General features: G+C 39.6%; 5 protein-coding genes and 1 pseudogene across 5 annotated transcripts in view; 3 read left to right on the top strand and 3 right to left on the bottom strand.

The window, feature by feature from the left end:
- Window positions 1-8,317, top strand: part of LOC144237138 (uncharacterized) — an 18,742-nt gene extending 10,425 nt beyond the window's left edge. The window contains exons 4-5 of the mRNA XM_077770818.1: window positions 1,777-1,930; window positions 6,033-8,317. Coding sequence (XP_077626944.1) covers window positions 1,777-1,930; window positions 6,033-7,714 — 1,836 coding nt within the window. The 3' untranslated portion in view covers window positions 7,715-8,317. The remainder of the gene's footprint in view (window positions 1-1,776; window positions 1,931-6,032) is intronic.
- Window positions 8,318-29,418: 21,101 nt separating this feature from the next.
- On the top strand, window positions 29,419-40,407 carry LOC144237139 (zinc finger protein 677-like). The gene is made up of 3 exons (XM_077770819.1): window positions 29,419-29,833; window positions 32,814-32,967; window positions 38,408-40,407. Exons 1-3 carry the CDS (start codon window positions 29,819-29,821, stop codon window positions 39,874-39,876), a joined length of 1,638 nt encoding a protein of 545 aa, XP_077626945.1. The 5' UTR covers window positions 29,419-29,818; the 3' UTR covers window positions 39,877-40,407.
- Window positions 40,408-69,636: 29,229 nt separating this feature from the next.
- LOC144237135 (uncharacterized) lies at window positions 69,637-115,291 on the bottom strand. The gene is given in 7 exon segments (XM_077770815.1): window positions 69,637-69,823; window positions 69,825-69,865; window positions 69,868-69,921; window positions 69,924-69,958; window positions 69,960-71,580; window positions 76,945-77,098; window positions 115,244-115,291. Coding segments are annotated over 7 exon segments (2,019 nt in total). The 5' UTR covers window positions 115,259-115,291; the 3' UTR covers window positions 69,637-69,724.
- LOC144237145 (vomeronasal type-1 receptor 2-like) lies at window positions 88,477-89,404 on the top strand (annotated as a pseudogene).
- On the bottom strand, window positions 101,409-115,308 carry LOC144237136 (uncharacterized). Its single transcript, XM_077770816.1, has 3 exons — window positions 115,244-115,308; window positions 108,972-109,125; window positions 101,409-103,960 (listed from the first exon to the last, which is right to left on the bottom strand). Exons 1-3 carry the CDS (start codon window positions 115,256-115,258, stop codon window positions 102,354-102,356), a joined length of 1,776 nt encoding a protein of 591 aa, XP_077626942.1. The 5' UTR covers window positions 115,259-115,308; the 3' UTR covers window positions 101,409-102,353.
- A 13,943-nt stretch (window positions 115,309-129,251) lies between these two features.
- Window positions 129,252-140,769, bottom strand: LOC144237137 (uncharacterized). Its single transcript, XM_077770817.1, is given in 5 exon segments — window positions 129,252-129,783; window positions 129,785-131,171; window positions 132,677-132,830; window positions 139,095-139,157; window positions 140,673-140,769. Coding segments are annotated over 4 exon segments (1,704 nt in total). The 5' UTR covers window positions 139,110-139,157; window positions 140,673-140,769; the 3' UTR covers window positions 129,252-129,635.
- Window positions 140,770-144,179: the final 3,410 nt, after the last annotated feature.

Genomic DNA, 144,179 nt, shown 5'->3' with positions numbered 1-144,179 from the left:
AGTAAGTAAACAATTTGATTTACAAGAGCAAGAAAATAAATGGGAATAAATTTAACCAAGGGAATGGAAGCTTTATACACTGTGAAAACCAAAAAGTTACTGAGGAAAATTAAAGAAAACCTAACTATAAATGTCAAGATATCTGGTGTGTGTGGATTGGAAGACCATAAAATGGGAGTCTTCTCCAGAGTGATATAAAGAGTAATACAGTCCTCAGCAAAATCCCAACAACGTTGTTTGCGCAAATGGGAATCCTGATCCTAAAACTCATATTGAATTGGTAAGGACGCCAAGTAACCAAAATAAATGTGAGAAATAACAAAATTGAAAGACTACAATTCCCGATGTAAATCTCACTACAGTAACTTTGAGTAAATCAAAACTATAATTTCATCAGAGGCTAGAAATATAGATCAAAGCAATAGAACAGAGCACCCACAAATAAACCCATATATCTATAATCCATTCCTTTTTTACAAGTGTGCCAAAAACAGACAGTAGCACAACTAGATATCTGTGTGAGAATGAAATTGAAACTGCCTTCTCCCATATAAGGAAATCAATTCAGAATTGAAGACTGAATGTAAGAGCTAAAACTATAAAAGTTTTAAGTGAAAACATAGGGGTAAATCTTTATGACTTTAGAGTTAGCAATGGATTTTCATACATAATCCCAAAAGCAAAAGAGAAAAAAAGATAAATTGGTCATCATCAGAATTAGTCATGTCTGTGTACTGAAGGACTTTATCACATAAGTGAAACAGTCTACCAAATGAAAGGAAATAATTTGCCAATCACGTATTTCCTAAGGGTCTAGAACCTAGAATAAACGAAGAACTGGTACAGCTCAGCAACCAAAATATAAAGAACCCAACTTAAAAAATGGTCAAAGGATTTTAATAGATATTTCTTCATAGAAGATACACAAATGAAACCAGCACATGAAGAAATGTTCGATGAAAGTAGTCATTAGTAAAATGTAAAATCTAAAACTCAGTGAGGTATCATTTCACACTCACTATTGTAAAAACAAAAACAACAAAGTGTTGGAAAGATGTGGAGAAATTAGAATCATGACACATTGTTGTTAAAATGTTGTAGGTATTGTGGAAGAGTGTGGCAGACTCTAAAAAAATTAACCATGTGACCCAGTAATTCCACTCCTAAGAATATAACCAAAAGAATTGATAACAGAGATCCAAAGACTTAACTTGTACTAGAAAGTTCAAAGCAACTTATTAACATCAGCCAAAAGTGATTAACAACCAAATGCCCTTCAGTAGGTAAGTGAATATGGTCTAGTCCTGCAGTGGAATACTCTGCAGCCAGAAGAAAGGAAATGTACCCCTGATACATACTATATCATGGATGAATCCCAAATATTATTCTCTGTGAAAGAAGGCAGATGCCAAAGGTCTCATTTTGTTACCATTCCATTTATATGAAAAGATCCAAAATTGGCAGATCCATAGAGACAAAGCATTAGTGGTTGCCAGGGACAAGACAAGAGAAGTACCTGCTTAATGAGTAAAGGATTTCTTTTGTGGATGCTAAAAATGTTTTTTATCTAGAGACGTGATGTGTGTGCAACATTGTGAGTCCACTAAATATCACTGAGTGGTACTTTAAACTGGTTAATTTTATGTTAACTGTAGCTCTTCAAAATTATCTTTCATGGATCAAAGAACACTCCAGCCAAGTCTAATTTTGCTTCTCTAATTTTGTGTCAAAATAAGAACAATTTCCCTGTTCACTTGAACTGTGTTTTCATTGCAGGGATGGCTGACATTCAAGGATGTGGCCATAGAATTCTCTCAGGGGGAGTGGGAGTGCCTGGACCCCGCTCAGAGGGCCTTGTACAGGGACGTGATGCTGGACACCTACAGGAACCTGGTCTCCCTGAGTGAGGACAACTTCCCTACAGAAGTTGGTAGTTAATTTTAATGTGTCTTGCATTTTCTTTTGAAAGCCCCTGACTTGATCATAGGAATTTCAAATCCCTATTCTTAAGGGAGTGATTGCAGCCGTTTTAATTGAGAATGGAAAGACTTCATAGTGTGGCAGATGGACGCTAACTTCCTTTTCTTCAGAAGTTCTGCATTCCTGCTTGTTTAGGTGGTTGCAGAACTTAGCAGTCAGAAAAGCTTAAGGGAGGGAACTGGTGATGGGGAGCACTGGGTGTGATATGTAAGTGATGAATCACTAAGTTCTACTCCTGAAACCAATATTACACTCTGTGTTAACTAACTAGAATTTAAATAAAAATCTGGGAATGTAGGAAATAGGATTTAAAACCCCTTAAATTCTTAGTGAAGTCAAATTTCTAACATCTTTAAAGATAAGGCTCAGAGACAATTAAGTTACTTAAAGTTGCCTGGGAACAAAGGAAAATATAGTTATTGGAAAAGAATCAGATTGCTGCATATTTAAAATACTCACTAAGCATTCAGGCAGTCAGTTGACTAATTTTTGAAATATGTTCTAACCCACATAAAATGAATGTCCTTTCTTTGCTGAACAAAGAGCTGCAGATGTGTTCTGGAAGATCAGAGCAGACCATGTTCTGTTTTTCTTTATAAATGGAAATCTCTTCTTTAGCTGAATATCATCTCCATCATCTCTTTCCAGGGGAAAAGCCCTGAACTGTGGATAGTGAAGTGAATGTAGGGGGACATCCAGACAGGTGGGAATTATTGGGATGTGAGCACAAGTCACAGCTCAGATGGGCACAGAGTAAGAGGCTCCAGTAAATATTGTCTGGAAAGGATCTGTGGGAAAATACAGGTTTATATCTTAGGAGCCTTCCAAGGAAATCCTCCCCCACCCGACAACACACTTCTCATTCTGGTATTCAGAAGAGTAAATCACATGTGTAAAAGCTTAAACTCCCACTGTTAGGACCTACAGCACGGGTACCTGGCCCCTCTGACCATACTGGTGCCCTGTAGTGCAGATTCCAGGAGCTATTCACTTTCCATTTCCATTTTGTATCCTTGGGAGAACGTCTGAGAAGACAAACAAAATGTAAAGTAGAGCTTAAGCCTTTCTCTTTCTTTCCTGGACCATCCTGGCTTCTTGAGGTCCGGCGCTTGTGCATTAATAAGAGGAAGTCATGATGTGGTAATTCCAAAAAGTGAAAATTCAAAATTAGGTGTATTCTAAGTACAGCACAGCTTACTCCTATCTCTGGTTACCTTTTCTGTGGGAAGAACATGTATCATTCCATAGATGTGTATGGCGTTCCTGGTATACAGAAAGTACCATATTGCTATTTTTTCAGTTTGATGTTTCGGTTTTGGTTTTTTTGGTTTTAAGAACTCAGGAGGCAGCAGCAACTTTTGTTTTTAAGTGATCTCTGCAGCCAGCTTGGAGTTTGAGCTCACAACCTCGAGATCAAGGTTGCATGCTGTACCAACTGAGCCAGCCAGGCATCCCTGTTTTTTTTTTGTTTTTAATTTTTTATCACCTTCACCCATTTCTGCCACCGTCCTCTCAACTGAAAACCACCAATATGTTCTCTGTATGTAAGAGGGGTTGTTTTGTTTTTTTTAAGATTCCACATATAAGAGAAATCAGACTGTATTGGTCATGACCAATGCCTCTTAGCATAATGTCCTTGGGTCCATCCATGTTGTCACAAATGGCAAGATTTTGTTCTTCTTTATGGCTGGATAATATTGTGTTGTATATACACAACTTTATCCTTTCACCCATCAATGGACACTTAGATTGTGTCCGTATCTCAGCTATTATAAATAGTGCTGCAGTGAACATCAGAATGCTTCTGTCTTCTTAAGTTAGTATTTTTGTTTTCTTCAGATAAATACTCAGAAGTATAGTTGGTGGATCACACAGTAGTTCTCTTGGCTTCACCAATTTGACTTGACTCCACCAACAGAGGACAAATTGTTCACCATATCACCAACACTTGTTATTTCAAATGTCTTTTTGATAATTGCCATTCTAATAGTTGTCAAGTGATACTGTGGTTTTGGTTGGCATTTCCCTGATGATGGATGATGTTGAGCCTCTTTCATGGTCCTCTTGACCATCTCTAGGTCTTCGAAAATATCTATTCAGATCTTCTGCCCATTTCCTAAGTTGGGTATTTTGAGCACTTTTGGCCTGTGTTTTGGATTATTAGCCCCTTGTCACATGCATGATTTGCTAATATTTCTCCCATGTAGAAAGTTGCCTTTACATTTTGTTGAAAAAAATGTTTCTTTTGCTATGCACTTTGTAGTTTGATGTAGTCCCACTTACTTTTGCTTTTGTTGGTTTTTCTTTTGGTGTCAACAGTCAAAACAAAAACAGGAAAACAAAAAACACATCATTATCTAGACCGGTGTCAAAGAGCTCATTACCTCCTATCTTCTAGGATACTTATGGTTTAAGGTCTTGGGTTTAAGTATTTAATCCATTATGAGTTAATTTTTGTGTATGGTATCAGACAGTGGTCCAGTTTCAGTCTTTTGTCTGTGGCTTTCAACTTTTCCCAAACCATCTATTAAAGAGATTGTTCTTTCCTCATTGTATAGTCATGTCTCCTTTGTTGTAAGTTAATTGACCATGTGTGTGGGTTTATTTCTGGGCTCTCTTCTGTTCTGGTGATCTATGTGTTTATCTTTATGCTAATTCCGTACTGGTTTAATTACCACAGCTTGGTAATCAGGAAATGTGATGCTTCCAGGTTTGTTCTTTTTCCTCAAGATGCTTTGGCCTTTCACGGTCTTTTGTGGTTCCATACACATTTTAGGATTTCTCTATTTTGTGTGTAGGTTTTTAGGGGGACATAAATTTTCAACTTATTTGTGTAAATACCAAGGAGTGTGATTGATAGATCATATTTAAGAGTATGTTTAGTTTTGTAAGAAAGGGCAAACTGTCTTCCAGAGTGGTGTACCATTTTGCATACCGATCAGCAATAAATGAGAGTTCTTACTGCTTTACATTCTTACTAGTATTTGTGTTAGCATTCTGGATTTTGGCCATTCTCATAAATGTATAGTGATATCTCATTGTTATAACACATTTATCTCAATTAAATTTGTTTTTTAATTTTTATTTATTTTAGAGAGACAGAGCATGAGTGGCATGAGCGGGAGAGACACAGTATCTGAACCAGGTTACAGGCTCCAAGCTGTTAACACAGAGCCCATTGTGGGGTTTGAACCTATAAACGGTGAGATCCTGACCATAGTCAAAGTTACACACTTAACCAACTGAGCCACCCAGGCACCCCTGTGGCAGTCTTTAATCTGAGTATTTGCGATATCTTGAGAACACTGCTTTAGTCACAGAAATATCATTAACTTGATTGGCTGTAGCTTTTTTATGTAACGATACATTATTTTGGTGAGCTTGGGTGGCTCAGACGGTTAAGCGTCTTACTCTGGATTTTGGCTGAGGTCATGATCTCACAGTTCCTGAGTTCGAGCCCTGCATTGTGCAGTGCACTTACAATGTGAAGATTGCTTGGGATCTCTCTCTCCCCCTGCCCATCCTCAGTTCTCAAGCTCACTCTCGCTCTCTAAGTAAATAAAGTTCAAAAGAAAACATTCTTGTATGTGTCTCCTGGAACACATATATATTATGTAATTCTTTTGAATGTATACCTAGAAGTGGAATTCATGGTATATTTAGTTTGATAATTTTTAGAGCAAGTACTGAAATAGATGTAAGCCTACAGTCTTCCTGTAACACCCTACTGTCTCCCTGTTGAATGTTTTCCACTTTTATTTCATATCTATAGTATAAGTTCTTACAGGATGAGTCAATATTATGTCTGTTGCTACATCAGTTGCTGTTTCTAAGGTTAGGCTTTGAACTTAATAACACAATCGTATTCCTGTAGATGTGGAAGTATTAATACTATCCCCACATTTACAAAAAGAAACTTAAAAACATTGTATTTAACAATAGTGTTTGAAGAACATGGTTGAGAAACTTCCTGAGTTCAGTGTAAAGTATTATTTTGGTGTGTAATTATGTAATTTACTATGAAGTATTTACTTTCCAACTCTGTTTGATAGGAAGTACTTCTGCTGTATTTGCAATCAAGGAATTATCACCAATAGAGGACATTAATAAAGGAGAATTTTACCACTTAGTGATATTGGAGAGAAATGAAAGCCATGGTATCAAGGACTTTGATCTCAGGAAAATCTGGGAAGATAGGCAGGAGTTTGAAAATCAGTGGGGATATGATGCAAGAAATTACAAACAGGTACCTTTGACCCATAACAAAAATGTCACTTGTAGAATGGACCAGCAACTTAATCAGTCCTCAGTTACTCTTCCTGAAAAGCAGAGTGTTTCTGTGAGAGAAAATACATACCAGTATTTGATGCGTGATGAGCCATTTGTAAGGACTTTGTTAAAACTGGACAATAACATAAGTGATGCTGGAAACTGCTTGGAAAATACAATTGGATTAAGTTTGCAGAAACACCTGGCTGAACAGCAGAGATTTCACAGTGAGGAGAACATGTATGAATGTAATCCAATTGAGAAGTCTGTCAGCAATGGTTCCTCGGTTTCACCACTTCAAGGAATTTCTCCCAGTACCAAAAACATTTGGAATAAATCTAGGAAGATTTTAAAATATCATTCGTTATGTGCACAAGCCAGGAGAGCATACACTAGAGGAAAATCTTACAAATGTGATGACTGTGGGAAGGCTTTTAGCAAAAGCTCAAACCTCATGAGACATGAGAGAATTCATTCCGGACAGAGACCTTATAAGTGTAATGACTGTGGCAAAACTTTTTCAGAGCGCTCACGTCTTACTCGACATATGAAAATCCATACTGGAGAGAAACCTTACAAATGTAATGAATGTGTCAAAGCCTTTAACCGGGTTTCAAGCCTCACCAGACATCAGAGAGTCCATACAGGAGAGAAACCATATAAATGTAATATATGTGGCAAGGTCTGTAGTCAAAATTCAAATCTTGCAAATCATCAGAGAATGCATACTGGAGAGAAACCTTACAAATGTAATGAGTGTGGAAAGGCATTTATCCATCGTTCACAGCTTTGGAGTCATGAGAGAGTTCATACTGGAGAGAAACCTTACAAATGTAGTGAATGCAGCAAAGCCTTTTCTGAGCGTTCAAACCTTACTCAACATAAGAAAATCCATACTGGAGAGAAACCTTACAAATGTATTGAGTGTGGCAAAGCTTTTAAGCAGTGCTCACACCTTATTAGACATCAGAATACACATCGTGGAGAGAAGCCACACAAATGTGATGTATGTGGCAATGCTTTTATCCAAAGTTCAAGCCTTATGGAACATAAGAGGATCCATACAGGAGAAAAACCATATAAATGTAGTAAATGTGATAAAGCTTTTATCAGACGTTCACACCTCTTGGGTCATGAGAGAACTCATACTGGAGAGAAACCTTACAAATGTAGTGATTGTGGCAAAGCCTTTGCTGAGCGCTCAAATCTTACTCAACATAAAAAAATCCATACTGGAGACAAACCTTACAAATGTAATGAGTGTGGCAAAGCATTTACCCAATTTGCAAAGCTTAGTAGGCATCGGAAAACACACACTGGGGAGAAACCACACAAATGTAATGTGTGTGGCAAGGCCTTTACCCGAAATTCAAACCTTGTGGAACATCAGAGAATTCATACAGGAGAAAAACATTATAAATGTAATAAATATGATAAGGTTTTCACCAAACGTTCAGGCCTTTAGGTTCATGAGAGAACTCATACTGGAGAGAAACCTTACAAATATACTGAGTGTGGCAAAACCTTTAGGGAGCACTCACATCTTACTCAGCATGAGAAAATCCATACTGGAGAGACACCTTACAAGTGTAATGAGGTGGCATTACTTTTACTCAATTTCCAAAACTTATTAGGCATCAGAAAATGCATAGTGAAAAGGAAGAATATTAACCTCATATTTGTGGCAGTGCTTTTATTCATAGCTCAAACTTTGGGGATCATCAAAGAATTCATAGTATAAAGAAACCTTGCAAATAAAATGAGCCATTGTTCAAGACTTACTCAACATCAGAGATTCCATCATGGAATCGTGGGAAAACTTGTAACCAGGGTCCACACCTCACCTGATATCAGAAACAAGTCTCAGAAAAAAGCACACAAAAGGGATATGGCAAGGCTTATCCAAAGCTTATGATACCTTGTGGAACTCAGTTTTTACTAGAGGGAAACCTTATAAATGTAATCAGTGTGATCAGGTGTATAGAAAAAATGTACAAATTGGAGAGGGGTGAATGGGATGAAGAGGTACAGACTTTCAGTGATTAAAAAAAACACATTTTTTTTCCAACTTTGTGCTTTGTGGTCTTGAAAGAATTCACATAACATGGATACTATACAAATATGTCAATATCTTTACCTCAGGAAACACCAAAGGATTCATACTGGATAGAAACATTACACGTGTAAGGAAGGTATTCATTTCTTTAGCCAATGCTGTCAATATGAAAATTCATTTTAGGGGGAACTAGTCTGTTTGGAGGGTTAACCAGTCTCAGGTGTTAAATTCCACAGAAAATTAAAATTCTATAAAATTCATGAGATGAAGTGTGTCAACAGAACAAGTCTATCTGTGGAAAGACCTAATCATCCTCTAAATCCTTTGTAAAAAATTTATTTTCTTCTCTATATCCAACATAAGGCTCAAATTCACAACCCCAGTATCAAGAGGCACATGCTCTTCTGGATGAATCAACCGGGTACCCCTATAACTTTTACTCAGTTATTTCAGGTTTCTTTTTCTTTTTTTTAAATTAACTTTTTATATTTTATTTTTTGTTAATTGTTTTTATTTACATCCAAGTTAGCATATGGTGCAACAGTGATTTTAGGAATAGATTCCTTAATGGCCCTTACCAATTTAGCCCATCCCCCCTCCCACAATCCCTCCAGCAACCCTCTGTTTCTTCTGTATATTTAAGAGTCGATTAGTTCAGATTTCTTGAAGCTGCATTATTATCGATGACTTACAGCCTCAAGTTTGGAATTCACCAGTGTTATACTTTCATAACATGTGTTTTATTTATCAACCACGGTTTTCACAGAGAAAGCATCGGTCACGTGAAGGAAATGTGGGGCTTAGTCATACTTACGTATCATACTTACGTATCCAAAATGAGGATGCTAATTTTAATACACAGTTAGTGTAAATTTGAGACCATGAGGAGTGACAGGGAATAGATGTAAAAGTGTTATCTAAATTGCCATGTTTTCTATGGTCACAGCCCCTCCTCTAGATTTGTTAGTACAACTGAGAGTCTTTGTTGATTAGTACAGGAAACGATTCCTCTATCAGTGATCATGAAACAGTGTAGTTGGGGACATTGGGAGAATGAGATTTTCATGTGAGAATGATGGGTTACTAGGGATGGTATATGTGGTAGAGAAAATTGAGGAGGAGTGATGGTCTTTCCCTCTCTTGAAAGGTAATCGCTGTTGTATATCATCAATGAGTAAAAAATTGAGACAGAAACAGAGCATGAGTGGGGAAGGGGCAGAGAGAGAGGGGGAGACACAGAATCTGAACCAGGCTCCAGGCTTTGAGCTGTCAGCACAGAGCCCAATGCGAGGCTCGAACTCACAAACCGTGAGATCATGACCTGAGCCAAAGTCGGATGCTCAACCAACTGAGCCACCCAGGTGCCCCTAAAGTTTCTGTTTACAATTAAAATATGCCATTCTACTCACTCCGCATTAGTCAAGCTGGCTATAAATTGGGAAAGGTAATCCCCACAGTGAAATGGAAGGGTTGCTTAAGTCAAGTGGCCAAGCTTGATATCAAAGAGCAGAGAGAGAGAATCTCACAAGATTATAATCCCACTCTTAACACACTATGGTGGGGGGGAAAATCCCATAAACCCACCCATTCGGGAAAGAAAAGAGGGACCCTGCAGTCCCTGGTCCACAGCAAAGAGGGAGGGGCAGGAATGAGGAATGATCCTTTCCTTGGCTTCTGCTTTTCTCCTGTGAATAGCTTTCCAGTCCTTTGTGTTTCATTGTTCTAGACTTCATGTAGTTACATGTGCTAAAGTGTCAAAAACCCTGCCTTCCTCATACAACCAGGTATTTTCCCTAGCCGACTTCCTTCCCATGATACTGTAGAGTCCCAAAGATTATTGCACACTTTCCTTATGGTACAAACTTGGTGCATCATGCTCGGTACAATATTTTTAACTAGCACTTTATGTAATATCAAACAGCTACGTATTCTATTAGCTACACCCACCACATTTAGCCAGACATGCCATGCCCTGTGTATGTATTTCAGGGTCATTGAACCTCTCAGCCCCTCTAACAGAGCCACACCTGTGCTTTCTGTTCACTAAGCCATGCTGTCCAAGAGGAGCAATCCCACAGGACCTACTTTAATCAGCTGCAGGTTACTTCAAAGGGCATTGATTAGGGCCATGTCTTCTGTGCAGACTTTGCCATGATTTTGAGTTTTAACTTCCCCTTGACCCTCAAAGTATTTTTTTAAATGTTTGTTTATTTTTGAGAGAGAGAGAAAGATGCTAGTGGGGAAGGGTCATAGAGAGAAGGACACAGAATCCGAAGCAGACGCTAGGCTCTGACCTGTCAGCACCGAACCTGATGCAGGGCTCAAACTCACAAGTGAGATCATGACCTGAGCCAAAGTCAGATGCTCAACTGACTGAACCACCCAGGCACCCCTCAAAGTATTTATTAACGGTAAGTTTTACCAGCTGGAGATGAGGTACAGTTACATCCTTAAATCCTACTTCCGAATCAGCTCATTCACTTCTGACATTGGGTCTTTCTTGAAATACTATATTAAATGCAGCTGAGAAGAAAGTGGCATGGTAGTAACTATTGCTTTCCTAATTTCTATATTACTGAATTCATGTATAGTGGTGATAACCATACCCCACCGCGGGAGCATTTGCAAAGTTCTGGGGACATGTCATCATTGCAGTGGTTCTACTGGTATCTATCTAGTGGATATGGGCCAGTGATGCTGCAAACTATCCCACAATGCCCAGTACAGCTTCACACATCAGAATTATCTGAGCCACAGTGTCTACAGAATAGTACAACTTATACCATGTAAACCTCAGTCAAAAGAAAGCAGGAATGTCTATATTAATACCAGATAGAACAGATTTCAGAGAAAATAAAATTACTGAGATAAATGGGGAAATTACATGATCGAAGAGTCAAACAAGGTGACTTAGCAATCCTGAGTGTATATGCATGAAAGAATAGCTGCAAAATATGCTGATCATCAAGTGATAGAACTGAAAGGAGAAACAGACAAATTCACAAATACAGCTTGAGACTTCTCTCAATAATATAACAAAGATAGTCAGCAGGACACTGAGGAACTCTACACCACCACCAAGTCACATGATCTCATCAACATTTTTGAACACCACCCAAACACAGGAGATTACACATTTCTTTTTCAAGAACAATGCCAAGACAGATCATATCCTGGATCCTAAGACACCCTTCAACAATTTTAAAAGAACAGAATCAGTGTGTTCACTGCCCAAATGGAATTCAAATACAAAACAAAAACAGAAAATTAACAAATACTTGGAAAATCTCCAGATACTTGTAAACTAAACAAAATACTTTCAAATGCTCTGCCAGTGAAAGAGGAAGGGAAATACACAGGCTGAAAGAAAATGAAAATACAACATTTTGTTATCTGGGAGGTTCAACTAAAGCAGTACTGAGAGGGAAAAAGGATAGGACTCCATGTTTATACTAGAAAAGAGAGAAAATATCCAAGAATAAACGGCAATAAGAAATCAGAAGGGGGGAAAAAACACAAATGAAGCACAAAGAAGGAAATAATAAAGGTAAGAGCAAAATAAGTAAAAGTGAACACAGGAAAATAGTAGGGAAAATAAAACAAAGAGCTGGTTCACTGAAAAAATCAATAAAGTTCATAATTCTCTAGCAAAACTACGAAAGAATATAAGAAAAAACACAAATTGCTCATAAGAAATTAAACAGGGAATATTACTCCAGGACCTGTAGACATCAAGAGGATATTAAGGGACTAATACAAGACTCTACACACATATACTTGAAAACTTAGGTGAAATGGACCAATTCCTCTAAAGGTACACCTTACCACAAATCACCCAAGTGAAAGAAATGATAGGAATCCTTTGAATTGCAGAGTAAATTTGTAATCTTAAAATTCCCTCTGAAGCAGAAACCTGCAGGCACATAGAGTGAATGTTGAGAATTTAGCTAAAACTCGTGCTTCAACATCCGTTCTGTGTGGCCAGGAGGCCTGTGGGGACCTTGAACTGCTACTAGCCCTTCCCTTGAGCACAGACCCTAGATAAGAGCTCACAGAGACAGAAGCAAATGTCAATTCGTGATTGGACTCTCCCAGTCATCCCTATTATAAGCATCTTCCCCATCTCCCAGAGGGGTCACCCTGGGAGACTCCCTACCCACCTCCAAAAGCCTTCCAAAACCCTGCTCTGTTTGGTTTGAATTGACCAATGCAGCCTTAACCCAGAACCCCAAAGCATTCCATTGAGGGACCCTAATAAAGACTTGTGCCCTGGGTCCTGCCCTAAGAGCTCTGCCTGCCTCATGAATGAGGAACCCTGAAAGGTATTGAGCTCTTTGTATATTTCTGTTGAATTTCTCTGTCTGAGCTTGGAGACAACTGCATGCAAAACAAAGAACAAAACATAGGAATTCCAGCGTCCTCAAATTTCAGTTCTAAGAATGGCTTCAACCATCCAAATTCTCACTTCTGCCTTATTTTCTATCAGTCTTGCCAAAAGGCCTGGGGACTGGGGTTGCTGAGGCTTCCTTAGTTCCACATTCTCCTCCCTGGAGGCCAAGGGCTGGGATACAAGGCCCCAGCCCCATCCTTCACGGGACAAGTCCTGGTCTTCACCACATGTCCAAAGGCCTAACAACAATTCTTACATATTATCTGTGGGTCAAAGAGGAGAGTGGTCACTGGGTCAGGATCAGTCACAGGCAGTTTTCAAACGATACTATCCTGAACTATTTTTGATTTGGGAATTGGTTTTTCTGGAGGGGACACAGACATGCAACCTGTTAAGTGTGTGGAACTTCATGATGCAATCAATAATCCACAGCCATTTTATATTTCCACAACCCATTTTGTTTTTTCTTTAAAGACATTTTTAAAATTTAAGTTTATATTTAAATTCCAATTCACAACCCATTTTATTTTTATACATTTCTCAATTTTTTAATGTTTATTTTTGAGAGCGAGAGAAACAACGAGAGTAAGGGAGGGGCAGAGAGAGAGGGAGACACAGAATCTGAAGCAGGCTCCAGGCTCTGCAATTCCAAAGAATTGCAATCATCATGTCAACTATAGTGACAATGATAGTTCTACACAGGGAACTGAGAACGGTTATGAAAAACTTTTTAATCTTTTTTTTTTAATGTTTAGTTTTGAAGAGAGAGAGCATGAGTGGGGGAGGAGCACAGATAGAGACACAGAATCTGAAGCAGGATCCAGACTGACCTGTTGCACAGAGCCCAAAGTGGGGCTCAATCCCACAAGCCTTGAGATCATGACCTGAGCCAAAGTCCAACATTTAACCAACTGAGCCACACAGGTACCCCTAAAAACTTTTTAATTACCAGGATCTATTAGAAGTTTCTGTGAGCATATCCAAAGGGACCATAGGAGTGTTTGAGAGAGACTCTTCCTTTTCCATTATTCCTGGAAGCAGAGGGCATCACATGGATGGAGGAAATGCTGAGGTTTGAGCCATGAAAAACCAGCAGAGAAGCACACGTGCCTCACTGGATTCTGTGCTTCCCTGAGAATTTCTCTTACCCCAATCCAATTCTTTGTTACTCCTCAGACCAAAGTCCCATAACCATTTAATATATGAGCAGAGAGAAAGAATCCTACAAATGACCCAAGGATTTTCTATTTTTTAATTTAATTTTTAATTTTTTTATTTTTTAAAGGATTTTCTATTTTTTAAATGTTCGATACCTGCAATACATTTTAATTTTTCAATAAATGCAAAGAAATATTTGCCCCACTTCCCCAACTCAAAACAAATTAATTAGAAAGCCTATATAAGATGGACATTTTCTAGGAGAATACATTTTATAAGTGGCTTCACTAAGATAAGGAGTCCAAACAGACCAATATCCATAGAGAAGAGGAAGACATTTATCACATTCCCTCACAAATAAAAGCACCTGGGTCAGATTAGCAGCCAGATTCTTCCATTCTTTTAAATAGCACATAAGCTAATACTATTTACTCAATTCAAGAGCATTAGAGAGGGAGTAAAATTCCCAAATTATCTTAATACATCAAATAAAATTTTGATACTAAAGCATCCTAAAGTTGGTACCAAAAAGAATACCACAGAAAGATCACATGTTTGCTTAGATATGGTACCATGTAAGATAAATATAGCCAAAACACCTGAAAAATCATATAAAAATATGCTGACCAGGTGAAACTTATGTCTGGAACTCAAGAATGATTCACTATTAGGAAATTCATTAACATACTCATCATATTTAAGAAGAGCAATCAAGAAATCTTACTCTTAGTTACATAAACTTTGTTTGCAAGAATTCAACATGTAAGAATGTTAAATCAAAATACTAGAAATTTGGAAATTCTTTGGGATCTTTCCCAACTTGAGAAAACAAAGTCTTCGTCTTGCTCACAGGGAAGCACTAGAGATATTCCACTAAGGCCAGAAACCACACTATAAAAGTACATGGTCACCTGTTCTATTCATTTATCATTGGGGGCGCCCGGGTAGGTCAGTCGGTTAAGCGTCCGACTTCAGCTCAGGTCATGATGGGGTTGGAGGCCCGCATCGGGCTCTGTGCTGACAGCTCGCTCAGAGCTTGGAGCCTGTTTCACATTCTGTATCTCCCTCTCTCTCTGACCCTCCCCTGCTCACACGCGCTCTCTCTCTGTCTCTCTCAGAAATAAATAAAACTTTAAAAAAATAAATAATAATAAAAAAACATCTATCATTGTGTTAGAGATTTAGGTAGGGCCATTTAAAATGGCATAGGAATTAGAAACAAAGATGTAGAACCATGTTTGCATGTGATACAAGTATACCTCTGGAAACACAATAGAAAATCCAGTATGAGAAATAATTTAGTATGCTAATATTGATATGCAAAAACAGTAGCGTTTTTGACATAGACTATTTAAAGATTTTATTTTTTTAATATCTTTTTTTTTTTTTGGGGGGGGACAGAGATAGAGGCAGAGCAGAGAGAGAGAGAGAGACAGACAGAAACACAGAATCCGAAGCAATTCAGTCTCTGAGCTGCCAGCACAGAGCCCGAAGCGGGGCTCTTATTCATGAACTGCGGGATCACGACCTGAACGAAGTTGGCGGCTTAACCGACTGAGCCACCCAGGCGGCCCTGAAGTATCTCTACACCAACATGGGGCTTAAACTCACGATTCTGAGATCAAGAGTTGCAAGCTCCACTGACTGAGCCACCCAGGCGCCCTTGTACATAGGATATTTTTATACAGTAGCCCATATACAACAATCATTTACAAGTTATAGTAGCAGGGCCTGTGATTACAAAAGTGTAGCATAAAACGCGGGTGCATGGGTGACTCAGTCGGTTGAGCATCCAACTTCCACTCAGGTCATGATCTCAGGGTTCCTGGGTTCGAGTCCTGAGGTGGGCTCTGTGTTGACAGGTCAGAGCCTGGAGAATGCCTCAGATGCTCTCGCTCTCGCTGTCTGTCTAGCTCTCCCTGCCCCTCCCCCCATTGTGTGCACTCTCTCTAAAATAAAGAAATAAACATTTAATTAAAAAAAGTGTAACAGGGGCGCCTGAGTGGCTCAGTTAAGCGTCTGACTTCAACTCAGGTCATGATCTCGCGCTTTGTGGGATCCGGCCGCGTCCGGCTCTGTGCTGACAGCTCAGAGCCTGGAGCCTGCTTCACATTCTGTATCTCCCTCTCTCTCTGCTCCTCTCCTGCTCGCAGTCTGTCTCTCAAAAATAAACATTAAAAAATTTTTTAAAGTGTAACATAAAATGAAACAGGGCTGCCTCGGTGGCTTAGTCAGCTGAGCGTCTGACTCTTGATTTCAGCTCAAGTAGTGTTCCCAGGGTTGTGTGATCTGGCCTTGCTGAATATGGAGCCTGCTTGAAATTCTCTCTCACTGTCTGCTTCTCTCCCCTGTGTTTGTGCTCTCTCTAAATAAATAATAGCTTTAAATATGGAATTAACTAGGAAAGAATCTAACAAAAATGTGTAAAATCTATAGGGGGGAAACAAAACATTCCTGAAATATATGAAAGTAGAAATAAATGAATGTAAATTTACATCATGTTCTTGGGTAGAAAAACTCAATATTATAAAAAGGTCAATTCTTCTTCTAATTTATAAATTTAATTTGTTCCTGACATAGATACCATCAGTTATTTTTCTGAACTGAGTGTTATCGCAAAAATCTTCTAGAATAATGAACAGATAAGAATAGCCACAAAAATTCTAAATAAAAGAACACCAAAATGAGTATGGTTATTTTTATAGTATGTTTATGAACAGACTACTAGATCAGTGAAGTTAAAAATTCAGAAGTATGCTGAAGTGCATAAGAAAAGTTAATAACCAGCAAAAACTATAGTAGGGATAACATTATTAATGCCTGGTATTTGGGAAATGTGTATTCCTATCAAGATGACAATAAATGGTCTTATTCTTCACATCATACAATGGGGTAAAGGTCAAACAAAAGAGAAGTCTATATGGTAAAAACAAAATATTTAAAAATGGTTAAATTCCTTCCTAAGACCTGCTTCTCAAGCACCTTACTGTAGCCAAACTCTGGCTCATGTTTAAAGAAGTCACTCACCAACAGCTTTGGGTTGAAAAATGTCTTCATTGAGTTTTGATGCAAACTTGCTTTGTATGTTCAGAGTGGCCAGTGGTGTATCTATTGGCACCACTTTCTTCTTGAGTGTCTTCCAAGACATCACGATTGGCCCCAGGAACTCCAAGATGCTAGAACTTAAAATAAAAGCTCTGTGTGCCTCTCTAACAAACAGCTGCTTGATCCTAAATGTGCTGGTAAATACCACTTTCTCTCTTGCTGTGACTGAAAACAAACAGTGGAAACATCAAATAGAAATATGACTGGGGTTTCTGAATAACAGGATCACACAATCACCGCTTGACCAACTTTTAACCTTCCCTCCTGTCTGACATTTGGGTTTCATGATCTGGGCCAGTATCTCCATATCTTCAAGCTCTTAAGATATAAGCAGTGGGTCCAGCACATTCACAGGAATAACACTTCCAGAATTTCCCCCAAGGTGAGGTCTACCCAGGGCATCCTTGTCTTGGTAATGATAACCTTTGTATCATTTTATGTTCTCTCTTTCACCTTTTCATTTCATTTGGCTCTTTCTGAAAATCCCAGTTGGTGGGTGCTGAACACGTCTGCCCTAATCACTTCATGGTTTTTTAACAATCAGCCCTTTTGTTCTCTTGGAGCCCTGACCTTACTGTGTCCAGGGTCATCTCTGCATGCTGCAGAAGGAATACACAACTCTCTAACATGACAAAAATACCTGTGCACTATTGTAAACTGTTCTCTTAAACAATGTGTAGTCATTTTTTCATTTACTCCTTGCAGAGATTCAAGCACTGGAGGGGGCAGTCACATAATAGGGTGTGAAAAGCAAATCCAGCCAGCACCACCTTCAGTATTTCCACAGGAAACAGAAGAGGAGCTATTAACTTGCATATTTCCTATTAGACACTATTAAGAGTGTGTATGATGCTACTGAAAATGTGAAAAACTAGTTTTACTATTTGCTTGTATTATTTACATGAAGAACAAACATCCTTATCACATGTCTCTGGAAATATTTCAAAACCAGTATTTCATCAGTACTAGGAGAAGTTAATATCCCTGAAAGAGTACACATTTTAGAAGTTTTGTTATCTGGCCTTGACACAAAGCATTCAGAAACACAAAATGAAAAAAGATCAGTTAAAATATGGAATTTTCGGGGCACCTGTGTGGTTCAGTTGGTTAAGCTTTGGACTCTCGGTTTTGGCTCAGGTTAGGATCTCATCCAGCCCTAGTAGGGACAGGGGAAGGGCTCTGCTCAGAGCCTGCTTGGGGGATTCTCTCTCTGTCTGCCCCTCCCCTGCTCGCTTATTCTCTCTTGCTCTCTCTCAATAGAAATAACTTTCTTTTTAAAAATCTAATTTTTCAAGTAAAAAATAGTTGCCCAAAAATAACTGAAAAAGATTCTTACAAATTTGAATTGCAATGGTATTTAGTAATTAATGGCTTAAGCAAAATATAGGTGCTATATGGTAGTCTCAAAAGTGTTTGGATTTATAATTCATCTCAAGAAGCATGGAGGCGTGGATTTGAATATCAAGTTTAAAGAGAGAGGTATTGGGGCACCTGTGTGGCTCAGTCGGTTGAGTCTCCGGTTTTGGCTTAGGTCATGATCTCACGGTTTGTGGGTTCGAGCCCCACGTTGGGCTCTGTGCTTGCAACTCAGAGCCTGGAGCCTGCTTCAGATTCTGTGTCCCCCTCTCTCTCTGACCCTCCCCTGGTCTTGCTGTCTCACTCCCTCTCTCTCTCAAAAATAAATAAAACATTTAAAAATTAAAAAAAGATTCTTATAAATTTGAATTGCAATATATTTAGTAACTAATGGCTTAAGCAAAATACAAGTGCTATATGGTAGGTCTCAAAGGTGTTTGGATTTATAATTCATCTCAAGAAGCATGGAGGCATGGATTTGAATATCAAGTTTAAAGAGAGAGGTATTGGGGCACCTGTGTGGCTCAGTCGGTTGAGTCTCCGGTTTTGGCTTAGGTCATGATCTCACGGTTTGTGGGTTCGAGCCCCACGTTGGGCTCTGTGCTTGCAACTCAGAGCCTGGAGCCTGCTTCAGATTCTGTGTCCCCCTCTCTCTCTGACCCTCCCCTGGTCTTGCNCCTACCCACCTCCAAAAGCCTTCCAAAACCCTGCTCTGTTTGGTTTGAATTGACCAATGCAGCCTTAACCCAGAACCCCAAAGCATTCCATTGAGGGACCCTAATAAAGACTTGTGCCCTGGGTCCTGCCCTAAGAGCTCTGCCTGCCTCATGAATGAGGAACCCTGAAAGGTATTGAGCTCTTTGTATATTTCTGTTGAATTTCTCTGTCTGAGCTTGGAGACAACTGCATGCAAAACAAAGAACAAAACATAGGAATTCCAGCGTCCTCAAATTTCAGTTCTAAGAATGGCTTCAACCATCCAAATTCTCACTTCTGCCTTATTTTCTATCAGTCTTGCCAAAAGGCCTGGGGACTGGGGTTGCTGAGGCTTCCTTAGTTCCACATTCTCCTCCCTGGAGGCCAAGGGCTGGGATACAAGGCCCCAGCCCCATCCTTCACGGGACAAGTCCTGGTCTTCACCACATGTCCAAAGGCCTAACAACAATTCTTACATATTATCTGTGGGTCAAAGAGGAGAGTGGTCACTGGGTCAGGATCAGTCACAGGCAGTTTTCAAACGATACTATCCTGAACTATTTTTGATTTGGGAATTGGTTTTTCTGGAGGGGACACAGACATGCAACCTGTTAAGTGTGTGGAACTTCATGATGCAATCAATAATCCACAGCCATTTTATATTTCCACAACCCATTTTGTTTTTTCTTTAAAGACATTTTTAAAATTTAAGTTTATATTTAAATTCCAATTCACAACCCATTTTATTTTTATACATTTCTCAATTTTTTAATGTTTATTTTTGAGAGCGAGAGAAACAACGAGAGTAAGGGAGGGGCAGAGAGAGAGGGAGACACAGAATCTGAAGGAGGCTCCAGGCTCTGCAATTCCAAAGAATTGCAATCATCATGTCAACTATAGTGACAATGATAGTTCTACACAGGGAACTGAGAACGGTTATGAAAAACTTTTTAATCTTTTTTTTTTAATGTTTAGTTTTGAAGAGAGAGAGCATGAGTGGGGGAGGAGCACAGATAGAGACACAGAATCTGAAGCAGGATCCAGACTGACCTGTTGCACAGAGCCCAAAGTGGGGCTCAATCCCACAAGCCTTGAGATCATGACCTGAGCCAAAGTCCAACATTTAACCAACTGAGCCACACAGGTACCCCTAAAAACTTTTTAATTACCAGGATCTATTAGAAGTTTCTGTGAGCATATCCAAAGGGACCATAGGAGTGTTTGAGAGAGACTCTTCCTTTTCCATTATTCCTGGAAGCAGAGGGCATCACATGGATGGAGGAAATGCTGAGGTTTGAGCCATGAAAAACCAGCAGAGAAGCACACGTGCCTCACTGGATTCTGTGCTTCCCTGAGAATTTCTCTTACCCCAATCCAATTCTTTGTTACTCCTCAGACCAAAGTCCCATAACCATTTAATATATGAGCAGAGAGAAAGAATCCTACAAATGACCCAAGGATTTTCTATTTTTTAATTTAATTTTTAATTTTTTTATTTTTTAAAGGATTTTCTATTTTTTAAATGTTCGATACCTGCAATACATTTTAATTTTTCAATAAATGCAAAGAAATATTTGCCCCACTTCCCCAACTCAAAACAAATTAATTAGAAAGCCTATATAAGATGGACATTTTCTAGGAGAATACATTTTATAAGTGGCTTCACTAAGATAAGGAGTCCAAACAGACCAATATCCATAGAGAAGAGGAAGACATTTATCACATTCCCTCACAAATAAAAGCACCTGGGTCAGATTAGCAGCCAGATTCTTCCATTCTTTTAAATAGCACATAAGCTAATACTATTTACTCAATTCAAGAGCATTAGAGAGGGAGTAAAATTCCCAAATTATCTTAATACATCAAATAAAATTTTGATACTAAAGCATCCTAAAGTTGGTACCAAAAAGAATACCACAGAAAGATCACATGTTTGCTTAGATATGGTACCATGTAAGATAAATATAGCCAAAACACCTGAAAAATCATATAAAAATATGCTGACCAGGTGAAACTTATGTCTGGAACTCAAGAATGATTCACTATTAGGAAATTCATTAACATACTCATCATATTTAAGAAGAGCAATCAAGAAATCTTACTCTTAGTTACATAAACTTTGTTTGCAAGAATTCAACATGTAAGAATGTTAAATCAAAATACTAGAAATTTGGAAATTCTTTGGGATCTTTCCCAACTTGAGAAAACAAAGTCTTCGTCTTGCTCACAGGGAAGCACTAGAGATATTCCACTAAGGCCAGAAACCACACTATAAAAGTACATGGTCACCTGTTCTATTCATTTATCATTGGGGGCGCCCGGGTAGGTCAGTCGGTTAAGCGTCCGACTTCAGCTCAGGTCATGATGGGGTTGGAGGCCCGCATCGGGCTCTGTGCTGACAGCTCGCTCAGAGCTTGGAGCCTGTTTCACATTCTGTATCTCCCTCTCTCTCTGACCCTCCCCTGCTCACACGCGCTCTCTCTCTGTCTCTCTCAGAAATAAATAAAACTTTAAAAAAATAAATAATAATAAAAAAACATCTATCATTGTGTTAGAGATTTAGGTAGGGCCATTTAAAATGGCATAGGAATTAGAAACAAAGATGTAGAACCATGTTTGCATGTGATACAAGTATACCTCTGGAAACACAATAGAAAATCCAGTATGAGAAATAATTTAGTATGCTAATATTGATATGCAAAAACAGTAGCGTTTTTGACATAGACTATTTAAAGATTTTATTTTTTTAATATCTTTTTTATTTTTTTGGGGGGACAGAGATAGAGGCAGAGCAGAGAGAGAGAGAGAGACAGACAGAAACACAGAATCCGAAGCAATTCAGTCTCTGAGCTGCCAGCACAGAGCCCGAAGCGGGGCTCTTATTCATGAACTGCGGGATCACGACCTGAACGAAGTTGGCGGCTTAACCGACTGAGCCACCCAGGCGGCCCTGAAGTATCTCTACACCAACATGGGGCTTAAACTCACGATTCTGAGATCAAGAGTTGCAAGCTCCACTGACTGAGCCACCCAGGCGCCCTTGTACATAGGATATTTTTATACAGTAGCCCATATACAACAATCATTTACAAGTTATAGTAGCAGGGCCTGTGATTACAAAAGTGTAGCATAAAACGCGGGTGCATGGGTGACTCAGTCGGTTGAGCATCCAACTTCCACTCAGGTCATGATCTCAGGGTTCCTGGGTTCGAGTCCTGAGGTGGGCTCTGTGTTGACAGGTCAGAGCCTGGAGAATGCCTCAGATGCTCTCGCTCTCGCTGTCTGTCTAGCTCTCCCTGCCCCTCCCCCCATTGTGTGCACTCTCTCTAAAATAAAGAAATAAACATTTAATTAAAAAAAGTGTAACAGGGGCGCCTGAGTGGCTCAGTTAAGCGTCTGACTTCAACTCAGGTCATGATCTCGCGCTTTGTGGGATCCGGCCGCGTCCGGCTCTGTGCTGACAGCTCAGAGCCTGGAGCCTGCTTCACATTCTGTATCTCCCTCTCTCTCTGCTCCTCTCCTGCTCGCAGTCTGTCTCTCAAAAATAAACATTAAAAAATTTTTTAAAGTGTAACATAAAATGAAACAGGGCTGCCTCGGTGGCTTAGTCAGCTGAGCGTCTGACTCTTGATTTCAGCTCAAGTAGTGTTCCCAGGGTTGTGTGATCTGGCCTTGCTGAATATGGAGCCTGCTTGAAATTCTCTCTCACTGTCTGCTTCTCTCCCCTGTGTTTGTGCTCTCTCTAAATAAATAATAGCTTTAAATATGGAATTAACTAGGAAAGAATCTAACAAAAATGTGTAAAATCTATAGGGGGGAAACAAAACATTCCTGAAATATATGAAAGTAGAAATAAATGAATGTAAATTTACATCATGTTCTTGGGTAGAAAAACTCAATATTATAAAAAGGTCAATTCTTCTTCTAATTTATAAATTTAATTTGTTCCTGACATAGATACCATCAGTTATTTTTCTGAACTGAGTGTTATCGCAAAAATCTTCTAGAATAATGAACAGATAAGAATAGCCACAAAAATTCTAAATAAAAGAACACCAAAATGAGTATGGTTATTTTTATAGTATGTTTATGAACAGACTACTAGATCAGTGAAGTTAAAAATTCAGAAGTATGCTGAAGTGCATAAGAAAAGTTAATAACCAGCAAAAACTATAGTAGGGATAACATTATTAATGCCTGGTATTTGGGAAATGTGTATTCCTATCAAGATGACAATAAATGGTCTTATTCTTCACATCATACAATGGGGTAAAGGTCAAACAAAAGAGAAGTCTATATGGTAAAAACAAAATATTTAAAAATGGTTAAATTCCTTCCTAAGACCTGCTTCTCAAGCACCTTACTGTAGCCAAACTCTGGCTCATGTTTAAAGAAGTCACTCACCAACAGCTTTGGGTTGAAAAATGTCTTCATTGAGTTTTGATGCAAACTTGCTTTGTATGTTCAGAGTGGCCAGTGGTGTATCTATTGGCACCACTTTCTTCTTGAGTGTCTTCCAAGACATCACGATTGGCCCCAGGAACTCCAAGATGCTAGAACTTAAAATAAAAGCTCTGTGTGCCTCTCTAACAAACAGCTGCTTGATCCTAAATGTGCTGGTAAATACCACTTTCTCTCTTGCTGTGACTGAAAACAAACAGTGGAAACATCAAATAGAAATATGACTGGGGTTTCTGAATAACAGGATCACACAATCACCGCTTGACCAACTTTTAACCTTCCCTCCTGTCTGACATTTGGGTTTCATGATCTGGGCCAGTATCTCCATATCTTCAAGCTCTTAAGATATAAGCAGTGGGTCCAGCACATTCACAGGAATAACACTTCCAGAATTTCCCCCAAGGTGAGGTCTACCCAGGGCATCCTTGTCTTGGTAATGATAACCTTTGTATCATTTTATGTTCTCTCTTTCACCTTTTCATTTCATTTGGCTCTTTCTGAAAATCCCAGTTGGTGGGTGCTGAACACGTCTGCCCTAATCACTTCATGGTTTTTTAACAATCAGCCCTTTTGTTCTCTTGGAGCCCTGACCTTACTGTGTCCAGGGTCATCTCTGCATGCTGCAGAAGGAATACACAACTCTCTAACATGACAAAAATACCTGTGCACTATTGTAAACTGTTCTCTTAAACAATGTGTAGTCATTTTTTCATTTACTCCTTGCAGAGATTCAAGCACTGGAGGGGGCAGTCACATAATAGGGTGTGAAAAGCAAATCCAGCCAGCACCACCTTCAGTATTTCCACAGGAAACAGAAGAGGAGCTATTAACTTGCATATTTCCTATTAGACACTATTAAGAGTGTGTATGATGCTACTGAAAATGTGAAAAACTAGTTTTACTATTTGCTTGTATTATTTACATGAAGAACAAACATCCTTATCACATGTCTCTGGAAATATTTCAAAACCAGTATTTCATCAGTACTAGGAGAAGTTAATATCCCTGAAAGAGTACACATTTTAGAAGTTTTGTTATCTGGCCTTGACACAAAGCATTCAGAAACACAAAATGAAAAAAGATCAGTTAAAATATGGAATTTTCGGGGCACCTGTGTGGTTCAGTTGGTTAAGCTTTGGACTCTCGGTTTTGGCTCAGGTTAGGATCTCATCCAGCCCTAGTAGGGACAGGGGAAGGGGTCTGCTCTGAGCCTGCTTGGGGGATTCTCTCTCTGTCTGCCCCTCCCCTGCTCGCTTATTCTCTCTTGCTCTCTCTCAATAGAAATAACTTTCTTTTTAAAAATCTAATTTTTCAAGTAAAAAATAGTTGCCCAAAAATAACTGAAAAAGATTCTTACAAATTTGAATTGCAATGGTATTTAGTAATTAATGGCTTAAGCAAAATATAGGTGCTATATGGTAGTCTCAAAAGTGTTTGGATTTATAATTCATCTCAAGAAGCATGGAGGCGTGGATTTGAATATCAAGTTTAAAGAGAGAGGTATTGGGGCACCTGTGTGGCTCAGTCGGTTGAGTCTCCGGTTTTGGCTTAGGTCATGATCTCACGGTTTGTGGGTTCGAGCCCCACGTTGGGCTCTGTGCTTGCAACTCAGAGCCTGGAGCCTGCTTCAGATTCTGTGTCCCCCTCTCTCTCTGACCCTCCCCTGGTCTTGCTGTCTCACTCCCTCTCTCTCTCAAAAATAAATAAAACATTTAAAAATTAAAAAAAGATTCTTATAAATTTGAATTGCAATATATTTAGTAACTAATGGCTTAAGCAAAATACAAGTGCTATATGGTAGGTCTCAAAGGTGTTTGGATTTATAATTCATCTCAAGAAGCATGGAGGCATGGATTTGAATATCAAGTTTAAAGAGAGAGGTATTGGGGCACCTGTGTGGCTCAGTCGGTTGAGTCTCCAGTTTTGGCTTAGGTCATGATCTCACGGTTTGTGGGTTCGAGCCCCACGTTGGGCTCTGTGCTTGCAACTCAGAGCCTGGAGCCTGCTTCAGATTCTGTGTCCCCCTCTCTCTCTGACCCTCCCCTGGTCTTGCTGTCTCACTCCCTCTCTCTCTCAAAAATAAATAAAACATTTAAAAATTAAAAAAAGATTCTTATAAATTTGAATTGCAATATATTTAGTAACTAATGGCTTAAGCAAAATACAAGTGCTATATGGTAGGTCTCAAAGGTGTTTGGATTTATAATTCATCTCGAGAAGCGTGGAGGCATGGATATGAATATCAAATTTAAAGAGAGAGGTATTGGGGCACCTGAGTGGCTCAGTTGGTTGAGCATCCGACTTCAGCTCAGGTCATGATCTCGAGGGGTCATGTTTGTGGGGTCCAGCCCCACGTTGGGCTCTGTGCTTGCAACTCAGAGCTTGGAGCCTGCTTTGTATTCTGTGTCTCCCCTTCTCCTTGCCCCTCTCATGCTTATGCTGTTTCTATTTCTCAATAATAAATAAATGTTTAAAAAAATAAGATAAGGAGACAGATACTAATGCACACCCATACAGGTAGAAATGTTTCTTCTTTTAAACCAACGAGCCGGCCCTCTGCCTCTACAGCACAAGGAACGCCAGGGAACGCAGTCCAGAGAGTGGAGAGAAGAAATGACAGTGTAAAGCTCAGCTAATACCAAATGACACATTCCCCACAGAACAGGTTTTTTTTTTTAATGTTTTATTTATTTTGAGAGAGAGAGAGAGAGAGAGACAGCGTGAGCAGGGGAGAATCAGAGAGAGAGGGAGATCCAGAACACGAAACAGGCCCCAGGCTCTGTGCTAGCAGCCAGCCCACGGCCAGACGCCGGGCTCGAACCCACTAACCGTGAGATCATGACCTGAGCCGAAGTCGGACGCTTAACCTACTCGACCACCCAGGCGCCCCAGAACAGTTTTTTTTTTTTTTAACGTTTATTTTATTTTTGAGAGACAGAAAAAGAGAGAGTGCAGGCATGGGAGGGGCAGAGAGAGAGAGGGAGATACAGATCCGAAGCGGGCTCCAGACCCTAAGATGTCAGCACAGAGTCCGACGGTAGGCTAGAACCAAAAACTCGGGGATCCTGACCTGAGCTGAAGTCGAGGCTTAGCCTACCGAGCCACTAAAGCCCATCCTCCCAGAAGAGTTTTGCATGTCGCACTCTAGGGTCCATCACCGACACTGACCACCCGGATTTTGATGCATTAAATACGGAGTAGTCAAGTGGGTCTCATTCGCCCCACGAGGAACCCGGGCCTAGGTCCCCTCGCTGCTCCGCTTCCCCCGCTGGAGCGCGTCTCCACCGCCCGCTACAAATGTTTTCCCGGGCACCGGGCTCAACTTGGCAAACACCGCGGCTCCCAACAGAAGGGGCCCGCCCTTCCCTAACGTTGTTCTCAGTCTGGCTCCAAACCACACCGGCGGGACTGGGAGGAATCCATAGCAGAACCGGAAACCTCCGGGCAAGAACGACGAAGCGACCCGCACACCCCAGGAAAAGGACCGAGTGCGGGGCGGGATCCAGCACGCCTAGGCTCCGCCCCCACCTGCTACGTCCTCGACCGCCTCGGCCCCGCCCCACGACGCACGCGCATGGGCGCTTTTCCCGCAAACCCGGAAGCGGATCGCGCGGAGCAAGGGGCGCGCTCGGGTAAGTGAGTCTCCATCTTTCTGGTTCACAGCGCGGGTCGCGCTCCTCAGGCCCCGCCTCCACACGCAGGTTTCGGGGGTCGCCTGGGGAGGTAGAATCCTTGAACCCACTCGTCGCTCACGCTGGGTATTTGTCACTTACGCCTCTCGCGGTGTGGCCATAAGACGTTTCGTGTCCTGTCGCTCGGTGCGGATCCCGGGCCTCTGGGTCGTTTCCGGTTAAAATCGCTCTGAGGCAGTTTGGGGCCCAGCCTGTTTTCCTCTGGCCCTTGCGGACCCCAGACGGCTTGCCGGTGGTTTTCCTGCCCAGAAGCTTCTCTGACTCCCGAGTCTCCCCCCTGCCCCCACACCCAACCGCGTCGGGAATAGTAAGCACTAGGGAGGTGAATGCAAACTGTTCGCTTTGCCGCAGGGAGGGCCGAGTGGGGACAGAGATGTCGGCAAAGGGCAGAAATCCCCGGAGTTAGAGGGTCGTCAGAAAGTTCGGAGAGAAAGAACGGCGGGGATTGAAACGGTGCAAAAGAGCGGGGTCCGACTGTTGGACGAATAGCGAGGGAGAGACTCAGAAATGGACAAAAGGACAGAAGAGAAACAAGGACACAGAACAAAACACGTAGTGGGCTGGACGAAGCACAGGACCCAGACCCGGCTGAGCACTGAATTGATTGGATATGGGGTATTACGTTGTGAAGTACTGATTTGTGGCCCTATGACCTCGTTTATCAAAAATTTGGTGAATTGTTCCAGTTATGCAGAAGAGAACGAGAGTTGTGAAACCTGGTGTTTGAGGCATCTGCACTTTTTTTTTTAATGTTTTATTTCTGAGAGACAGACAGACAGCGGGAGCAGGGGAGTGTCAGAGAGAGAGACGGAGACACAGAATCCAAAACAGGCCCTAGGCTCTGAGCTCTCCCCACAGAGCCTGACGCGGGGCTCGAACCCACGAACCGCAAGATCATGACCCGACCTGAAGCTGGACGCTTAAATGACTGAGCCACCCAGGCGCCCCAGGCATCTGGGCTTTCTAAGTGTTGCATCAGAAGATAATTCCATTTGCAACCCCCACTCATCTAGAGATCAGAGGCCAATCAGTCAGTTGATGGGGGAAGCCTTTCTGTAACCACATGGTGCTTTTTGAGTGGCCATTGTTAACAGTACTGTTTATCTCCCCCTTTCTTCCGTGGCTCATGGCATTCTTTTCTAAATTGGATGTATCCTAACACTTAATTTGACTTTGATCTCAATCCATTGGATATCCTTTTAATTTTCAAATTAATTTCCTCTTAATTTTATTGTTCAGATTATGAGTTTCACATGCTGTTTACTTTATCACATGTTGGAAGTATTCTTTGATGTCTGTTAAAGAAGTTTATAATGTTTCATTACACACCTGTTAACGATGTTGATAATCTTTTAACACTCAAATCTATTTTACCAAGTTAATTTAATATTCAGCAGTTCTCTTCTTCCCTTAAGTGATCTTTTAAGTCACCAAGTTCTGAGCGGAAGTCTCCAGCTAAGTAGATGTTCTCAAGTCCCCTTTGTCTTTCCTGAACAGATGTTGAAGGATGGGCTGGGTTGATATGGAACTTTGTTCCAACAGAGCCAGTCTGCTTATGGTGCAGAGATTGCTCAGAGCTCATCTCAACTGGTGACCTTTATTCATGTTTTCGAAGACTAGTAACTATTTGTAAATTTCATATATTTCTGGAAAAAAGGAATTAAATGCTTGGGTTTGATTAAACCCTTGAAAGAGAAGCTTCTCTTTTTCAGAGAATACGAAAGGTAATCTGGAATTAGGATAAGCCCTTTCTACTTAAACCTGTCCAGGGCACCATTACAGAATTTTCTTACACCCAGTTCTTTCAAATCAGACTTCAGGGTAAATTGGTAAAGTAACTCCCCCTCTGATCCTCAGTACACCCACCTTTAACAGAAGACGATAGACCAAGAATTCTGAACCTGAACTCATAAGATGATGGGAATGATTTTCAAAATTAGGTGTGTGTTTGTGTTTGGCAGTTTTCTGGGAGAGGGTGTGTAGTTATAATTAGAGTGTACAGTGTGACTCAGTTCCAAAAATAATGAAAATGCTATGATAGAGGCAGGAGCATATTAGAGACAGAGACTTGCTTCTGTCAGCTCCACCCTCTCTGTGTATCCTAGCTAAATCTTAAAAATTTGATTGTGTTATTTCTTGACATTAAACCCTCTTAGAGCTTCCCATCACCAAAGATCTAAACTTCTCCATATGAATACCAGAGCGTTCTGGAGCTTGGGTAGCCCTTAAGAGTTGTTCCAAATTGATGGAGTAGACAGGCTTCTGTGTCCTGCATCAACCATTCATTGGATGCTGGCTGCCTAGGGAGGGGCCAAGAACATGAATGAGGCAATTCCCTTTGGCCCAGTGCCAGGTAGACAGGACAATGCAGTTTCAGTAGAATGTGGAGGTTTCAGCAGGAGGGGAGGGCTTTGTGAAGAAATAGGTGGAAAATACATTTGGTGGACTCCAGATAGGAATTTATTATCCCTGCATCCCTCCTGTTGCAGTGGGAAGCAGAGGACTGTTTTCCTCCCATAGTGAGGTTCTCCCCATCTGTATATTGTGGCAGAGGAAGGGGTTATGTTGATTCTCAACATTAAACAACATACTGTTTGTCACACAGTATAATCTTACCTGAGAAAGAAGACCGGAAGAAGAGGGAAAAAAGGAGGAATGGCTCTTTTCCAGGTAAAAGTCATGTTTTTCGTTCATTGTTCTTCTTCCTAAACTGTCACACTTTGGACTTGTTACTCTTCTGTGTCTCAGAGATGTTCTGCCTACGGTATTTACTCACCCCCAGAGCCCTCTCCCAGTCTCCTCACATCTCCATGCGGTTCCATCTCACTGTGACCCAGTGACGTGGAACGTGGGAAGATGCTCCTTTTATGTGGTCATGCTGTGAAGGATTTTCTTCCCAGGCGAGGACTGGAGGTGGGAAGTAGGCTCTGTGGTGTCCATGAGGTTGGGCAGTAAGGATTCCTCAGAGACCCCTCCTGGATGCCCTTTCAGCTCATATAAACCAGGATTAAAGAGATTACACACATAAGTCATATATTAATGTGCACAGGTACCTGAGAAACCCTGGCAAATAAGACCGATGGGGGAAGTTTGCTTTGTTTTTACAAATGTCTTCTGATGTTAAACAAGTGAGTCAGTGTGCTTCTGACTCCAAAATATTACTGCTTTGGAACAGAATGGGAAGTTCAAACTAGGAATAAGGAATATAGAGAGGGTGTTTTGTTTTATTAACATGATTAGATTTAAACTGTAGACTCAGCAAACTTGTCTAACAGTAAATGTTTTTTATATTATTTATAGCACATCCATCTCATAAAGACCATGGTGTTCTTTTATGAATTCTTACGCTGCACATCTTTTAGATAAAAATGTTTATAATTTAGCCAGACACAGAAGGACTTTCTGTCATCAGAGAGGATGGTGCTCAGTTTCATTTTGTGAATTATTTGTAAATGTTATTTTTTTGGTTATAAACCCCTCTAGTGTATATATTTTTTGGTTTCAGTTACACACAGTGATGCAGTTTAGAAACTAAGATGTAAAATATCCCCTTCCCTGTCATATCTTCCACCATCACTGACTGTCTTCATCAGGAACCGGTGTTCTCTCTAGTGCCAATCTTGTAAAAATGCTTTTTATATATTGTAATGTGATTTTAGAAAATATTTTTCAGTAAATGTTTTCCTGATATTTTATTCTGTAAATTGAAATATTTACATACCATATGTCTTGAAATTGTTTTCTTGTTAGTAAACATAGAGGTAACTGCTTGTTTAGATCCTCATTGGAACATTATCTAAATGAAGATTCGTGGGTCCTTTACAATTTCTTACTGTTACAAAGAATGCCATGGTGGCTGCTTCTGAGCAGGCCAACTTCACTACAGACATCTAAATATATTTTAAGATTGTACATCTTAAGCACAATTACCAGTTTAGGATGGTCTTTCTGAGGAAACACAGACATTCCATTTACTAAATAAAGATTTTAAATCAAGTGTCTTGAATATCCTCAGCTAAAGGAAGACATAGAAGAGAACTAAGAAGTAGGAGAACATTGTTTCAACAAATAGAAAATTTCAGTAAAGAGATAGAAATTATAATAAAGGGATCGAATAGAAATTCTGGAGCTCGGGGCCTCTGGGTGGCTCAGTTGGTTAAGTGTCCGACTTCAGCTCAGGTCATGATCTTATGGTCCATGGGTTTGAGCCCTAAGATGAAAACATAGAGATAAATGTTCATGGCCTTAGGGTTAGTAGTGGATTTTTATATATGATACCAAAAATGAAAGAGAAAAAGACTAAGTAGATAAATTGGTCATCCTCACAATTAATCATGTCTGTGCACTGAAGGACATTATCACATAAGTGAAACAGTCTACAAAATAAGAGGAAATAATTTGCAAAACACGAATCTAGTAAAGGTCCAGAACGTAGCAATGTATGAAGAACTTCTACGACTCAACAACCAAAATACAAAGGGCCCAAATTGTACAATAGTCAAAGGATTTTAATATACATTTTTCCATAGAAGATACAACAATGAAACAAGCACATGAGATTTCAGTGAAAGTAGTCATTAGTAAGATGCAAAATCAAAACCACAATGAGATATCATTTCACACCCACTGGGATGACTATTGTAAAACTACAACAACAACAGCAACAAATAAGTGTTGGTAAAGATGTGGAGAAATTAAAATCCACATTTTAAAATGTTAAAATGTTGCAGCTGCTGTGGAAAACAGTGGGACCAATTCTCAAAATATTAAACCATCTGACCCAATAATTCCAATCGTAGGTATATATCCAACAGATTTTATTTTTTTAAAAAATGTTTTTTATTTCTGAGAGAGAGAGACAGTATGAGCAGGGAAGGGTCAGAGAGAGAGGGAGACACAGAATCTGAAACAGGCTCCAGGCTCTGAGCTGGCAGTTAGCACAGAGACTGATGTGGGGCTCGAACCCACGAACCGTGAGATCATGACCTGAGCTGAAGTCGGACGCTTAACTGACTGAGCCACCCAGGCACCCTTCCAACAGACTTTAAAACAGATATCCAAACTTGCTTGTTCTTGAAAATTCATAGCAATTGACTAATATTAGCCAAAGATGGTAACAATGAAAAGCTTATCAGTAGTTGAGTGAGTATAGTCTAGTCCTGCCATGGAATACTCTGCAGCCAGAAGAAAGGAAATGTACCCCTGATACATACTATATCATGGATGAACCCCAAACATGAATCTGTGTGAAAGAAGGCAGAAGCAAAAGGTCACATTTTTGGTACCATTCCACTTACATGAAAAGATCCAAAATCGGCAAATCCATAAAGACAAAGCATTGGTTGTTGCCAGGGACTGGGAAATTAGAAAGCGCCTGTTAACAGGTAAAGGATTTCCTTTGGGGATGATAAAAATGTTTTTGGTCTAGACAGAGGTGATACTTGTGCAACACTGTGAATGCACTAAATGACACTGATTGTACTTTAAAATGGCTAATTATATGTTAAGGGTAGCTCTTCAGAATTACCTTGCACGGATCAAAGAGCACTCATTTCAGCCAAGTTGGTCTTTACACATTCTGCTTCTCTAATTTTGTGTCAGAATAAGAACATGTTCCCTGTCCATTTGGTGAAATGTGTTTTCATTTCAGGGACGGTTGACCTTCAGGGATGTGGCCATAGAATTCTCTCACGAAGAGTGGGAGTGCCTGGACCCCGCTCAGAGGGCCTTGTACAGGGATGTGATGCTGGACACCTACAGGAACCTGGTCTCCCTGGGTGAGGACAACTTCCCTACAGAAGTTGGTAGTTAATTTTAATGTGTCTTTCATTTTCTTTTGAGAGCCCCTGACTTGATCATAGGAGTTTCAAATCCCTATTCTTTTTTTTTTAATTTTTTTTTTTTTTAATGTTTATTTCTGAGAGAGAGAGACAGCGTGAGCAGGGGAGGGTCAGAGAGAGAGGGAGACACAGAATCTGAAGCAGGCTCCAGGCTGTGAGCTAGCTGTCAGCACAGAGCCCAATGCGGGTCTCGAACCCACAAACCGTGAGATCATGAACTGAGCCGAAGTCGGACGCTTAACCGACTGAGCCACCCAGGCGCCCCTCAAATCCCTATTCTTAAGGGAGTGATTGCAGCCGTTTTAATTGAGAATGGAAAGACTTCATAGTGTGGCAGATGGACGCTAACTTCCTTTTCTTCAGAAGTTCTGCATTCCTGCTTGTTTAGGTGGTTGCAGAACTTAGCAGTCAGAAAAGCTTAAGGGAGAAAACTGGTGATGAGGAGCACTGGGTGTGATATGTACATGATGAATCACTAAATTCTACTGAAACCAATATTACACTATATGTTAACTAACTGAAATTTAAAGAAAAATCTGGGAGTCGTGGGAATAGGTTTTAAAACTCTTAAATTCTTGGGTCACCTGGGTGGTCAGTTAGTTAAGTGTCTGACTTCAGCTCAGGTCATGATCTCACTATTCCCAAGTTTGAGCCCTCCTTCGGGTTCTGTGCTGAGAGCCTGGAGCCTGTTTCAGATTCTGTGTCTCCATCTTTCTCTGCCCCACTCCTGCTCCTGCTTTGTCTCTCTCTCTTTCTCTTTTTATCTCTAATAACTAAAAAACATGAAAAAAAATTTAAACTCTGAAAATTGTTAGTAAAGTCAAATTTCACTAACATCTTTAAATATAAGGCTCAGAGACAGTGAAGTTGGGGGAAAAAAGGAAACTTTATGGTGAATTTTAAAAAATATCTGCTTCTGGGGTGCCTGGGTGACTTAGTCGGTTAAGCGTCCGACTTTGTCTCAGGTCATGATCTCACGGTTTGTGGGTTTGAGCTCTGCGCTGGGCTCTGTGCTGACAGCTACCTCAGAGCCTGGAGCCTGTTTCAGATTCTGTATCTTCCTCTCTGTCTCACCGTCCCCTGTTCATGCTCTCTCTCTCTCTCAGAAATAAATTTTTAAAAAAATCTGCTTCTTTGGTCTTACCCTTGTGCTTTTGGTTTAGTAGTTCTTGGAAGAGAACCAGATCTCTGCATTTCTACAGTACTCATTAAGCATTTAGGTAGTTAGTTGACTACATTTTGAAATATGTTTCTACACCCACATATAATGAATGTCCTTTCTTGTTTGCTGAACAAAGAGCTGTGAATGTATTCTCGAAGAGCAAAGCAGATCATATTCTGTTTTTCTTTATAAATGGAAATATTTACTTGAGCTGAATATCATCTCCATTTTGGAAGAAGGCAGAGAGCCCTCCACTGTGGAAAGTGATGTGAAGATAGGGGAACATCCAGACAGGTGGGAATTATTGGGATGTGAACACAAGTCAGAGCTCAGATGGGCAGAGAGTAAGCCGCTCCAGTAAACATTGTTTGGGAAGGATCTGTGGGAAAATACAAGTTTATTTCTTAGGAGCTTCCAAAGGAAATCCTTCCCTGTTCCACACACACTTCTCTTTCTGTTATTCAAATTTGTAAATCAAATGTGTACACATCTAAACTCCCACTGTTAAGACCTACAACTTTGTTACCTGGGCCCCTCCAACCATACTTGTGTTGTGGTTTGAGAGGGACTGAGATGACTGTCCCTATGGAGTCTTTCCCTGATCTCTCTTTGTTCTCATTACATACAGGTCAGAGGTGAGGCCTCTGTAAGTGAAGACCCCAGGACCTATTCACTTTCCATTTCCATTTTGTATTCCTTGGAGAACTTCTTAGGATACAAACAAAATGTAATATCTGTCTAATGAAGTAGAGCTAAAATCTTTCTTTTCTGGTCCATCCTGGCTTCTTAGGTTCAGGCCATTGTGCATCATTTTGAAACTTCAAAAAAGTGAAAATCCAAAACTAAATGTAGTTTAAATATAGCACAGCTTACTGATATCTCTAGTTAGCTCTTCTGTGGGAAAACATGTATCATTCCACAGGTGTTTATTGCATTCCTGGAATATAGGCAAAGCATCATATTGATAATTTTTAGATCGTGGTTTTTTTGTTTTTGTTTTTGTTTTTGTTTGGTTGCTTAAGAACTCAAGAGGCAGCAATAAGTTTTGATTTTAAGTGATGTCTGCATCCAATGTGGGGTTTGAACTAACAGCTACCAGGTCAAGGGTTGCATGCTCTACCGACTGGGCCAAGCAGGCATCCCTCTTTTTTTTTTTTTTTTTTTTTAACATTTTAATTACCTTCACCCATTTCTGCCACTGTCTTCAACTTCCTGCCTCTAGCAACCACTTATATGTTCTCTGTATCTAAGAAGGTTGTTTTGATTTGTTTAGACTCCACATGTAAGGGAAATCATACTGTATTGGTCATTGACCAATTCCTCTTCGCATAATGTCCTCAGGGTCTATCCATGTTGTCGCAAATGGCAAGATTCTATTCTTTTTTATGGCTGGATAATGTTATGTTGTCTATATGCATCTTTATCCATTTACCCATCATTGGACACTTAGTCTATTTCTGTATCTCAGCTATTGTAAATAGTGCTACAGCATTGAATATCAGAAGACTTCTATCTTTTCAAGTTAGTATTTTTGTTTTCTTCCAATAAATACTTACAAGTAGAATTTGTGGATCACACAGTAGTTCTTTGCTACACCAATTTTGTCTCCCACCAACAGTATACAAATTGTCCACCCTGTCACCAACACTTGTTATTTCTTGTCTTTTTAATAACTGCTATTCTAATGGGTGTGAGGTGTATCTCATTGTGATTTTGACTTGCACTTCCCTGATGAGGAATGATGCTGAGCATCTTTTCTTGGTCCTGTGGACCATCTGGTAGATATTTGTAAAATGTCCAGATCTTCTGCCGATTTCTTAAATTGGATCATCTGAGCATTTTTTGGCTGTGTTTGGATTAGTAGGCCTTTATCAGATACATGATTTGCTCATATTTTCTCCCATTCAGTAGGTTATTTTTTCATTTTGTTTAGAAGTGTTACCTTTGCTGTGCAGACACTTTTAGTTTGATGTAGTCTCACTTATTTTTGCTTTTATTGATTTTTCTTTTGGTGTCGAGTGTCAGAAAAGAAAAAAAAATCATTTCAGACCTGTGTCAAGGAGCTCATTATGCCCTAAGTTTTCTTCTAGATGTTTTATAGTTTCAGGTTTTAGGATTAAGCCTTTAATCTGTTAAGTTTTATGTATATTGTCAGACAGTGGTCCAGTTTCATACTTTAGCCTGTGGCTGTCCAGTTTTCCCAAACCCATCTATTGAAGAAATTGTACTTTCCCTTTTGTATAGTCTTGTCTCCCATGTTGTGAATTAATTTACCATGTCTTGAATTTATTTCTGGGCTCTATTTAGTTCTTTTGATCTATGTGTCCATTTTTATGCTAATACCGTACTCTTTCAATTACCACCGCTTTGTAAACAGGGAGTTTGAAATCAGAGAATGTGATGCTTTGTTCTTTGTCAAGATGCTTTGGCCTTTGGGGGTCTTTGTGGTTCCATAAAATTTTAGGATTTTTCTATTTTGTGTGTAGGTTTTCATGTGGACTTAAATTTTCAACTTATTTGTGTAAATGCCAAGGAGTTTGATTGCTAGATCATATTTAAGAGTATGTTTAATTCTGTAAGAAACTACAAACAGTCTTCCAGAGTGGTGTACTATTTGTATTCCCACCAGCAATGAATGAGAGTTCTTATTGCTCCATGTCCTCACTAGTATTCAGTGTTGGTGTTCTGGATTTTGGCCATTCTCATACATGTGTAGTTCTATCTAATTGTTATCACACACATTTTCCTCAGTTAAATCTATGACATTCTTTAAGTTGAGAATTTGCAATATCTTGAGAACATACTTTTTTTTTAAGTTACTGCTTTAGTCACAAAAATATCATGAAATTGATTTGCAGTAGCTTTTTATGTAATAATACAGTATTTGGGGGCACCTGGGTGGATCAAAGTCGGTTTAGCATCTGACTCTGGATTTTGGCTCAGGTCATGATCTCACAGTTCAAGAGTTTGAGCTCTGCATTGGGCTCTGTGCTAACAGTGTGGAGCCTGTTTGGATTCTCTCTCTCTCTCTGCCCCTCCCCAACTCTCTCTCTTACTCTAAATAAATAAACTTAAAAAAAAATTTCTTGTACGTGTCTCCTGGAACATGTATATATTATATAATTCTCTTGATTATACAGCTAATAATGGAATTTATGGTATATTCACTTTGACAATTTTTAGAGCAAATCTGAAGTAGATGTCAGTCTATAGTCTTCGTATTAGAATATACTGTCTCCTATTTGAATATTTTCCACCTTTACCTCATACCAATACCATATGTTCTTACAGGATGAGTCAGTGTTATGCCCGTTGCTAAATTCGTTCCTTTTACCAGGGTCAGGTGTTTAACTTATAACACAATTATACTCTCTTAAATGTGGAAGAACAAGCACTATCATCACATTGCCCATTACTCCTTGTGCTTCACTCTTGCTTTTGTAAATCCAAGTCCTGGTCTTTCCTCAGATTTTTCGTTGAGCTAAGCAAACTATACTGTTATCTCCAGGTATATTAATTTTGAGCACCAAAGCACCTAAGTTTCCACATGATATCCCCCTCTACACTGCAGAAAGACCCCTCTTCATACACAGTACAAATTGCTGAGGACTGCAGCTTGATCTGGTGTTTAATAATAATGTGTGTCTAATAATGTACGAGGATATGATGAAATAAATGAGATATTTTAAGAACTCTGTATATTACAATCTAAAAATAGATAGATCTAGCAGGTTAAGTAACCAGAGTTATACAAAATAATAGCCTCTGGAATTCTAAAGAATTCTTCTTTGAGAACTAAAGACAATTTACATTTCATAATTGTCAGTAGGAGAAATGAAAGATATGTTGAGATTCACTAAATTATGAAATATCAGATTCAGGTGAACACACATTTTTTAAAGATTAAGAATTAAAGAAGATAGAAATCTTGATGATTGTATGCACAGTTATATAATAGCCAGTGTATAGATGGGCTCTCTAATCATGAAGTTTTATTTCATTATCCAGTTACATGGCCAGAAAATATGGATAGTGTATAATGTTTGTTTGGAAGAATTACCTTAAGAATCGTGAAATCATTAACATGGAAACATTTATTTTAAAAATTTAAAAACATTGCATATTACAATAATGCTTGAAGACTATGCTTGAGAAACTTCCTGTGTTCATTATGAAGTATTATTTTGGTGTGTAATTATGTAATTTAGTATAAAATATTTACCTTCCAATTCTATTTGATAGGAAGCCCCTCTGATGGATTTCCAATAAAGGAATTATCACCAATAGAGGACATTAATAAAGGAGAATCTTACCACTTATTGATATTGGAGAGAAATGAAAGTCATGGCATCAAAGACTTTGATCTCAAGGAAGTCTGGGAAAATATGCACAAGTTTGAGAGTCAATGGGAGTATGATGCAAGGAATTACAAAGAAGTGCCTTTGACCCATAACAAAAATCTCACTTGTAGAAGAGACCAACAACATAATCAGTCCTCAGTTACTCTTCCTGAAGATCAGTGTGTTTCTATAAGAAATAATACATACCAGTATTTCATGGATGATGAGCCATTTATAAGGAATTTGTTAAAATGGGACAGTAACCTGAGTGGTGCTGGAAACCAATACATAAACTGCTTGGAAAATACAATTGGATTAAGTCTGGCTGAACTGCAGAGATTGCACAGTAAGGAGAAAATATATGAATGTAATCCAGTTGAGAAGTATGTCAGCAATGGTTCCTCAGTCTCACCACTTCAAAGAATTCCTCCCAGTACCAAAAACATTTGGAATAAATCTAGGAAGATTTTTAAATATCCTTTGTTACCTGCACAATACAAGAGAGCATACACCAGAGGAAAATCTTACAAATGTAATGATTGTGGGAAGACTTTTAGCAAAAGCACAAATCTCATGAGTCATGAGAGAATTCATTGTGGACAGAGACCTCACAAATGTAATGACTGTGACAAAGCCTTTACGTACCGTTCAAATCTCACTCGACATATGAAAATCCATACTGGAGAGAAACCTTATAAATGTAATGAGTGCGGCAAAGCATTTACCCAGTGTGCAAACCTTACTAGGCATCAGATAATACACACTGGAGAGAAACCACACAAATGTAATGTGTGTGACAAGGCTTTTAACCAAAGTTCAAGCCTTATGGCACATCGGAGAATTCATACAGGGGAAAAACCTTATAAATGTAATAAGTGTGGTAAAGCTTTTATTAAACGTTCAGACCTTTGGTGTCATGAGAGAACTCATACTGGAGAGAAACCTTACAAATGTAGTGAGTGTGGCAAAGCCTTTGCTGAGCATTCAAATCTTACTCAACACAGAAGAATCCATACAGGACAAAAACCTTATAAATGTAATAAATGTGATAAGGCTTTTATAAAACGTTCAGACCTTTGGGGTCATGAGAGATCTCATGCTGGAGAGAAACCTTACAAATGTAATGAGTGTGCTAAAGCATTTTCCCATTTTGCAACCCTTAGTACACATAAGAAAATACACACTGGGGAGAAACCACACAAGTGTAATGTGTGTGACAAAGATTTTGTCCGAAGTTCAAGCCTTAGGAGACATCAGAGAATTCATATGGCAGAAAAACCTTATAAATGTAATAAATGTGGTAAGGTTTTTATCAAACGTTCAGACCTTTGGAGTCATGAGAGAACTCATAGTGGAGAGAAACACATGTAATGACTGTGGCAAAGCCTTTACGGAGCATTCACATCTTGCTCAGCATAAGAAAATCCATACTGGATAGAAACCTTATAAATGTAATGAGTTTGGCACAGCTTTTACCCAATTTGAAAAATAATAGGTTTCAGAAAATACATAGTGAAAAGAAACAGTGTAAACCTAATATGTGTGGCAATGCTTTTATTCAAAGCTTAAGCTTTGGGGATCATCAAAGAACTCATTGTAGAAAGAAACCTTCTCAATAAAGTAAGCAAGTGTTCGGGGCTTACTCAACATCAAGAGATTCCTTCATGGAGAGGAATCATATGAAACTAACATATGTGGCAAAGCTTGTAACCAGGGCTCACACCTCCCCTGATACCAAGATGTAAATGTCTGAAAGAAAGCACGCAAATGGAATGTATGGCAAGGCTTTTCCAAAGCTCATACCATGTGGACCATAATTCATTCTAGAGAGAAAACTTACAAATGTAATGAGTATGATCTGCTTTATAAAAATGTACAATTTTGGGGAGGGGGTAAAAATAAGTGAATGAGATTAAGAGGTACAGATTTCCAGTGATAAAAAAAATGTACAACTTTGTGGTTGAAAGAATTCATATATAATGGAACCCATACAAATGTGTCAAGGTCTTTACGCCCAGAAACACCCAAGAATTCATACTGGACAGAAACGTTACAAATGTAATGAAGCTGATAATTTGTTTACCCAAGTCTTTCAGTGAACTACAATAAGAAAATTCATACTGGGAGGAACTAGATTTATTATAACCATTAACCAGTCTTAGATGTGAAGTTCCACAGAAAATTAGAATTCCTTAAAATTCATGAGATGAAGTGTTTTGTGGACCAAGTATATCTGTGGAAGGGCCTAAGTTTAAATCTTTTATAAAGATTTTATTTTCTTCTCTACACCCATTGGAGGGCTAAAACAACCCCGAGATAAAGAGTCACATGCTCTTCAGACTAAGCCAACCAGGCACCCCATAACTTTTTTTCTAAATTATTTGAGGTCCCTTGAGGCTACATTATTATTGATGACTTATAACCTCAAGTTTGGAATTCAGTGATACTATACTTTTATTATATGTGTTTTGTTTGTCCACTATAGTGGTCTCAGAGAACCCTGAATTAGTCAGGTGAAAGGAACCTGTTTGATTAGGTGGGGTTTAATTATACGATATATCCTGGAAAAACTAGGATGCTCATTTTAAGATACAGTATAGTATAAATTTGAGAGCATGGGGAATGGTAGGGAGTAGATGTAAAACAATTATTTAAATTGCCATGTTTTCTGTGGTCACAACCTCTTCTCTAGATTTGTAGGTATGATTGAGAGGCTTTGTTGATTTTATTACAGGAAAGGATTCTCTTTCAGATAGATGATCATGAAATAGTAGGTTCGTATATTGAGAGAATGAGAGTTTCATGTGATAATGATAGGTTACTAGGGATGGCCTATGTGGTAGAAAAAAATGGAGAATGATGGTCTTCCTCTTTTGAAAGGTAATAGCTGTTGTATATCATGGATGAGTAAAAATTAGTCTTATTTTTGGAAACTGAAGAGAAAATTCTAGAGGACATTTTAGTCAAAAGAAGCAAAGTAGGGGCACCAGATGGCTCAGTATGTTGAGTGTCCAGCTGGATTTCGGCTCTGGGTTGTGGGATAAACCTCTGTGTTAGGCTCTCCATTGAATGTGCAGTCTGCTTAAGATGGTCTCTTTCTCTCTCTGCACCTCTCACCTATTCGTGTTCTCTCTAAAAACAAAAACAAAAACCCCAAAACCTTAAAGTAGTATGCTTGTGAAAGATTCAAATTTGGCCACTGAAATTGCATTTGGATACCATGATATTAGGATACCCTGTTTCCCATATCTTACTGAATGAAATGTAAGCTCTTGTGTAACACTAAATGAATCATGTACCTTTTATTAGCCTAAGTGCATCCCACCTCATTGGGCCATTTCATAATGAACGCTAATAATACATCTTTGGGCTTTCTAGGTTGAATGTCATCCATAACAATTTTTTTCCATGTTAGATTCAAAGGTACAGTTTTGGAAATATATATTCATAAGTTGAATTGGAGAGTTCTGTCCTAGATGATTTTTGTGGCTCTAATGAAAATACCATACCATTGCAATTTCAAACTCTCACCTGCCTACAACCTGCCTCCCCATTCATGAATATACACTGTATGATTATATTTCTACGTGCCTTTTGTGCTGAAATGTGACCCATGTATTGTACCTTTACGTTAAATGAAAATTTAAAGGTCGTAGGCATATGAAAAGTATTAGGAACTAAAAGAAAGTTTCAGAAGTAAGGATAAAGATAACACAATCTAGATTTTGTGGTGGGGTGCTCAGGGAAATAGTTTGAAAAGATAATTCTTTATGAGTTTACTCTCAAGAATGAACATACACAATGGGAATCTTTTTTGATAAATAGAAATCTCACATATTTACCCTCTAAAATCTATTTTGCTAGTTTGCATTGGTGCTTACTTCACGGAAACAGGATGTCAGATGTCAAGAATGATGACTACAGGGGCGCCTGGGTGGCTCAGTCGGTTAAGCGTCTGACTTTGGCTCAGGTCATGATCTCAACAGTTCGTGGGTCAGGCATTTAGCACTGTGCTGACAGCCACCTGAGAGCCTGGAACTTGTTTCAGGTTCTGTGTCTCCCTCTCTCTCTGACCCTGCCCTTCTCATGCTGTCTGTCTCTCTCTCAGAAATAAGTAAAACATTTTTTAAAAATTAAAAAAAGAATGATGACTTCACTGAAGTGTAAGGAGAATGTTTATTACATAATGATGCTTTCTGAGGAGAGCAGGGGAGACTTCTCAAGTTCTGAGAATGGCTAGAGAAAGCATGGAGTAGTGACTACTTTGTAATGATTCATACTGTGTGGGGCCTGGGTGATGGTACTCATTCACAACGTGAACTTAGAACTACTGCCGAGGGAAGGGCCTTTTGGGCTGCTCTCCATAATAGAACAAGTAGACAAAACCAGTACCTAGTGACTAAAAGTAATACTCAGTTTTGCCAGAGCTTTTTTATGGTAACAAATATTCTTGAATTATCATGGGTTTATAAGAAGAAACATTTCTTCCTTATAGACATCTATGATTATTCACCTCTTGCTTCGTTATGTCATTTGAGTCTGGGATTCAGGGTCGAACTTCAGTCTATGTGGGACATAACCGCTCTTGCACCAAAGAGAAGAGAGGGTTAGAAGGCGCAAACAAAGCTTTTAAAGCTTCCATTTACAATTTAAATATGCCATTCTACTCACATCACATTTTTGAAGCTGGGTATAAACTGGGAAGGAAGTGTAATCCCCTCAACTAGAAGGAAGGGTTGCCTAAGTCAAGTGGCCAAGCTTGATATCAAAGAGCAGAGACATATAATCTCACAAGAGGGTGATAATTAATTGGAAATGATACTACAGTGTATGATAGTTCAGCTTCTATCATAAATCATTTTTCCCTTCTTTGTTCACACAAAATACAGTTTTGTCCCAAAAGAAAAAACAACTCTATCCAAACATGACTACAGTCACACATGAAGGTCTCAAAAAATTCTCATTAGATTTCTCTTGGTCGAGATCCTTACATGAGTCCTTATTCCTAACATATTATGGCAGAACAGAAAAAAACCTCAAACCTTCCCATTCAGAAACAAAAAGGAAAGGAAGGATCCAATATTCTTCCCCATTTCCCAGGGCCTTCTTCCACTTGTCCCCTTTAGATAAGACTGCCCACCCAGCTCCAAAAGCTTACCAAAACCCTGCTCTGTTTGGATTGAATTGACCAATGTGGCCTTAATCCAGAACCCCAAAGCATTCTTTTGAGAGATCCTAATAAAGGTATGTGCCCTTGGTCCTGCCCTAAGATTTCTGCCTGCACCCTGCCTTAATCCCCTCACATGACCCCTATAGCTCCCCCATGATCTGTGAGTAATAAACTTCTCTACTTCACTTTCCATTATAATCTGTTGAACCGTGGCTCACCATCTGATATCTAAGGCTCTACTTAATACAACAAAGTCACAACAGCAACACTAGACAATTCTATCAAACCTACAGAGAATTAACAGGAATTCTACACAATGTCTTTCAAAAAATAGAGGAGGGAATACTTTTCCCAACTAAATGTATGAGGCTGGTATTAGCATAATACCAAAACTACACAAAAACATTAAGGGGGATGGAAGGGGGCAAGATAACTACCAACTAAATCCCAAATGAAGATGCAAAAATTATTAACAAAATATTAACAGTTGAAATCAGCAATACACAGAATTGTACACCGTGACTAAATGGGTTTATTTGAGGGACAGAAAGCAGTTTCAAATTCCAGCAATATAAGCCATCATGTTAATAAGGAGGACAGGAAAAATCACAGGATCCTGTCAATTCATACAGAAATGCATTTGACAGAATTCAACATCTACTTATGCTCTAAACTTTCAGAAAACTAGGAAGAGAAGGAAATTTCTTCAGCTCAGTAAACACCTACAAAAATCTAACAAACATACTTATACTTTTCCCCAGAGACTGGGAACAAGACAAGGATGTCTCACCGCTGATATTTGACATGTTTTAAGTTCTAGTCAGTGAAGTAAGGGAAGAGGTGTAGATAAAAGTGGTAAAGAGAGAAGATAAAAAGTGTAGCTACTTGCAGAAGACATCATGGTTGTGGCAGGCTGGATAACACCCACATGCCAAAGGATGGTCATATCCTTGTGCCTATCACATGGGAGTGTTACCGTAAATATCATAAGGGAGTCTGCAGATATACTCTGGTGAAGATCATGAGGTGGGCGATTATCCTGGATGATCTGGTTAATGTGATATGGTCCCAAGGGTCTTTATAAGAATGCAGGTAGAGTTACTCAGGTGGAAGTTGATGAATTGGTGGCAGAGATAAACAAGTTTGAAGATGCTATGTTGCTGGCTTTGAAGAGGTAGGAAAGGGACCATGTGGCAGAGATTATTAAGTGGCCTCCAGACATGGGAGAGTGTCTTCTTTGGAAAACTATCTATACATGTCTTCTGCCCATTTTTTCACTGGATTATTTGTTTTTTGGGTGTTGAGTTTGGTAAGATCTTTATAGATTTTTTATACTAACCCATTATTCAATATGACATTTACAGATAGCTTCTCCCATTCTGTTGGGTGCCTTTTAGTTTTGTGGATAGTTTCCTTTGCTTTGCAGAAGCTTTTTATCTTGTTGAGGTCCCAGGGATTCATCTTTGTTATTATTAACCATGTCTTTGGAGACATGTCAAGTAAGAAGTTGCTGCAGCTGAGATCACAGAGGTTGCTGCCTCTTTTCTCCTGTAGGATGTTAATGGTTTCCAGTCTCACATTTAGGTTTTTCATCCACTTTGAATTTATTTTTTGTGTATGGTGTAAGAAAGTGGACCAGATTCATTCTTCTGCATGTTTCTGTCCAGTTCTCCCAGCACCATTTGCTACAGAGACAGTCTTTTTTCCATTGGATACTCTTTCCTGCTTTGTCAAAGATTAGTTGGTTGGTTCTCAGCATTCAAGAGTCTCATATATTTTGCCTCCCTCTCTCTCCCCAACTATTTTTCCCCTTCTTCTCCCCCATGGGCCTCCATTAAGTTCCTCCTAATCCTCCTATACGTGCAAACATATGGTAGCTGTCCTTCTCTGCCTGACTTATTTCACTCAGCATAACACCCTCAAGTTCCATACATGTTGCTACACATGGTCAGATTTCATTCTTTCTCATGGAATGCAACCAATTTCTATACATTGATTTTATATCCTGGAATTTTGCTGATTTCATGTATCAATTGTAGCAGTTTTTTTGGTGAAATCTTTTGAGTTTTCCATGTAGAGTATCACGTCATCTGTGAAGAGGGAAAGTGACTTCTTTGCCAATTTGAGTGCCTTTTATTTCATTTTGTTGTCAGATTGCTGAGGCTAGGACCTTGAAAACTATGTTAAACAGCAGTGGTGAGAGTGGACATCCCTGTAGTCTTCCTGATCTCAGGGGTAAAGTCCTCATTTTTTTTATCACCGAGAATGATACTAGTTGTGGGCCTTTCATATATAGCTTTTGTGATGTTAAGGTATGTTTCTTCTATCCCAAATTTATTGAGGGTTTTTATTAATAAAGATGCTGTATTTTGTCAAATGCTTTTTCTGCATCTATGGACTGTCATATGGTTCTTATCCTTTCTTCTATTAATATGATATATCACACTGATTGATTTGAAAATATTGAACCAGCATTGGAGCCCAGGAAAGAATCCCACTTGATCATGTTGAATGATTCTTTTAATGCACTATTAAATTCAATTGGCTAGTGTCTTGTTGAGGACTTTTGCCTCCATGCTGATCAGAGATATTGGCCTATTATTCTCTTTTTCAGTGGAGTCTTTGTCTGGTTTGAGAATCAAGGTAATGCTGGCTTCATAGAGTGAGTCTGGAAGCTTTACTTCCTTTTCTATGTTTTGGAATAGCTTGAGAAGAATAGATATTAACTCTTCTTTAAATGTCCGGTAGAATTATCCTGGGAAGCCTGCTGGCCTAGGACTCTTAATTGTTAGATTTTTTATAACCAAGTCAATGTGTTTGCTTGTTATGGATGTTAGAATTTTCTTTTTCTCCCCTTTTGAGTTTTGGTAGTGTGTAGGTGCCTAGGAATTTGACTGTTTCTTCCAGATTGTCCAGGTTTGGGGATATAATTTTTCATAATATTATCTAGTAATTGTTTGTATTTTTGGGGTGTTGATTGTGATCTCTACCCTTTCATTCATGATTTTATTTATTAGGGTCCTCTCTTCTTTTTGAGATGTCTGGCTAGGGGGTTATCAATTTTGTTTATTCTCTCAAAAAAACAGTTCTTAGATTCATTGATCTGCTCTCCTGATTTTTTGTTTTTGTTTTTATTTTTGTTTTTTAGTTTATTGTCAAGTTGGTTTCCATATAACACCCAGTGCTCATCCCCACAAGTGCCCTCCTCCATGCCCATCGCTCCCCTTCGCCTCCCCCACCCCCATCAGCCCTCAGTTTGTTCTCGGCATTCAAGAGTCTCTCCTGGTTTTTTGGATTCTATATTGTTTATTTCCGCTCTAATCTTTTTTATTTCATTTCTTCTGCTGGCTTTGGGGTTTCTTTGTTGCTGCCTTTCTAGTTCCCGTAGGTGTGAGGTTAGGTTCTGTATTTGGGACCTTTCTTGCTTCTTGAGATAGGCCTGGATTGCAATGAATTTTCCTTTAGGATGGCCTTTGCTGCCTCCCAAAGTGTTCGGACTGTTGTGCATTCATTTTCATTTACTTCTATATATAGTTTTTGCTTCCCTATTTTTAAAATTTCCTCTTTAATTTCCTGCTTAATCTGTTCATTCTTTTTTTTTTTTTAATGCTTTATTTATTTCTAGGAGAGAGAGAGAGAGACAGCGTGAGCAGGGGAGGGTCAGAGAGAGAGGGAGTCACAGACTCCAAAACAGGCTCCAGACTCCAAGCTGGCAGTCAGCACAGAGCCCATCGCGGGGCTTGAACCCACGAACCGCGAGATCATGACCTAAGTGAAAGTCGGATGCTTAACCGACTAAGCCACCCAGGCGCCCCAGTCTGTTCATTCTTTAGTAGGATGTTTTTTTAACTTCCATATATTTGGGGGCTTTCTAATTTTTTACTTGTCTTTGATTTCAAGTTTCATAGTGTTGTGATCTGAAAATATTCATCGTATGATCTCAATCCTTTTATATTTGTTGAGTACTGTTCTGTACTTGATGAAGGCTGTTTTTGACCCAGTGTGTGATCTATTTTAGAGAATGTTGCATGTAGCCTTGAGAAGAATGTATATTCTGCTACTTTTGGATGTAAAGTTCTGAATATATAGGTTAAATCCATCTGGTCCAGTGTATAATTCAGAGCCATTGTTTCCTTATTGATTTCCTGCCTAGATGATCTGCCCATTGCTGTAAGTGGAGTATTAAAGTCCCCTACAATCACAGTATTATTATTGATATATTTATTTATGTTTATGATGAATTGATTTCTTTATTTTGGTGTTTCATGTTGGGGGCACAAATAATTGCAATTGTTAGCTCTTCTTTATGGATAGACCTCGTAATGATGATATAATGCCTTTTTCATCTCTTGTTACAGTCTTTGTTTTAAAATCCAGTTTGTCTGTTTGGCAACTCCTGCTTTCTTTTGACATTCAGTAGCATGATAAATGGTTCTCCATCCCTTCACTCTCAATCTGATGTGTCTTCAGATCTAAAATGAGTCTCTCAGGGCGCCTGGGTGGCTTAGTCGGTTAAGCATCCGACTTTCGCTTAGGTCATGATCTCGCAGTTCGTGGGTTTGAGCCCCGCGTCGGGCTCTGTGCTGACTGCCAGCTCAGAGCCTGGAGCCTGCTTCAGTCTGTGACTCCCTCTCTCTCTGACCCTCCCCTGCTCACGCTGTCTCTCCCTCTCTCTCCTAGAAATAAATAAAACATTAAAAAATAAAATAAAATAAAATGAGTCTCTTGTAGGCAGCATATAGGTGGATCATGTTTTTTTAATCCATTCTGATACCCTGCGTCTTTTGATTGGGATATTTAGTCCATTTATATTCAGAATGATTATTGAAATATATAGATTTAGTGTCATTGTGTTATTTGTAGGTTTCATGCTTGTGATGATGTCTCTGGTCCTTTGTAGTCTCTGCTGCTTTTCACTCACAGAGTCCCCCTTAGGATCTCCTGCAGGGCTGGTTTAGTGGTCATGAACTCCTTTAGTTTTCTTTTGTCTAGGAAAGCCTTTATCTCTCCTTCTATTCTGAATGTAAGCCTTGCGGAATCAAGGATTCTTGGCTGCATGTTTTCTATTCAGCACATTGAGTAATTCCTGTCACTTCCTTCTGGCTGCCAAGTTCCAGTGGACAAGTCTGCTACTATCCTTCTGTGTCTACTCTTGTAGGTTAAGGCCCATTTGTCCCTAGCTGCTTTCAGAATTTTCTCTTTGTATTTTGCTAGTTTCACTATAATAATGTCATGTTGTTGGTTAGCTTTTGTTGATTTTCAAGGGAGTTCTCTGTGCTTCTTGGACTTTGATGTCTGTTTCCTCCCACAGATTAGGGAAGTTCTCAGCTATAAGTTGTTCAAATAAACCTTCTGCCTCCTGTCTCTCTCTCTTCCTCCTCTTGAACTCCTATCATAAAGATATTATTAGTTTCATTGAATCACTGTCCTGTACACCTAGGTCCCATTGTATGATGTGCTTGTTGCAATGCTTATAAACTACTATTTAGATAAATTGCTTTGAGATATTTTTATGCTAGTTTACTGAAAAATGAATGCTTCGAAATGTTTATTAGATAACATTACTAAACAATTTTACTAGAGGAGCAATTTTCCAGAGGATTTTTAAATGTCAATTTCATACTATGGTCTTGGTTTATTTGCAGCTGTAGTAAAATTTCTTTTTTAATACAATTTTCCCTTACCATTATCTTTTCCTTCCACACATTGTGACCCAGATTATATGCTTCATTTACATTTTTTCCTGAGTTACACCAAGGGATACATCAATTAGTGGGTTGTTGGGAGACTTTTGTGTTGTGAAAATGCACATGAAGCAGTGAGAGGTACAAGGTAGATGCTAAATCTGAAGAGTTCCTTCAGGTCTTCAGTGAAATAACTTGAAATGTCTTAACTGTAGTAGTTGGCTGCGGTCTGGTGCTTGGAAATCAAGTGTATGGAGGTTAAGTGAAGTGAATGAATAATAATGATGAATAAGATAGAAAGTCCCCAAGATTCCAGCCCCAGTGTCTGACGAGATAATCTGCATTGTCAAGTGCCTGGAGGCCATTCTGCCATTTCCCAGTGACGGATACCTCTTTTCAGAGCTAGACAACCCTGCACTGGAATGTGGGCTCATATTTCTTCTACTTTTTCTTTTTTGAGCAATCATACATGGTATTATTTTTAAGTAGCCTTCATGCTGAGCTCAGAGCCCAGTAGGGCTTGAACTCCTGACCCTGAGATCAAGACCCGAGCTAAGGTCAAAAGTCAGATGCTTAACCAACTGAGCCACCCAGGCACCCTGGTATTGTATTTTTAATTTCAGATTCAAGGTGTGAATTGCTAGTAGATAGAAATGAAACAGATTTTTGCATGCTTCTGTGTTCTAACTCTTTGTAAATTTTCCTTCTTCTACAAATTTGTGTACATTCCTTTGTATTTTCTACATATACCATTTCAAAAATATTCCCGTTGATGTTGTGACAAAGCACCACAACCTGAATGACGTAAACTAACACGTTTATTCTCTTACAGTTCTGAAGGCGAGATGTGTAAAATGGACCCCTAGCTCCGTGCTCCGTCTGGATATGCCAGGTCAGTCTTTGTTACCTTAACTTCCCATGTCTGGAGGCCACTTACACCCTCTGCCTCCTGATCCCCTTCCTCCCTCTTCAAAGCCAGCAAGATAGCATCTTCAAACTTGTTTACATCCGCCATCACTTCACCAACTTCTATGTTAGTAACTCTGCCTGCATCCTTCTTTTAAGTCTCTCGGGACCGTATCGCATTTACCAGATCATCCAGGATAATCGCGCGCCCTACGGTCCTCACCAGAGCGCATCTGCAGACTCCTTTACAATATTTACAGTAACGCTCCCATGTGCTAGGCTGGAGGGTGTGGCCATTCTTCGGCATGGGGGTGTTATCCAGCCCACACGACCATGATGTCTTCTGCAGGTAGCTACACTATTTTATCTTCCTTTTCTCTCCTTACCACTTTTGCTTACTCCTCTTCCCTTATGTCATTGGCTAGAACTTCTAACATGTCAAATATAAGTGGTGAGAGTGGACATCCTTGCCTTGTTCCCAGTCTCTGGGGAAAAGTATCCAGTCTTTCATCATTAAGGATGAAATTTGCTATACATTTTTTGTAGGTTTTGTAGGTGTTCCTCTGTTCCTAGTTTTCTGAAAGTTTAGATCATGAAAGGTGTTGAATTTTGTCAAATGCTTTTCTGTATCAGTTGACAGGATCCTGTGATTTTTCCTGCCTGCCTATGAACATGATGGATTATACTGCTGGAATTTGAAACTGCCTTCTGTCCCTTTAATAAACCCAGTTTGTCATGGTGTACAATTCTTTCTGTGTATTGCTGACTTCCACTCTTAATATTTGCTCATAATTTTTGCATCTTCATTTGGGATTTAGTTGGTAGTCACCCCCACCCTCCCTCTTAATGTTTTTGTGTGGTTTTGGTATTCTGCTAATACCAGCCTCATACATTTAGTTGGGAAAAGTATTCCCTCTTCTATTTTCTAAAATAAATTGTGTAGAATTGCTATTAATTCTTTGTAGGTTTGATAGAATTGTCTAGTGTTGCTGTTGTGACTTTGTTATACTAAACTTTGTTAAGTAGAGCTCTAGATGTCAGATAGTTAGCCATGGTTCAACAAGAGATTATAATGGAGAGTGAAATAGAGAAGTTTATTACTCACAGATCATGGGGGAGCTATTCTGCACACCTATAGGGGTCGTTTGAGGGGATTAAGGCAGGGTGCAGGCAGAGATCTTAGGGCAGGACCAACGGCACATGCCTTTATCAGGGTCTGGGTTCTGGGCTAAGGCCACATTGGTCAATTCAAACCAAACAGATCAGGGTTTTGGTAAGCTTTTGGAGGTGGGTGGGGGGTCTCCCAAGGTGACCCCCCCGCCCCCGGGGGATGAGGAAGATTCTTATCATGGGGAAGATTGGGAGCATACTATCAGGAACTGACATTTGCTTCTGTCTCTGTGTGCTCTTATCTAAGGTATGTGCTCAAGGGAAGGGCTAGTATCAGTTCAAAGTCCCTACAGGCCTTCAGGCCACACAGAATGGATGCTGAGGCACCAGTATTAGTAAACTCTCAACACTCGCTTTATGTGCCTGCAGGTTTCTTTGTTGGGAGTGAATTTTAAGATTATAAACTTACTCTGCAATTCAAAGGATTCCTATAATTTCTTTCACTTGGGTGATTTGTGGTAAGGTGAATATTTAGAGGAATTGGTCCATTTCACCTAAGTTTTCAAGTATATGTGTGTAGAGTCTTGTATTAGTCCCTTACTATCCATTTGATGTCTGCAGGTTCTAGAGTAATATTCCCTGTTTAATTTGTTATAGCGAATTTGTGTTTTCTCTTCTATTCTTTGGTAGTTTTGCTAGTGAATCATGAGCTTTATTTTTTCAGTGAGCCAGCTCTTTGTTTTATTTCTCCAGTGTTCTCCTGTGTTAAGATTTACTTATTTTTGCTCTTGCCCTTATTATTTCCTTCTTTCTGCTTTGTGTTTCTTTTTTGCTCCTCTGATTTCTTACTGCAAGTTAGATTATTCTTGGATATTTTCCCTCTTTTCTAGAATAAGTATTGAGTGCTATCAATGTCCCTCTTAGTACTGCTTTAGTTGAACCTCAGAGAAAGACATGTACTTTTGTTTTCTTGCAGCCTGTGTATTTCCCTCGAGTCTTCCTCTTCTTCCTGTGGATTATTTGAAGGTAAGTTGTTTTAGTTTCCAGTTGTTTGGAGATATTCCTATTAACTTTTTGTTTTTGTAATTGGATTCCACTGTGGGCAGTGGACACACTCTATGATTTTGTTTTTTTAAATTTGTTGAAAGGTGCCTTAGGACACAAGGTATTGTCTGTCTTGGCATATGTTCTTGGGAAAAAATGTGTAATCTCCTGTGTTTGGGTGGTGTTCAAAAATGTTGATGACAGCATGTGACTTGGTGGTGGTGTAGTGTCCTGCTGACTTTCTGTCTTTGTTCCCTCTATTATTGAGAGAAGTCTTGAGCTGTAATTGTCAATTTGTCTATTTCTCCTTTCAGTTCTATCATTTGATGGTCAGCATAGTTTCCAGCTATTCTTTGGTGCGTATACACTCAGGATTGCTAAGTCACCTTGTTTGACCCTTCAATCATGTAATTTCCCCCTTTATCCTCAGTAATTTTATTTTCTCTGAAATCTGTTCTATCTGGTACTAATATAGACATTCCTGCTTTCTTATGATTGAGGTTTATACAGTATAAGTTGTACTATTCGGTTGACATTGGGGGTCTGATAATTCTTTCATGTGAGAAGCTGTAATGCACATTGTAGGATATTTAGCATCACTGGCCTGTACCTATTAGATACTAGTAGAACCACCGCAGAGATGACATTAAAAATGTCTGCAGACCTTTCCATATGTTCCTGAGGTCGGGGATGGTTATCACCCCTGTATATGAATTCAATAATATAGAGATCAGAAAAGCAATCGTTACTACCATGCCACTTTGTTCTCAGCTGCATTTAACACAATATTCCAAGAAAGACTTGATGTTAGAAGTGAACGAGCTGACTTGCAAGTAGGATTTGAAGCTATAACTGTGCCTCATCTCCAGCTGGTAAAACTTACCATTAATAAATACTTTGAGGGACAAGGGCAAGTTTAAAATTTAAAATCATGGCAAAGTCTACATGGAAGACATGGCCCTAATGCCCTTTGAAGTAACCTGCAGCTGATTAAAGTAGGTCCTGTGGGATTGCTCCTCTTGGACAGCATGGCTTAGTGAACAGAAAGCACAGGTGTGGATCCATTAGAGGGGCCCGAGAGGCCCAGTGACCCTGAAATAAATATGAAGAGCATGGCATGTCTAGCCAAATATGGTGGGTGTAGCTAATAGAAAATGTAGCTGTTTGATATCACATAAAATGCTATTTAAAAATATTGCACTGACCACGATGTGCCAAGTTTGCACCTTAAGGAAACCGTGATCGTGCAAATGTTTGGGACTGTACACTATGATGGGAAGGAAGTCGCTAGCGAAAATGGCTGGTTGTACAAGGAAGGCAGGGTTTCTGACAGTTTAGCAGATGTAACTACATGAAGTCAAGAACAGTGAACACAGAGGACTGGATGGCTATTCTCAGGGGAGAAGCAGGAGCCAAGGGAAGGATCATTCCTGCTTCTCCCTCTTTGCTGTGGACCAGAGACTGCTGGGTCCCTCCTTTCCTTTCCTTTTCTGAATAGAAGGGTTTATGGAGTTTTTTTCTGTTCCACCATAATGTGTTAGGAGTGAGGACTTGGGGCGCCTGGGTGGCTCAGTCGGTTAAGCGACCGGCTTCAGCTCAGGTCATGATCTCATGGTTCGTGGGTTCGAGCCCCGCGTCAGGCTCTGTGCTGTCAGCTAGCTCAGAACCTGGAGCCTGCTTCAGATTCTGTGTCTCCTTCTCTCTTTGACCCTCCCCTGCTCATGCTGTCTCTCTCAGAAATTAATAAAACATTAAAAAAAAAAAGTGAGGACTCCACAAAANCATTGTGACCCAGATTATATGCTTCATTTACATTTTTTCCTGAGTTACACCAAGGGATACATCAATTAGTGGGTTGTTGGGAGACTTTTGTGTTGTGAAAATGCACATGAAGCAGTGAGAGGTACAAGGTAGATGCTAAATCTGAAGAGTTCCTTCAGGTCTTCAGTGAAATAACTTGAAATGTCTTAACTGTAGTAGTTGGCTGCGGTCTGGTGCTTGGAAATCAAGTGTATGGAGGTTAAGTGAAGTGAATGAATAATAATGATGAATAAGATAGAAAGTCCCCAAGATTCCAGCCCCAGTGTCTGACGAGATAATCTGCATTGTCAAGTGCCTGGAGGCCATTCTGCCATTTCCCAGTGACGGATACCTCTTTTCAGAGCTAGACAACCCTGCACTGGAATGTGGGCTCATATTTCTTCTACTTTTTCTTTTTTGAGCAATCATACATGGTATTATTTTTAAGTAGCCTTCATGCTGAGCTCAGAGCCCAGTAGGGCTTGAACTCCTGACCCTGAGATCAAGACCCGAGCTAAGGTCAAAAGTCAGATGCTTAACCAACTGAGCCACCCAGGCACCCTGGTATTGTATTTTTAATTTCAGATTCAAGGTGTGAATTGCTAGTAGATAGAAATGAAACAGATTTTTGCATGCTTCTGTGTTCTAACTCTTTGTAAATTTTCCTTCTTCTACAAATTTGTGTACATTCCTTTGTATTTTCTACATATACCATTTCAAAAATATTCCCGTTGATGTTGTGACAAAGCACCACAACCTGAATGACGTAAACTAACACGTTTATTCTCTTACAGTTCTGAAGGCGAGATGTGTAAAATGGACCCCTAGCTCCGTGCTCCGTCTGGATATGCCAGGTCAGTCTTTGTTACCTTAACTTCCCATGTCTGGAGGCCACTTACACCCTCTGCCTCCTGATCCCCTTCCTCCCTCTTCAAAGCCAGCAAGATAGCATCTTCAAACTTGTTTACATCCGCCATCACTTCACCAACTTCTATGTTAGTAACTCTGCCTGCATCCTTCTTTTAAGTCTCTCGGGACCGTATCGCATTTACCAGATCATCCAGGATAATCGCGCGCCCTACGGTCCTCACCAGAGCGCATCTGCAGACTCCTTTACAATATTTACAGTAACGCTCCCATGTGCTAGGCTGGAGGGTGTGGCCATTCTTCGGCATGGGGGTGTTATCCAGCCCACACGACCATGATGTCTTCTGCAGGTAGCTACACTATTTTATCTTCCTTTTCTCTCCTTACCACTTTTGCTTACTCCTCTTCCCTTATGTCATTGGCTAGAACTTCTAACATGTCAAATATAAGTGGTGAGAGTGGACATCCTTGCCTTGTTCCCAGTCTCTGGGGAAAAGTATCCAGTCTTTCATCATTAAGGATGAAATTTGCTATACATTTTTTGTAGGTTTTGTAGGTGTTCCTCTGTTCCTAGTTTTCTGAAAGTTTAGATCATGAAAGGTGTTGAATTTTGTCAAATGCTTTTCTGTATCAGTTGACAGGATCCTGTGATTTTTCCTGCCTGCCTATGAACATGATGGATTATACTGCTGGAATTTGAAACTGCCTTCTGTCCCTTTAATAAACCCAGTTTGTCATGGTGTACAATTCTTTCTGTGTATTGCTGACTTCCACTCTTAATATTTGCTCATAATTTTTGCATCTTCATTTGGGATTTAGTTGGTAGTCACCCCCACCCTCCCTCTTAATGTTTTTGTGTGGTTTTGGTATTCTGCTAATACCAGCCTCATACATTTAGTTGGGAAAAGTATTCCCTCTTCTATTTTCTAAAATAAATTGTGTAGAATTGCTATTAATTCTTTGTAGGTTTGATAGAATTGTCTAGTGTTGCTGTTGTGACTTTGTTATACTAATATTTGTTAAGTAGAGCTCTAGATGTCAGATAGCCATGGTTCAACAAGAGATTATAATGGAGAGTGAAATAGAGAAGTTTATTACTCACAGATCATGGGGGAGCTATTCTGCACACCTATAGGGGTCGTTTGAGGGGATTAAGGCAGGGTGCAGGCAGAGATCTTAGGGCAGGACCAACGGCACATGCCTTTATCAGGGTCTGGGTTCTGGGCTAAGGCCACATTGGTCAATTCAAACCAAACAGATCAGGGTTTTGGTAAGCTTTTGGAGGTGGGTGGGGGGTCTCCCAAGGTGACCCCCCCGCCCCCGGGGGATGAGGAAGATTCTTATCATGGGGAAGATTGGGAGCATACTATCAGGAACTGACATTTGCTTCTGTCTCTGTGTGCTCTTATCTAAGGTATGTGCTCAAGGGAAGGGCTAGTATCAGTTCAAAGTCCCTACAGGCCTTCAGGCCACACAGAATGGATGCTGAGGCACCAGTATTAGTAAACTCTCAACACTCGCTTTATGTGCCTGCAGGTTTCTTTGTTGGGAGTGAATTTTAAGATTATAAACTTACTCTGCAATTCAAAGGATTCCTATAATTTCTTTCACTTGGGTGATTTGTGGTAAGGTGTACCTTTAGAGGAATTGATCCATTTTACCTAAGTTTTCAAGTATATGTGTGTAGAGTCTTGTATTAGTCCCTTACTATCCATTTGATGTCTGCAGGTTCTAGAGTAATATTCCCTGTTTAATTTGTTATAGCGAATTTGTGTTTTCTCTTCTATTCTTTGGTAGTTTTGCTAGTGAATCATGAGCTTTATTTTTTCAGTGAGCCAGCTCTTTGTTTTATTTCTCCAGTGTTCTCCTGTGTTAAGATTTACTTATTTTTGCTCTTGCCCTTATTATTTCCTTCTTTCTGCTTTGTGTTTCTTTTTTGCTCCTCTGATTTCTTACTGCAAGTTAGATTATTCTTGGATATTTTCCCTCTTTTCTAGAATAAGTATTGAGTGCTATCAATGTCCCTCTTAGTACTGCTTTAGTTGAACCTCAGAGAAAGACATGTACTTTTGTTTTCTTGCAGCCTGTGTATTTCCCTCGAGTCTTCCTCTTCTTCCTGTGGATTATTTGAAGGTAAGTTGTTTTAGTTTCCAGTTGTTTGGAGATATTCCTATTAACTTTTTGTTTTTGTAATTGGATTCCACTGTGGGCAGTGGACACACTCTATGATTTTGTTTTTTTAAATTTGTTGAAAGGTGCCTTAGGACACAAGGTATTGTCTGTCTTGGCATATGTTCTTGGGAAAAAATGTGTAATCTCCTGTGTTTGGGTGGTGTTCAAAAATGTTGATGACAGCATGTGACTTGGTGGTGGTGTAGTGTCCTGCTGACTTTCTGTCTTTGTTCCCTCTATTATTGAGAGAAGTCTTGAGCTGTAATTGTCAATTTGTCTATTTCTCCTTTCAGTTCTATCATTTGATGGTCAGCATAGTTTCCAGCTATTCTTTGGTGCGTATACACTCAGGATTGCTAAGTCACCTTGTTTGACCCTTCAATCATGTAATTTCCCCCTTTATCCTCAGTAATTTTATTTTCTCTGAAATCTGTTCTATCTGGTACTAATATAGACATTCCTGCTTTCTTATGATTGAGGTTTATACAGTATAAGTTGTACTATTCGGTTGACATTGGGGGTCTGATAATTCTTTCATGTGAGAAGCTGTAATGCACATTGTAGGATATTTAGCATCACTGGCCTGTACCTACTAGATACTAGTAGAACCACCGCAGAGATGACATTAAAAATGTCTGCAGACCTTTCCATATGTTCCTGAGGTCGGGGATGGTTATCACCCCTGTATATGAATTCAATAATATAGAGATCAGAAAAGCAATCGTTACTACCATGCCACTTTGTTCTCAGCTGCATTTAACACAATATTCCAAGAAAGACTTGATGTTAGAAGTGAACGAGCTGACTTGCAAGTAGGATTTGAAGCTATAACTGTGCCTCATCTCCAGCTGGTAAAACTTACCATTAATAAATACTTTGAGGGACAAGGGCAAGTTTAAAATTTAAAATCATGGCAAAGTCTACATGGAAGACATGGCCCTAATGCCCTTTGAAGTAACCTGCAGCTGATTAAAGTAGGTCCTGTGGGAATTGCTCCTCTTGGACAGCATGGCTTAGTGAACAGAAAGCACAGGTGTGGATCCATTAGAGGGGCCCGAGAGGCCCAGTGACCCTGAAATAAATATGAAGAGCATGGCATGTCTAGCCAAATATGGTGGGTGTAGCTAATAGAAAATGTAGCTGTTTGATATCACATAAAATGCTATTTAAAAATATTGCACTGACCACGATGTGCCAAGTTTGCACCTTAAGGAAACCGTGATCGTGCAAATGTTTGGGACTGTACACTATGATGGGAAGGAAGTCGCTAGCGAAAATGGCTGGTTGTACAAGGAAGGCAGGGTTTCTGACAGTTTAGCAGATGTAACTACATGAAGTCAAGAACAGTGAACACAGAGGACTGGATGGCTATTCTCAGGGGAGAAGCAGGAGCCAAGGGAAGGATCATTCCTGCTTCTCCCTCTTTGCTGTGGACCAGAGACTGCTGGGTCCCTCCTTTCCTTTCCTTTTCTGAATAGAAGGGTTTATGGAGTTTTTTTCTGTTCCACCATAATGTGTTAGGAGTGAGGACTTGGGGCGCCTGGGTGGCTCAGTCGGTTAAGCGACCGGCTTCAGCTCAGGTCATGATCTCATGGTTCGTGGGTTCGAGCCCCGCGTCAGGCTCTGTGCTGTCAGCTAGCTCAGAACCTGGAGCCTGCTTCAGATTCTGTGTCTCCTTCTCTCTTTGACCCTCCCCTGCTCATGCTGTCTCTCTCAGAAATTAATAAAACATTAAAAAAAAAGTGAGGACTCCACAAAAGGCTCTCAACCAAGAGGAAATCTTACGAGACTGTTGTGAGACCCTCATGTGTCACTGTAGTCATGTTTGGGTGGAATTTTTTTTTCTTTTGGGACAAAAGTAAGTATGTTTTATGTGAAATAAAAGAAGGGAAAAATGATTTCTGATATAAGCCACTATCATATATTGTAATATCATTTCCAATCAATTATCACCCTCTTCTGAGATTATATCTCTGCTTTTGATCATCAAGCTTGGCTATTTGATTTAAGCAATCCTTCCACCTCATTGAGGGAATCACACTTCTTTGCCCAATTTATAGCCCGCTTGACTAATGTGGAGTGAGTAGAATGGCACATTTTAATTGTAAACAGAAACTTTAAAAGCTTTGTTCGCTCCTTCCAACCCTCTCTTCTCTCTGGCCCAAGAATGGTTATGTCCCACATAGACTGAAGTTCTACCCTGAATCCCAGGCTCAAATGACAGAACAAAGCAAGAGGTGAAAAGTGATAGATGTGATATGAGGAGGAAATAAGCCTCATATCTCCTGGTAAACCCATGAGAATTCAGGGATATTTGTTACCATAGAAAAACTTCTAGAAAGCTGACGAGTACTTTGTGACCTTTTCTTTTCTCTTTACCCACCTTAACTTACCAAAGTCATTGTCTCCAGTAATTTACCCCCTTTGAAATCATGTTTTCAGTTACTTCCGTCCTATATTACTACCCTCATATCCGCCATTTAATATTTTCTACTTCCATTAGAATATCCATTTATTTTTTATTTTTTTAATTTTGTAAGTTTATTTATCTTGTGAGACATCTTGTGCGCAAGTGGAGGAGGGGCAGAGAGGGAGAGAGAAATCTAAGTGAGCTCTACACACTCTGATCAACTGATTGTGCCACCCAGACACCCCCATTTATTTTAATTCATCTAGAAATATATTGCCCTTTACCATCTAACTACCCTCAATGGACTATGTCTTCTCAGTTATAACATTTTCAACTGGCTTATCATAATCAAATGGTTAAAAATAACCTCAAGAAACTTGCCTTCTGGGGTGCTTGGGGGGCTCAGTCGGTTAAGCGTCCAAATTCAGCTCAGGTCATGATCTCATGGTTTGTGGGTTCGAGTCTCGTGTAGGGCTCTGTGCTGACAGCTAGCTCAGAGCCTGGAGCCTGTTTCAGAGTCTGTATCTCCCTCTCTCTCTGACTCTCCCCTGCTCACGCTGTCTTTCTCTCTCTCTCTGTCTCTCTCCGAAACAAATAAAAACATTAACAAAATTAAAAATAATTTAAAAAAGAAAAGAAACTTGCCTTCTTTCACTGCCCTGCCTTCACCTAAGTCTCAGAGCTGCATGAGCTCCCTTATGGAGAGGTTCACACTCATTGGTCAAACACCCCAGGCGAACAAAAAAAAAAATGAAAGAGGCTTTTGGCTTAGGTGTTCTGTTCCTAGCCCTTTTCCAAGTTCAGTTTCTCCTGCTGTGGTGGCAAATTACAAATTTTCTGCTTTCATTTTCATTTGCTTCAGGATACATTCTCATTTCTTTTTCTACTACTTCTTTGTCCCAGGGTTAGTCACAAGGAGGTCATAATTTTCCAAGTATTTGTGGATTTTCCAGAGACTTTTCTATTGGTGATTTCTATCATGATTCCACTGTGGTCATAGACATTTTGTGTGATGTGAATTCTTTTAAAACTTTGCAAAAGTAGTTTGATGGCCCAGAATACGGTTTCTCTTGGTAAAGTACTGTGTATACTTTTTGATAATTTTATTTTTTTTAATGTTTATTTTTGAGAGAGAGAGAGACGTGAGCAAAGGAGTGTAGAGAGAGAGTGAGACACAGAATCCAAAGTAGGCTCCTGGCTCTGAGCTCTCAGCACAGAGCCTGATGTGGGGCTTCATCTGACGAACTATGAGATCAAACCCTGAGACAAATAGGATGCTTAACCGACTCAGCCACCCAGGCGCCCCAATGTGTGCATTTTTAAAGATTGTGTTTAATTCCCTGGTTAGGTGGTGTTCCTATAAAGCACAAAAATCAGTATTCCTCTTCCTATGTACGGTTTCCCCCACCAACAAGCAGTCTCCGACATTGGCTGAGTGTCTTACCATTTACCTCAACTTGACCACCCTCTACCTGGATACCCCCCCACACTACAGCCACCAGGTGCAAGTCCAGGCTGACACGCATGCTTCTGCTCTAGATCAGAAGTTCCAACAAGCCCCTTGTTGTCTTTGAGTAGCCTGCTAGAGCAGCTCACAGAACTCAGGGAGACACACTTACCAGTTTAGAACAGGCTACGATAAAGGATACGGATGGACACTCAGATGAAGACATACTCAGGATGAGGTCTGGGAAGGTCCTCAGTGCAGAAGCTTCTGTCCCCATGGAGTTGGGGTGTGTCACCTCCTGGAGTGGTGGTGTTCGCCAGCCTGAAAGCTCTTTGAACCTCCAGCCATTGGGATTTTGTGGAGACTTCCTCATATATGCACGAGCAGTCATTAACTCCATTTCCAGCCCCTGTCCCCCCTCTGGAGGATGAGGGGATGGGGCTCAAAATCCCAAGCTTATAATCATGGCTTGTTCTTTCTGGCAAGCAGCCCCACCCAGGACCCCACCCAGAGTCGCCTCATTATAACATAAGATGCTAATAGTCCCCTTGTCACTTAGGAAAATACAAGCTGTGTATTTTCTAGTTCTGTGCAGGAACCAGGGACAGAGAACAATATATACGTTTTCTATTACCTCACAGCTCTGTTAATGTCGACTGGGGCAAGTTTCCTTGCTAGTCGTGTTACAGTCACTGAGGAAGTGATTTTGTCTACTTGCTCTATTATGGAGAGATGGGATGGAGATCTCTGAGTGTCATTGTGGATTTGTGTGTCATTGTGGTCCTGTCCGTTTTCTCAGGGATTTTGAAGTTCTGCTGCCAGGTGTGTCATTTAGGATTCTGCTGCCATTCTGGTGAATGTATCCATCCCTTTATGATTATGAAATAGATTTTATAATCCCTGGTCATGGTATTTGCTGTTAATTAACTTTGACCTGATATAGCTACTCTATTTTTAATAGCATTTATGTTTATCTTTTTTCCATGACTTTACATTGTATCTTTAATTTTTCAAGTGAATATCTCATAAGAAATACATTGTTGTCTATTTTTTAAAAATCCCATGGACATGGGTGCCTGGTTGGGTCACATGGTTAGGAATAAGCCTATTGATTTCAGCTCAGGTCATGATCTCACAGTTCCTGAGACCGAGCCCCATGCTAGGCTCTATACTGACAGCACAGAGGCTGCTTGAGATTCTTTCTCTCCCTCTGTCTCAAAATAAATAAAACTAATAAAAAAAATCAGTGGCAATATTTGCTTTTTAACTGGATTTTTAGACTATTTCCTTTTACAAATATTATTATATAATTTAAATTATCTTGCTATTGCTTTTAGATCTCTTTTGCTCTGTTCTCTCTTCTGCCTTCTCTGAAATAACTCATTTTTTACAGATGATTTTGTTTTAAATTCTTTTTTTTTTTTGGTTTACTGGTATTAGCAATAACTATTTTTTTTCTGTGTTTGCTTTAGGGGTTATCCTATACAGCTTGCCACATTCTACCTTCACATGAGTTTATACTTCTTCATATAGAGCATCTGACTCTTCTTTTCCACTTGGACTCCCATTTCTCTGCTCCTGCCCTGTGCCTCCATTAGTATAAGTTTCTTTTACATATGCTATACACATAGATACTAGACTGTTAGTTTCTTAAACAGTCCACTATATTTTACAGAGGCTTAAAAATAGGAAAGAGTTTTTATTTACTCATATAGTCACTACTTCTAGTGCTCTTAATTCCTTTGTGTAGATCAGGAGTCTGCTGCCTACAGAACATGAGCCAAGTGCAGCCACCATCCGTTTTTATGCAAAGTGTAACTGGAATGCAGCCACACTCACACTTAGGTACTTTGGACCCAATAAGGACATACAGGAAGAATGGTAACAGAAGTAGTATGGCCTACAAAGAATTAAATATTTACTATATGTTCTCGACATAAATGTTTGCCATCCTCACACATAGAATCACATTATCATGACATCTGAATTAGTATAAAATTTAGGATATGAAACATACTGAAAAGTCAATTTTGTAGTCAAATATTAGGCACAAGATTGGTCTCAACTGAAAGAGTAAGACTAGGAATCAGTAGGAGTTAGTAGATCTTGTACTGATGAGGAAAACATGAAATATACGATTTCGTTACTATTCAATTTGCAAGTACAGTATCTTATTATACGTTAAAAATTTGTTTGATGACATTGACATTGAAGATATAACTGAGCTGTGAAAGACTCTTCAAATATTAATTGATACACATTCCTATGTGGAAATAGCAATATACCCCTGGCTGGCTACAGAGGTAGACAACAGGAAAAGTATGTATCTTAACAAAGTCCTGAGATCAAATCCCTCAGACAGTTTTGACAAATGGTATTACTATCTTTCCTTTAATTCATTACTCCACCCCACTGCTGTGTTCTCTCGGTAGTGGTAAGGCTTCCATAAAGAAATAGGTCTGTGCATTCCCCAAACAGGTCATGGTTTTGGATCTGTCACACATAATCTTAAGCGCTCTTGGGAGTTTCTTAATAAAATTTAAAAAAATTCTGGGGTGCCTGGGTTACTCAGTTGAGCGTCCTCCTTCGGCTCACGTCATGATCTCACTGTTGACAAGTTCAAGTTCCCTGTGGGCTCTGTTCTGGCAGCTCAGAGCCTGGAGCCTGTTTCAGATTCTGTCTCCTATTCTCTCTGCCCTCCCCCGTTCATGTGCTGTCTCTTTCTGTCTCAAAAATGAATATAAACTTTAAATTTTTAAGTTTTAAAAATTCTAACTACAAGGATTTCCAAAATTCAAATGTCTCCAGTAGAAACTTAGTATCATATTTCTCCAAGCCACACATCAATTGTGGATATTCCAGGTCCACTGTAAATATGTTCCCATTCTGGCAATTTTCTGCTTCTTTCCTCCACCCACTTGCCCTTCCTCATTCGTATTTGCATGATACGCTTTCAGTGGTTCTGCTCAAAGATGGTCTCATCATGTGGCCATTACCTGAAAACATTAAATTAGGAAACCCTGTGATAATGTCATTGTACATGAACACGTTTATGGTACTTACCACTATCATATTTTATCCTTATAGACTTAACCTTATAGAATATAAGCTTCTTGGAGGCAGGGATCTTTGTTTCCTGCTAATATCAGTGATTAGAATAGTTTTTGACTGATAGAATGAATTTTTTTTGTGTGCAAAGTAGAAAGTTACTGCAGCGCATAAGCTCAGAGACTAGTAGTTCACATGCTCAAGTAAACATGTAATTTCTACTTGTGGCACCAAATTCCTTACTCCTGTAACTTTCTACCCTAGCATTCTGAACATTCCTCATAAATTCTCAAGCTGTATTTTGTTTGGTTCACATTGTGAGTTGTAGGCAGCACGTGCCAAACAGCTCTAACCCATCTGTGTAGGATGATGCTTTTTGTAGCTTTTCTAAGCTACAAAATGTTAAATTCAAGATTCCCTCTCAAGTGTTCCATTCTCCTTTCAATACAAACATTGATCTTATTGGTCAGGTAGGACAGTTCTTATCTGTGGGTGACAGACCTATTGGAAATCAGTGGCAGAAACAACCAGGTGGTTTGTCATTGTCACATAACAGGAAGCCCAGAGATGCAGGGTGGGATGGGGTGGGTCCCCTGGGAAGTCCTCTGCCTGCTCCACCTCCCTCAGCACTCAGCACTCTCTCTCCTTACAGCAGGTTGGCCGGTATATGACCAAGAAGGATGAATGGGGAGGGGCAAAGGCCTTTTCTTTATTAGGTTTTGTCTTATTTACATGGAAATAATCCCAGGAGTTTTTTCTCATGTTAATAATGCAGTTTTGATAAGAATATTGGGGGGAGGAGGTTGGGTGACTCAATCAGGTGAGCATCAGACTCTTGATTTTGGCTCAGGCCAATATCCTAGGGTTTGGGATCGAGCCCCATGTCAGTTCTGCACTGAACATGGAGCCTGCTTAAGATTCTCTCCCTCTCTCTCTGTCCCCCACTTGTGTGCACCCTTTCTAAAATTAATTAATTAAAATAAGTACATTGGGGAATTTTCAAATTTCATATTACCACCTAAACAACAGAAATTAATAAAAAAAATGCTAAAAATTTTGCAGACCAAATTTAAAAATACCCTTTATTAATATTAAATGACAAGGTAGTCAAGGATAACTGTGGGATAAGACAAATTTAATCAGTGGACTTTGTTCTTCATGCTGAATGTATAATATTGCATGCAGTGCATGACCAGTCTGATATGTGTTCAAAAAGACTCAAAAATTTTTTATCCTGTTTTCTAACTCACAGATTTATTTCCTTTGAAATTTGTTAATTTTAAGTTAATTTATCTAACTCTACAACTCATTTGCCACATTTCAATACAGATGTTCTGATTCTAGTACCATTTTTTCAAGTTTTCAAAAGTTTATTTTTCCACACTCAGTTCAGAGCCTGACCGGGGGCTTGATCCCATGATGCCGTGAGGTCATGACCTTAGCCAAAATTTAGAGTTGGACACTTAACTGATTGAGCCACCCAGGCACTCCTTGATTCTCGTGTCTGGGTAGAAAAATGGAAGGACTGGTTTTGAGATTCCATTCTTCCTTAAAGTGAGAGATCTATAGAAGGCTTGTAGTTGGGAAATATTCTATCACTTCTGAATGTATTTTAATATTAGACTTGAACTTAGAACTTAATAGAAAAAGAATTGGGACACTGTCTAAAAACATCTTAGGTAATTGATCCAAACAGTAATTCACAACCCATTTCCACAATCATATTGTGTGGTGGGGCTATGTGTGCAACAGGAAAAAGACGGTAGCAGTTAGCATGAGGAAGACTGGTCTTTCCCAACCAAGTCAGTCAGGAGTAAACATCGAGGTTTATATTAAAGATTTGTTTATTTTTCCATGCTCAGTGTGGAGCCTGACCCAGGGCTCAATCCCACAATCCATGAGATCATGACCTGAGCCAAAATCAAGAGTTAGATGCTTAACCGAATGAGCCACCCAGGCAGTCCTTGGTTCTAGTATCTTGGTAGAAGAATGGAAGGACTGACTTTAAGATGACATTAATTCCATTCTCCTTTGAAGTGAAAGAGCTACAAAAGTTTTGTAGTTGGGAAACAGTCTATCACTTCTGAGTGTATTTAATATTAGACTACAACTTAATAGAAAAAGAATCGTGACATCACAAGTCTAAAAATATCTTCAGTAATTGAAATAAACAGTATTTCATGACCATTTTCCACACTGATACTGTGTGGTGGGACTATGTGTATCAGGAAGAAAGTATTAGCTAGCATGAGGATGACTGTGGTCTTTCCCAACCAAGTCAGTCAGGAGTAAACATTCAGGTTTGTATTAAAGAGTCTGGCTCTACTTTTGATCCCCGACTAATGTACCTGTGAAGCATCATTACAGCCTCTTACTATTCAGCCCATCTGGGCAGGGCAAGCTAATAATGGAGCTCTGGAGGTCCTTCCCTCAGCAGTAGTTTTAAGTTCACAGTGTCAATGAGTACTACCACCCTGGCCCCACACACTGTGCTTCATAACAAAGGAGTCCCCTCCCCTGCTTTCTCTAGCCATTTTCAGGACTTGAGAAGTCTCCCCTGCTCTCCCGAGAAAGCATCTTTATGTAATCAACATTCTCCTAACACTTGAGTGTAGGGAGTTCTCATTCTGGACATCTGACATCCTGTTTCTGTGGAGTAAGCACCAATGCAGATGAGCAAAAAACGTTTTAGAGGGTAAATATGTGAGATTTCTAGTTATCAAACAAGATTCCCATTGTGTATTTTCATTCTTGAGAGTAAACTCATGAACATTTATCTTTTCAAATTATTCCAAACACCCCAGCACAAAATATACCTTTGTTACCTTTATCCTTACCTCTGAAATATTCTTTTAGTTCCTAATACTTTTCATAGTCTACTACTTTTCTATTTTTATTTAATGTAATGGTGCAACATATGGGTCTCATTTCAGCACAATAGGCATGCAGAAGTATAATCATATGGTGTATATTTATGCATGGGGAAGCAGGTTTTAGAGGATGAGAGTTTGAAATTGCATTACTGTGGTATTTTCATATAGCCAGAAACATAATCTGGGATATACTGTGGGGTGCATAACTCTCCAATTCAAGTTATGAATATATACTTCTAAAACTCTAGGTTTGAATGTAACATGGAAAAAAATTGTTACGGATGACATTCAACCTAGAGAGTCTAAGAATGTATTACTAGTATTCATTATGAAATGCCCCAGTGAGCTGGGATGTACCTGGGATAATAAAAGGCACACGGGGGCATCTAGGTGGCTCAGTTGGTTAAGTGTCCAACTTAGGCTCAGGTCATGATCTCGCGATTCATGGGTTTGAGCCACGTGCTGGGCTCTGTGCTGACAGCTCATAGCCTGGAGTCTGCTTCGGATTCTGTGTCTCCCTCTCTCTGCCCCTTCCCCACTCACACTCTGTCTTTATCTCTCTCAAAGATCTCAAGATCTTTTGTCTTTATCAAAAAATAAACATTAAAAAAAAGGCACGTAATTCATTTAGGGTTACACAAAAGCTTACGTTTTACTTACTCTAGATATGAGAAACAGGGTACCATAGATAAAATGGTATCAAAATGCAATTTCAGTGGGCAAATTTGAAAACTTCACAAGTATAATACTGTTGGGTTTATTTTGGTTTTGGTTTCGCTTGGGAGCTCGAGTAGATGAGAAGGTCAGAGAGAGAGACAGAATATTAAGCAGGCTCCATCTCCATGGTGAACTTAACACAAAAGTTGATCCCATGACCCTGAGCCAGAATTCAACATACTGAGCCACCCATGTGCCTCTTCTTTGGTTCTTTAATTAAAATGTCCTCTAGACCTTTCTCTTCAGTTTCCAAAAATAAGACTAATTTTTTACTCATTGATGATATTTAACAGCGATTACCTTTCAAGAGAGGGAGAGACCATCATTCCTCCTCCATTTTCTCTACCACATATACCATCCCTAGTAACCCATCATTCTTACATGAAAATCTCATTCTCCCAATGTCTCGAACTGCTGTTTCATGATCATCTATCTGAAAGAGTAATCCTTCCCTGTAATAAAATCAACGAAGTCTCAGTGATATCAACGAACCCAGAGAAGTGACTGTGACCATAGAAAACATGGCAATTTAGACAGCAGTTTTACATCTATTCCCTGCCACTCCCCATGCTCTCAAATTTATACTATACTGTATCTTGAAATTAGCATCCTAGTTTTTCCAAGTTATATAGTATGACTAAGCACCACCTAATCAAATAGGTTCCTTACCAGTGCTTTCTAAGACCACCATGGTTGACAAATGAAACACATGTAATGAAAGTATAACATCAGTGGATTCCAAACATGAGGTTTTAAGTCCTCAATAATACTGTTGCCTCAAAGAATATTAAATAAAATTTTAGTTTTGAAAGAGGGAAAGAGACAGTGTGAGTGGGGGAGGGGCAGAGAGGGAGACACAGAATTCAAAGCAGGCTCAGGCTCTGAGCTGTCAGCACAGAGCTTGAGGTGGGGCTCAAACCCATGAACTGTAAGATCATGACCTGAACCAAAGACAGACACTTAACTGACTGAGCCAACCAGGTGCCCCAAGAATATAAAATAATGTAGTAAAAAAAAAAAAGGTTATAGGGGTGCCTATCTGACTCAGTTGGAAGAGCATGTGACTCTTGATCGTGCAGTTGTGAGTTTGAGCCCCATGATGAACGTAGACAGAAATAAAATCTTTAAAAGAGATTTAAACAGAAGATTAGGTCTTTCCACAGATATACTTGTTGCACTGACACACTTCATCTCATGAATTTTAAATAATTTTAATTTTTTGTGGACTTTAACATCTAAGATTGGTTAATACTCAAAATATTTTTTAAATGTTTTATTTATTTCTGAGAGAGAGAGACACACACACACAGCGTGAGCAGGGGAGGGTCAGAGAGAGAGGGAGACACAGAATCTGAAGCAGGCTCCAGGCTCTGAGCTGTCAGCACAGAGCCCAATGCAGGGCTCGAACCCCCAAACCGCGAGATCATGACCTGAGCCAAAGTGGGACGCTTAACCAACTGAGCCACCCAGGTGCCCTGGTTAATGCTCAAAATAAATCTAGTTCCCCCTAGTATGAATTTTCTTGTGGTAGTTCATTGAAAGAATAGACTAAATAAATTATCACCTTCATTACATTTGTAATGTTTCTATCCAGTATGAATTATTTGTTGTGAATTCTTTCAGGACCACAAAGTTGTACTTTTTTTTTTTTTAAATCACTGGGAGTCTATACCTCTTAATCCCATTCATTTATTTTTACCCTCTTCCCCAAGTTGTATACTTTTATAAAGCTGATCACACTCATTCCATTTGTTAAGATTTCTCTCTGGAAAGAATTATGTTCCAAAGGTATAAGCTTTGGATAAGCCTTGCCATACATTCCATTTGTGTGCCTTCTTTTGGAGATTTATATTCTGATACCAGGTGAGGTGTGAGTCCTGGTTACAAGCTCTCCCACATACATTAGTTTCATATGGTTCTTCTCCATGATGGAATCTCTGATGTTGAGTAAGACTTGAACACTTGCTCATTTTATCTGCAAGGTTTCTTTCTACGATGAGTTCTTCGATGATCCCCAAAAGTTGAGCTTTGAATAAAAGCACTGCCACACATACTTGGCTTATACTCTTTTCTTTTCACCATGTATTTTCTGATGCCTCGTAAGTTTTGCAGTTGGGTTAAAGCTGTGCCACACTCTCCCATATGGATTTTCTTATGTAAGATATGAATGCTTTGTTAAAGGCTCTGCCACACTCACTACATTTGTTTCTCTCCAGTATGCGTTCTCTCATGACCCCAAAGGTCTGAACGTTTGATAAAAGCTTTATCACATTTATTACATTTATAAGGTTTTTCTCCTGTATGAACCCTTCGATGTCTCATAAGGCTTGAACTTCGGATAAAATCCTTGTCACACACATTACATTTGTGTGGTTTTTCTCCAGTGTGGATTTTCTGATGTGTACTAAGGGTTGCAAAATGGGTAAATGCTTTGCCACACTCACTACATTTGTAAGGTTTCTCTCCAGTATGCGTTCTCTCATGACCCCAAAGGTCTGAACGTTTGATAAAAGCCTTATCACATTTATCACATTTATAAGGTTTTTCTCCCGTATGAATTCTCTGATGTGCCATAAGGTTTGAACTTTGGATAAAGTCCTTGTCACACACATTACATTTGTGTGGTTTCTCCCCAGTGTGGATTTTCTGATGCCTAGTAATAGATGCAAACTGGGTAAAAGCTTTGCCACACTCGTTACATCTGTAAGGTTTCTCTCCGGTATGGATTTTTCTGTGTTGAGTAAGATTTGAGCGCTCAGCAAAGGCTTTGCCACACTCACTACATTTGTAAGGTTTCTCTCCAGTATGAGTTCTTTCATGACCCCAAAGGTCTGAACGTTTAATAAAAGCCTTATCACACTTATTACATTTATAAGGTTTTTCCCCTGTATGAATTCTCCGATGTGCCATAAGGCTTGAACTTTGGTTAAAAGCCTTGTCACACACATTACATTTGTGTGGTTTCTCTCCAGTGTGTATTATCTGATGCCTAGTAAGGTTTGCACACTGGGTAAATGCTTTGCCGCACTCATTACATTTATAAGGTTTCTCTCCAGTATGGATTTTCTTATGTCGAGTAAGATTTGAACGGTCTGTAAAGGCTTTGCCACAGTCATTACATTTGTGCGGTCTCTGTCCACAATGAATTCTCTCATGACTCATGAGGTTTGAGCTTTTGCTAAAAGCCTTCCCACAATCATTACATTTGTAAGATTTTCCTCTGGTGTGTGCTCTCTTGTGTGTAGGTAGCGAATGATATTTAAAAATCTTCCTAGATTTATTCCAAATGTTTTTGGTACTGGGAGGAATTCTTTCAAGTGGTGACACTGAGGAACCACTGCTGACACACTTCTCAATTGGATTACATCCATACATTTTCTCCTCACTGTGCAATCTCTGCAGTTCAGCCAGACTTAATCCAATTGTATTTTCCAGGCAGTTCATGTATTGGTTTCCAGCACCACGCAGGTTATTGTCCACTTTTAACAAATTCCTCATAAATGGCTCATCATCCTTGAAATACTGGTATGTATTATTTCTCACAGAAACACTCCGCTTTTCAGGAAGGGTAACCGAGGATTGATTAAGCTGTTGATCTTTTCTACAAGTGAAATTTTTGTAATGGGTTAAAGGCACTTCTTTATAATTTGCTTTATATCCCCACTGACTTTCAAACTCATGGATATTTTCCCAGACTTCCCTGAGATCAAAATCCTTGATGTCATGACTTCCATTTCTTTCCAATATCACTAAGTGGTAAAAGTCTCCTTTATTAATGTCCTCTCTTGGTGATAATTCCTTGGCGGCAGATCCATCAGAAGGGCCTCCTATCAAATAGAGTTGGAAGGGAAAATTTTATACTGAATCACATAATTACACAACCAAATAACACTTTATACTGAACACAGGAAGTTTCTCAAGATGATCTTCAAATACTATTGTAAATACAATATTTTTAAGTTTTTTAAAATAAATTTTTCCATATTAATAATTTCTCATAATTTTAAAGTAATTTTTCCAAACACATATTATACACTATCCATATTTTTTGGCCATATAACTGGATAATGAAATGAAATTTCATGATTAGAGAGCTCATCTATACACTGGCTATTAAACAACTGTGCATGAAATCATAGAGATGTCTGTTTTCCTTAATTCCTAATCTTTATAAAAATGTGTGTTTACCTGAACCCGATATTTCATAATTCAGTGATTCTCAACATATCTTTCATACTGTATGTTCCTTATGGAATGTATATTCTGTCTTTAGTTCTCAAGGAAGAATTCCTTAGAATTCCAGAGACTATTATTTTGTGTAACTGTGGTTATTTATTAACCTGCTAGATCTATCAATTTTTTTAAATTTTATTTTTTTAATGTTTTTATTTATTTGCGAGAGGGAGACAGCGTGAGCAGGGGAGGGTCAGAGAGGGAGGGAGACACAGAATCTGAAGCAGACTCCAGGGTCTGAGCTGTCAGCACAGAGCTCGACGTGGGGGCTTGAACCCACAAACCGTGAGATCATGACCTGAGCCTAAGTGGGACACTTAACTGACTGAGCCACCCAGGCGCCCCTAGATCTATCAGTTTTTAGATTATACTATACAGATTTCTTGTAATAATATCTTGTTTCTTTCATCATGTCCTCATACATTATTAAACACACATTATTATTAAACACCAGATCAAGTTGCAGTCCTGAGCAATATGTGTTATGTATGAAGAGGGGTCTTTCTGCAGTGTGGGGAGGGGCAGGTCCTATGGACACTGAGGTGCTTTTGTGCTCAAAATTAATATACCTGGAGATAACAGTATGCTTTGTTTAGAGTAGTGAAAAATCTGAGGAAAGGCTAGGACTTGGATTTGGAAAATCAAGAGTGAAGCACAAGGTGTAATGGGCCATGTGGCAATAGTGCTTGTGCTTCCACAGCTATGGGAACATGATTGTGTTATAAGTTAAACACCTGACCCTGGTAAAAGGAACTAATTTGGCAACAGGCATAATACTGACTCATCCTGTAAGAATATATAGTTTTGGTATGAGAGAAAAGTGGAAAACATTCAACAGGGAGACAGTATAGTATTATAGGAAGACTATAGGCTGCCATCTATTTTAGTATTTGCTCAAAAATTATCAAATTGAATATCCCATGAATTCCATTACTAGGTATATACTCAAGGGAGTTATATAATATACACATGTTCCAGGAGACATGTACAAAAAATTCTTTTAAGTCTATTTATTTACTTAGAGAAAGAAAAGAGGTTGGAGTGGGGCAGAGAGAAGGATAGAGACAGAATCAAAAGCAAGCTCCACACTGTCAGCACAGAGCCCAATGCAGGGCTCAAACTCAAGAACTGTGAGATGACCTAAGCCAAAATCCAGAATCTGACATTTAATCGGCTGAGCGACCCCGATGCCCCCAAATAATGTATTATTATATAAAAAGCAATGACAAATAAATCTCATATTTCTGTGACTAAGGCAGTAACTTAAAAAAGTATATTCTCATGATATCACAAATTTTCAGCTTAAAGAATGCCATAGATTTAACTGAGGAAAATGTGTTACAACAATGAGATATCACTGTACACATTTATGAGAATGGCCAAAATCCAGAACAGTAACACCAAATACTAGTGAGGATGTGTAGTAGTAAGAATTCTCATTAATTGCTGGTGAGAATGCAAAATGCTGCACCACTTTAGAAGACAGTTTGCAGTTTCTTACAGAATTAAACATACCACAAAATGTGATTTAGCAATCATACTCTTTCATATTTACAAAAATATGTTGAAAATTTACATCCACTTAAAAACCTAGAAAAATCCTAAAATTTGTATGGAACCACAAAAGAATCCAAATGCCTCAGCATCTTCAGAAAGAAGAACAAAGATATATGAATCACATTTCCTGATTTCAAACTCCCTGATTACAAACTGTGGTAATTAAAACAGTATGGTATTAGCATAAAGATAAACACATAGATCACCAGAACAGAATAGAGCCCAGAAATAAACTTACACACATGGTCAATTAATTTACAACAAAGGAGACATGACTGTACAATGGGAAAGCACAATCTCTTCAATAGATGCTTCTGGGAAAACTGGACCACTGGCTGACACCAAACACAAAAATGAACTCAGAATGGATTAAAGACTCAAATCTAAGACCTGAAACCATAAAACTCCTAAAAGAAAAGATAGAGGGTAAGAAGCTCCTTAAAACAGGTCTGAGCAGATTTGTTTGTTTTGACTCTTGACACCAAAAGAAAAACCAACAAAAGCAAAAATAAGTGGGACTATATCAACCAAAAAATTGTCTGCACAGCAAAGGAAATACTTTCAGCAAAATGAAAAGGCAGCCTACTAAATGGGAGAAATATTAGCAAATCATGCATCTGATAAGGGGCTAATAATCCAAAACACAGCTCAAAAATGCTCAAATAATCCAATTTAAGAAATGGGCAGAAGATCTGAATAGATATTTTCCAAAGACCTAGAGATGGCCAACAGGACCATGAAAGGATGCTCAACATCATTTATCATCAAGGAAATGCAAATCAAAACCACAGTGAGATATCACTTCACACCCATTAGAATGGCAGTTACTTAAAATTTTTTTTAATGTTTTTTATTTATTTCTGAGAGACAGTGTGAGCAGGGGAAGCTCAGAGAAAGAGGGAGACATAGAATCTGAAGCAGGCTCCAGGCTCTGAGCTAGCTGTCAGCACAGAGCCCGATGCGGGGCTCGAATCCACCAACCAGGAGATCATGACCTGAGCCGAAGTGGGACGCTCAACTGACTGAGCCACCCAGGTGCCCCTAGAATAGCAGTTATTAAAAAGACGAGAAACAACATGTGTTGGTGATGGGGTAGAGAATTTGTGCACTGTTGCTGGGAGCCAATGGTATAGCCAAGAAAACTACTGTGGATCCACCAATTCTACTTCTGAGTATTTATCTGAAGAAAACAAAAATACTAACTCAAAAGATAAAAACATTCTGATGTTCACCGAAGCATTGTTTACAATAAGTGAGATTCAGAAACAGTCTAAGTGTCCATTGATGGGTGAATGGGTAAAGTTGTGTGTATACAACACAATATTATCCAGCCATAAAAAAAATAGAATCTTGTCATCTGTGACAACATAATGACCTTGAGGACATTATGCTAAGAGGAATGAGTCAAAGGCCAATACAGTATAATTTCTTATATGTGGAATCTTAAAAAAAACGAAAACAACCCCTCTTAGATACAGAGAACATACTGGTGGTCCCCAGAGGCAGGAAGTTGAGGTGATGCTGGCAGAAATGGTTGAAGAGATCAAAAGAATAAAAAAAAGAGGGATGCCTGGCTGGCTCAGTTGGTAGAGCATGCAACCCTTGACCTAGCAGTTGTGAGTTCAGACCCCACAATGGGTGCAGAGATTACTTAAAATCAAAAACTGCTGCTGCCTCTTGAATTCTTAAAACAAACAAAACACAACACAGCCCAAAAATTATCAATACAGTGCTTTCCGTATAACCAGGAATGCAATAAACATCTGTAGAATGATACATGTTTTTCCTACAGAAAAGATATCAGTAAGCTATATTGTATTTAACCTACATCTAATTTTGGATTTTCACTTTTTGGAATTATCCACATCCAGATAGGCCCAGGAAAGAAAGAGATAGACTTTAGCTCTACTTTATTAGATAGATATTACATTTTGTGTGTCTCCTGAGAAGTTCTTCCAGGGATACAAAATGGAAATGGAAAGTGAATAGGTCCTGAGGTATGCACTACAGAAGCCTCACCTCTGACCTGTATGGAATGAGAACCAAGAGATCAGGGGAAAGACTCGTTAGGGACAGTCATCTCAGTCCCTCTCATACCTCGGAACCAGTATGGTCAGAGGGGCCAGGTAACAATGTTGTAGGTCCTAACAGTGGGAGTTTAAACATTGGAATAACAGAATCAGAAATGTGTGTGGGATGAAGGAGGATTTCCTTTGAAAGCTCCTAAGAAATAAACTTGTATTTTCCCACAGATCCTTCCCAAACAATATTTACTGGAGCTGCTTACTCTCTGCCCATCTGAGCTCTAACTTGTGCTCACATCACAGTACATTCCCACCTGTCTGGATGTCCCCCATATTCACTTCACTATGTGGGAAGAGGGCTTTTCCCCTGGGAAGAGATTGACAGAGATGATATTCAGCTGAAGCAGAGATTTCCACTTATAAAGAAAAACAGAACATGATCTGCTCTGCTCTTTCAGAACACATTCACAGCTCTTTGTTCAGCAAAGAAGAAAGTACATTCATTTTATGTGGGTGTAGAACATATTTCAAAAATTAGTCAACTGACTGCTTGAATGCTTAAGGACTGTTTTAGGTATGCAGAGATCTAGGTCTTTTCTAAGAACTCCTCAACAAAAAGCGCAAGGGTAAGACCACAGAATCAGATATTTTTAAAAACTCACCATAAGGTTTCCTTTTTTCCCCCCAACTTTAAGTAATTTTATTGTCTATGAGCCTTATCTTTAAAGATTTTGGTGAAATTTGACTTTACTAAGAATTTGAGGATTTTTAAATCCCACTTCCCAGACTCCCAGATTATTATTTAAATTCTAGTTAGTTAACAGAGATTGTAAAACTGGTTTCAGGAGTAGAATTTAGTTATTCATCACTTACATATCACACCCAATGCTTCTCATCACCAGTTTTCTCCCTTAAGCTTTTCTGACTGCTAAGTTCTGCAACCACCTAAACAAGCAGGAATGCAGAACTTCTGAAGGAAAGGGAAGTTAGAGTCCATCTGCCGCATTAGGAAGCCTTTCCATTCTCAATCAAAACAGCTGCAATCAGGGGCGCCTGGGTGGCTTAGTCGGTTAAGCGTCCGACTTTTGCTTAGGTCATGATCTCGCGGTTCGTGGGTTTGAGCCCCGCATCGGGCTCTGTGCTGACTGCCAGCTCAGAGTCTGGAGCCTGTTTCAGTCTGTGACNCCCCTCCCCTGCTCACGCTGACTCTCTCTCTCTCTCTCTCTCTCCTAGAAATAAATAAAAAAAATAAATAAAATTAAAAAAAAAAAACAAAAAAAACAGCTGCAATCACTCCCTTAGGAACAGGGATTTGAAACTCCTATGATCAAGTCAGGGGCTCTCAAAAGAAAATGCAAAGACATAAAAAGTAATTACCAACTTCTGGAAGGAAGCTGTCCTCACCCAGGGAGACCAGGTTCCTGTAGTTCTCCAGCATCACGTCCCTGTACAAGGCCCTCTGAGCGGGGTCCAGGCACTCCCACTCCTCCTGAGAGAATGCTATGGCCACATCCCTGAAGGTCAACCGTCCCTGAAAGGAAAACACATTTCACCAAATGGACAGATAATGTGTTCTTATTCGACACAAAATTAGAGAAGCAGAGATAACGTAAAGACTGACTTGGCTGGATTGAATGTTCTTTGATCTGTGTAAGATAATTTTGAAGAGCTACATTTAACATACAATTAGCCATTTTAAAGTACCATTCAGGAGCATTTAGTGCATTCACAATGTTGCATAAATATCACCTCTGTCTAGACCCAAAACATTTTTATCATCCCCAAAGGAAAGACTACCCATTAAGCAGTTGCTTCCTATTCCCCCGTCCCTGGCAACCACTGCTACTTTGTCTCTATGAATTTGCCAATTTTGGCTCTTTTCATGTAAATGAAATGGGATAAAAAATGTGACGTTTTGTATCTGGCTTCTCTCACTTAGAATAATGTTGGGGTTCATCCATGATATAGTATGTATCAGGAGTATACTTCCTTTCTGATGGCTCCAGAGTATTCCATGGCAGGCCTAGACTATATTCACTCAACTACTAATGGGCATTTAGTTGTTACCACCTTTGGCTAATATTAGTCAGTTGCTATGAATATATTCAGTTGTTTGAATATCTGTTTTAAAGTCTGTTGGATATATACCTAGGAGTGGAATTACTGGGTCACATGGTTTAATATTTTGAGAATTGATCACAGTTTTCCACAGCAGCTACAACATTTTAACGGCAATGTGTCATGATTCTACATGACATCTTTACCAACACTTATTTGTTGTTGTTTTTGTTATAAAACAAAACATCCTGGTTTTCATCCTGGTGGGTGTGAAATGATATCTCATTATGGTTTTGACTTTGCATCTTACTAATGACTATTTTCATTGAAATCTCTTCATGTGCTTGTTTCATTTGTATATCTTCATTTCTATGGAGAAATGTCTATTAAAATCATTTATTTTACAAATTGGGCTCTTTGTATTTTGGTTGTTGAGTTGTAGAAGTTCTTTATATAGTTCTAGGTTCTGGACCCTTACTAGATTTGTGATTTGCAAATTATTTCCTCCCAGTTGGTAGATTGTTTCACCTATGTGATAATGTCCTTCAGTGCACAGACATGATTAATTGTGAGAGCAATCAATTTATCTACTTAGTCTTTTTCTCTTTTGCTTTTGATATCATATATAAAAATCTACTGCCAATGCTAAGGTCATGAAGATTTACCTCTATGTTTTCATCTAAGACTTCTATAGTTTTACACTTTACCTGTAGCCATTGATTAATTCTGAATTCATTTACTTCTACGGTACAAGGCAGTTTCAATTTCATTCTCACATGGATATCTAGTTGTGCCAGTACCATTGAAGAGACTGTTCTTTTTCCAGTGTTTTTGGCAGACTTGTAATTCTGTCACTTTCATCTGTATTTCTAGCCTCTGATGCAATTACAGTTTTTATTACTCAAAGTTATTGTAGTCAGGTTTGATGTTGAGAATTCTAGGTCCTCCAATATTGTTCTTTCTCATATTTATTTTGGATATTTGGCATCCTTACCAATTCTATGTGAGTTTTAGAACCAAGTTTCTCATCTGGGCAAAACATGCTGTTGGGATTTTGTTGAGCACTGCATTACCCTTTATATTGCTCTGGGGAATACTGCCATTTTAAGGTCTTCCAAGCCACAGACACAGGATATCTTGACATTTATTTAGGTTTTCTTTAATTTTCCTCAACAACTTTGTATGAAATTTCAGTGTGTATAAACCTTCCATTTCTTTGGATAAATTTATTTCCATTTGTTTTCTTGCTCTTGTAAATGGAATTGTTTACTTAACTTTCGATCTGTTGATTGCTATGTACGGAAATGCAACTGAATTTTAAGTGTTGATATTGTATTCTGTAACTTCAATGAATTCATTCTAATTGAGGATTCTTATTTCTAAATATAAGATCATGTATACTATGAATGGAAATAGTTCGATTTCTGTTCCAATTCTGACACATTTTATTTATCCTATTTTCTCTAATAAAAACTTCCACTGGTGTTGATATGTGGTGGCAAGATGGGGCATAGTTGTTTTGTTCTTGATATTAGAGGCAAGTTTTCTCACCAATGAGTATGATGTTAGCTATGGAATTTTTATAACATCCTTTTTCAGACTGAACAAGTTCCCTTCTATTCCCAATTCTGAGTGCAGTGTTTTTGTTGGGTGGAATGTTCTATATATGTCTGCTGAGGTTAGCTGGTTTAGTGTTGCACAGTCCTCTATTATTGATGTCTGGTTGTTCTATCCATTATTAAAAAGGGAGCATATAGGTCTCCCACTATTATAGTAGAACTATCTCTTCAATTTTTGCTTCAAAAAATTGAGGGCTTTGCTGTTATGTACATGTTGTTTATAGTTGCTTTAATTTCTTGACGATTAGCTCTTTTTTCAATATATAATGTCCTTCAACATCTTTGGTAACAATTTTACAACTTAAGTCTATTTGGTCTGATACGTGTATAACTACTCAGCTAGGTTTCATCACTATCTGAATGGAATATCTTTTTCCATCCTTTCACTCAACCTGTTTGTGTATCTAAAGCGAGACTTTCCCATGTCGTCTTATTTGCCAGGGTTTCTCAGGTACTTGTGCACATTAATACACTACTTACATAGTAATCTCTTTAATCCTGGTTTATATGAGCTAAAAAGGCATCCAGAAGGTGTTTCTGAGGAATCTTTACTGCCCAACCTCATGGACAACACAGAGCCTACTTCCCATCTCCAGTCCTTGCCTGGGAAGAAAATCCTTCACAGCATGACCACATAAAAGGAGCATCTTCCCACGTTCCACGTCACTGGGTCACAGTGAGATGGAATCTGCATGGAGATGGGNCATGTTCTTGGCCCCTCCCTAGGCAGCCAGCATCCAATGAATGGTTGATGCAGGACACAGAAGCCTGTCTACTCCATCAATTTGGAACAACTCTTAAGGGCTACCCAAGGTGCAGAACGCCCTGGTAACTATACTGTGAGTTTAGATCTTTTTTCTGATGGTTGATGGGAAGCCATGAGAAGGTTTAATGTCAAAAGATGACACAATCAAATTTTTAAGACTTAGCTATGATACACAGAGAGGGTGGAGCTGAAAGAGGCATGCCTCAGTTTCTAAGACTATGCTCCTGCCTCGTTCTAAGTGGTTTTCATTATTTTGGGAACTGGGTCACACGGTAAACTCTAATGATAACTGCATACCCTCTCCCAGAAAACTGCCAAAGACAACCCCATGCCCAACTTTGAAAATCATTTCAGGGATCTTATTAGCTCAGGTTTAGAATTCTTAGTCTATTGTCTCCATGTTATAGGTGGGTGCACTGGGTCTCAGAAGGGGAGTAATTTTACCAAGTTACCCTTAGGAAGTCTGAGGTGAGTGAGCAGAACAGGGTGTAAGTAAATTCTGTAATGGTGGCCTGTACAGTGTTAAGTAGAAAGGGCTTGTCCTGGCATCATAATCACCAAGGAGGAAGTCAAACTTTCAATCTTCACAGACAACTCAACACTTTATATGGAAATCCCAAAGATTCCACCAAAGAACTGCTAGAACTTATCCATGAATTCAGTAAAGTAGCATATATAAAATCAATGCATAGAAATCTATTGCATTTCTATACACCAATAATGAAGTAGCAGAAAGAGAAATCAAGGAATTGATCCATTTACAACTGCTCCAAAAACCATAAAATACCTAGGAATAAACCTAACCCAAGAGGTAAAAAATCAGTACACTGAAAAGTATAGAAAGCTTATGAAAGAAATTGAAGAATACACACAAAAAAATGGAAAAATATTACAAGCTCATGGATTGGAAGAACAAATATTGTTAAAATGTTGATACTGCCCAAAGCAATCTACATATTCAATGCAATCTGTGTCAAAATAACACCAGCATTCTTCACAGAGCTATAAAAAACAATCCTACAATTTGTATGAAACCACAAAAGACCCCAAATAGCCAAAGCAATCCTGAAAAAGAAAACTAAAGCTAAAGGCATCAGAATTCTGGACTTCCAGCTGTATTACAAAGCTATAATCATCAAGACAGTATGGTACTGGCACAAAAAGAGACCCACAGATCAATGGAACAGAACAGAGAACCCAGAAATGGACCCACAAACATACGGCCAACTAGTATTTGACAAAGTAAGAAAGAATATCCAATGGAATAAAAACAGTCTCCTCAGCAGAGAAACTGGGAAACTGGGAAAACTCTGCAGCAACATGCAGAAGAATGAACCTGGACCACTTTCTTACACCATACACAAAAATAAACTTAAAATGGATGAAAGACATAAAGGTAAAACAAGAAGCCATCAATATCCTAGAGGAGAAAGCAGGCCGAAACCTCTTTGACCTCGGCTGCAGGAACTTCTTACTCAACATGTCTCCAGAGGCAAGGGAAACAAAAGCAAAAATGAACTCTTGGGAACTGATCAAAATAAAAAGTTTCTGCACTGCAAAGGAAACAATCATCAAAACTAAAAGGCAACTGAGAATGAGGGAAGATATTTGCAAAGGGCATATCAGAGAGAAAGCTAGTATCCAAAATCTATAAAGAACTTCTCAAACTCAACACCCAAAAAATAATCCAGTGAAGAAATGGACAAAAGATATGAACAGATACTTTTCCAAAGAAGACATCTAGATAGCTAACAGATACAAAGAAAAATGCTCAACTTCACTCACCATCAGGGAAATACAAATCAAAACCACAATGAGATACCACCTCACACCTGTCAGAATGGCTAACATTAACAACTCAGATAACAACAGATGTTGGCGAGGATGCAGAGAAAGAGGATCTCTTGCACTGCTGGTGGGAATGCAAACTGGTGCAGCCGCTCTGGAAAACAGTATGGAGGTTCATAAAAAAATTAAAACTAGAACTACCCTATGACCCAGCAATTGCACTACTAGGTATTTATTCAAGGGATACAGGTATGTTGTTTTGAAGGGGCACATGCACCACAATGTTTATAGCAGCATTACTGACAATAGCCAAAGTATGAAAAGAGCCCATATATCCATCGAGTGAATAAGGGATAAAGAAGATATGGTATATACATACAATGGAGTATTACTTGACAATCAAAAAGAATGAAATCCTGCCATTTGCAACATGGATGGACTAGAGTATTTCATGCTAAGTGAAATCAGCAGTCAGACAAACACAAAGGACATATGACTTCACTCATATATGGAATTTAAGATACAAAACAGATAAACATAAGGTAAGGGAAGCAAAAATAATGTACAAACACAGAGGGAGACAAAATATAAGGACTCTTAAAAACAGAACAAACTGAGGGTTGCTAGAGGAGTTTTGGGTGGTAGGATGAGCTAAGTGGGTAAGGGGCATTAAGAGGGAAACTTGTTGGGATGATCACTGAGTATTATATGTACAGGATGAATCACTGGATTCTGCTCCTGAAATTATTGCACTATATGCCACCTGGGATGTAAATTAAAGGAAAAAAAAAAGTTTGTCCTAATTTCAGATTACCTTTCATATTCCTGAACAAGAGAAGCTTCTCTTTTATGGGTTTAATCAAACCCAATCATTTAGCCCTCTTTTTCAGAAAAAAAAGCAGAAAAAACATATGAGATTACAAATAGTTAGTAGTCCTGAAAAACATGAAAAAGGGTCACTGGTGGAGATGAGCTCCGAGCAATCTCTGCATCAAGAATGGATGGACTCTGTTGGAAAAAGTTCCACATCAATCCAGCCCATCCTTCAACATCTGTACAGGAAAGACAGAGGGACTGAAGGGGAATATCTACTTAGTTGGACACTTCAGTTCAGAACTCCGTAATTTAAGGGGCGCCTGGGTGGCCCAGTCGGTTAAACGTCCGACTTCGGTTCAGGTCATGATCTCACGGTTCATGGGTTCGAGTCCCGCGTCGGGCTCTGTGCTGACAGCTAGCTCAGAGCCTGGAGCCTGTCTTCGGATCCTGTGTCTCCCTCTCTCTCTGACCCTACCCTGCTCACGCTGTCTCTCTCTCTGTCTCTCAGGGGGAAAAAAAAAAGAACTCGGTAATTTGAAAGATCACTTAATGGAAGAAGAGAACTGTTGAATATTAAATTAACTGCATAGGGGCGCCTGGGTGGCTAAGTCAGGTAAGCATCTGACTATGGGTCAGGTCATGATCTCACAGTTTGTGAGTGAGGGTCCTGCGTCAGACTCTATGCTGATAGCTCAGAGCCTGTAGCCTGCTTCAGATTCTGTGTTTCCTTCTCTCTGCTCCTTACCCGCTTGTGTTTTTTCCTTCTCAAAAATAAATAAATGTAAAAAAATTAAAAATAAATTAACTGCCAAAACAGGTTTTGAGTGTTAAAAGATTATGAACATCCTTAATGGATGTGTAACAAAATATTATAGTTATTTACTAGACATTAAAGAATGGTTCCAACATGATAGAGTAGAAAGTATATAAATTCATAATCTGCACAATAAAATTAAGAGGGAAAATAATTTGGAAATTAAAAAGCTATCCAATGGATTCTGAAATTAGTGTTAAGACAAGTGTGAGGATACACCCAATTTAGAAAAGAATCCATGAGCCATAAAAAAGGGAGGCGAAAGAAACAGTACTGTTAATAACGGCCTTTGTAAAAAGCACGATGTGGTTACAGAAAGTCTTCCCCATTAACTGTTTGAGCTAGGCCTCTGCCCTCTAGATGAGAAGGGTTTGTAAACGGACTTGTCTTCTGATGCAACACTTAGAAAGTGCACTTGCCTGAAACACCTAGTTTCACAACTCTCAATCTCTTCTGCTTAACTGGAACAATTCACCAAATTTTTGATGAACGAGGTCATAGGGCCACAAATCAGTACTTCACAACGTAATATCCCATATCCAATCAATTCTAGGGCTCACCTGGGTTTGGGTCCGGTGCTTCGTCCCAGCCCACTAAGTGTTTTGTTCTCCGTGTAAGTCTCTCTGTGTCATTTCTCTTCTGTCCTTCTGTCCATTTCTATTTCCCTCCCTCGCGATTCCTCCAACATTCTGACCCCACTCTTTTGCACCCTCTGTTTCAGTCCCAGCCTTTCTTTCTCCCCGATGCTGCAGATTTCTGCCTCTTTCCTCGGCATCTCTGTCCCCACCCTGCCCTCCCTGCGGCGGGGTGAGGGGGCTACTTCCACCTCCCGAGTAGCGACGGTGCTGGACGCGGTTGGGGGATGAGGACAGGGGGGAGATTCGGGAGTCAGAGAAAGGTTCTGAGCGGAAAAACGAGTTGGTAGGGCGATCGGGGTCTGCAAGGGCCAAAGGCAGAAAGGCTTGGCCCGAAACTGCCTGAGAGCGATTTTAACCGGAAACGATGCAGACGCCCGGGACCAGCACCAAGTCACTGGGATCGGGAACGTCTTAAGGCCACGCCGCGAGCAGTGAAAGGGACGAGTGGACTCAAAGATTTCACCTTACCAGCGACCCCCGAAACCTCGGTGTGGAGGTGGGGCCTCAGGAACGCGACCTCTGGTGTGAACCTGAAAAATGGAGACACTCTCCAAGCCGACAGTTGCTCCGCGCGACCCAATTCCGGGTCTGCAGGAAAGTGCGCAGGCGCGTGAGTCGCTGGGCGGGGCCGAGGCGGGTCTAGGACGCGGCGGGTTCCGGCGGGGCCTGGGCGCGCTGTGTCGCGCCCGGCGCACCGTCTGCCTCCTGGGAGCTGCCAGTACCTTTGTCCTTTCTGCGCGGCGGTTTCGGGTCCTGGTTTTGGATTCCTCCCAGTCCCGCTGGTGTGTTTGGAGCCAGACTGGGAACAACGTTAGGGAGGGGCGGGCCGCTTCTGTTGGGAGCGGCGGTGTTTGCCAAGTTGAGCCCGGTGCCCGGGGAAACATTTGTAGCGGGCGGTGGAGACGCGCTCAGGCGGGGGAAGCGGAGCAGCAGGGGACCTGGGCTCGGGGCCCTCGTGAGGCGGGGCGACTGAGACCTGGACAGTTGCAGCTCCTTGTTTAAGAAGCAAGAGCCGGGGTGATGGGCATGGAGGAGGGAACTTGTTGGGGTGAGCACTGGATGTTATATGGAAACCAACTTGACAATAAACTATGAAAGAAAAAAAACGGGGTGATAAGTGTCGGTGATGGACTCAAGAATGCAAAATGCAAAACTGTCTATGGGGAATGGGCAGTTTGGTACTAGCTCATCGGTTTTTCACTGAATTGTCACTTCTCCCCATTCGCTGGACTGTGTTCCCTGGCGTTCCCCGGGCCCGGGGCTATGGGGGCGGAGGGGTGGCACGTTGCTTTAAAGGACAAACACTTCTGCCTCTGTGGGTGTTCATTAATGTCTCTCTCCTTAAATTTGATATTCAGATCCACACCTGTCGAGATGAATTATAAATCCAAATGCCTTTGAGACCTACCATATAAGCACCTGTATTTGCTGAAGGCCTTAATTGCTAAACTTCATTGCAATTTTAATTTTTAAAAATCTTTGTTATCAGTTATTTTGGAAGGCTATTTTCCTTGAAAATTAGGTTTTTAAAAATTTATTTATTTTGAGAGCACAGGAGGGAGTGTAAGTGGGGAGGGCCAGAGAGCTAGATCTAGAATCCCAAGCAGGCTCTGAGCAGAACCCTCTGCCCTTTACACCTCCAACCCCCCACTCTGGGCTGGATCTCACAAGCCTTGAGATCCTGACCTGAGCCAAAAGCAAGAGGATCAGTATCAGAATTTTATGTGATGTATACAGATAATTTGGAAATTTTACTTCCTCTTTAATGCTCCTGAATTGAGTAAGAATATCTGGTATTTAAAACAATGGAAGTAGCTGACTGCCAATCAAATCTGGGTGCTTTTATTTGTGAGAGACTCTGATAAATGTCTTCCTTTTCTCTGTGGATTTTAACCTGTTTAGGTTCCCTATCTTACTGAAGTCAATTTTGGTAAAAGGTATTTTCCTAGAAAAATGTAGGTGTTCTAGTTAATTTGTTTTGAGTTGGGGAAGTGGACAAATAATTTTTAATCTCACTTATTAGTAACATGTCCTTTATTTGCATTTATTGAAAACTTAAAATGTATTGCAGATACCAAAAATTTGAAAAATAGAAAATCCTTGGGTCATTTGTGTAGGATTCTTTCTCTCTGCTCATAAGTTAAATGGTGGTGGGACTTGGGTCTGAGGAGTAACAATTAGATTGGCATAAGAGAAATTCTCAGGGAAGCACAGAATCTGTTAGGATTGTGTGCTTCTCTGCTGGTCTTTCATGGCTCAGACCTCAGCATTTCCTCCTTCCATGTGGCACCCTGTTTATTTCCAGGAATAATGGAAAAGGAAGAGTCTCTCAAACACTCCAGTGGTCCCTTTGGATATGTTCACTAGAAACTTCTAATAGATCCTGGGAATTAAATTTTTTCAGAACCATTCTCAGTTCCCCAAGTGTAGAACTATCATTCCCACTACAGCTGACATGAAGATTGCAGTTCTTTGGGGAGGTGAGGTCACAGAATCACTAACCTATATCTCAGGATTTGGCTTCCTCCCTCCCACACATGCTTTGCTAGCTACTTTACACCCAGTTTCCAGTCCTGGCAGCTGGAGGGAGTCTGTGAGTATCTTCTCGGTTAGTCTGAGAGCACAGCCTCTAAGGTTAGGATATGCACAGGAATCTGGGTAGGTGAGAGTGTCTGGGAAAAGAATCTTACAGCACAGGCTGAGCTTCTGAGAGAGATGCTAAATCAGTGCATGCCTGCTGCTAATGTAATTTAATAAAATCCTCATTGAAGGGGTTCTTGGTGTTTGATCCAAGTACTGTCAGAATCTGAATTTTAAGATACTTCAAGATTATAATTTCAGGGGGCACCTGGGTGGCATCCAACTGTTGATCTCAGCTCTGGTCTTGATCTCAGACCAAGAGCTCACTGGGCATGGACAGCCCACTTAAAGAAAAACAGATTATAATTTCAAAATTAACCTGCTATTCATTACAGTGAGCAAGAGTCACAGACACATTTCCAGGAACAATTCTCTGAGTACTGTAAAGGCATGTGCATATGGTAATGAGTATGATGGGACTAACTGAAATACCTGATTCACAGCAAAAACAGCGTGTCTGAATGGGAATTGCTGAAATTTATTTTTCTGTAACTTGAGTGTGACGTGCTTAGTGGAGACTGTAAATGTGTCTCTACTGAAAATCTCTGTGGTCTCTTCATCTGTGAGACAATCTTCTTCCTGAAATTAGAAAAGCTCCTTTAAGAAAAAGTTCACATCGTAACAGAGTGTCTCAAAGAACAAAAAATTAAGGGATTTGTTTTTATATTTTAATTTAATTTTAAAATAAAAAATTAGTTTAAAAATAAAATCTCATCAGGAAAAAAATTTTTAAGCTATATTTCCTGTGATTTAACATCATTTCAGTAGTATTCCTAGCCCACTACTCACCTTTCTTGCTTTTCAATTTATTAAATCCCAAGATTCCAGGCCCTCAAATTCCATTTTGCAGGTTTGTACTATATTTAAGTACCTTTTCCAAATCAAATATCGGTTCACGTTTCAGTTTGCTTATTTTAAAATAATATACGGTGATATGATCTTTAAATAGATTTAATTTATTTTCTGCCCTAGTATGCTTTTTCACTATGCGGTGTTTCATGTTCCATATGTTAGCACACAGTGAAGTTCTGCACAATAATTTCTTTTACAGATGCCAGTTCTGCACAATAATTTCTTTTACAGATGCCTTTTGATCTAGGCAAAAAATGAAATGAGTTCTGCTGCCATCCTAACAGTTGTCTACATTAAATGAATCAGATTGGCTCATATAAAATTATTGAGTTTGTGTATAACTTATTAAGACCTTTGAATCTTCACTCTTTAGTTATACTGTATATAAAGAATATTTAAAAATGAGAAATGATCAAACCAGGTTTATTAAGTAAAATAAATTTAAAATATGAGAAGGCACCTGTGTGTGTGTGTGTGTGTGTATCCATAACGAGGTTCTTGGAATAGTATATTACAGTAGGAGGCATTCATGTCATGGCAACTAGGCTACACAGGTTCAAATCCTGATTCTACTGCTATTTACATGAGTCACTTAACTTCATGTGGATAATCTCCTCATCTATAGAATAAGAGTAATATTCTTAATTCATATGGTTATGAATATTATAGAAGTTACAGGAGGGAAAGCATTCATAACAGTGACCCACACATTGTAAGTGCTAAAAAAAAAAAAAAAAGACACACATGTAACTTGGGAAATCTCTTAACAAAAGACAATATAGTTTAGATGTTAATTCTCAGGGAAAGGGAGAGGTAAGTGGAGATTTTATTTTCCATGAAAATGTAGCCCAAAATTCATGTATTCATGCAGAACCCGCTGCCTGTGAATTTGAACATTGAGTTCGGGACAATGACAGAATGGCCTCGGTGGATTTGAATACAGCAATGATCTTCCTGTCCCAGATAGCCAGTGAGATCCTGGGCAATTTCTCACTCTTCTATCATTACATGTCCTTTGCTTCAAGGGATGCAATCCGAGATCCACGAATTTCATTCTCAGGCACCTGACTGTAGCCAACTCCTTGGTCATTCTCTCTAGAGGAATCCCAGAGACCATGGCAGCTCTAGGGCTGAAACATTTCACCAATTATTATGGACGCTACATTCACTTATATGTTCACAGAGTGGGCAGAGGCATGTCCATGTGTTCCACCTGCCCCCTGAGTGTCTTCCAGGCCTTCAGGATTGCCATGGGAACTCCAGGTGGGCAGAGCTTAAAGTGAAAGCTCCAAAATACATTGGCCCCTCCAGTGTCCTGTGCGGGGTGTTTTACATGTTGGTTAATTTGTTTTTTTCCCTATTTATATGGCTGGTAAATGGAACAACAAAACTATTACCAAAAAAAAAAAAAAAGTGATTTGGGATATTGTTGTGCTTCAACAGTGTAGAGACAAGGTCACAGGCTCATTAGATGCAGCAATGATATTTTTCCATGACATTTGTGTTTGGGACACATGTCCTTGGCTGGCAACTCCATGGTTTTTCTCCTTCAGAGGCACAAGCAGATGGTCCAAAGCATCCATAGGAACAGTTTCTCCCCCAGACCCTCCTGTGAAACCAGAGCCGCTAAAGCATCCTTGTTTTGGTGACCACCATTGTATCCTTTTATGCCATTTCTTCCATCACTTGTGTTTACTTGACTCTCTTGGATAATTCTAGTTGATTGCTGGTGAAAGTTGCTGTGCTAATCACTGCATGTTTTACAACTATTAGCCCATTTGTTCTCATGAACCATGACCCCACTATATTCAGGCTGCACTGTGTCAGCTGTGGAGGAAATACATGATTCCTTCATCTCATCAGGGAAATACAAATTGTCTCCCACCTGTTCAGTCATGGATGCATTGAGACCTCAAAGAATGTTAAGAACAATTATGAGCCAGTTTCGTTGCAGAGAGTGGGGTGAACGAGACACACTGACACCAGCCTGATATGAAATAGTAAAGAGCATGGTGCATGAAATCTTTAATTAATACATGTGTAGTTATGTACTTGTATTTTTATTAATGGTAACCATTAAGATTCCATAAAACAGTCCTGAAATAGTGTGAACATACTGGAAATGTCTTTGAATGTGTAACTTTTTTTTTTTAATTTTGATGTTTTATTTATTTCTGAGAGAGAGAGAGAGAGACAGACAGCGTGAGCAGGGGAGGGTCAGAGAAAGAGGGAGATACAGAATCTGAAGCAGGCTCCAGGCTTTGAGCTAGCCGTCAGCACAGAGCCTGACACGGGGCTCAAACCCACCAACTGCATGATCATAACCTGAGCCGAAGTCAGACGCTTAACCAACTGAGCCACCCAGGTGCCCCTAAAGGCACAACTGTCAAATTGAAATATTAAATTTTCCCAAGATGTACCTGAGATTGAAATAGTAAATTCTGATTTGTGATGGAAGTGGCCTGAGGTGAAGGTGTAGGGAAAAGCAGATTTTACTTATTGCTGGCTTTGGAGACTATGTTGTGAATGTTATGCCTTATGTCTAAAGATAATTTGGGGACCTTTGAAATATGATAATGCATATACAGCAAGATGAGTGCATGAAATTATTTTATGGTCAACACTTGAAGAGTAAACTGCAGGGGACAAAGAGGAACATATGAAGAGATGTCAGCTGAATTTTACAAAAGGTGCAAGTGGGAAGCAGCCATTAAAAAGACTAGGTATGTGGGAAAAGACTGAATGGACTTTTGAGATGTTTAGAGGGTAGATTGTTCTGTGTTAAATCTTGATGGAGGCAGCTGTGTTGGCGAGAAAGAGATTTCAAGATGGACTTCTCCTTTTCCAACTTGAGAATATAAGAGGTTATGGAGGACGCTTTCATCAACCTTTGTGCAGGAGATGAGTAGCAATTTGAAGCTGGAGTATATGAATATATTATGTTTAATAGGGGGTAGTATTGCTTTTGAAATCACTATGAAGGCAATATGGATACCATTGAATGGGGGAGAAAAAGATACTAACTCAAACATGGAACTAATTTAGGGGCATCTGGCTGGCTCCGTCAGTAGAGCATGCATCTCTTAATTTCTGGATGGTTACTTTGAGCCCTATACTGTGTGTAAAGATTACTTAAAAATAGAAGATATTTAAAAACAAATATTTTCGGGGAACCTAGGTGTCTCAGTGGGTTGGGTGTCCAGCTTCGGTCCATGTTATGAACTCATAGCCCATGAGTTCGAGCCCCATGTCGGGCTCTGTGCTGACAGCTCAGAGTCTGGAGCCTATTTCAGATTCTGTGTCCTCCTCTCTCTATTCTTCCCGTGCTTAAACTCTGTCTCTCTCACTTTCAAAAATAGGAATATTTTTAAAAATTAAAGACATAGGTTAATATAATTCAGTTATTAAATCATAAACACTACAAGTTTTTTAAGGTACACATTTTAGTTTAGAATAACTTTAGATTTGCAGAAAATCTGTAAAGATAACACTGAAAGTCCAAAATATGTCTCACTCAGAACCCCAAATGCTACTACCATCTTAACATTACCATAGTTCATTTGTCACAACTAGGGAACCTACATCACTATGTCACTGTTAACTGTGACTACAGACTTTATTTATATTTCAGTGGTTTTAACACAGTCATTTTTCCCGTACAGGATCCATCCAGGATTTCACATTATATGTAGTTGTCCTGTCTCCTCCACTCTCTGCTGCTCAGTAACATTTTCTCAGACTTTCCTTGTTTTTCATGACAGGGCTGAGGAATACTGGTCCCTCACAATTTAGAATGCCTCTAAAGTCAAATTTGTCAGAAGGTTTTCTTTTTCTTTTGTTTGTTTTGTTTGTTTGCTTGTTTGAGAGGAGGGAAGGGGCAGAAAGAGGAAGAGAGAGAGAATCCCAAGCAGGTTCTGTGCTGTCAGCACAGAGCACAACGTGGGGCTTGATCCCACAGTTTGAGATGATGACCTGATATGAAATCAAGAGTCCGTCGTTCAAACAATTGAGCCACTAGGCACCCTGAAGTTTTTCTCCTGGATAGACTGGGTTTATGAGAAGAAAATAACATACCATCACACAGCATACAGTCTGAGGGATTTCATGCAATTAACACGAGTTATTTTGGATGATGTTGATCAGTTAGTTAAGGTCATATTCACCAGAATCCTCCTCTGATAACATTACCATGCATGCCTTTCCACACTCTATTCTTTGGGAAACTCTAAACACAGCCCACAGTCAAGTGTGTTGGGGGGGGAAGGTTGGGGGTTGGTGCCTGAGAGTAGAGGTGGGCTGTTGAATTAAACTCCACATCCTGGAGGACTAAGTAATCCCATATATTATTTGCCATTCTTCTTATGTATCACTTCTCCCTCATTTATTTGTTTATTCAGTTGGTTTCTCATATCATTTATACTTATTTTATACTTAGTGTTATAATTCTATGCAGTGCAATTTATTCTCTTGCTTAGGTTGTTCAGGCTTTGGTCATTGGAAGCTGTGGTATAAAATACACACTCAGGGAGTGCCTGGCTGGCTCAATCAGTTAAGCATTCAGTTTCAGCTCAGGTCATGATCTCACAGCTTGTGGGTCCAAGTCCCACATTGGGCTCTGTTTTGATAGATCAGATCCTGGAGACTCCTTCAGGTTCTGTGTCTCCCTGTCTCTCTGCCCCTCTTGCTCTTGTGTGCGTGCATGCACTCTATCTCCCCAAAATACACACACACACACACACTCACCTGGTCTCTGTCTTGGGTTCCTGACTCAGAGCTTCAGAAATCTTTAAGATTTCCTGAGTGGTAGGAGTGTCTTTATTACACTAAGGAGGCAGCTCTGGGCAGGGGTTCCCCACAGAACTTCACAGTGGGGGACTGGACACCTTTGAAACCCAACTACATGATTGGATGGAAACACACAGCAGCCCAACCTATGGGGAGAGGAAAGAGGCTGGCTGGGGATGGAGTTTAGTCATACGGCCAATGGTTTCATCAACCATGTCTAGGTAGTGAAGCCCTGATTCAACACCTGGAGAAGCTCCTGGGAGCTTCTTGGTGGGGGACAAAAGCTACTGTGCTGGCAATCCTCCCAAACCTTGCTCTATAGATGCCTTCATCTGGCTCTTTACTGCTATCCTTTACAATAAAATGGGAAATGACAAAACTAAATGAATTTAGGAGTGAGTTTGCTGTCTTTTATTCCAGGGAAGACAACCCTTGGTTTGGGGGAGGACAGAGCCTCACATGCAGGGAGTGGAGTGGTCTTCCTGAGGGATTTGGGGCAAGATTGAGTTTTAGAAGAGGCAGTGCAGAGACAGGGCATGATTGGCTAGGAGGTTGGGGATTTCCTTAGAAGACCAGCAGGTGCTGTGCTCTGGGGTAAGTTCAGGTAGCTGAAGCTGAGTTGGAGGACTGTGCTTGGTGTATGCTTGGTTTCCTTGCTGGGTGTTTCACATAAGAGCAGGCTGATTTAGATTTGTGATTTGGGTTGGGCCTTAGGGTGGCCTCCATTTTGATGGGTCCCGATATACAAATTAACTTTATCCACGATTGTCATACACCTAGCACTTTGCAAGTTCTTTGAGTCTTCCCAGAAAATATTGAAACAGAAGGGATTGGAGAAAGCCTTAAATTTGTAGTTGGCTGGAGATGCACAGGAGGTTTGGGAATGCCTGGCTCGTGACTGGTGTCTGAAGCGGAGGCCGTCCTGGGAAGGACTTTGCCCTTAACTTGTGGGGTCTCTACTAACACCGGATAAAGTCAGAATTACAATGAATCGCAGGACACCCAGTTGGTGTCAGAGATTTGGCAGCAGGCTGCTGGAGCTCTTTCAGGTTTGGCTATTATGTCCCTTTGATATGTCCCCCCTCTTTTTTTTTTTTTATTACTTCCTTACTCTTAACATTCTGTCACTACAAGATCCTCCAGGCTCACCTTGTATCTTCCCTGCTCCCGCCATAGAATCAGCCATAACTCCAACAAACTTATTAGAGAATAATGTTAGAAAGCAAGATGTGGGTGCTGGATGTTCTCCTTGCTTCTGGGATGTCATTGCTGTTAGACCCTGTGGGTAGACCGACCTGGGAATTACCTGTTCACACACAGATGTATAGTTTTCTCTTTGTTATTTTATTGCATATCTACAGCTAACACTGTGCTCATACTGATGTCCCTGACTCTGATCCCGTACTTCAGGGTTCATGTTAGCCTTTCCTCCCTACTTTTCTGTACCTATCTGTATTTATCAAGTATTATGGCCTCATATGCCTTTGAAGAGTTTTGCATCTGATCCTCCACCCTCCCATGCTCTCTGCACACAACCTGTAACCCCCTCCCCCTGGCCTCATTTGGACCTTGCTCTATCACACGCTTGTAACCTTCCAACTCTGCCCCGTTTGCCTGCCCCTGGAGTGGCAATGTTCACAGCACTTCAAGATATTGCATGTGGTAAATATCATCTTTGGGGGGTTTTGCAGGCATGGAAGAAGTAAAAACGATGTGAAGTGCCCCCATTTTCAGGCATCCAAGGTCAGGAGATTCCTGTATTCTTCCCACATGTGAGCACATTGTCAAGACACACATGTCCATGCAGACTGAATGTAATTATATACACGGGACTGGGAATGTGAGAGTATGCAAGTGTATGTAATCGTGTGTGCTTGTATTTGATGGGTGTGTGCATGAGTGTGAGTTTGCTATGGAGTGAATATATGTGAGTATGTGAGTATATATGACTGTGCATTTGAGTGTATGTTGCACATATGGATGTGTGTTTGCATCTATGTGTAATTTTTCTGTGTGTGTGTGTGTGTGTGTGTGTGTGTGTGTGAACTAAGGTTGTCCACCATTATGGTTCTTGTCTCTGGCTTGGATATGGGGGGTATTTGATTATGTACTTGTGTGTAGTGAAAACAAGAGACTAATTAGGATTTTCACGTCATTCCGGTGAATGTACCCCTTATGATTATGAAACAGGTTTCATTATCCCCGGTCTTAATATTTGCTCTTTAAATAAAATTGATTTTAATATGGCTACTTTGTTTTTAATAACGTTTATCTTTTGTCCAAGATTTTACTTTGTGTCCTTAATTTGTGAAGTGAATTTCTCTAGGAAATATATTGTTGTCTGTCTTTTAAAAATCCAATTGTCAGAGGCGCCTGGTTGGCTCATGTGATTATAGGTGCTAAAACTCTTGATTTCAGCTTAGGTCATGATCTCATGGCTCTTGAAATGGAGCCCAATGTTGGGCCTATGCTGATAGCACAGAGCTTGCTTGAGATTGTTTCTCTCAAAATAAAACTTAAAAAAAAAATCCAGTGACAATTTTTGCTTTTCAGCGGGGTCTTTAGACTATTTCCTTTTAAAGATATTATTATATAGATTTACATTATCTTGCTATTGCTTTTATAATGTCTCCATTGCTCTATTCCGTCTCTTTCTGTCTTCTTTGAAATCACTGAATTTTTACAGATGATTTTGTTTTAAATCCTTTTCTTTGGTTTACTGGTGTTAGCTATAACTATTTTTTATGTGTTTCCTTTAGGGGTTTTATCCTGTATAGCTTACCACAGTCTACCTTCACGAGAGTTTATGCTTCTTCATGTAGAGCATCCGACCCTTCTTTTCCACATGGACTTCCATCTCTCCGCTCCTGCCCTGTGCTACCATTAGTATAGCTTTCTTTAATATATGCTATACACTTATATGCTAGACTGTTAGTTTCTTAAACAGTCTGCTGTATTTTACAGAGGCTTAAAAATAGGAAAGAGTTTTTATTTACTCATATAGTCACTACTTCTACTGCTCTTAATTCCTTTGTGTAGATCAGGAGTCTGCCGCCTGCAGAACATGAGCCAAGTGCAGCCACCATCTGTTTTTATACAAAGTGTAACTGGAATGCAGCCACACTCACACTTAGGTACTTTGGACCCAATAAGGATGCACAGGAAGAGTGGTAACAAAGTGTATGGCCTACAAAGAATTAAATATTTACTATATGTTCCTTACATAAAAGTTTTGCCGACCTCACACACTCTTAGCACATCTGAATTAGTATGAAATTTGGGATATGAAACATACTGAAAAGTCCATTTTGTAGTCAGATACTAAGCAGTGGTGACACAAGATTGGTCTCAACTGAAAGAGTAAGACGAGGAATAATTGCGAATTAGTAGGTCTTGTACTCATGAGGCAAACATTAAATATGAGATTTTGTTATAATTCAATTTGCAAGTATCTTATGTTAAAGAATTTTTTGATTATATTGACATTGAAAATATAACTGAGGTGTATAAGACCCACCAAATATTACTTGATACAGATTCATAAGTGGAAAAAGCAATACACCCCTGGCTGGCTACACAGGTAGACAACAGGAAAAGTATGTATCTTAACAAGTTCTGGGATCAACTCCCTAGACAGTTTTGACAAATGGCATTTACCATCTTCCCACTAATTCATTACCCCACCCCGTCACGGTGTTCTCTCCGTAGTGGTAAGGTTGCCATAAAGAAATAGGTCTGTGTTGGGGCGCCTGGGTGGCTTAGTCGGTTAAGCATCCGACTTTCGCTTAGGTCATGATCTCGCGGTTCGTGGGTTCGAGCCCCACGTCAGGCTCTGCTGACTGCCAGCTCAGAGCCTGGAGCCTGTTTCAGTCTGTGACTCCCTCTCTCTCTGACCCTCCCCTGCTCACGCTGTCTCTCTCCTAGACATAAATAAAACATTAAAAAAAAAAAAGAAATAGGTCTGTGCATTCTCCAAACAGGTCATGGTTTTAGATCTATCACATATAATCTTAAGCACTCTGGGGAGTTTTGTTATTAAAATTTGAAAAATTTTCACTACAACGAGTCCCAAATTTTATTTTTTTATTAAATAAAGCAGTTATTACGTTAAATAGGCATAAGACTAAAGGGAGAGATAAAACAGGGAAGGGGATACGGAATTGTGAGAGAGAAAGGGAGAGACAGACAGACAGACAGACAATAGCCAAACAGGGATCATATAATTGAGTAAGGCCTGAAGGAAATGAATTAGAAGTCATACTGATGTCTGAAGTACTGTGTACCAAGCAAGTGTAAAAATACTGAGCCAGGACTGTGTTCAGTGTGTTAAAAAAAAAAAAAACAGCAGTGGCCAGTGTACCTAGAGCCAAGTGAGACGGAGAGAGTAGGAGATGAAATCAGAGATGTAAGGAGGGGTGGGGCCAGCAGACTTTGTAGGGTCTTGTGGGTCACTGAAAGCATTTTCCTTTTGAAAATGAGAAGCCATGAGAGGATTTTAAACAGGAGTATCAACTTTTAAATGTCTCCAGTAGAAACTTAATGCCACATTTCACCAAGCCACACACCAATTGTGGATATTCCCGATCCACTGTAAATATGTTCCCATTCTGGCAATTTTCTGTTTCTTTCCTCCACCCATTTGCCCTTCCCCATTTGTATTTGCATGATACACTTTCAGTGGTTCTGCTGAAATATCTCATTGTGTGGGTACTTCCTGAAAACATTGTTTATATTAGGAAACCCTGTCATTCTATCATCGTACATGAACACGTTTATGGTACTTACCACTATTATATTTTATTCTTATAGACTTACCTTATAGAATATAAGCTACTTGAAAGCAAGGAATTTTGTTTCCTGCTAATATCCGTGATTAGAATAGCTGCTGACTGGTAGGATGAGTGAATGCATTTTATCTGTGCCAAGTAGAGAGTTATTGCAGTACATAAGCTCAGAGACTAATAGTTCAAATGCTCAAGTAAACATGTAATTCTATTTGTGGCACCAAATTTCTTACTCCTGTAATTTTAACTTAACATTCTGAACATCTGTCATAAACTCTCAAGCTGTATTTTGTTTTGTTCACATTGTGAGTTTTAGGTATGTGCCTTCACTCATCAGTGAAGGAATGTTTTAATAAAGCTTTGCTAAACTACAAAATGTTAAATTCAGGATCCTCTCTCAAATGCTCTATTCTACTCTCAATACAAGTATCAATCTTATTGGTTAGGTGGACAGTTCTTACCTGTGAGTGATAGACCTCCTGGAAATCAGAGGCTGAAACAACCACGTGGTTTATCATTGTCACATAACAGGAAGCCCAGAGATGCAGGGTGGGATGGGGTGGGTCCCCTGGGCAGTCCTCTGCCTGCTCCACCTCCCTCAGCACTCAGCACTCTCTCTCCTTACAGCAGGATGGCCGCTGTATGACCAAGAAGGATGAATGGGGAGGGGCAAAGGCCTTTTCTTTATTAGGTTTTGTCTTATTTACATGGAAATAATCCCAGGAGGTTTTTCTCAATTAGCTACACATATCAATAATGCAATTTTGGGGGCACCTAGGTGGCTAAGTCATTTAAGCATCTGACTTTGGCTCAGGTCATGATCTCACGGTTCATGTGTTTGAGCCCCGTATTGGGCTCTACACTGACAGCTCAGAGCCTGGAGTCTGCTTTGGGGTCTGTGTCTCCCTCTCTCTCTGCCAATAAAGATATTGGGGGTGAGGGAGGTTGGGTGGCTCAGTCATCTGAGTGTCAAGACTCTTCATTTTGGCTCAGGCCGTGATCCCAGGGTAGTGGGATCGGGTCCTGTGTCAGCTCTGGACCAAGTGTGGAGCCTCCTTAAGATTCTCTCCTTCTCCCTCTACCACTGTTCCCCACTTGTGTGTACCCTCTCTCTCAAAAATAAATTACTTTAATTAAAATAAAATAAGGATACTGGGGAATTTCCAAATTTCATATTCATGCCTCAACAACTGAAGGTAAAAAAAAAAAAAAGGATGGCAAAGAAAACATTTTGCAGACCAAATTTAAATAAACCCCTTATTAATATTAAATAACAAGGCAGTCAACATAACTGTGGGATGAGACAGATTTCATCAGTGGACTTTGTTCTTTATCTGGAGAGTATAAGGTTGCATGCAACCCATGACCAGTCTGATAGGTGTTACAAATGTGTCAAAATTACTCATCTTTAGTGTCTTCTAATTTATAGATTTATTTCCTTTGAAATGTGTTACAGTTAATTTTATCTACCTGAGTCTAAAGCTAATTTGCAAAGTTTCAATACAGATATTCTAATTCTAGTGCCTTCTTAAAAATCTTTTTAAAAGTTTATTTTTCCATGCTCAGTGTGGAGCCTGACCTGGGGGCTCAGTCCCACGAACCATGAGATCATGACCTGAGACAGAACCAAGAGTTTGAAGCCTGACTGAGCCACCCAGGCACTCCCTGATTCTAGTGTCTTGGTAGAAAATTGGAAGGACTGGTTTTGAGATTCCATTCATTCCATTCTCCCTTAAAATGAGAGATCTACAAAAGGTTTGTAGTTGGGAAAATTTCTATCACTTCTGAGTTAATATTAGACTATAATTTAACAGAATAAGAATCGTGGCATGGTCTAAAAATATCTTTGGTAATTTAGCTAAACAGTAATTTATAGTCAGTGTCCACAATCATATTGTGCAGTGGGTCCTATGTGTGTATCAGGAAAGAGAAGGTAGTAGTTAGCATGAGGAAGACTGTGGTCTTTCCCAACCAAGTCAGTCAGAGTAAACATTCAGTTTTGAGTCTGACTCTACTTTTGATACCCAACTAATGATACCTGTGAAGCATCATTACAACCTCTTACTATTCAGCCCATCTGGGCAGGGCAAGCTAATAATGGAGCTCTGGAGGCCCTTCCCTCAACAGTAGTTTTAAGTTCACAGTGTCAATGAGTACTACCACCCTGGCCCCACACACTGTGCCTCTTAACAAAGGAATCCCCTCCCCTGCTTTCTTTAGCCATTTCCAGGACTTGAGAAGTCTCCCCTGCTCTCCCGAGAAAGCATCTTTATGTAATCAACATTCTCCTAACACTTGAGTGTAGGGAGTTCTCATTATGGACATCTGACAACCTGTTTCCCTGCAGTAAGCACCAATGCAGATGAACAGAAAACGTTTTAGAGGGTAAATACGTGAGATTTCTAGTTATCAAACAAGATTCCCATTGTCCATGTTCATTCTTGACAGCAAACTCATGAACATTTATATTTTCAAATTATTTCCCTGAGCATTCCAGCGCAAAATCTAGATTGTGTTACTTTATCCTTACTTATTACGGTATCTTCTTATTTTTGGCTTCTTATGGTATCTTTACACTAACTGCTGAAATTTTCTTTTATTTCCCAATACTTTCCATGTGCCCACTACTTTTCTTTTTTTTTCTTTTATATTTTTTAAAATGTTTTATTTATTTCTAGGAGAGAGAGAGAGACAGACAGCCTGAGCAGGGGAGGGTCAGAGAGAGAGGGAGTCACAGACTGAAACAGGCTCCAGGCTCTGAGCTGGCAGTCAGCATAGAGCCCGACGCGGGGCTCGAACCCACAAACCGCAAGATCATGACCTAAGTGAAAGTCGGACGCTTAACCGACTAAGCCACCCAGGCGCCCCTGCCCACTACTTTTCTATTTTTCATTTAATTTAACAGTGCAACACATGGGTCTCATTTCAGCACAAAAGGCATGTAGAAATATAATCATATGGAGTGTATTCATGGATGGGGAAGCAGGTTTTAGAGGGTGAGAGTTTGACACTGCATTGCTATGGCATTTTCATTACAGCCACAAAAATAATCTGAGCTATAGTATAAAGTGTGTAACTCTCAAATTCACCTTATGAATATATATTTCCTAAACTGCACGTTTGAATCTAACATGGAAAAAAAATTGTTATGGATGACATTCAACCTAGACAGCCAAAAGATGTATTATTAGTGTTCATTATGAAATGCCCCAAAGAAGTGGGATGCACATAGGCGAATAACAGTCACATGATTCATTTAGGGTTACACAAAGGCTTATATCTTAGTACTTAGATATGAGAACTAGGGTATCCTGGGGCACCTGGGTGGCCCAATTGGTTTAGTGTCAACATCAGCTCAGGTCATAATCTCACTGTTCGTGGGTCTGAGCCCTGCATCATGCTCTGTGCTGACAGCTCAGAGCCTGGAGCCTGCTTAGGATTCTCCATCTCCTTCTCTCTAGCCCTCCCCTGCTTGTGCTCTGTCTCTCCTCTCTAAAAAAATAATAAGAGAGAGAGAGAGAGAGAGAGAGAGAGAGAGAGAGAGAAATAGGGTATTCTAAATCCAGTGGTATCAAAATGTAATTTCAGTGGTCAAATCTGAATCCTTCACAAGCATACTACTTTTGGGTTTGTTTTTGTTTTGTTTTTAGAGAGGGCACAAGTAGGCAAGAGGGGCAAAGAGAGAGAGAATTTTAAGAAGGATCCAAGCTCAGCAGAGAGCCCAACAGAGATTGATCACACGACCCTGAACCGAAATCAAGTCACGCAACATACCAAGCCACCCAGGCACCCATACCTTGGTTCTGCTGATTAAAATGTCCTGTATAACTTTTCAGTTTCCAAAATAAGAATAATTTTTATTCATCCATGATATACAACTATTACCTTTCAAAGAGGGAGAGACCATCATTCACCCTCCATTTTCTCTACCACATATGCCATCACATGAAAATCTCATTCTCTCAATGTAATGACCTACTCTGTTTCTTGATCATCTATCTGATAGAATAATCATTTCCTGTATTAACCCACAAAGGCTCTCAATGATACCAATGAATCGAGACATGCCTGTGACCACAGAAAACATGGCAATTTAGATAACAGTTTTAGATCTATTCCCTCTCACTCCCCATGCTCTTAGATTTATATTATATTGATCTTAACATTATCATCCTAGCTTTCCCAGGGTATACACATATGACTAAGCCCCACCTAAATGAAATAGGTTACCCTTACTGATGCTTTCTCTGAAAGCAGCATGGCTGACAAATGAAACACATGTAATGAAAGTACTAGGAGTGCTAGTACTTTCTACTGATTCCAAACATGAAGTTATAAAGTCATTGATCATAATGTAGCCGCAAGAAACCTCAAATAATTGAGGGGGAAAAAGTCCTAGGGGCGCCTGGCTGGCTCAGCTCGAAGAGCATGTAACTCTTGGTCTCAGGGTTGTGAGTCTGAGCCCCATGGTGACATGTAGAGAGGAAAATAAAACCTTTAAAAAAGGTTTAAACGAAGATGGTCTTTCCACAGATATACTTGTTCCATTGACACACATCATCTCCTGAGTTTTAAATAATTTTTTAATTTTCTGTGGAATTTAACACCTAAGATTGGTTGATCCTCCAAACAAAACTACTTCCCCCGAGTGTGAATTTTCTTATTGTTAGTCCACTGAGAGAACTGGCTAAACAAACAATCACCTTCATTACACATGTAATGTTTCTGTCCAGTATGAATTCTTTGGTGTTTCCTGAGGTGAAGACCTTGACACATTTGCATGACTTCCATCTTCTGTGAATGCTTTCAAGACCACAAATTACAAAGTTGTATACTTTGTATTTTTTTTTTATCACTGGAAAGTCTTTACCTCTTAATCCCATTCACCTATTTTATCCCCCTCCCCAAAGTTGTACATTTTTATAAGGCTGATCACACTCATTCCATTTGTAAGGTTTCTCTCTAGGAAGAATTGTGTTCCACAAGGTAAAATAAGCTTTGGATAAGCCTTGCCACACATTCCATTTGTGTGCTTTCTTTCAGAGATTTATATTCTGATATCAGGGGAGGTCTGAGCCCTGGTTACAAGCTTTGCCACAAATGTTAGTTTCATATGGTTCTTCTCCATGATGGAATCTCTGATGCTAAGTAATGCCTGAACACTTGCCATTTTATCTGCAAGGTTTCTTTCTCCTTTGAGTTCTTTGATGATCCCCAAAGAGATTATCAAAGAGATGAGCTTTGAAAAAAAGCACTACCATATATATTAGGTTTATACTCTTTCTTTTCATTATGTATTTTCTGATGCCTAGTAAGGTTTGCAAATTGGGTAAAAGCTTTGCCACACTCATTACATCTATAAGGTTTCTCTCCAGTATGTATTTTCTTATGCTGGGTAAGATGTGAACGCTCTGTAAAGTCTTTGCCACACTCATTACATTTGTACGGTTTCTCTCCAGTATGAGTTCTCTCATGACCCGAAAGGTGTGAACGTTTGATAAAAGTCTTATCACACTTATTACATTTATAAGGTTTTTCTCCTGTATGAATTCTCTGGTGGTCAATAAGGTTTGAACTTTGGATAAAAGCCTTGTCACACACATTACATTTGTATGGTTTCTCTCCAGTGTGTATTTTCTGATGTGTTGTAAGATTTGAAAATTTGGTAAAGGCTTTGCCACATTCATTACATTTGTAAGGTTTCTCTCCAGTATGAGTTCTCTCATGACCCCAAAGGTTTGAACGTCTGCTAAAAGCTTTATCACATTTTCTACATTTATACGGTTTTTCTCCTGTATGGGTCCTCTGATGTTCTATAAGGTTATAGCTTTGGATAAAAGCCTTGCCACACACATCACATTTGTGTGGTTTCTCTCCAGGATGTGTATCCTGATGTCTAATGAGGTGTGAGCACTGCTTAAAAGCTTTGCCACACTCATTACATTTGTAAGGTTTCTCTCCAGTATGGATTTTCTCATGCTGACTAAGGCCTGAACGCTCAGCAAAGGCTTTGCCACAATCATTACATTTGTAAGGTTTCTCCCCAGTATGGGTCTTCTTATGTCGAGTAAGATGTGAGTGCTCCATAAAGGCTTTGCCACAGTCATTACATTTGTAAGGTCTCTGTCCAGAATGAATTCTCTCATGACTCATGAGGTTTGAGCTTTTGCTAAAAGCCTTCCCACAGTCATTACATTTGTAAGATAGTCCTCTAGTGCATGCTCTTCTGTCTTGTGCAGGTAACAAAGGATATTTAAAAATCTTCCTAGATTTATTCCAAATATTTTTGGTACTGGGAGGAATTCTTTCAAGTGGTGAGATTGAGGAACCATTGCTGACACACTTCTCAATTGGATTACATTCATACATTTTCTCCTCACTGTGAAATCTCTGCTGTTCTGCCAGGTGTGCCTGCAAACTTAATCCAATTGTATTTTCCAAGCAGTTTATGTATTGGTTTCCAGCACCACGCAGGTTATTGTCCAGTTTTAACAAATTCCTCATAAATGGCTCATCATCCATGAAATACTGGTATGTATTATTTCTCACAGAAACACTCTGCTTTTGAGGAAGAGTAACTGAGGATTGATTAAGCTGTTGATCTTTTCTACAAGTGAAATTTTTGTAATGGGTTAAAGGCACTTCTTTATAATTTGCTTTATATCCCCACTGACTTTCAAACTCATGGATATTTTCCCAGACTTCCCTGAGATCAAAATCCTTGATGTCATGACTTCCATTTCTTTCCAATATCACTAAGTGGTAAAAGTCTCCTTTATTAATGTCTTCTGTTGGTAATAATTCCTTGATTGGAAATCCATCAGAAGGGCTTCCTATCAAATAGAGTTGGAAGGGAAATATTTTATACTAAATTCCATAATTACACACCCAAATAATACTTTATAATGAACAAAGGAAGTTTCTCAACCATGGTCTTCAAACACTACTGTTATATACAATGTTTTTAAGTTTTCTTTTTATAAATGTGGGGATAGTGCTTGTATTTGCACATCTTTGGGAATATGACTCTGTTATAAGTTAAAAGCCTGACTTTAGGGGTGCCTGGGTGGCTCAGTCAGTTAAGCGTCCAACTTCAGCTCAGGTCGTGATCTCACGGTTCGTGGGTTTGAGCCCCGTGTCGGGCTCTGTGCTGACAGCTCAGAGCCTGGAGTCTGTTTCAGATTCTGTGTCTTCCTCTCTCTCTGGCCCTCCCCTGCTCATCCTGACTCTATGTCTCTCAGAAATAAATAAAACATTAAAAAAAAATTTTATAAAAAAAATGCCCTACTTTAGAAAAAGGAACTGATTTAGCAAGAGGCATAATAGTAACTCATTCTGTAAGAACTTATACTATGGTATGATGTAACAATGGAAAACATTCAAAAGGGAGACAGTATGGTGTTATAGGACAGTATTTCCTCTAAAAATTATAAAACTAAATGTCCCATGAATTCCATTTCTAGGTATATACTCAAAAGAATTATGTAATATATACATGTTCCACTAGACATATACAAGAATTTTTTTTAAAGTTTATTTACTTAAGAGAGCAAGAGGGATCTTGCCAATGGGGAGAGGCAGGGGAAAGAGAGAGAGACAGAATCCCAGACAGTCTCCACACTGTAAGCACACTGCACAATGTGTGACTTGAACTCACAAACTGTGAGATCATGACCTCAGCCAAATCCAGAGTCAGATGCTTAATCGACTGAGCTACCCAAGCACCCCAAATTAATGTATTATTATATAAAAAGCTATGGCATCTCAGCGTGGTTTTGATTTGTATTTCCCTGATGAGGAGGGATGCTGAAGGGGGAGAAGAAGGGCGGAAATGGTGGGGGAAAGGGAGAGAAGCAAACCATGAGAGACTCTTGAATGCTGACAAAAACTGAGGACTGATGGATGTGGGGGGAGGGGGGGATGGGCATGGAGGAGGACACTTGTGGGGATGAGCACTGAGTGTTATGTGGAAACTAATTTGACAATAAACTATTAAAAAAAAAATTAGTGCTTGCAATCTGAAAAAAAAAAAAGCTATGGCAAATCAAGTTAATGATATTTGTGACTAAAGCAGAAACTTTAAAAACAAGTATGTTCTTAAGATATCACAAATAGTTTATAGAATGCCATAGGGCACCTGGGTGGCTCAGTCAGTTAAGTAACTTTGACTCAGCTCATGATTGCACAGTTTATAGATTCGAACCCCGCTTTGGGCTCTATGCTGACAGGTCAAAGCCTGGAGCCTGCTTCGGATTCTGTCTCTCTCTCTCTGTCTGTCCCTATCCAACTCATGCTCTCTCTCTCTCTCTCTCTCTCTCTCTCTCTCTCTGGAGCGTGCTTCGGATTCTGTCTCTCTCTGTCTGTCCCTACCCAACTCATGCTCTCTCTCTCTCTCTCAAAAATAAATAAACATTTTTAAAAAAAAGACATAAGTTTAATTGAGGTAAATATGTGTAACAACAATGAGATATCACTACACATTTATGAGAATGGCCAAAATCCAGAATATTAACACCAAATACTCATGAGAATGTGGAGCAGTAAGAACTCTCATTCATTGCTGGTGGGAATGTTGGACACCACTTTGGAAGACAGGCTGCACTTTCTTACAAAACTAAACATACTCTTAAATATGACCTAGCAATCTCATTCTTTGGTATTTACACAAATAAGTTGAAAATTTATATCTATATAAAAACCTACACATGAAATAGAAAAATCCTAAAATTTGTATGGAACCACAAATGACCCCAAATGCCCAAAGCATCTTGAGAAAGAAGAACAAAGGAGGAGGCATCATGTTCTCTGATTTCAAACTTCCTGACTACACATCTGTGGTAATTAAAACAGTTTGATTTTAACAAAAATCTAACAGACACATAGATCAACAGAATAGAGCCCAGAAAAAACTCACACACATTGTCAATTAATTTACAACAAAGGAGATGTGACTATATGATGGGGAAAGCACAATCTCTTTAATAGAAGTTTGGGAAAACTGGACTCCCACAGGCAAAAGATTGAAATTGGACCACTTTCTGATACTATACACAAAACTTAACTCAGAATGGATTAAAGATTTAAACTTAAGACGTGAAACTATAACATTCCTATAAGATAGGGCATAATGAGCTCCTTGACACAGGTCTGGGCAATGATGCTTGTTTTTTGTTTTGTTTTGTTTTATGACTTCGACACCAAAAGAAAAATCAACAAAAGCAAAAGTAAGTGGGACTACATCAAACTAAAAACTGTATGCACGGCAAAGGAAACATTTTTTTTAAATTTTTTTTAATGTTTTATTTATTTCTAGAGAGAGAGAGAGAGACAGCATGAGCAGGGGAGGGCCAGAGAGAGAGGGAGTCACAGACTCTGAAACAGGCTCCAGGCTCTGAGCTGGCTGTCAGCACAGAGCCCGACGTGGGGCTCGAACCCATGAACCGCGAGATCATGACCTAAGCGAAAGTCGGAGGCTTAACCGACTAAGCCACCCAGGCGCCCCAAAGGAAACATTTTTTTAACAGCATGAATAGGCATCTTCCTGAATAGGAGAAAATATTAGCAAAGCATGTATCTGATAAGGGGCTAATAATCCAAAACATGGTGAAAAGATACTCAAATAATCTAATTTAAGAAATGGGCAGAAGATCTCAATAGACATTTTCCAATGATCTAGCGATGACCAACAAGACCATGAAAAGATGCCCAACATCATTCATCATCAGGGAAATGCAAATCAAAATCACAATGAGATATCACTTCACACCTTTTAGAATGGCAGTTATCAAAAATACAAGAAATAACAAGTGCTGGTGATAGGATGGAGAATTTGTACACTGTTGGTGGAGCCAAAATTGGTATAGCCAAGATAACTACTGTGTGATCTATCAATTCTTCTGAATATTTAACAAAAATAGTAACTCAAGAAGATAGAAGCGTTCTGATGTTCACTGAAGCATTATTTACAATAGCTGAGATTCAGAAACAGTCTATGTGTCCACTGATGTGTGGGTGAAAGGATAAAGATGTGTATATACAACACAATATTATCCAGCCATAAAAAAGAATAGAATCTTGCCGTTTGTGACAGCCATGGATGGACCCTGAGAGTATTATGCTAAGAGGAATGAGTCAAAGACCAATACAGTATGATTTCTCTTATATGTGAAATCTTAAACAAAATAACCCCTCTTATATACAGAAGCATATGCGTGGTTGATAGAGGCAGGTAGTTGAAGAGAAAGTGGCAGAAATAGGTGACGGTAATCAAACTGTTTAAAAAAATAAAGATGGATGCCTGGCTGGCTCAGTCCATAGAACATGCAACCCTTGACCTTGGGGTTGTGAGTTCAAACCCCATGCTGGGTATAAATGAAATTCCATATACCAAGAATATAATACACATCTGTGGAATAATTCATGTTTTTCCTACAGAAAAGCTAACTAGAGATATCAGTAAGCTGTGCTTTATTTAACCTACATCTAATTTTGATTTTCACTTTTTGGAATTATCCACATCATGACTTCCTCCTAATTAATGCACAGGCACCCAACCTCAAGAAGCCAGGATAGCCCAAGAAAGAAATAGATAGGCCTTAGCTCTACTTTATTAGACAGTTATTACATTTTGTTTGTCTCCTCTAAAGGATACAAAATGAGAATGGAAAGTGAATAGGTCCTGGGTTTGCGCTACAGACACTTCAGCTCTGACCTGTATGGAATGAGAACCATGAGAGATCAGGGGAAAGACTCTGTAGGGACAGCCATCCCAGCCCCTCTCAAACCTCGAACCAGTATGGTTGGAGGGGCTAGGTAAACGTGGTATAGGTCCTAACAGTGGGAGTTTACACTCGTACACATTTGACTTACTCATTGGAATGACAGATAAGAAGTGTGTGTGGGATGCAGGAGGATTTCCTTTGACAGCTCCTAAGGAATGAACTTGCATTTTTCCACAGATCTTTCCCAAACAATTTGGGAACAATTTATTCTGTGTCCATCTGAGCTCTGACTTGTGCTCACATCCCAATACATTCCCACTTGTCTGGATGTCCCCCCATATTCACTTCACTATCCACAGTCCGGGGCTCTTTCTCTTCTTCCAAAACAGAGATGATATTCAGTTCAAGAAGAGATTTCCATTTATGAAGAAAAACAGAACATGATCTGCTCTGCTCTTACAGAACACATTCCCAGCTCTTTGTTCAGCAAAGAAGAAAGGACATTCATTATATATGGGTGTAGAACATATTTCAAAATTAGTCAACTGACTGCTTGAATGCTTAAGGATTTTTTTAGGTATGCAGAGATCTAGGTCTTTTCCAAGAACTCCTCAACAAAAAGTGCAAGGGTAAGACCACAAAGTCAGATATTTAAGAAAATTCACCATTAGCTTTCCTTTTCTCCCCCGATTTTTAATAACTTAATTGCTTCTGAGCCTTAAAGATGTCCGTGAAATTTGACTTTACTAAGAATTTAAGGGTTTTTAAATCCTATTTCCCAGACTCCCAGATTGTTATTTAAATTCTAGTTAAACATACAGTGTAATATTGCTTTCAGGAGTAGAACTTACTGATTCATCACTTACATATCACACCCAGTGCTCCCCATCACCAGTTTTCTCCCTTAAGCTTTTCTGACTGCTAAGTTCTGCAACCACCTAAACAAGCAGGAATGCAGAACTTCTGAAGGAAAGGGAAGTTAGAGTCCATTTGCCACATTAGGAAGCCTTTCCATTCTCAATCAAAACAGTTGCAATCACTCCCTTAGGAACAGGGATTTGAAACTCCTGTGATCAAGTCTAGGGATCTCAACAGAAAATGCAAAGACAAAGAAAGTAATTACCAACTTCTGGAGGGACATTTTCCTCACCCAGGGAGACCAGGTTCCTGTAGGTCTCCAGCATCACATCCCTGTACAAGGCCCTCTGAGCGGGGTCCAGGCACTCCCACTCCTCCTGAGAGAACTCTATGGTCACATCCCTGAAGGTCAACCGTCCCTGAAATGAAAACACAATTCACCAAATGGACAGGGAACATGTTCTTATTTGACACAAAATTAGAGAAGCACAGATATGTAAAGACTGACTTGGCTGGAGTGAGAGTTGATTCATCTAAGATAATTCTGAGCAAGTTACACTTAACATAAAATAAGCCATTTTAAGGAACTATTCAGTTGCATTTAGTGCATTCACAATGTTGCACAAACCTCTGTCTAGACCCAAAACATTTTTATCATCCCCAAAGGAAAGACTTCACCCATTAACCAGGTGCTTCCTATTCCCCAGTCCCTAGTAACCACTAACGCTTTGTCTCTATGTATTTTTTTGTAGCTGCCTTCTTTCACTTGAATAATGTTGGGGTTCATCCATGATACAGTATGTTATGAGTGGTACACTTCCTTTCTTCTGGCTGCAGAGTATTCCATTGCAGGACTAGACTATATTCACTCAAATACTGATGGGCATTTCATTGTTACCACCTTTGGCTAATATTAGTAAGTTGCTATGAACTTTCAAGTATAAGTGTTTGGATATCCACTTTCTTTTGGTTATATACCTAGGAGTGGAAATTACTGAGTCACATGGTTTAATTTTTTAAGAATCTGCCACTCTTTTCCACAGCAGCTACATTTTAACAGCAATGTGTCATGATTCTAATTTCTCCACCTCTTTACCAACATTTTGATGTTGTTTTACAATAGCTATCCTACTGGGTGTGAAATGATATCTCATTGTGGTTTTGACTTTGCATCTTACTAATGACTACTTTTTTTTTTTCAATTTATTTCTAGGAGAGCGAGAGAGAGAGAGAGCATGAGCAGGGGAGGGTCAGAGAGAGAGGGAGTCACAGACTGAAACAGGCTCCAGGCTCTGAGCTGGCAGTCAGCACAGAGCCCGACGCGGGGCTCGGAACCCACGAACCGCGAGATCATGACCTAAGCGAAAGTCGGACACTTAACCGACTAAGCCACCCAGGTGCCCCAACTAATGACTACTTTCATTGAACATCTCTTCTTGTGTTGGTTTCATTTGTATATCTTCTATGGAGAAATGTCTATTAAAACCCTTTGACTATTTTTTAAGTTGGGTTCTTTGTACTTCGGTTGTTGAGTTGTACAAATTCTTCATATATTCTAGGTTCTAGACCCTTAGTAGATATGTGATTGGGAAATTACTTCCTCCCATTTGATAGACTGTTTCACTTTTGTGATAATGTCCTTTAGTGCACAAACATGATCAATTCTGATGATGACCAATTTATCTCCATTGTCTTTTTCTCTTTTGCTTTTGAGATCACATATAAAAATCCACTGCCAACCCTCAGGTCATGAATATTTACCCCTGTGTTTTCACCCAAGACTTTTATAGTTTTAGCTTTTATGTTTAGTCTTTGATTAATTCTGAATTTATTTCCTTATACAGTACAAGCTAATTTCAGTTTCATTCTCACACGGATTATCTAGTTTTTGCCTGTACCATTTAAGAAACTATTTTTTGTCCACTGTCTATTTTTGGCACACCTATAAAAAAGGAATGGATTATAGATGTATGTGTTTATCTGTGGTCACTTAGTTCTATTACTTTGATCTGTATTTCTAGACTCTGATGGAATTATAGTTTTGATTACTCGAAATTTGTAGTAAGGTTTGATGTCAGGAATTTTAGGTCCTCCAATTTTGCTCTTTCTCACATTTATTTTGGTTATGTGGCATCCTTACCAATTCAATATGAGTTTAGGAGTCAGGATTCCCATTTGGGCAAAGATGCTGTTGGAATTTTGCTGAGGACTGCATTACTCTTTCTATTGCTCTGGGGAGGACTCACATTTTATGGTCTTCCAACCCACAAACATTTTTTTTTTAAATTTTCCTCAGCAACTTTATAGTTTTCACTGTGTATAAACCTTCCATTTACTTAGTTAAATTTATTCCCATTTGCTTTCTTGCTCTTATAAATGGACTTGTTTACCTACTTTCCATTTGTCGATTGCTACTGTACAGAAATACAACTGAACTATGAGTGCTGATATTATATTCTGTAACTTCAATGAATTCTTTCTAAATATAAGATTACTATAAGATTATTTCTAAATATAAGATCATGTATTATGAATAGAGATGGTTTGATTTCTGTTCCCATTTTGACACTTTTTATATATTATTCCTCTGTATTTTCTCTGGTTAGAACTTCCAGTACACTGTTGATACATGGTGGCAAAATGGGGCACACTTGTTTTTTTCTTGGTATTAAGGGGAAGTTTTCAGTTGTTCACCACTGAGTATGAAGTTAGCCATGGTATCTTAATAATACCCTTTTCCAAACTCAACAAGTTCCCTTCAACCCTATTTTTTGAGTTTTTGTTGGATGCAGTGTTCTGTATATATCTGCTGAATCTAGCTGGCTTACAGTGTTGCTCACTCCTTTATTATTGATATCTGGTTGTTCTATCCATTATTAAAAAGGGAATATTGAGGTCTCTAACTAGTATAGAACTATCTCCTCAATTTTTGCTTCAAAAAATTGGGGGCTTTGTTTGTTATGTACTTATTATTTATAGTTGGTTTATCTTCCTGATGGATTGGCCCTTTTTTCCAACATATAATGTCCTTCAACATCTTTGATAACAATTTTACTTAAAGTCTATTTTGTCTGATATTTTTGTACCTACCCAGCTAGGTTTCATTACTATGTGCATGGAGTATCTTTTTCCATCTTTCCACTTTCAACCTATTTGTGTATCTGAATTGAGGTCTGAGGTGCCTGGGTGGCTCAGTCAGTTAAGCACCTGACTCTGGATTTCGGCTCAGGTCATGATCTCACATTTTGTAAGTTTCACCCTGCACTGGGCTCCGTGCCAACAGTCTGAAGCCTGCTTGAGATTCTCTCTCTCCCTCTCTCTTTTTGCCCTTCTCCCACTCACACTCTTTCTCAAAATAAATAAAAACTTAAAAAAAAATAAAGTGAGCCTATTGCAGACAGAGTGGAATCAGTTTTAAAAATTAATTTCTTTGTCTTTCATTGGAGAGTTTATGTACATTTCAAGTTACCACTGGTAAGAATTACTTTTAACATCCGCTGTTTGTATGTCTAATATTCCATTTCATAATTTCTCCCTTCTTTGGGTGTCTATGTGTGTGCATACCATGTTGATTGCCTCTGTATTTATTTTTCTATTTTCAAGTTATTTTCTGAGTGGTTATCCTGGGAATTGCAGTTTATACATTAATAATATTTGAATTTCAGTTGATACTAACTTATCTTTAATAGCATACGCACATTCTTATATAGTCTCCCTTTATGTTCTTATTGTCAAGAACTATATCTTTACAAAAGATATGAACAGAAGTTTCATACACTCAAGAGCAAATTTTTGTTACTGTTTTATACACTTGTTCTTTAAGACATGAAGGAAAAAATGAGTTAGAAAACTAAAATATAATAACCACCTTTTATACTTAATTATGTAGTTACCTTTCTTAGCGTTCTTTATTTATTCCTATGACTTTGAGAGATACTGCAGTTTCCATCCATTTCAGCCTGAAGAACTCCATCTGGTATTTTATGTAGGCTAAGTCTGTAAGTGTAAGAACTCCCTCAGCTTTTGTTCATCTAGGAGTCTCTTAATTTCACTATCAATTTTGAAGCATAATTTCCCTGGTAGGGAATTCCTGGTAGATCCTTTTTTTAATCTTTCAAACATGTCAAGAGACCGCTTCCTGGACTCCACAGCTTCTGATGAAAAATAGGCTGTTATTAACCTTCGAGAATCCCTGTATATGAGAAGTTGCTTCTGTCATGCTACTTTCCACTTTTACTCGTTTGTCTTATAAAAGATGACTGATTACGTGCTTGCCAGGCATCTCCATGCATTTGTCATTGTTGAAGTTTTCTGGATGTGAAGGTTGTTTTTGATACATTTAGGAGGTTTTCAGCCTTATTTCTTCAAATATTCCTTGTCCCCTTTCTTTTTTGTCCTTCCCTTCTAGGATTCCTATTACGTGTATATCAGTATTCTTGATAGTGTCCCCAAGGTTTCTTAGTCTCTGGTCATTTTTCTTCTTTTATTCCTCTTTATTCTGGCCCCCCGCCCCTTTCTTCTGCTCGCGCTTGCTAATTTCAGTTAACCTATGTTTAGGTACACTGATTCTTTATTCTTATTGTCCATCTGCTGATGAACTCTCTAGTGAATTTTTAGTTTTGGTCTCTATACTTGCTTAACTCCAGAATTTCTATTCCTTCCCTTTACTATAATTTCTGTCTCTTTACTGACATTTTTTATTTGTTGAAACATTGTTCTCCTACTTCTTAGTTCTATTCTATGTTTTCCTTTAGCTGAGGATGTTCAAGCCAGTTTATTTAAAATCTTTATTTAGTAAGTGGAATGTCTGAAACACCATCCTCCTCAGTAAGACCATCATTAACCTGGTAATCATGCTTAAGATGTACGATCTTAGGGTATCCTTAGATGTCTGTAGTGAAGTTGGCCTGCTCAGAAGCAGCCACTGTGGTATTCTTTGTAACAGTAAGAAATTGCAAAAGACCCATATTTCTTCATTTAGAGAATGTTCCAATGAGGACCTAAAAAAGCAATTATCTCTATGTTTACTAACATGAGAACAACTTCAAGACATATGGTATGTAAATAATTCAATTTGCAGAATAAAATATAAATAAAATATAGGGACATGAAAACATTTACTGAAGAATATTTTAAAAATCACGTTACAATATATAAATGCATTTTTAGAAGATATGCACTAAAGAGAACATCAGTTCCTGAGGAAGACAATCAGTGATGGTAGAAGATGTGAGAGGGAAGGGATATTTTACTTCTTAGTTTCTAAACTGCATCCCTGTGTGGAACTGAACAAAAATATATGCTAGAGATGGGGCGCTTGGGTGGCTTAGTCGGTTAAGCGTCCGACTTTCACTTAGGTCATGATCTCGCGGTTCGTGGGTTCGAGCCCCGCGTCGGGCTCTGTGCTGGCTGCCAGCTCAGAGCCTGGAGCCTATTCCAGAGTCTGTATCTCCCTCTCTCTCTGACCCTTCCCTGCTCACACTGTCTCTCTCTCTCCTAGAAATAAATAAAAAAATATTTTAAAAAATATATATATGCTAGAGAGTTTAGTACAAAAGAAAAAAATAATAACATTTAACAATAATTCATAAAATGAAAATTGAGCACCAGCTTCTCTGATGACAGAAAGTTCTACTCCTATATCTGGCTAAATTATAAACATTTTTATCTGAAAGATGTATGGTATGAGAGTTTCTAAATGAACACCATGGTCTTTATGAGATGGATGTACTATAAATAATTCAAAAAACACTTAGTGTTATATAAGTAGGTTGAGTCTACACTTAACCAATTATGTTAAAACAAAACACCATGGGGCGCCTGGGTGGCGTAGTCGGTTGGGCGTCCGACTTTCGCTTAGGTCATGATCTCGCGGTTTGTGGGTTCGAGCCCCGCGTCGGGCTCTGTGCTGCCAGCTCGGAGCCTGGAGCCTGTTTCAGTCTGTGACTCCCTCTCTCTCTGACCCTCCCCTGCTCACGCTGTCTCTGTCTCTCCTAGAATAAATAAAAAAAAAAATTAAAAAAAAAAACCCACTCTATTCCAAGATATTAATATTTTGGAGTCTGAAGCACAATGACTCCCTCATTTAATGTCAAAAGGCATTTGTAAAACCAGACAAAGCAAATTTCCATCAGTCTTATTTCCCAGGGTTTCTCAGGTACTTGTGCATAATAATGCACTACTTGCATAGTAATCTCTTTAATCCTGGTTTATATGAGCTGAAAGGGCATCCAGAAGGGGTCTCTGAAGAATCCTACTGCCCAACCTCACGGACACCACAGAACTTACTCCCCACCTCCAGTCCTCGCCTGGGAAGAAAATCCTTCACAGCATGACCACCTAAAAGGAGCATCTTCCCACGTTCCATGTCACTGGGTCACAGTGAGATAGAATCTGCATGGAGATGAGATGAGACTGGGAGAAGGCCTGGGAGTGAGTAAACAATTTAGGCAGGATGCCTCAGAGACAAAGAAGAGTAACAAGTCCAAAGTGTGACATATTAGGAAGAAGAACAATCAACGAAAAATAGGATTTTACCTGGAAAAGAGCCATTCCTCCTTTCTTCCCTCTTCTGGTCTTCTTTCCCAGGTAAGGTTATACTGTGTGACCAAAGGTATGTTGTTTTATGTTTCGAATCAACATAACCCCACCCTCTGCCACAATATACATATGGGGAGAAACTTGCTATGGGAAAAAGTCCTTTACTGCCCACTGCAACAGAAGCGATTGGGGGACAAGAAAGTCCTATATGAAGGCCAATAAGTGCATTTTTTACCCACTCCTTCACAAAGCCCTCCTCTGCTGAAACCTACACATTTTACTGCAACTGCATTGTCCACTGTCTCCTTGCACTCAACCAAAGGGAATGGCCTCATTCAAGTTCTTGGCTCCTCCCTAGGCAGCCAGCATCCAAGGAATAATTGATGCAGGACACAGAAGCCTGTGCATGCCATCAATTTGGAACAACTCTTAAGGGCCATCCAAGCTCCAGAGCTCCCTGGTAACTAAGAGTTTAGATCTTTGTCTTGATAGTGATGAGAAGCCGTAAGTAGGTTTAATGTCAAGAGATGACACCATCAAGTTTTGAAAATTTAGCTATGATACAGAGAGGGTGGAGCTGACAGAGGCATATCCCTGTCTCTGAGACTACACTCCTGCCTTCTTCTTAGTGGTTTCATTATTTTTGGAACTGGGTCACACTGTAAACTCCAACTGTACACCACCTCCCAGAAAATTTCCAAAGAAAAACACACACCCAATTCTGAAAATTGTTTCAGGGATCAAATTCTTGGTCTATTATCACCATGAAAAAGATGAGGGCACTGGGGCTCAGAGGGGGAGTTATTTACCAAGTTACCCGTAAGAAGTCAGAGTAGAGTAAGCAGAACGGGGTGTAAGTAAATGCTGAAATGGTGGCCTGGACGGGCTTAAGTAGAAAGGACTTATCCTAATTCCAGATTTCTGTGCATATTCCTGAACAAGAGAAGCTTCTGTTTCATGGGTTTAATCAAACCCAAGCATTTAATTCTACTTTTCCAGGAAAACTATATGAAATTACAAATCGCTACTAGCCCTGGAAAACATGAAAAAGAGTCACCTGTGGAGACATGAGATCTGAGCAATCTCTGCACCATAAATGAATGGAATCTGGTGGAACAAAGTTCCACATCAACACAGCCCATCGTTCAACATCTGTACAGGAAAGACAAAGGAGACTGGAAGAGAACATCTACTTAGCTGGAGAATTCATCTCAGAATTCAGGAATGTAAAAGATCACCTATGGGAAAAAGAGAACTGCTGAATATTAAATTAACTGCCTAAACAGGTTTTGAGTGTTAAAAGATTATGAACAACCTTAACTGATGTGTAACAAAATACTTTGAAGTTATGTACTGGACATCAAAGAACAATTCCAACTTGTGAAAAAGTAGACAGCACGTAAAACTCATAATCTGAACAGTGTAAGTAAGAGGGAAAATAATTTGGAAATTCAAAAGCTATCCAGTGGATTCTTGTGATTAAAGATAAAACAAGTGTGGGGATACATTCAAATTTAGAAGAATGCCATGAGCCACTGAAAAAAGGGGGAGAGATAAACAGTACTGTTAACAATGGCCACTGCAAAAAGCACCATGTGGTTACAGAAAGTCTTCCCCCATCAACTGACTGATCGGCCTCTGATCTCTAGATGAGTGGGGGTTGCAAATGGAATGATCTTCTGATGCAACACTTAGAAAGCGCAGATGCCTCAAACACCAGGTTTCACAACTCTCGTTCTCCTCTACATAGCTGAAACAGTTCACCAAATTTTAGATGAACGAGGTCATAGGGCCACAAATCAGTACTTCACAACGTAATACTCCATATCCAATCAATTCATTGCTCACCTGGGTTTGGGTCCTGTGCTTCGTCCCACACCACCACGTGTTTTGTTCTCTGTATGAGTCTCTTTGTGTCCTTGTTTCTCTTCTGTCTTTTTTGTCCATTTCTGTGTCCCTCCCTCGCTGTCCTCCTCCAACAGTCTGACCCCGCTCTGCAGCAGCCTGTTTCAATCCCCGCAGTTCTTTCTCTCCGAACTTTCTGATGACCCTCTGACGCTGCAGATCTCTGCGTCTTTCCCGCCATCTCTGTCCCTACTTTGCCCTCCCTGCGGCGGGGCGAAGGATCTGCATCCACCTCCCTGGTGACGACTGTGCCCCACGCGGTTGGGGGTGAGGGCAGGGTGCCCGACGCGGTTGGGGGTGAGGGCAGGGGGCAGGGAGACTCAGGAGTCAGAGAAAGGTTCTGAGCAGGAAAACGACCGGCAAGGCGACTGAGGTCTGTAAGGGCCCGAGGCAGAAAGGCTGGGCCAGAACCTGTCCCGGAGCGAAAACCAACGCAGACGCGCGGGCGACACCGACCGACGGGGCTCGGAACGTCTTATGGCCACGCCCTGAGAGGCGAAAGGGACGCCCTCCCTGCGAGGCGGACCAGTAGTTTCAAAGATTTTACCGAACCAGGGGACCCCCGAGACCTGGGGGTGGAGGCGGGGCCTGAAGAGCGCCTCCAGGGCAAGAACCATAAAAAAGGAGACTNCTCTCAGTCTCTTGCTTTGCGCCATACCAAGCCCGCTGTTCGGTTCTGTGTGTCGTTCCTGCCCGGCGGTTTCCGGTTCTGCTATGGATTCCTCCCAGTCCCGTCGGTGTGGTTTGGAGCCAGACTGGGAACAACGTTAGGGAAGGGCGGGCCGCTTCTGTTGGGAGCCGCGGTGTTTGCCAAGTTGAGCCCGGTGCCCGGGGAACATTTGTAGCGGGCGGTGGAGACGCGCCCCGGCGGGGGAAGCGGAGCAGCGAGGGGACCTGGGGCTGGGGGTCCTCGTGGGGCGACAGAGACCCGGGCAGTGACAGCTCCTTGTTTAACGAAGCAAAAGCCGGGGTGGTCAGTGTCGGTGATGGACGCCAGAATGCGAAATGCCAACGTCTTCTGTGGGAAACGTGCAGTTTGTTACTAACTACTTTTCTTTGAATGGTCACTTCTGCTCCCCATTGGCTGTTCTGTTCTCCTGGGAGTTCCAGCCCAGGCCGGAGGCTGGGGGGTGAGGGTTGGCACGCTGCTTTAAAGAAACAAACATTTCTGCCTCTATGGGTTGTTCATCAGTTTTCCCTCTTTAAATTTGATATTCGAATCCACACCTCTCTAAATGAATTCTAAATCCAAACGCCTTTGAGAGCTTGAAACTGGAGTTGCTCGCCCAGATCACGAATCCCAAATGTCAGACAGGAGAGGTTAAAAGTAGATCAAGCGGTGATTGTGTGATCTTGTTATTCTGAACCCCCAGTCATATTTCTATGTGATGTTTCCACTGTTCGTTTTCAGTCACAGGAAGAGAGAAAGTGATATTTACCAGCACGTTTAGGATCAAGCAGCTGGTTGTTAGAGAGGCACACAGAGCCTTTAAGTTCTATCATCTTGGAGTTCCTGGGGCCAATCGTGATGTCCTGCAAGACACTCAAGAAGCAGGTGGTGCCAATGGATACACCACTGGCCACTCTGAACATACAAAGCAAGTTTGCATCAAAATTCAATGAAGACTTCGTTCAACCCTAAAGCTGTCAGCAAGTTACTTCTTTAAAGACTATGAGCCAGAGGTTGGCTATAATCAGGTGCTTAAGAAGCAAGTCTTAGGAAGGAATTGAGCCATGTTTTAATTATTTTTTACTGCATTGACTTATCTTTTGTTTGGCCTTTATCTTGCTGTAGGATGTGAAAAATAAGACCATTTATTGTCATTTTTATAGGAATCTCCATTTCCCAAATACCAAGCATCATTAATGTTATACCTACTGTAGTTTTTGCTGGTTATTAACTTTTCTTATGTACTTTGGCATACTTATGAATTGTTAACTTCACTGATCTAATAGTCTCTTCATAAATAAACATCTCATAAGGATAACCATGCTCATTTTTGGGTTTTTTAGAGTTTTTGTGGGTACTCTTATTGATTCATTATTCTATAAGATTTTTGCAGTAACACTGTTTCTTCAAAAAACTAACTGATGGTATCTATGTCAAGAACCAATTACATTTATAAATTAACTTAAGAAGAATTGTTTTTTTTGTAATATTGAATCTTTTTTAAATTTTTTTAAAGTTTTTTTTTTAAAATTTATTTCTAGGAGAGAGAGAGCGTGAGCAGGGGAGGGTCAGAGAGAGAGGGAGTCACAGACTGAAACCGGCTCCAGACTCTGAGCTGGCAATCAGCACATAGCCCAACGTGGGGCTCGAACCCACGAACCGCGAGATCATGACCTAAGGGAAAGTCGGACGCTTAACTGACTAAGCCACCCAGGCGCCCCTAATATTGAATCTTTCTATCCAAGAGCATGATGTAAATTTACTTTCATTAAATGTATTTCAGGAATGTTTTATTTTTCCCCATATAGGCTTTACACATTTTATTTGATTCATTCCTAGTTAATTTCTCTTTTTTTAAGCTACTTATTTATTTATTTAGAGTGCAAGAGAAAGAGAGAGGATGGGGAAGAGGGGTAGAAGGGGAAACAGAGAGAAAGAGAAAGAGAGAGAAAGAATTCCAAGCAGACTCCATGCTCAGCATGGAGGTAGACGTATCACTACCTAGGCTGAAATCAGGAGTCTGGCACTCAACTGACTGAGCCATCCTCATGCTCATATTTCATTTTAGGTTACACTATTTTTTTTAAATATTGATTTATTATTTTTGAGAGAGAGCGAGAGCACAAGTCAGAGAGGGGCAGAGGGAGTGGAGGAGACACAAAATCTGAAGCAGCCTCCAGGCTCTAAGCTGTCAGCACAGAACCTGACTCGTGGCCCAAACCCTGGAACCATGAGATCATGACCTGAGCCCAAGTTGGACACTGATCTCACTGAGCCACCCAGGTGCCCCTATTTTATGTCACACTTTTGTAATTGCAGGCTCTGCAAGTATAACTCATAAATGATTGTTTGTTGTACATCAGCTATTGTACAAAAATATTCTATTACAGGGGTGCCTGTGGAGCTCACTTGGTGGAGTGTGCAACTCTTGAACATGGATCATGAGGTTGAGTCACATGTTGGGTGTAGAGATTACTTAAAATATTTTTTTAAAAAATCTATGTGCAAAAAGGCTATTGTTTTTGTATATCAGTACTATAACCTTACTGAGTTGTTTTTCAAAGTGGATTTTTCTATGTGTTCCTTTGTGTTTCCAGTGGTATACTTGTATCATCTGCAAACACAGTTCTACGTCTTTCTAATTCCTATGCCATGTTAAATAGCCCTGGCTAAACCTACAACACAGTGATAAATAAATAGATCATGTCCTTTTTTTAGTGTGGTTTCTTGCCTTACTGGAATATCTCTAGTGCTTCCCTATGAGCAAAGTCGGGAAGGATCCTAAAGAAAGTCCTAATTTTGAGTGTTTAACATTCATACATGTTGAATTCTTCCAAATAATGCTTTTGTAACTATGAGTAAGATTTCTTGATTTCTTTTTCTTTTATTGTTTTTTTTTTAAATTTATTTTTGAGAGAGAGATAGAGACAGTGTGAGCAGGGGAGGATCAGAGAGAGGGAGTCACAGAATCCAAAGACAGACTCCATGCTCTTAGCTAGCTGTCACAGAGCCCGATGTGGGGCTTGAACCCACGAACCGTGTGATCCTAACCTGTGCCGAAGTCAGACGCTTACCCAACTGAGCCACCCAGGCGCCCCTTGATTTCTCTTTTTAAATATGATGAAGTAGATGAATTTCCTAATAGTGAATCATTCGTGAATTTTAGACACAAATTTCTTTGCTCATTATATTTTTATATGATTTTTCAGGGGGTTTGGCTATATTTATTCTACATGGTACCATCTGTAGGAAGAGGTGACATCATTCTGTGGTATTCTTTTTGGTACAAACTTCAGGTTGTTTCAGTATCAGAATTTTATGTGATGTAAAAAGATAATTTGGAAATTTTAATTCCTCTCTGATGCTCTTGAATTGAGTAAGTAGCATTAGCTTACCTTCTATTTAAAAGAATGGAAGAATCTGGCTGCTACTCTGATCTGGTGCTTTTATTTGTGAGGGACTCTGATAAATGTCTTCCTCTTCTCTATGGATATTGGTCTGTTTGTACTCCTTTATCTTACTGAAGTCAATTTTGATAAAATGTATTTTCCTAGAAAATGTCCATTTTATATAGGCTTTCTAGTTGATTTGAGTTAGGGAAACAAAGAAAATATTTTTTAACCTCACTTCTTGGCATCATGTGTTTTCTTTGCATTTACTGAAAATTGAAAATGTATTGCACTTACTGAAAATTTTAAAACTAGAAAATCCTTCTTGGGTCATTTGTAGGAGTCTTTCTCTCTGTCTATAAGTTAAATGGTGGTGGGACTTCGGTCTGAGGAGTAACAAAGAATTAGATTGAGGTAACAGAAATTCTCAAAGAAGCACAGAATCCAGTGAGGCACGTGTGCTTCTCTGCTGGTCTTTCATGGCTCAGACCTCAGCATTTCCTCCGTTCATGTGACGCCCTGTCTGCTTCTAGGAATAATGGAAACGGAAGTCTCTCTCAAACACTCCAATGGTCCCTTTGGATATGCTCACTAGAAACTTCTAATAGATCCCGGTAATTAAAAAGTTTTTCAGGGGCGCCTGCGTGTCTCAGTCTGTTAAGCGTCAGACTTCGGCTCAAGTAATGATCTTAAGGTTTGTGGGATCGAGCCCCACTTCGGGCTCTGTGCTGACAGCTCGGAGCCTGGAGCCTGTGTCTCCCTCTCCCTCTGCTCCTTCCCCACTCATGCTCTGTCTCTCTGTCTGTCTCTCAAAAATAAAGAAACTTNAGCTCGGAGCCTGGAGCCTGCTTCAGATTCTGTGTCTCCCTCTCCCTCTGCTCCTTCCCCACTCGTGCTCTGTCTCTCTGTCTCTCTCTCAAAAATAAAGAAACATTTTTTTTTAAAGATTAAAAACTTTTTCAGAACCATTCTCAGTTCCCCAAGTATAGAACTATCATTCCCACTACAGCTGACATGATGATTGCAATTCTTTGGGGAGGCGAGGTCACAGAATCATTAACCTGTATCTCAGGATTTGGCTTCCTCCCTCCCATACATGCTTTGCTAGCTACTTTACACACAGTTCCCAGTCCTGGCATCTGGAGGGAGTCTGTTAGTATTTTCTAGGTTGGTCTGAGAGCACAGTCTCTAAGGTTAGGAGATGCACAGGAATCTGGGTAGGTGAGCATGTCTGGGAATAGAGTCTCACTGCACAGGCTAAGCTTGTGAAAGAGAGGCGAAATCAATGCATGACTGCTGCTAAATGTAATTTAACAAAGTCCTCGTTGAAGGGATTCTTGGTGTTTGATCCATGTGCTAGCAGAGTCTGAATTTTAAGATACTTCAGTATTATAATTTCAGGGGCACCTGGTGGCTCAGTCGTTTAAGCATCCAACTGTTGATCTCAGCTCTGGTTTTGATCTTGGGGCCATAAATTCAAGCCCCATGCTGGGAATAGACAGCCTACTTAAAAAAAAAAAAAAGATTATACTTTTAGAATTAATCTGCTATTCAATATAGTGAGCAAGAGTCACAAAGACATTTTCAGGAGCAATATTGTGATTTCTCTAAAGGCAAGTGCATGTGATAATGAATATGATGGAACTAATTGAAATACAGCAGAAACAGCATGACTGAATGGGAAAAGCTCCAAAATACATCAGCCCCTTCAGTGTCCTGTGTGGGGTGTTCTACATGTTGGTTAATATGTTTTTTCCTATGTATATGGCTGGCAAATGGAATCACAAAACTATTACAAAAAAAAAAGTGATCTGGGATATTGTTGTGCTTCACAGTGTAGAAACAAGGTCACAGGCTCATTAGATGCAGCAATGATATTTTTCCATGATTGTGTTTGCGACACACGACCTTGGCCAGCAACTCCATGGTTTTTCTCCTTCAGAGGCACAACGCATCCATAGAAACAGTCTCTCCCTCAGACCCTCCTGTGAAACCAGAGCCACCCAAAGCATCCCTGTTTTGGTGACCCCCTTTGTGTCATTTTATGTCGTTTCTTCCATCATTTATGTTTACTTGGCTCTCTTGGATAATTCTAGTTGGTGGCTGGTGTAAGTTGCTGTGCTAATCACTGCATGTTTTCCAACTATTAGCCCCTTTGTTCTCATGAACCATGACCCCAGCATATTCAGGCTGCACTGTGCCTGCTGTGGAAGAAATACATAATTCCCTCATCTCATCAGGGAAATGTGAATTGTCTCCCACCTGTTCAGTCATGGATGCACTGAGACCTCAAAGAATGTTAAGAACAATTATGAGCCAGTTTCGTTGCAGAGAGTGGGGTGAACGAGACACACTGACACCAGCCTGATATGAAATAGTAAAGAGCATGGTGCATGAAATCTTCTGTAATCAATATGTGTGTAGTTATATAGTTGTGTTTTTATTAATGGTAACAGTGAAGTTAAGATTCCCTAAAACAGTCCTGAATTACTGTGAACATACTGGAAATATCTTTGAATGTGTAATTTTCAAATTGAGATATTAAATTTTCCCAAGATGTACCTGAGATTGGGATTGTAAATCCTGATTTGTGATGGAAATGGCCTGGGGTGAAGGTAGAAGAAAACCAAGTTTTACTTATTCCTGGCTTGGAGGCTATGTTGTGAATGTTATGCCTTATATCTAAGAGAAATTGGGGACATTTGAAATAGGATAATGCTTATGGAGCAAAATGAGTGCATGAAATTATTTTCTGGTCAACATTTGAAGAATAAACTATAGGGGACAAAAAGAAACATATGAAGAGGTGTCAGATGAATCTTTCAAAAGGTGCAGGTGGGAAGCAGCCAGTAAAAAGATTGGGTATATGGGGGGGCGCCTGGGTGGCTTAGTCGGTTAAGCGTCCGACTTTCGCTTAGGTCATGATCTCGCGGTTCGTGGGTTTGGGCCCCGCGTCGGGCTCTGTGCTGACTGCCAGCTCAGAGCCTGGAGCCTATTTCAGAGTCTGTGTCTCCCTCTCTCTCTGACCCTCCCCTGCTCACGCTGTCTCTCTCTCTCTCCTAGAAATAAAAAATAAAAATATTAAAAAAAAAAAGATTGGGTATGTGGGAAAAGACTGAATGGAATTTTGAGATGTTTGTAGATTGTTCTGTGTTAAGTCTTGATGGCAGTTGGTGAGAAAGAAATTCAAGCTGGACTTCCAATGGCTTTTCCAAATTGAGGATACAAGAGGTTAAAGAGGACCATTTTATCAAGCTTGGTTCAGGAGATGGGTAGCAATTTGAAGCTGGAGTATATGAATATATTATGTTTAAAAGGGAATAGTATCACTTTTGAAATCACCACCAAGGAATACAGACACCTTTGAAATTAAAANTAAGGGGTGCATGAATGGCTCAGTCGGTAGAGCAGGCATCTCTTAATCTATGGATTGTCACACTGAGCCCTATATTGTGTGTAGAGATTACTTAAAAATAAAAAAATTTAAAAAGAAAGATTTTAGGGATGCCTGCGTGGCTCAGTTGGTTGGGTGTCCAATTTTAGCTCAGGTAATGAACTCACATTTCGTGAGTATGAGGTCTGCATCGGGCTCTGTGTTGACAACTCAGAGCCTGGAGACTGCTTTAGATTCTGTGTCTCCCTCTCTCTCTGATCCTCCCCATTCGCACTCTCTCTCTCCCTTTCAAAAAATAAACAAAAAAATTTTTAAAGAAATATTTTAATCTTATTTTAGTCAATAAATCATAACCATTTTCAAGTTTTTTAAGGTAAACATTTTAGTTTGGAATAACTTTAGATTTGCAGAAAATTTGTAAAGATAACACAGAGAGTTCCAAAATGTCCCTCACCGATTACCCCCAATGCCACCATCTTAACTTTACTATGGTTCATTTGTCAAAACTAAGGAACCCAGATTGGTATGTCATGGTTAACTAAACTCCAGACTTTATTTACATTTCAACTGTTTTGACACAGTCATTCTTCCCGATCAGCATCCAATCCAGGATTTCACATTACATGCAGTGCTCTGTCTCCCCCAGTCTCTTCTGCTCAGTGACATGTTCTCACACTTCCCTTGTTTTTCCTGAAAGGTATGAGGAGTACTGGTCCCTCACATTTTAGAGTGCCTCTAAAGTTGAATTTCTCAATAGTTTTCTTTTTTCTTTTTTTTTTTAAGTTTATTTATTTGAGAAAGAGGACAGGTGAGCAGAAGAAGGGAAAGAAAGAATCCCAACCTGGGGCTTGATCCCAAGAACTGTGAGATCATGACCTGAGGTGAAATCAAGATCAGTCCCTCAACAAATTGAGCCACCCAGGCAACCTGAAGTTCTTCTCATGGATAGACTGGGTTTATGGGTTTTTGAGAAGACAATCACATCTCATCACAGCATACAGTCTGAGGGGTTTCATGCAAGAACACAATTTACTTTAGATGATGTTAATCTTAATCAGTTAGTTAAGGTCTTGTTCATCAGAATCCTCCTCTGATGAAATTACCATGCATGCTTTCCACACTGTATTCTTGCGAAACTCTAAACACAGCCCACAGTCAAGTGTGTGTGGTGGGGAAGGGTTGGGGGTTGGTGCCTGAGGGTAGAGGTGGGCTGTTGAATTAAACTCCACATCCTGGAGGACTAAGTAATCTCATGTATTATTTGCCATTCTTCTTATGTATCACGTCTCCCTCATTTATTTATTCAATTAGTTACTCATATCAACATGAACTCATTTATACTTATTTTATACTTAGTGTTATAATTCTATGCAGTGCAATTTATTCTCTTGCTTAGGTTGTTCAGGCTTTGGTCATTGGAAGCTGTGGTATAAAATACACACTCAGGGGGTGCCTGGGTAGCTCAATCAGTTAAGCATTCAGTTTCAGCTCAGGTCATGATCTCACAGCTTGTGGGTCCAAGCCCCACATTGGGCTCTGTTTTGATAGATCAGAGCCTGGAGACTCCTTCAGGTTCTGTGTCTCCCTGTCTCTCTGCCCCTCTTGCTCTTGTGTGCGTGCATGCACTCTATCTCCCCAAAATACACACACACACACACACACACACACACACTCACCTGGTCTCTGTCTTGGGTTCCTGACTCAGAAATCTTTAAGATTTCCTGAGTGGTAGGAGTGTCTTTATTACACTAAGGAGGCAGCTCTGGGCAGGGGTTCCCCACAGAATTTCACAATGGGGGACTGGACACCTTTGAAACCCAACTACATGATTGGATGGAAACACACAGCAGCCCAACCTATGGGGAGAGGAAAGAGGCTGGCTGGGGATGGAGTTTAGTCATACGGCCAATGGTTTCATCAACCATGTCTAGGTAGTGAAGCCCTGATTCAACACCTGGAGAAGCTCCTGGGAGCTTCTTGGTGGGGGACAAAAGCTACTGTGCTGGCAATCCTCCCAAACCTTGCTCTATGGATGCCATCATCTGGCTCTTTACTGCCATCCTTTACATTAAAATGGGAAATGACAAAACTAAATGAATTTAGGAGTGAGTTTGCTGTCTTTTATTCCAGGGAAGACAACCCTTGGTTTGGGGGAGGACAGAGCCTCACATGCAGGGAGTGGAGTGGTCTTCCTGAGGGATTTGGGGCAAGATTGAGTTTTAGAAGAGGCAGTGCAGAGACAGGGCATGATTGGCTAGGAGGTTGGGGATTTCCTTAGAAGACCAGCAGGTGCTGTGCTCTGGGGTAAGTTCAGGTAGCTGAAGCTGAGTTGGAGGACTGTGCTTGGTGTATGCTTGGTTTCTTTGCTGGGTGTCATAGAGCAGGCTGATTAAGGTTTAGATTTGTGATTTGGGTTGGGCCATTAGAGTGGCCTCCATTTTTGTGGGTCCCATTATACAAATTAACTTTATCAAGGATTATCATACATATAGCACTTTGCAAGTTCTTTGAGTCTTCCCAGCAAATATTGAAGCCCAGAGTTCAGAAGAAGCCTTAAATTTGTAGTTGGCTGGAGACGTACAGAAGGTTTGGGAATGCCTGGCTCGTGACTGGTGTCTGAAGTGGGGGGCATCCTGGGAAAGACTTTGCCCTTAACTTGTGGGATCTCTACTAACACCAGATAAAGTCAGAATTACATTGAACCACAGTTGGTGTCAGAGATTTGGTGACAGGGAGCTGGAGCTCTTGCAGGTTTGGCTATTATGTCCCTTTGATCTGTCCCCACTTTTTTTAAACTACTTCCTTACTCTTAACATTCTGTCACTACAAGATCCTTCAGGCTCATCTTGTATTTTCCCTGCTCCTGCCATAGAATCAGCCATAACTCCAACAAGTTTATTATAGTGTTATTTATTACAGTGTTATTTATCATAGTGTTAGAAAGCTGGATGTTCTTGCTACTATGATGTCAGTGCTGTTAGACCCTGTGAGTAGACCGACCTGGGAACCTGTTCACACACAGATCTACAGTTTTCTCATTATCTCTCAGTTTATATGCATATCTATAGCTAAATCTGTGCTCATACTGATGTCCCTGACTCTGATCCCATACTTCAGGGTTCATGTTAGCCCTTCCCCCCTACTTTTCTGTACCTATCTGTGTTTATCAAGAACTATGGCCTCATATGCCTTTGAAGAGTTTTGCATCTGATCCTCCATGCTCTCACACTCTCTGCATACGACCTATAACCCCCTCCCCCTGGCCTCATTTGGACCCTGCTCTCTCACACACCTGCTACCTTCCAACTCTGCCCCGTTCACCTGCCCCTGCAGTGGCAAGGCTCACAGCACTTTAAGATATTGGACGTGGTAAATATCGTCTTTGGGGCTCTTGCAGGGATGGAAGAAGTGAAAAAGGTGCAAAGTGCCCCCATTGTCAGTCATCCAAGATCAGGAGCTTCCTTTATTCTTCCAACATGTGAACACATTGTTGAGACACACATGTGCCTGCAGACTGAATGTAATTACATAAACGGGACCAGGAGTGTGGGAGTACAGGCGAGTGTGTGTAAATGTGAGTGTGTGCTTGTATTTCCCGAGTGTGTGCATGAGTATGAGTTTGCTATGGAGTGTATGTATGTGAGTGTGTAAATGTATACGGCTGTCTATTTGAATGTATGTTACACATATGCATCGGTTTGGTCTGTGTGTTTGTAAACTAAGGGATGTCCACCATTATGACTCTAGTCTCTGACTTGGATATGGGAGTATTTGACTATGTATTTTTGTGTAGTGAAAAAAAATGGATTAAGATTCTCGTATCATCCTAGTAAATGTATCCCTTTATGATTATGAAATAGATTTCATTATCCCTGGTCATGTTACTCTTTAATTAACTTTGATCTTACTATAGCTACTCTATTTTTAATAGTGTTTCTGTTTATCTTTTGCGCAAGAATTTACTTTGTGTCCTTAATTTTTGAAGTGGATTTCTCTTAGGAAATATACATTTGTCTGTCTTTAAAAAATCCAATTGACAGGGGTGCCTGGTTGGCTCACATGGTTAAAGGTGTAAGACTGTTGATTTTAGCTCAGGTCATGATCTCACGGTTCTTGAAATCGAGCCCTATGTTGGGCTCTAAACTGACATCTCAGAGCCTGCTTGAGATTTTCTCTCAACCTCTCTCTCTCAAATAAATAAAACTTAAAAAAAAATCAGTGACAATTTTTAAAGGGGCCTTTAGACTGTTTCCTTTTACAGATATTACGTAGATTTAAATTATCTTGCTAATGCTTTCAAAATGTCTCTTTTGCTCTGTTCCCTCTTTTACTGTCTTTGAAGTAACAAAATTTTTACAGAAGATGATTAGGCCTTTCTACAGATATACTTGTTCCATGGAAACACACTGATCATTTTAATTTTCTGTGGAATTTAACACCTAAGGTTGGCTAACCCTCAAAATAGAACTATTTCTCCCTAGTGTGAGTTTTTGTATTGTAGTATATTGAGAGAATTGGCTAAACTAACAATCAGCTTCATTAAACGTGTAATGTTTTTGTCCAATATGAATTCTTTACTGTTTCCTGAGGTGAAGACCTTGACACATTTGTATGATTACCATATTATGTGAATTCTTTCAAGACCAAAAAATTGTATATTTTTTTAATCACTAGAAGTCTGTACCTCTTAATCCCACTCACGTATTTTACCCCCCTCCCCAAAATAGTACATTTTTATAAGGTTGATCACACTCCTTCCATTTGTTAAGGCTTGGATAAGCCTTTCAACACATTCCATTTGTGTGCTTTGTTTCAGAGATTTATATTCTGATATCAGGGGAGGTGTGAGCCCTGGTTACAAGCTTTGCCACATATGTTAGTTTCATATGGTTCCTCTCCATGATGGAATCTCTGATGCTGAGTAGACTTGAGTACTTGCTCATTTTATTTGCAGTTTCTTTCTCCTATGAGTTTCTCCTATGAGTGCTTTGAACAAAAGCACTACCACACAAAATAGTTTATACTCTCTTTTCACTGTGTATTTTCTAATGCCTTGTAAGTTTTGCAAAATTGGGTAAAAGCTTTGCCACACTCATTACATTTATAAGGGTTCTCTCCAGCATGGATTTTCTTAGGCTGAACAAATGCTCCAAAGGTTTTACCACAATTGCTACATTTGTTTCTCTCCAGTATGAGTTCTCTCATGACCCCAAAGGTCTGAACGTTTGATAAAAGCCTTATCACATTTATTACATTTATAAGGTTTTTCTCCCTTATGAATTCTCTGATGTCTCATAAGGCTTGAACTTTCGATAAAAGCCTTGTTACACACATTACATTTGTGTGGTTTCTCCCCACTGTGTATTTTCTGATGCCTAGTAAGGTTTGCAAATTGGGTAAACGCTTTGCCACACTCATTACATTTGTAAGGTTTCTCTCCAGTATGGATTTTTCTATGTTGAGTAAGATGGGAGCGCTCAGCAAAAGCTTTGCCACAGTCATTACATTTGTACGGTTTCTCTCCAGTATGAGTTCTCTCATGACCCCAAAGGTGTGAATGTTTGATAAAAGCTTTATCACACTTATTACATTTATAAGGCTTTTCTCCTGTATGAACTCTCTGATGTGCCATAAGACTTGAACTTCGGATAAAAGCCTTGTCACACACATTACATTTGTGTGGTTTCTCCCCAGTGTGTGTTTTCTGATGCCTAGTAAGGTTTCCAAATTGGGTAAATGCTTTGCCACACTCATTACATTTGTAAGGTTTCTCTCCAGTATGGATTTTTCTATGGTGGATAAGATTTGAAAGGTCCGTAAAGGCTTTGCCACAGTCATTACATTTGTAAGGTCTCTGTCCAGAATGAATTCTCTCATGACTTACAAGGTTTGCGCTTTTGCTAAAAGCCTTCCCACAGTCATTACATTTGTAAGACAGTCCCCTGGTGTATGCTCTCCTGTCTTGTGTAGGTAACAAAAGATATTTAAAAATCTTCCTAGATTTATTCCAAATGTTTTTGGTACTGGGAGGAATTCTTTCAAGTGGTGAGACTGAGGAACCACTGCTGACACACTTCTCAACTGGACTACATCCATACATTTTCTCCTCACTGTGAAATCCCTGCAGTTCAGCCAGGTGTGCCTGCAAACTTAATCCAATTGTATTTTCCAGGCAGTTCATGTACTGGTTTCCAGCACCACTCAGGTTATTGTCCAGTTTTAACAAATTCCTTATAAATGGCTCATCATCCATGAAATACTGGTATGTATTATTTCTTACAGAAACACTCTGCTTTTGAGGAAGAGTAACTGAGGACTGATTAAGTTGCCAGTCTCTTCTACAAGTGAGATTTTTGTTATGGGTCAAAAGCACTTCTTTGTAATTTCTTGCATCATATCCCCACTGACTCTCAAACTCATCCATAGTTTCCCAGACTTCCTTGAGATCAAAATCCTTGATGCCATGGCTTTCATTTTTCTCCAATATCACTAAGTGGTAAGATTCTCCTTTATTAATGTCTTCTGTTGGTAATAATTCCTTGATTGGAAATCCATCAGAAGGGCTTCCTATCAAATAGAGTTGGAAGGGAAATATTTTATACTAAATTCCATAATTACACAACCAAATAATACTTTATACTGAACTCAGGAAGTTTCTCAAGTATGGTCTTCAAACACTATTGTTAAATACAATGTTTTTAAGTTTTCTTTCTATAAAATTTTCCATATTAATAATTTCTCTGATTTTAAAGTAATTTTTCTAAACACACATTATACACTATCCATATTTTTTGGCCATATAACTGGATAATGAAATGAAACTTCATGATTAGAGAGTGCATCTATACACTGGCTATTATACAACTGTGCATGAAATCATTGGGATGTCTATCTTCCTTAATTCTTAATCTTTAGAAAAATGTGTTTACCTGAACACGATATTTCATAATTCTGTGATGCTCAACATATCTTTCATTTCTTCTACTCTGTGTTCCTTATGGAATGTAAATTCTGTCTTTAGTTCTCCAGGAAGAATTTTTTAGAATTCCAGAGGCACTTATTTTGTGTAACTGTGGTTAGTTATTAACTTAACCTGCTTGATCAATTTCTAGATTGTAATAGATTGGTTAAAATACGATGTTCTTTCATCATATCCTCATACATTATTAAACATAAAAACATACCCTACTACTAACCATCAAATCAAGCTGCTGCCCTGAGCTATATGTATTGTTTATGAATATGAGTCTTTCTGCAGCGTGGGGAGGGAAACTAAGGTGCTTGGATCCTCAAAATTAATATACCAGGAGATAGCAGTATAGTTCGTTTAGCTCAATGAAAAATCTGAGTAAAGGCCAGGACTTGGATTCAGAAAATCAAGAGTAAGCACAAGGCAATGTGGGAATATGGCTTGTGCTTGCACATTTAAGGGAATATGATTGTATTATAAGTTAAATGCTTGACCTTGGAAAAGGTCAAAACTTAAATGAACTGGCTGCCTGAATGCTTAAGGGTTATTTCAGGTATGCAGAGTACTCGTTCTCTTCCAAGAACTACTGAACCAAAAGCACAAGTACAAGATCACAGAATCAGGTATTTATGAAAATTCACCATAAGGTTTCTTTTTTATCCCCAACTTTAAATAATTTTATTGTCTCTGGGCCTTATCTTTAAAGATGTCAGTGAAATTTGACTTTCCTAAGAATTTAAGGATTTAAAATCCTATTCCCCCAATTCCCAGAATGTTATTTAAATTCTAGTTAGTTAATATAGCGGGTAGTATGGGTTTCAGTAGAATTTAGTGATTCATCACTTACATATCACACCCAGTGCTCCTCATCACCAGTTCCCTCCCTTAAGCTTTTCTGACTAAGTTCTACAATCACCTAAACAAGCAGGAATGCAGAACTTATGAAGAAAAGGGAAATTAGAGTCTATCTGCCACATTATAAAGCCTTTCCATTCTCAATCAAAATGGCTGCCATCACTCCCTTAAGAATAAGGATTTGAAACTCCTATGATCAAATCAGTGGCTCTCAATAGAAAATGCAAAGACATAAAAAGTTAACTACCAACTTCTAGACGGAAGCTATCCTCACCCAGGAAGACCAAGTTCCTGTAGTTCTCCAACATAACGTTCCTGTACAACGCTCTCTGAGCAGGGTCCAGGCACTCCCACTCCTCCTGGGAGAATTCTATGGCCACATCCCTGAATGTCAACCGTCCCTGAAATGAAAACACATTTCACCAAATGAACAGGGCTCATGTTCTTATTTGACACAAAATTAAAGAAGCAGAGATGTGTAAAGACTGACTTGGCTGGAGTGAGTGCTCTTTGATCCATATAAAATAATTTTGAAGAGCTACAGTTAACATAAGTACCATTCGGTGGCATTTAGTACATTTACAATGTTGCACAAGAATCGCCTCTGTCTAGATCACAAACATTTTTATCATCCCCAAAGAAAATCCTTTACCCATTAAGCAGGTGCTTCCTATTCCTCAGTCCCTAGCAACCACTCTGTTGATTTTAGATCTTTTCATTTAAATGAAATGGGATAAAAAAAAAATGTGACCTTTTGCATCTGCCTTCTTCATGTAGAGTAATGTCTGCGGTTCATCCATGATATAGTATGTATCAGTGGTACATTTCCTTTCTTCTGGCTGCAGAGTATTCCATGGCAGGACTAGACTATATTCATTCAACTACTAATGGGTATTTGGTTGTTATGACCTTTGGCTAATATGAATAATTTGCTATGAACTTTGGAGTACAAATAAGAGTTTGAATACCTGTTTCCAACTCTTTTGGTTATATTCCTAGGAGTGGAATTACTGGGTCACATGGTTCAATTTTTTGGTCACTGGGTCAATTTTTTGAGAATCTTCCACACTCTTTTCCGCAACATCTACAACATTTTAACATCAATGTGTCATGACTCTAATTTCTCCACATCTTTACCAACACTTTGTTGTTGTTGTTGTTGTTGTTGTTGTTGTTTTACAATAGTCATTCTAATGGGTGTGAAATGATATCTCCTGGTGGTTTAGATTTTGCATTTTACTAATTACTACTTTCATCGAACATCTGTTCATGTGCTTGTTTCACGTATCTTGTATGGATATCTTGTATGGATAAATGTCTATTCAAATCTTTTGACCATTTATAAGTTGGGCTCTTTATACTTTGTTGTTGATTTGTGTAAATTCTTCATACATTCTAGATTCTAGACCATTAGGAGATATGTGATTTGCAAATTATTTCCTACCATTTGGTAGATTGTGTGATCATGTCCTTCAGTGCACAGACATGATTAATTCTGATGATGACCAATTTATCTACTTTGTATTTTTCACTTATTCTTTTGGTATCATATATAAAAATCCACAATCAACCCTAAGGTCATGAAGATTTATCACTATAAATAGTGGATGCTCAGTTCTATCACTTTGATATATATTTCTTGCCTCTACTCGAATTATACATTTGATTACTTAATGTTGGTGGTAAGATCTAAAGTTGAGAATTCTAGGTCCTCCAATATTTTCTTTTTTTAAAAGTTTGTTTTTGAGAGAGAGAAAGAGACCGAATGTGAACAGGGGAGGAGCAGAGAGAGAGGGGGACACAGAATCGGAAGTAGGCTCCAGGCTCTGAGCTGTCAGCAAAGAACCTGACGCGGGGCTCAAACCCACTGACTGCGAGATCATGACCTGAGTCAGTCAGATGCTCAACCAACTGAGCCACCCAGGTGCCCCTCCAGTATTTTCTTTCTCACATTTATTTTGGATATTTGGCGTCCTTACCTATACAATATTAGTTTTAGAACCAGGAATCCCATTTGGGCAAAAAAAAGGCTGTTGGGATTTTGCTGAGGACTGCATTACTCTTTATATAGCTCTGGGGAAGGACTGCCATATTAAGGTCTTCCAATCCACAAACACAGGATATCCTGACATTTATTTAGGTTTTCTTTAATATTCACCATCAAATTTGTAGTTTTCAGTGTGTATAAATCTTTGATTTCCTTTGTTAAATTTATTCCCATTTTTCTTGCTCCTGTAAATGGAATTGTTTACTTGCTTAATTTGTTGTACACTACTATATAGAAATACAACTGAATTTTGAGTGCTGATATTTTATTCTGTACTTCAATGAATTTACTATCTTTAACAGTTTGAGGATTCTTTATTTCTAAATATGAGATCATGTATTGCACGGATATAGTATGATTTCTTTTCCAATTTTGACCCATTTTATTTATTTTTCCTCAGTATTTTCTCTAGAACTTCCACTAAGTGTTAATATGTGATGGCAAAATGGGGCACACTTGTTTTGTTCTTGGTATTAGGGGGAAGTTTTCAGTTGTTCACCATTGAGTATGATGTTAGCTATGGAATTTTAATAATACCCTTTTTTAGACTGAGGAGGTTCCCTTCTACTCCTAATTTTTGAGTTTTTGTTGGATGCAGCATTCTGTATATATCTGCTGAATCTAGCTGGTTTACAGTGTTGCACAGTCCTCTATTATTGATGTTTGGTTGTTCTATCCATTATTAAAACAGGAGCATTGAGGTCTCCAGCTGGTATAGAAGAACTATCTCCTCCATTTTGCTTCAAATAATTGGGGGCTTTGTTGTTCTGTACATATTGTTTATAGTTGTTTTATCTTCTTGATGGATTGGCTCTTTTTTCAATACATAATGTTCTTCAACATTTTTGGTAACAATTTTACCACTTAAAAACTATTTGGTCTGGTATCTGTATAGCTACCCAGCTAAGTTTCATTACTATCTGCATGGAATATCTTTTTCCATCCTTCTACTTTGAACCTATTTGTGTATCTAAACTGAGCCCTGGGGCGCCTGGGTGACTCAGTCAGTTAAGCACCTGAGCTGGATTTCGCCTCAGGTCATGATCTCACAGTTCATGAGTTCAAGTCCCGCATTGGGCTCTAGGTAACAGTGTGAAGGCTACTTGAGATTCTCTCTCTCTCCCTCTCCCCAACTCATGCTCTCTAAATAAATAAAGAGTTTAAAAAATTAGGGGCACCTGGGTGGCTCAGTCGGTTAAGCGTCCGACTTTGGTTCAGGTCATGATCTCACGGTTCATGGGTTTGAGCCCCGTGTTGGGCTCTGTGCTGACAGCTCAGAGCGTGGAACCTGCTTCGGATTCTGTGTCTCCCTCTCTCTCTGACCCTCCCCTGCTCTCATTGTCTCTGTCTCCCTCTCAGAAATTAAAAAAAAATTTTTATAAGAGTTTAAAAAAATAAACTGAGCCGTTTATAGACAGAGTGGAATCATTTTTAACAATTAATTCCTTGGGGCACCTGGGTGACTTGGTTAAACTTCCGACTTCGGCTTAGGTCATGATCTCCAGGTTGAGTTCGAATCCCACATCAGGGTTTGTGCTGAGAGTTCAGAACCTGGAGTCTGCTTCAGATTATTCTGTGTCTCCCTCTCTCGCTGCCCCTCTCCCACTCATACTCTGTCTCTCTCTCAAAAATAACCATTAAAATTTTTTAAAAAAATAATTCCTTTATCTTTTATTGAAGTTTAATCTATGTACATTTCAAGTTACTACTGATAAGAATTATTTCTAACATCTGCTGTTTGTATGTCTATTATTTTCTTTCATAATTCCTCCCTCCTATGGGTGTCTATGTCTGTGTGTGCATACCATTTTGATTGACTTTGTATTTATTTTTCTATTTTCAAGTTATTTTCTGGGTTGTTATCCTGGGGATTACAGTTTACATGTTAAGCTAATATATGAATTTCAGATGATACTAACTTAGCTTTAAGAGCATACAAGCAACTGTTGTTATACAGTCTCCCTTTATGTTCTTATTAACAAGAATTAATTCTTTGTATAAAATACGAATAGATGTTTTATACACTCAAGAGCAGATTTTTATTATTGTTTTACACTTTTGTCTTCTAAGACACATAGGAAAAATGAGTTAGAAAACAAAAATATAATACTTCATTTTATATTTACTTATGTAGTTACCGTTACTAGTCTTCATTATTTGTTCCTATGGCTTTGATGTACTGCTAGTTTCCATCATTTATGAAGAACTCCATTTGGTATTTTATTTAGGCTAAGTCTGTAAGTGTGAACTCCCTCAGCTTTTGTTCATCTAGGAGTCTCTTAATTTCACTATCAATTTTGAAGTACAGTTTGCCTCCTAAGGAATTCCTGATAGTTTTTTTTTTAATCTTTCAAACTTTAATACCTCAGAAGACTGCTTCCTGGCCTTCATAGTTTCTGATGAGAAACAGGCCATTAACCTTATTGAGAATCCCTGTATATGAGAAGTTGTTTCTGTTGTGCTACTTCCACAATCACTCTTTTGTCTTATAAAAGTTGACTGATTATGTGCTTGCCAGGGATCGCCATGCATCTGTCATAGTTGAAGTTCATTGGATTTTCTGGATGTGTAGGTTGTTTTTTGACAAATTGGGGAGGTTTTCAGCTCTTATTTCTTCAAATATCCTTTCTGTCCTTTCTTCTTTTGTCCTTTCCTTCTGGGACTCCAATTACATGTATATCAGTATTCTTTATAGTGTCCCAAAATGCTTAGTCTCTGGTAAATTTTCTTCTTTTTTTCCCCCTTTTATTCAACTTTTTACCCCTTTCATCTGCTCACACTTGATAATTTCACTTAATCGATGTTTTGGTTCACTGATTCTTTATACTTATCGTCCATCTGCTGATGAACCCTCTAGTGAATTTTCAACTTGGTGTTTATACTCTTCTAACTCCAGAATTCCTTCTCTTTACTATAATTTCTGTATCTTTACTGATATTTCCTATTTGTTCAAACAGTGTTCTACTACTTCTTAGTTCTCTCCCACGTTTTCCTTTAGCTGAGGATGTTCAAGACAGTTGAAAATAAAGTTTAAAATCTTTATTTAGTAAGTGGAATATCTGTGCCTCCTCAGAAAGACCATCATTACCATGGTAATCATGCTCAAGGTGTACATTCATACCATATCCTTAGATATCTGTAGTGAAGTCTGCCTGATAGAAGCAGCCACCATGGCATTCTTTGTAACAGTAAGAAATTGTAAAGGACCCACGAATCTTCATTTAGAGAATATTCCAATGAGGATCTAAACAAGGAGTTACCTCTATATTTACTAACAAGAAAACAATTTCAAGACATATGGTATGTAAATATTTCTATTTACAGAATAAAATATCAGGATAAAACATTTACTGAAAAATATTTTCTAAAATCACATTACAATTTATAAAAGCATTTTTACAAGATTGGCACTAGAGAGAACATTGGTTCCTGATGAAGACAGTCAGTGATGGTGGAAGATATGACAGGGAAGGGGATATTTTACATCTTAGTTTCTAAACTGCATCACTGTGTGTAACTGAAACCAAAAAATATATACACTAGAGGGGTTTATAACAAAAAAAATAACATTTACAAATAATTCATAAAATGAAATTGAGCACCATCCTCTCTAATGACAGAAAATCCTGCTCCTGTGTCTGGCTAAATTATAAACGTTTTATTTATTTATTTTCTAATATGATAAGTATCTTAATTTTTATATTTTTATTTATTTCTAGGAGAGAGAGAGAGAGACAGCGTGAAGAGGGGAGGGTCAGAGAGAGAGAGAGACACAGACTCCGAAATAGGCTCCAGGCTCTGAGCTGGCAGTCAGCACAGAGCCCGACGCGGGGCTCGAACCCACGAACCGCGAGATCATGACCTAAGCGAAAGTCGGACGCTTAACCGACTAAGTCACCCAGGCGCCCCTAAATTATAAACGTTTTAATCTAAAAGATGTGCAGTGTAAGAATTCATAAAAGAACACCATGGTCTTTATGAGATGGATGTGCTATAAATAATATAAAAAACATTTACTGTTAGACAAGTTTGCTGAGTCTACAGTTTAAATCTAATCATGTTAATAAAACAAAACACCCTCTCTATATTCCTTATTCCTAGTTTGAACTTCCCATTCTGTTCCAAAGCAGTAATATTTTGGAGTCAGAAGCACACTGACTCACTTGTTAAACATCAAATGACGTTTGTAAAAACAAAGCAAACTTCCCCCATCGGTGTTATTTGCCAGGGTTTCTCAGGTACTTGTGCACATTAATATATGACTTATGTGTGCAATCTCTTTAATCCTGGTTTATATGACCTGAAGGGCATCCAGAAGGGGTCTCTGAAGAATCCTTACAGACCAACCTCAAGGACACCACAGAGCCTACTCTCCACCTCTAGTCCTTGCCTGGGAAGAAAATCCTTTACAGCATGACCACCTAAAAGGAGCGTCTTCCCACATTCCACATCACTGGGTCACAGTGAGATGGAATCTGCATGGAGATGAGAGGAAATTGGGAGAAGGCCCTCGGTGTGAATAAACACTGTAGGCAGGACACCTCACAGAGGGAGAAGATTAACAAGTCCAAAATGTGACATTTTAGGAGGAACAGTCAATGAAAAATATGACTTTTACCTGGAAAAGAGCCATTCTTCCTTTTCTCCCTCTGCTTCTGGTCTTCTCAGGTGAGGTTATATACTGTGTGACAAAAAGTATGTTGTTTAATGTTTAGAATCAACATAACCCCTTGCTTTACCACAATATACATAAGGGGAGAACCTTCCTATGGGAGAAAGAGTCCTTTGCTGCCCACTGCAACAGGAGGGATAAGGGACAATTAACTTGTCTCTGGAGTCCACCAAGTGCATTTTTCACCCACTTCTTCAAAAAGCCCTCCCCTGCTGAAACCTACACATTGTACTGAAATTGCATTGTCCTGTCTACCTGACACTGGGCCAAAGGGAATTGCCTCATTCAAGTTCTTGGCTCCTCCCTAGGCAGCTGGCATCCAATGAATAGTTGATGCAGGACACAGAAGCCTGTCCATTCCATCAATTTCAACCAACTCTTAAGGGCCACCCCAGCCCCAGAGCTCCCTGGTAGCCATACTGAGAGTTTAGATCTTTGACCTGATGGTGATGGTTAGCTATAAGGTTTAATGTCAAAAGATGAGAACGATCAAATTTTTAAGATTTAGCTATGATACATAGAGAGGGTGGAGGTGACAAAGGTGTATCCCTGTCTCTGAGACTATGGTCATGCCTCTTTCTTAGCGGTTTTCATTATTTTTGGAACTGGGTCACATTGTAAACTCTAATGGTAACACCCTCTCCCAGAAAACTGCCAAACACAAACACATACCCAATTTTGAAAATCATTTCAGGGATCTTATTAGCCCAGGTTTAGAATTCTTGGTCTATCATCTTCTGTTACAAATGGGTGCACTGGGGATGGGGGCGGGGTGTAATTTTGCCAAGTTACCCTTAAGAAGTCTGAGTTGAATGAGCAGAACTGAGTATAAGTAAATTCTGAAATGGTGGCCTGGACAGGTTTAAGTAGATAGGGCTTGTTGTAATTCCAGACTACCTTTCATACTCCTGAAAAAGAGAAGCTTCTCTTTCAAGGGTTTAATCAAACACAAGCATTTAATTCCTCTTTTCCAGGAAAAACATATGACATTACAAATAGTTACTAGTCCTGGAAAACTGGAAAAAGTGTCACCAGTGAAGATGAACTCCGAGCAATCTCTGCACCATGAACACATGGGCTCTGCTGGAACAAAGTTCCACATCAAGCCAAAACATCTGTACAGAAAAGCCAAAAGGGACTTGGGGGTTCATCTACTTAGTTGGAGACTTCAGTTCAGAACTCAGTAATTTAAAAGGTCGCGTAAGGGAAGAAGAGAACTACTGAATATTAAATTAACTGCCTAGGTTTTGAATGTTGAGAGATTATCAACATCCTTAGCGGATGTGTAATGAAATACTATACAGTTATTTACCAGACATCAAAGAATACTTCTAACATATGATAGAGGGCCAAAGGCAGTAAGCCTGGGGTCAATACCTTCCTCAGGGCCTTTTAACCGGAAACGAACTCAGACGCCCGAGGCACCCACCCAGCGACAGGACTCGGAAAGTCTTATGGCCACGACGGGAGAAGAGAAAGGGACGAACTCCCGGAGAGAGGGACGGGTGGGTTCAAGTATTTTACCTCACCAGGCGACCCCGAAAGCTGGGTGTGGACGACGGGGCCTGAGGCGTGCGACCCCTTGTACGAACCAAAACAACGGAGACTCAACAGAGCGCGACCGTTGCTCCGCGCGATCCGCTTCCGGGTCTGCAGAAAAGCGCGCATGCGTCGCAGGGCGGAGGCGGGGCGAAGACGCATTGTTGGGAGCCGGGGTTGGCTCGGCGAACTGGGCTATTTGGATTCCGGCCAGCGCATCATCCCCGTCCTGCGGTCGGCCAGTCTGTCCGTCTTTCCTGTCCGGCGGTTTCCGGTTCTGCTATAGATTCCTCCCAGTCCCGCCGGTGTGGTTTGGATCCAGACTGGGAACAACGTTAGGGAAGGGTGGGCCGCGTCTGTTGGGAACGGCGGTTTTTGCCAAGTTGAGCCCGGTGCCGGGGGAAACATTTGTAGCCGGCGGTGGGGACGCGCCCCGGCGGGGGGAAGCGGAGCAGCGAGGGGACCTGGGGCTGGGGGTCCTCGTGCAGCGACTGAGACCCGGACACGACAGCTCCTTGTTTAATGAAGCAAAAGCCAGGGTGGCCAGTGTCGGTGATGGACGCTAGGATGCAAAATGCAAAACTGCCCTGTGGGGAACGTGCAGTTTGGTATTTACCCCCGTCAAAGGCTTCCACTGATTGTCACTTCTGCTCCCCATTCGCTGGCCTGCGTTCCCTGGCGTTCCCCGCCGGGCTCTGGGCTGTGAGGGCTGAGCGCTGGCGCGTTGCATTAAACAAACGAACATTTTTGCCTCTGGGCCGTTCATCAATTTTTTTCTTTTTAAGTTTGACATTCGAATCCACACCTCTGGAGATGAATTATAAATCCAAACGCCTTTGAGACCTACCAGATGGCACCTGCGTTTTGCTTAAGCCCTTAATTGCTAAATATTATTGCAATTTCAATTTTTAAAAATCTTTGTTCTCAGTTCTTTGGGAAGATTATTTTATACTCAAAAATTCAATTTTTTAAATAGTTTATTGAGATGGAGAGAAACAAGTCTTACGAGGAATTTAACCATGTTTTAATTATTTTTTTACCCTATAGACTTCTCTTTTTGTCATTTTGATAGGAATTCCCATTTCCCAAACACCAAGCATTAATGATGTTATCCCCACTTTAGTTTTTGCTGGTTATTAACTTTTCTTGTGCACTTTGATATATTTTGACTTTTTAACTTCACTGATGTAATGTCTTAATAAATAAACATCTCGGGATGATGACTATATTCATTTTGGGGTTTTTTTAAGAGTATTTGTAGCTATTCTTATTTGTTCATTATTCTGTAAGGTTTTTACAGTAGCACTGATAGTTCAAAAAACTAACTGATTGTATCTATATCAGGATCCAATAAAATTTATAAATTAGCTTAAGGAGAATTGACCCTTTTATAAAATTGTGTTTTTCTACCCAAGAACATGATATAAATTTACATTCATTTCTACTTTCATATATTTCAGGAATGTTTTTTTTCCTACATATTGGTTATTTCATTTAATTTTTAAAGGTATTTATTTATTTCTTGTGCTCGCTTCGGCAGCACATATACTAAAGGTATTTATTTCTTTATTCCGTGAGCCATTTTTTTATGAATATTCTATTAGGTTACTGATTTATTTTTCATAGTGATTTTACTTGTGTGTCTATAGCTGTATATTAGCTCAAACTAATCAGAACTGATAACTGAAAAGTCAGCAAAAATACAGGTTTGGAAAGATGTGGTAACCACCCACTGCTATTTAAATGAGTGTTGGGAAATTGGCTGGCTCAGTTGGTTAAGCGTCTGACTCTGGATTTCAGTTCAGGTCATGATCTCACAGTTCATGAGATTGAGTCCCACATCAAGCTCTGGGGTGAAAGCTTGTGATTCTCTCTCTTCCTCTCTCTCTGCCCCTCCCCCACTTGTGTGCTCATTCCTTCTCTCTCTCTCAAATTAAATTTTTAATTTTTTAAATTTTTTTTATTTTTTAATGTTTATTTACTTTTTTAATTTTAATTTTTTTNAGAGAGATGGAGACACAGAATCTGAAGCAGGCTCCAGACTCTGAGCTCTCAGCATAGAGCCAAATGCGGGTCTTAAACCCATGAACTATGATATGACCTGAGCCAAAGTCGGATGCTTAACTGACTCTCAAATTAAATTTTTTAAATTAATTTAATTTAAATGAGTATTGGATTATCTGAGAGTTAAAGGAATTATTGAATCTACGCATTGCAATATCTGATCCTGGTGCCTTTATTTGTGAGGGTCTCAGAAACGTCTCCCTTTTTGCAGATATTGTTCTGTTTAGACTTCCTGTTAACATTAGGGAGATCAATATTGGTAAAGCATATCTTCCTAACAAATTTCCACATCGCCTACACTTCCAAATGCATTGGCACTGACTTGTGCAAATAAATCCAGTGATCCCTGATGTAAATTATCATTGGCATGTCCTTCTCTTTGATTGTAACTCTGAAAATCCTTATCAGGTACTTTTGATTTCATTTCTATGCTTATAACTTAAATGATGGGGCACCTTAGTGGTCTAAATATTAGAAAAAACTCTCTTTGGGGTAGAATTCCTCAACAAGACAGAGAATCTATTGAAATTCCGTGTTTCATTAACAGTTCCTCACCTATCAGACCTCAGCATTTCCTGCCCTACTCTTGAACACTTGTCTACCTCCAGGGCTTGTGGAAAAGAGAGAGCTTCTCCCAAACACCTGAGAGATGCTAACTTGGAACTTGTAATTGGTTTTTGGCAAGTAGCAACTGGGAAAAAAAAAAAAAGTCTTTCAATGGTATTCTTAGTTCCCCATGCCTATCTTCTCACTGGAGTTCCGGGTGAAATGATTATTTCTCCAGGAAGGGGAGGTCACAGAACCATGAACCCAGACGTTGGGATCTGGCTGTCTCCCTCCTGCACGTACTGGCTGCCATGACCTTCACACTGAGCCAACTGTTCTAACTTGAAAAGAATGAGTTGTATATTCTATTTCCATTTAATAGGCAGAGTCTGCAATGAAAAAAGCTTTTTTTTCTGAACATACACTTGTACTTTTCATTGGACTTTTACCTTATTATAGAATGTGAAGAGTAAATTAGTTTCTTAACTTTGTGATAGTAATATCAAGTACCAAACCCCAAGTATTAATGATATCATCCCCAATTTCTTATTGCTTATTAACCTTCTCATATACTTTGGGCTATTTGTGAATTTTTCTCTCTACTGATCTATCAGTCTTATTTAAGAAACATGTCTCATAGAACTACCTATATATTTTTTCTTTTTTCTTTGTTTTTCAGATTACTTAAAATGAGATCTGCCCTATTAATGATCTTTTTGAATGTTAAAACATGTTTTTTTTAAAATTTTTAATGTTTTATTTCTTTTTCTTAAACAGTTTATTGTCAAGTTGGTTTCCATATAATACCCAGTGCTCATCCCCACAAGTGCCCTCCTCCCTGCCCATCACCCCCCTCCCNGGTATCTGTCTTCCTCTGCCTGA

This window comes from Crocuta crocuta, unplaced genomic scaffold (assembly GCF_008692635.1).
Source record: "Crocuta crocuta isolate KB4526 unplaced genomic scaffold, BGI_CrCroc_1.0 scaffold136, whole genome shotgun sequence".
Classification (NCBI taxonomy): domain Eukaryota; kingdom Metazoa; phylum Chordata; class Mammalia; order Carnivora; family Hyaenidae; genus Crocuta; species Crocuta crocuta.
This window is presented reverse-complemented; position numbering and strand designations above follow the sequence as displayed.

Coding starts and splice junctions, on each gene's coding strand:
- LOC144237139 (XM_077770819.1), top strand. Junction 32,968..38,407: donor CAACTTCCCTACAGAAGTTG/GTAGTTAATTTT, acceptor TCTATTTGATAG/GAAGCCCCTCTGATGGATTT.
- LOC144237136 (XM_077770816.1), bottom strand. Junction 103,961..108,971: donor AAATGTCCCTCCAGAAGTTG/GTAATTACTTTC, acceptor TCTATTTGATAG/GAAGCCCTTCTGATGGATTT.